The 116,503-nt window shown below is 41.2% G+C and overlaps 3 protein-coding genes across 7 annotated transcripts; 2 read left to right on the top strand and 1 right to left on the bottom strand.

Annotated features, from left to right (window-relative positions):
• Nucleotides 1-6,885: 6,885 nt before the first annotated feature.
• LOC134336406 (centrosomal protein of 95 kDa-like) lies at nt 6,886-65,776 on the bottom strand. 2 transcript variants are annotated; one of them, XM_063030596.1, is made up of 22 exons: nt 65,584-65,776; nt 56,671-56,799; nt 56,438-56,545; nt 55,877-55,987; nt 52,245-52,362; nt 51,058-51,164; nt 49,938-50,084; nt 46,905-47,188; nt 45,639-45,696; nt 44,029-44,126; nt 40,758-40,948; nt 37,929-38,070; nt 36,037-36,151; nt 28,180-28,358; nt 22,720-22,812; nt 22,287-22,434; nt 18,967-19,136; nt 18,771-18,845; nt 17,217-17,369; nt 11,689-11,835; nt 10,152-10,223; nt 6,886-8,613 (listed from the first exon to the last, which is right to left on the bottom strand). In XM_063030596.1, the coding sequence occupies exons 1-22, from the start codon at nt 65,603-65,605 to the stop codon at nt 8,437-8,439; spliced, it is 2,844 nt and encodes a 947-aa protein (XP_062886666.1). In that variant the 5' UTR covers nt 65,606-65,776; the 3' UTR covers nt 6,886-8,436. The 2 variants fall into 2 exon arrangements, with proteins under 2 accessions (XP_062886666.1, XP_062886667.1); XM_063030597.1 differs by lacking the exon at nt 65,584-65,776 and adding an exon at nt 65,292-65,398.
• A 459-nt stretch (nt 65,777-66,235) lies between these two features.
• On the top strand, nt 66,236-76,246 carry ddx5 (DEAD (Asp-Glu-Ala-Asp) box helicase 5). Of its 4 annotated transcripts, none has more exons than XR_010015786.1 (13): nt 66,236-66,407; nt 66,927-67,095; nt 67,613-67,709; nt 68,345-68,478; nt 70,482-70,547; nt 70,626-70,767; nt 70,853-71,013; nt 71,520-71,692; nt 72,405-72,515; nt 73,255-73,316; nt 73,400-73,459; nt 74,298-74,500; nt 74,740-74,877. XR_010015786.1 is itself a non-coding variant. In XM_063030595.1 (13 exons), exons 1-13 carry the CDS (start codon nt 66,361-66,363, stop codon nt 75,884-75,886), a joined length of 1,953 nt encoding a protein of 650 aa, XP_062886665.1. In that variant the 5' UTR covers nt 66,237-66,360; the 3' UTR covers nt 75,887-76,246. The 4 variants fall into 4 exon arrangements, 1 of the variants encoding a protein (XP_062886665.1); XR_010015787.1 differs by having other exon boundaries at nt 74,633-74,770; XR_010015788.1 differs by having other exon boundaries at nt 73,566-74,500; nt 74,633-74,770.
• An 8,551-nt stretch (nt 76,247-84,797) lies between these two features.
• On the top strand, nt 84,798-111,828 carry polg2 (polymerase (DNA directed), gamma 2, accessory subunit). The gene is made up of 9 exons (XM_063030823.1): nt 84,798-84,920; nt 92,219-92,889; nt 94,918-95,047; nt 95,683-95,788; nt 98,006-98,179; nt 103,614-103,754; nt 106,027-106,107; nt 107,243-107,343; nt 109,880-111,828. The coding sequence occupies exons 2-9, from the start codon at nt 92,403-92,405 to the stop codon at nt 110,034-110,036; spliced, it is 1,377 nt and encodes a 458-aa protein (XP_062886893.1). The 5' UTR covers nt 84,798-84,920; nt 92,219-92,402; the 3' UTR covers nt 110,037-111,828.
• The last annotated feature ends 4,675 nt before the right edge of the window (nt 111,829-116,503 follow it).

Here is a 116,503-nt window from a genome sequence, read left to right as displayed (position 1 = left end):
GGCGCAGGCGTGACCTGTACAAAAAGGATGGGTTACACTTGAATCCTAGGGGGACCAATATCCTGGCAGGGAGATTAGCGGGGGCTACTGAGGTGACTTTAAACTAGAATGGTTGGGGGGTGGGAATCAAATTAAAGAGGCTAGGCGTGAGGAGGTTAGTTCACAACAGAGGGATGGGAACCAGTGCAGAGAGACAGAGAGGTGTAAAGTGAGGGTAGAAGCAAAAAGTACAAAGGAGAAAAATAAAAGTGGCAGGCCGACAAATCCAGGGCAAGCATTAAAAAGGGCCACTTTTCAACATAATTGTATAAGGGCAAAGAGAGTTGTAAAAGAGCGCCTGAAGGCTTTATGTGTCAATGCAAGGAGCATTCGTAATAAGGTGGATGAATTGAAAGTGCAGATTATTAATGATTATGATATAGTTGGGATCACAGAGACATGGCTCCAGGGTGACCAGGGATGGGAGCTCAACGCTCAGGGATATTCAATATTCAGGAGGGATAGACATGAAGGAAGGGGAGGTGGGGTGGCGTTGCTGGTTAAAGAAGAGATTAACGCAATAGAAAGGACATAAGCCGGGAAGATGTGGAATCGATATGGGTAGAGCTGCGTAACACCAAGGGGCAGAAGACGCTGGTGGGAGTTGTGTACAGGCCACCTAACAGTAGTAGTGAGGTCGGAGATGGTATTAAACAGGAAATTAGAAATGTGTGCAATAAAGGAACAGCAGTTATAATGGGTGACTTCAATCTACATGTAGACTGGGTGAACCAAATTGGTAAAGGTGCTGAGGAAGAGGATTTCTTGGAATGTATGCGGGATGGTTTTTTGAACCCCCAACATGTCGAGGAACCAACTAGAGAGCAGGCTATTCTGGACTGGGTTTTGAGCAATGAGGAAGGGTTAATTAGCGATCTTGTCGTGAGAGGCCCCTTGGGTAAGAGTGACCATAATATGGTGGAATTCTTCATTACGATGGAGAGTGACATAGTTAATTCAGAAACAAAGGTTCTGAACTTAAAGAGGGGTGACTTTGAAGGTATGAGACGTGAATTAGCTAAGATAGACTGGCAAATGACACTTAAAGGATTGACGGTGGATATGCAATGGCAAGCATTTAAAGGTTGCATGGATGAACTACAACAATTGTTCATCCCAGTTTGGCAAAAGAATAAATCAAGGAAGGTAGTGCACCCATGGCTGACAAGAGAAATTAGGGATAGTATCAATTCCAAAGAAGAAGCATACAAATTAGCCAGAGAAAGTGGCTCACCTGAGGACTGGGAGAAATTCAGAGTTCAGCAGAGGAGGACAAAGGGCTTAATTAGGAAGGGGAAAAAAGATTATGAGAGAAAACTGGCAGGGAACATAAAAACGGACTGTAAAAGCTTTTATAGATATGTAAAAAGGAAAAGACTGGTAAAGACAAATGTAGGTCCCCTGCAGACAGAAACAGGTGAATTGATTATGGGGAGCAAGGACATGGCAGACCAATTGAATAATTACTTTGGTTCTGTCTTCACTAAGGAGGACATAAATAATCTTCCAGAAATAGTAAGGGACAGAGGGTCCAGTGAGATGGAGGAACTGAGCAAAATACATGTTAGTAGGGAAGTGGTGTTAGGTAAATTGAAGGGATTGAAGGCAGATAAATCCCCAGGGCCAGATGGTCTGCATCCTAGAGTGCTTAAAGAAGTAGCCCAAGAAATAGTGGATGCATTAGTGATAATTTTTCAAAACTCGTTAGATTCTGGACTAGTTCCTGAGGATTGGAGGGTGGCTAATGTAACCCCACTTTTTAAAAAAGGAGGGAGAGAGAAACAGGGGAATTGTAGACCGGTTAGCCTAACGTCGGTGGTGGGGAAACTGCTGGAGTCAGTTATCAAGGATGTGATAACAGCACATTTGGAAAGCGGTGAAATGATCGGACAAAGTCAGCATGGATTTGTGAAAGGAAAATCATGTCTGACGAATCTCATAGAATTTTTTGAGGATGTAACTAGTAGAGTGGATAGGGGAGAACCAGTGGATGTGGTATATCTGGATTTTCAAAAGGCTTTTGACAAGGTCCCACACAGGAGATTAGTGTGCAAACTTAAAGCACACGGTATTGGGGGTAAGGTATTGGTGTGGGTGGAGAATTGGTTAGCAGACAGGAAGCAAAGAGTGGGAATAAACGGGACCTTTTCAGAATGGCAGGCGGTGACTAGTGGGGTACTGCAAGGCTCAGTGCTGGGACCCCAGTTGTTTACAATATATATTAATGACTTGGATGAGGGAATTAAATGCAGCATCTCCAAGTTTGCGGATGACACGAAGCTGGGTGGCAGTGTTAGCAGTGAGGAGGATGCTGAGAGGATGCAGGGTGACTTGGATAGGTTGGGTGAGTGGGCAAATTCATGGCAGATGCAATTTAATGTGGATAAATGTGAAGTTATCCACTTTGGTGGCAAAAATAGGAAAACAGATTATTATCTGAATGGTGGCCGATTAGGAACAGGGGAGGTGCAATGAGACCTGGGTGTCATTATACACCAGTCATTGAAAGTGGGCATGCAGGTACAGCAGGCGGTGAAAAAGGCGAATGGTATGCTGGCATTTATAGCAAGAGGATTCGAGTACAGGAGCAGGGATGTACTACTGCAGTTGTACAAGGCCTTGGTGAGACCACACCTGGAGTATTGTGTGCAGTTTTGGTCCCCTAATCTGAGGAAAGACATCTTTGCCATAGAGGGAGTACAAAGAAGGTTCACCAGATTGATTCCTGGGATGGCAGGACTTTCATATGAAGAAAGACTGGATGAACTGGGCTTGTACTCGTTGGAATTTACAAGATTGAGGAGGGATCTGATTGAAACGTATAAGATCCTAAAGGGATTGGACAGGCTCGATGCAGGAAGATTGTTCCCGATGTTGGGGAAGTCCAGAACGAGGGGTCACAGTTTGAGGATAGAGGGGAAGCCTTTTAGGACCGAGATTAGGAAAAACTTCTTCACACAGAGAGTGGTGAATCTGTGGAATTCTCTGCCACAGGAAACAGTTGAGGCCAGTTCATTGGCTATATTTAAGAGGGAGTTAGATATGGCCCTTGTGGCTATGGGGGTCAGGGGGTATGGAGGGAAGGCTGGGGCGGGGTTCTGAGTTGGATGATCAGCCATGATCATAATAAATGGCAGTGCAGGCTTGAAGGGCCGAATGGCCTACTCCTGCACCTATTTTCTATGTTTCTATGTAACTCCTCAATTGGATCCACTGGATGAACTAAGGGAATAACAGGACGGGCAGACAAGAGACAGATGCAGTTTAAGTGCCTGCAAGAAAATGAATCTCAGGGTAGTGCAAGGTAATGTATACATACTTTGATAATAAATTTACTTTGACTTTGAAGTGAAGATGTGAAAGAAATAAAACATAAGAAAAATATACTTTTATAGTTGCGAGGTTTTATGGGACAGGAGAGACCCTTTGTGCAGAAGGGAAAGGTGTTAAAGGTACGACGGAACAACACTGAAAGGCAACCATATCTAAATGCAAGCAATGTTTAGCCTGTTTTTCACTGCCTTATTATAAGGAGGCTATTTTTGCAGTACTTATTTCATTTTATATATTACTGTAATTCCTAGTATATTTTGTATTGTATTGCACTGCACTGCTGCTGAAAAACAATGAATTTTGTGACATACGTCAGAGGTAATAAACTTGATTCTGAATATTGGCACTGTAACTATGCAGAGACAGCTGAGGAATTAAAACTCTTCTTTTCCTTCCTGCTGCAAATTCTAAGATAAAGAATTGACAGATGATCCTGCTTTTGACTGTTCAACATGACATTAACAAGAGGGCTGAAATGTATGGAAATCACACAATGCAGAGACTAAGATTAAAATACAAAATTCTCTCGTGCAAATCTTGCTAAATCAGGATACCTAAATTTTTAAAAGGAAATAGCTGATTAAAGGGTCATGTTAAGGAGGAGGGTAAATAAGCAAAGGTGTGGAATTTAAGTAGGTGGCATGTGTAGGAAAAATATCTTTAGGGAGTTGATGGAGTGTGTGACTCATGCATAATTTATTTGAATGTATGATTTTTTAAATTTTGACATCACTCTCCCAAGGTGTGAATGCTTACCACAGAAATTACTGTATATTTAATATCCAGATATAAATGCAACTATATTCTTGGCGGCTGGCTGACCACACTTGTGGGAAAGTAGTCCTTGAAATGGCTCTCATTTTGTCATGGGATCATCCACTTTCTTGGTAAATTTGCCTGTTGGATCTCTGTCTTCAAGAGACAGGAGAACATGGCAGGCGTTTTCAAATGTTTCCCCTGTTAAGCAAAGTGTGGTACAAGTAAAGAATTGAATGTGAACTACCCAAGAGACCAGGATGTTTTGCTGGGTTTCGATTTGCTTTCAGCTATCTTGGTGCTTGGCAAAATTTGTTCGTTGTTCAGAAGCTGTTTGAATAAATAAGATGCATCAACTTTAGGTTTTGGTTGGCGCAACAGAATCAAAATGGTAAAATCAGCTTGATGTGCGGGATCGATAACTGGTTCAGCATGCTGCTTGTAATTTGAAACCTACTTGCCCAGACTTCAGAAGAATACATTTGCAGGAACCCAGAGATTTGATCAAATCTGGCAGTAACTCTATTTTATTCACACCTACATGAACTTGCTCTGCATTCTGCCAGGAAATGCTGTCATTGTTACAGCTAAACTTATCAATCAAGTTCCTAGGAGTCTGCTAGGATGCCTTCACAATTTCTGATGGGAAATGCGTGCCAAGGCAAAGCTCTGTTTGTTAGTGGGAGAAAAGGTTTTCAAGTAGGTTTTTGGGGATGTTCCTCCTATTTTGGCAGTACTCAAACTGCCTAAAACCAAAATAGGTCCTAACTACACTTATCTACTGTTTATTATTAAAAAGTTTTACAAGATAATTCTGCACACGCTTCATTCCATCCTTAATCCCATTTTCCCTTCCCACAAAATCTAATATTTTTTATAGGCACTGTATTTATTAAAGAATTAGTACTAAATGGTACAGTGCCTATAAAAAGTTTTTATATTTTATTGTTTTACAACATTGAATCACAGTGGATTTAATTTGACTCTGACACTGATCAACAGAAAAAGACTCTTCCATGTCAAAGTGAAAGCAGATCTCTACAACGTGATCTAAATAATTACAAGTATAAAACACAAAGTAATTGATCAAGTATTCACCCCCTCCACCACCAAATCATCACTGGTGCAGCCAATTGGTTTTAGAAATCACACAATTAGTTAAATGGAGACCTGCTTTTGAAGACCTGGGTGCAGTCAACAACTGTTGCCCAGGTGCATCACCAGTCACAGCTTTATGGGAGAGTGCAAAGAAAAAGCCACTGTTGAAAAGAAACTCACATGAAATCTCGGTTAGAGTTTGCCAGAAGGCATGTGGGAGACTGTGAAGTCAGCTAGAAGAAGGTTCTATGGTCTGATGAAAACAAAGGTGAGGTTTTTGGCCATCAGACTAAACACTAAGTTTGGTGTAAGCCAAACACGGTACATCGTCAAAAATATACCTTCACTTCTGTGAAGCACGGTGGTAGCTGCATCATGCTGTGGGGGTGCTTCACTGCAGCAGGCCTTGGAAGGCTTGTGAAGGCAGAGGGTAAAATGAATCCAGCAAAATACAGGGAAATCCAGGAGGAAAACCTGATGAAGATGGCAAGAAAACTGTGACTTCATTTGTTTCCCAGCAGGACAATGACTGCAGGGATAAAGCCAAAGTTAACAGGAATGGCTTAAAAACATGCTGCAGTGACCAAGTCATAGTCCAGAACCCAATCCAATTGAGAATTTGTGGCTGGACTTGAAAAGAGCTGTTCACTCATGATCCCCATGCAATCTGACAGAGCTTGAGCAGTTTTGTAAAAAAGAATGGGGAAAAATTGCAGTGTCCAGACATGCAAAGTTGATAGACCTAGCTACACAGATTCAAGGCTATAATTGCTGCCAAAGGTGCATCTAACAAATACTGACTTGAAGTGGGTGAGTAATTATACAATCAATTATTTTGGGTTTAATAATTTGTTTTCACTTTGACATAAGGATTCTGTTCTGTCGATCAGTGTCAAAAAAGCCAGATTAAATCCACTGTAATTCAATGTTGTAAAACAATAAAACATGAAAACTTCTGGGGGAGGGGGTGAATACTTTCTATAGGTACTGTAAAGTTGGCAGTGCAATAGTTTTGATTTCAGCCTGGTCTTGTCCTTGTTCAATATCTGTTTGAAAACATTACCAAGCATTACTTTGAAACAACACACACAAAATGCTGGAGCAATGCAGCAGGTCAGGCAGCATCAATGGAAATGAATAAACAGTCCACATTTCAGGCCGAGACTCTTCATTGGGACAGGAAAGGAAGGGAAAAGACTCCAGCATAGAAAGGTGGGGGGACAGGGGAGGGAAGAAGGATAGCCAGGTTTAATACTTTTAAAACCAGGAAATTAACGAACAGTAGGAACAACACGTAAAGTTCAGAGTCTCTGAACAGCCAGAACTAACTTGCAGTGAACACTGAAGGCCATGATAACAACTCATTCCTCTCTGTGCTAGCTTGTACAAATATCCTTTCCACTTTGTCCTTTCCATGTTGTCAGTGTTTTCCAGACATGAAGCATTTTGCTGCTTTCTGTAAGTATCCCAAACCACTTCTTTTTTTAAAAGAGACAAGATGTTTGAGCAAGTTCAGGGCTTTCACAACTGAATTCTGCTGTTGTATTGTGATCCTGCCTCTCTCTATGAAAGTGGAATGATAAAAGCCCTGCTCATTTTCAACTTGACCCATGGCCCAAGTTGGGTGCATATGGGCAAAGACAAGCATGATCATTATGAAACATCTCAGCAGATGAGTTCACCCCCACCTCCACTTGCCAAGCCCAGATCTTTCCTTAATTTCCTCCGTTTCAAAATTAACAAAGCCAACATTTAACAACTGTCCAAGTTTTAAAAGCAAAGTTGATCAAAGCTGTTTTTCATTAGGAGTTTGAAGAGATTTGGGATGTCAACAAAAACACTCAAAAACTTCTATAGATGTACCACGGAGAGCATTCTGACAGGCTGCAACACTGTCTGGTAAGTGGTGGGGGGTGGGGTGCTATTGCACAGGACCAAAAGAAGCTGTAGAGGGTTATAAAATTTAGTCAACTCCATCTTGGGTACTAACTTACAAAGTAGCCAGGGCATCTTCAAGGAGCAGTGTCTCAGAAAGGCAGCATCCGTTATTAAGGAATCCCAGCACCCAGGGCATGCCCTTTCCTCATTGTTACCATCAGATAGGAGGTACAGAAGCCTGAAGGCACACACTCAGCGATTCAGGAACAGCTTCTTCCCCTCTGCCATCCGATTCCTAAATGGACATTGAACCTGTGAATACTACCTCACTTTTTAAATATATATTATTTGTTTTTTCACAATTTTTAACCTATTTTAACCTATTCAAATATACATATACTGCAACTTATTTATTTTTCTTCTATATTATGTATTGCATTGAACTATTGCTGCTGCTAAGTTAACAAATTTCATGACGCGTGCCAGTGATAATAAACCTGATTCTGGTATCACTCAAGTCAGACAACTTAAATATGTTCAGATCAATAGTTCAGGATTAATCTAGTTGATTTCAATGGGCTTGGTGTAGTTTTATTAAAAGTTGTACAGAGCTGTGAGTAGAATGATTGGTGATTACTTAGCATCTCAAATTAATGCACATTACAATAAAGCAATGTCCCTACTTGTTTTTTTTGGCAAAAACTAAGAAGTAAAAATAAACTTAGAACCAAATCACACAGAGCATTTACTTTGAAATATTTAGGTAGCAAAAATTTTAATAAATTAGAACATAGTTTCAAAAAAACATGATTGCATAGAAAAATTGTTAATGTAACTTCCTTCAATATTCCAGTCTAGTTATCCACTGTACAAGATAAATGTACAAAGTAATTTTGGAATACGTGGGCTTTGCAGTATTAGTGTCAGACAGGGATATTGTGTACGCAACCATGTTGAGTGCTGAAGATGATCAAGTAGCTGAGATCCAACAGAAAAACTGATAACTAATTCAGTATTGATCTTGGAAGAATAGTAATAATCAAAGTAGTATTTATACTAAAACATCTCAGCAGACAGTATCATACAGTCTTCATGGACTGTACAGAGGTAAAACTGACCTTCAGATTATCAGTAATTTGTTTTTAAAAGAGTTTGTTAAAAGACAAGTCTAGCAAGAGTGTCAGTGGCAGAGTACATGATCTCACCCTACTGCAGTTCAATGCATATCCACTTGTGTATCTCTGAACTTTAGGAACATATGGTTGTGCTTTGAATTAGTTGAGCCCTTTCTTTTAAAAAAAATGCAGGACTTGGTTGACCATTAGCAGATGTCTACAGTGTTGGGGTCTTGCTGTACTGAAACGATGCCATCTGCAGCTGGCGCTGGGCACGGTCGGCCTCCAGTTCTCTGAAGTACACATCGTCATCATCACATGTAATCATTTCCTGCAGCTCTCGGATCTCCTTCTCCATCTTTACACGTAGCTCATTCTTCAGCTTCTGGAGGGCCTGCAAGGAGGAGTCAAAGTGAATTAACAACTTACCAGCTGCACGCGTTAGCACTGGGACACTGATGTTCATTGGCACTACTCTCAGCAGACTTGCTGCAACCTTCAGAACATCAGTGAATAGTCACATCTGTAAATGTGTAAACTGTATTGTGGTTGAAGAAAGTGGAGATTCTATTATTGCAACTTGCTTTGACAGATGAGGAGTCAGAGTTGGAGGGTGGGGGGGAGGGGAGGAAGAAACACAAGGTGATAGGTGAAACTGGGAGGAGGGGAGGTGTGAAGTAGAGAGCTGGGAAGTTGACTGGTGAAAGAAACACAGTGCTAGAGAAGGGGGAATCTAATGGGAGAGGACAGAGGCCATGGAAGAAAGAAAAGGGGGAGGAGCACTAGAGGGAGGTGATAGGCAGGCAGGTAAGGAGAGGAGGGGAGAGATGGAAATGGGACTGGTGGAGTGGAGTGGAGTAGGAGGGGTATTACTGGAAGTTTGAGAAGTTAATGTTCATGCCATCAGGTTGGAGGCTACCCAGACAGAATATAATGTGTTGCTCCTCCAACCTGAGTGTGGCTTCATCACGACAGTAGAGCAGGCGGTGGACATCAGTTATTCCCATTTCTTTCCCCTTCATTTACTCTCCTGCACCCTCAAAGAACATCAATAGATTCATCAAACATGATTTTCCTGTCTTGAATTGGTCTGTAAGGAACCCATATTTGCCCTGTCTTTTCCATTTCTGTTAATATTTTTTGCTAGGTTACTCTCATTCCATTTTCCATTTCTTTTAAAAGTCTTAAAAACTAAACAGCAGCAGTACTACAACCATGATACAAATTAACTTTTAAATTTGCTGAAGAGCGATAAGTGATGACTGGAAATTTCACTTCAACAGGAAGATGGACCCTAATGAAGAAAGGGCGAATGCAGTGGAGTAGTCAATAGCTGGGGCTGGGGCATCACTGCAGCTTCTACTTATGGCTGAAATTAAACATCTTCAATTAGATGGTTTAGAGAAAAGTTCACACATGGAATTCTTGCCTTGACTACCACTGTCCATCTTTACAGGAGCACTAAAGGAGGCTGTGAGATATTGTTACAAGCCATCCATTTCCCACGGGGCATCAAAGCTGAGAATTTTGTCTCAGCTTGAGAAATGGGGCATCTTTGAAATGACCAGCAAGATAACTTTTGGGAACAACTTGGAGAATGACAAATACTAGTTCTGCTAGTGATGTTCTGGTACTGTGAACAAAGTGGGCTTCTACAGTGATATGTAACCTGGTTAGGCAGGATCTACTGGACTAAACCAGAGCAATGTTTCCAGTTGTTTCTTTGCATGTCCCAGAAAATACCCATGTATTGGTAGATTAATTGTTTACTGAAAAACTACATCCACTGGGGATGGGGGAAGATCCACAGGGAACACAACGGGAATGTGAGAGGGTAGATCAACAGGTGACATAAGATTGCTCTACTGTAAGCCAACAAAGGACCTAATGGCCTCCTCCTGGTGCATAATAAATGGGAAAAAGAAACACTACCTTGTTCTGTGCTGCCTCTCGCATGTGAACTTTCTGCCGCTCTTGTGCCAGAGTTTCCGCCAGCATTAAAAACTAGAACGGTAAAGGATCTCAGTTAGATAAAAGTGAATTGCAAATTCTACACAGTTCATTGCACAATTATATGTACACACTGAAGCAGGCCCAAGTGTACAAATACATCTGAGAGGTTCCTCACCTTTTGCATGATGTGCAGTCATGAAACAACTTCATCATTAATGGTTTATATGATACTCAAAATTGCAATTACTGGCAGAATTACTTCTCAAAGGTTGTGATAAAACACTGCCAGAGCAATCTCTCCTGCTCTGCCACACCCACCGCCTTCCGGCCTCTTCATTTTCTGTCTCTTAGGGAGGGCTGGTGGCATGAAAACCAAAGGGAGCATAGATCAAGACACATCTAAATCAGTTTGTCCAGCACACCTTCTCTGCAATAAATCACTCTTGGCACCTCTCTGGAGTCCTCTTACAGTACAGTTGGACTTACCCAGGCAGTTAATCAAGACTGCATTACATCAAAACCTTATCTGACAGCTTGGACTTTGGTTGTGACAATCAAGCCAATTGTTTGGTCTCTTGGAATTACTATTTATTACTACAATACACTTACTTCATGTTTTTTAATATAAAAAAGTAATGCTACTGAACATTTCAGTGTGAGGGCCCCAGTGAACAGAAGCTGCAATGTTACTGGTCACCAGGCACTGTAAAGAGCATTCTGACTAGTTGCACCACTGCATAGTTGGGGGGCTCCACCGCACAAGATCAGAAAAAAGTTGCAGAGGGTTGTAAACTCAGCAGCTCCATCATGGACACTAGCTTCCCCAGCATCGAGAACATCCTCTAAAGGTGCAGCCTCAAGAGAGCAGCATCCATCATTAAAGACCCTCACTATCCAAAGCATCCCCTCCTCTCATTAACCATCACTGAGGAGCTGCAGCAACCTGAGGCCACACTGAATTCTTTAGAAACATTGTCCCTGCAGCATCAGATTTCTGAACCGTCCATGAACATTACTTGTCTATTTTGCTCTGTTTCAGTACTTACCAGTTCTTATAGATTTCTTTTTGTAACTTAGAGCACTATACTGCTGCTGCAAAACAAATTCCACAACGGTTTCTGAATTATTGGACAGAGATGTACGTGAGACTGTCACTCTGTTTCCTATTAACTCTGACAGATAAGTATGACCATTTCTAGGGCACTTTTCAAAGAAGAACTGGTGAATTCTTAATGCTTTCAGTGAAACAAGTGACAACCAACATCACAAGAGGGTGGTCTGGTCAAATTCCAATATTACTGTATTCAGGACTTCACTGTGCTGATAGCAGACACATTCACCGAGGCAGGATGGTTTCTGCTCAACTGTGAGGTTGTAACTAGCCACACAGAGTACTTGGTTGTCTCTTAAGGATTCTGGGCAGTTCAAACAAAGGCTTAAATGTAAATACAAGTTATTCTTATTACCTGTGTTCCAGCCAACATGTAGAATTTACCAGGGACTAGTTTTCAAATACCTGATCTCGATAATAATTCTCCATCGACTCCAACTCCTCCTGTTGTCGCTTCTTGTGCTCCTCTCTTTTCTCTTTGGTATAAGCCTTCAACTCACGCAGCCTCTGCTTCTGAATCTCCAAGCCCCCTTCAAACAAGTTCTTGAAAATCTTTAGGATTGTGTAAGTAATGAAATAATTAGATTACATTACATTTAGATTAGATTTATTTGTCAGACATACATCAAAACAGACATCATAATTGTTTTAGATTGAATTACTGGATGTATGACTGCAATGGTAACCAAAGTTCAAAGTACAATAAATTTATTATCAAAGCACACGTGTCACCATGTACAATCTTGAGATTTGTTGTCTTGGAGGCTTCCAAGAAACAATAGAATCAATGAAAGACTGCACCCAACAGGATGGATAAAAAAAAACCAATGTGCAAAGTCAACTAACTGTGCAAATACAAAGAAAAAAAAATAATAGTAATAATAATAAATTTTATTATCAAAGTACTGGAGATTCACTTTCTTGTGGCCACTCATCAAGTCTGTAGAATAATAACTAAAACAGAATCAGTGAATGACCACCCAACTGGGGCACTCATCCAGAGTGCAGAAACCAACAAACCATGCAAATACAAAAAGAAGAAACAATAATAAATAAATAAATAAATAAATAAATAAATATCAAGAACATGAGATGGAGAGACCATGAAAGGGAGTCTACTGGTTGTGGGAACATTTCAATGATGAGACAAGTGATAACTGTTCCTGAAACTGGTGGTGCAGGTCCTGAGGTTCTTGTACCTTCTTCCTGAAGGCAGCAGTGAGAACAGAACATATCCTGGGTGGTGGTAGTCCTTGATGATGGAAGCTGCTTTCCTATGACAACTGTACAGTGATGGGGTGAGTGAAATTATCCCCACTGGTTGAGAGGTAATAACTGTTTCTGAACCTGGAGATGTGGGTCCTGAGGCTCCTGTACCTTCTTCCTGATAGCAGTATCAAGAAGAGATCATGACCTGGGTGGTGGGAGTCCTTGATGATGGGTGCTGCTTTCCTGTCACAGCACTCCCTGTAGATGTATTCAATGGTGGGGAGTACTTTACACATGAACTGGGATGCATCCACTAATATTTTTAGGATTTTCCATTCAAAGGCATTAGTGTTTCCATACCAGACCATGAAGCAACCAGTTCATATACTCCCCATTACCTCTATAGAAGTTTGTCAAAGTTTTAGATGTCATATTGAAGCTTCGCAAAACTCCTAAGGAAGTGAAGCACTGCCGTGCTCTCTTCATAATTGCACTTATGTGCTGGGCCCAGGACAGATCCTCTGAAGTGATAACATAGAGGATTTTAAAGTTGCTGACTCTCTCCATCTCTGTTCCCCTGATGATGACTGGCTCTTGAGTTATCTACAATAAAAATGGTGATCACTCAGGTATGATTTTCAAAACATCTCTGTAGTCTTTGTGGTCTTTTCTGCAGAATGAAAGATAGTAATGAATTCTGGAATGCCTGTGCCTATGTTGGCACTGGTGATGCACAGGAATGGAAAGGGATAGCTGGTTCTATAGACTTGGATTCAGGTGGTTGTGGTTAAGGATCAGGAAGTATAGAATCAGAATTTTAACTACAAATTTCACAACATATGCCAGTAATAGTAAACCCAATTCTAGATTCTGATTTTGAAATTTAATGCTCAACTGCTTTTTGTCCCCACAGGGTCAAAAATAAAAGCAGTACCAGCCCAAACGCAATTGCTAGCTACTGGCGCACACACTTAATGTTTTAGGAACAGCTTCTTCCCCTCTGCCATCAGATTTCTGAATGATCCATGAATACTACCTTGCTATTTTTGCTCTCTTTTTGAACTACTACTTTAATATTATTATATATTTCTTATTATAATTTATAGTATGTATTTATGTATTCATGAGATACAGTATGCCAGTGAAAATAGACTTAATTCTGATCAATAACCTTGGATATGCACTTGCTTGCTCTAATCAACAATTGGTATTTAAATAGGATGCATACTTATGCCTTTCAGCTTATCCAGTCTATCCTGACCCAGGCTAGTAACTCATTAGCCTCTTGCTCTAACTCATTGCCCAATTTTCCCCAGCATATATTACACACAGGTCTGTATGATGCCTTAACCAGATCTCCCAGACAGACACACTTACTAATCTTCTGGGAAGAGATTAGCAGCTGGGCAGGGGAAGAGATCTAATAATGTGGTCAGAGTCTCCCTTTAAGCAAAGTTCAGCAGACCACAATGACTCAGGGGAATTCCTGGGCCAAGGCCACTCCTTGGAGAATTAACATTCAGGATGGGATTCAGAAAGAGTCCATGCAATAGGAGCTGACAGAAACCCAGTGGAAGCAGCAAAAGGGAGGGCTCTGACTCAAACACCCACCTATGGAAGACTGTAGCCATTTCATTCTCCTCAGAGTGCAGGCAAGTCATCCTCATTGGAGCCCTTAATAATAGTCATAAGTGTCACAGGGCAAAGATCCTTGTACCTAACCACACTTCTCTTAAATGTTAAGCCCGCATCCACCACTTCTTCTGGCAGCTCATTCCAGTCTTACCACACTCTCTCCAAGTGAAGACCTTCCCCCTCATGTTCACCTTAAACATTTTACCTTTCACCCTTAACCCATGACCTCTAATTGTAGTCTCAACCAACTGTGGAAAAATTCTGTTTGCATTTACCCTATTTACTGCTCATTATTTTGTATACCTCTATTAAATATCCTCTCACTCTCCTGTGCTCCAGTGAAAAAAAGACCTAATCTATTCAACCTTCCCTTATAACTCATATCTGCAAGTCCCAGCAACATCCTTGTAAATTTTCTCTGCACTCTTTCAATCTTATTGATACCTTTCCTGTAGGTAGATGACCAGAAATGCACACAAGGACTAACATTTACATGCAATCAACAGCTTTTATTCCACTGTCAACCTCAGGGCTATTTTTTTTTAAATGGTAATCCTAATCTTGGCTTTGGTTTTAACTCATTAGTGTATACTGTCCCCACTTCCAGAAACGTAGCCTACCAGTCACCTAGCTCTGACATTGGCCAATTAAACCATCTACTAGTCACCTAGCTCTGACATTGGCCAATTAAACCATCCTCCCTTGGCTCGTTACTTGAAGATGGTGTTGTAATAGATCAGATGATATCATGTACTACTCCACAAGACCATTTTAATACAGTAAACTCCAAGACCTGGGCCTCGACAGCCCCTTGTGCAATTGGATCCTGGATTTCCTGACTTGCAGACCCCAGTCAGTTTTGATTGACAAAAACCATCTCCTCCACAATCTCCATCAGCACAGGTGCACCACAGGGCTGTGTGCTTAGCCCCCCGCTCTACTCGCTTTACACTGTGACTGTGTAGCTAAGTACAGCTCCAACACCATATTCAAGTTTGCTGAGGACACAGAGACAAGAAAATATGCAGAGGCTAGAAATCTGAGCAACACACACAAAACGCTGGAGGAACCCAGCAGGCCAGGCAGCATCTATGGAAAAAGAGTAAACAGACGATGTTTTGGCCGGAGAGTACATCACGGGTAAAACCCTCCCGAACACTGAGCACATCTACATGAAATGCTGTTGTAGGAAAGCTGCGTCCATCATCAGGGATCCACACCACCCAAGTCAAGCTCTATTCTCACTGCTGCCATCAGCAGAAGCTACAGGTGCCTCAGGACTCCCACCACCCAGGTCATGACCTCTTCTCGCTACTGCCATCAGGAAGGTGGTACAGGAGCCTCAGGACCCACAGCTCTAGGTTCAGAAACAGTTATTACCTCTCAACCAGTGGGAATAACTTCACTCACCCCATCACTGTATAGATCTCAGAGAAACAACTTCCTTCATCAAGGACACCCACCAACCACGACATGCTCTCTCCTCACTGCCTTCACCCTATAACCCTTCATGCCCTGACTAATCAAGAATCTATCAACATCTGCCTTAAATATACCCACTGATTTGGCCTCCACAACCAACTGTGCCAATTAATTCTGCAGATTCTCCACTCACTAGCTGAAGAAATTCTTCCTCAGCTCCATTCTAATTGGATGCCCCTCTAATCCGAGGCGTGCTCTCTAGTCCTAAACTCCCCCACCATAGGAAACATCCCTTCCACAACCATTCTACTGAGGCATTTCAACATTCAATGGGGTTCAATGAGGTCCCTTCTCATCTTCTGAATTCCAGGGAGTATGGTGCAGAGCCAGGAAATCATATGGTAACACTTTCATTCCAGGAAATTAAAGGGTTATTCCCTTCGATCCTTGCTGTTACTTCTTCAAACTCCCCACTGAGTGACTTTGATTTATAGACACTTTAAAATGACAATGTGTATGGCCATACTTTTCCCACCTTGCATTGGCTAACAAACCTGAAATTACTCAGTCTAACGATTGCCCTACACCAAGGCTGTAACCAGAAGAGACAGTCGGAGCCTTTGCTGTTTGTGTTCTTGGTTCTGCTAGTGGCCCTAGTCCTGGCACTGCATCGACCTGCCCGGAGTATTCTACAGACCCTCAAATGATCTGAAGGAGATAGAAGACTAAATATATGGTGAAATTCCTGAGAAGCGCAAGAACAAAAACCAATCACAGTCAGCAGACCAGCTCCACGTGGAGTGAAATTACAGTTGGAGTGAGTGGCTGTGGTGGAGGCACATGGAAATTTGAAGGTAGTTCTGGCTAGGTCACAATTAAAGTAATCATGTTCACCTAGGAGAATGTCAGATGAGGAGGTGGGGAGATGGAAGAAGATGATCAGCGAATAAGTAGAATAGCAGAGGGTAGGAAAGATAGAACTGAAAAATTTCCAAGCTCCATATGAAGGATAAGAAGTTTCAGAAAAATTGAAGGCTTAAGAAAATACCAGCTAATCAGATTTTTTAAAAGACTTGTTGCTGCATAACTTTGCTTGGTAAAAGCCTGCCCAGACCTCCCAGGACCAAGGAATCTATCTCTTTTCTCAGGTCTTTTTTTTTTTAAATACATTGCCTTTCACTGACACAGCAAGAAGTCACTGCAAAATAATTTGCTTCATTGCAGTTAATCTGTTAGTCATAGAGGAAATACTGTGACCATCCTCCTTATCTACACCCTCCTAGATTTTATAAGTCTCCAAGGTCATCCCTCGTTCTCTTTCACTCTAGGGAAAAGTCCCAGCCTAAGTGGTTTCTCCTTGTTTAAGCCCATGTCTTAGGTGACTGACATCCTTGTGAATCTCTAAGGGCAACATCCTTATGAATCTTTTCTGCACCTTCTCTAGTTAAATCACAGCCTACCTCCAGCAGAACAATCAGAATTACACACAATACTCCAGGTATGGTGTCACCAATGCCACGTTGGTGAGAGTGTACCTGCGAAATTGTGCACAGCTCTATAGTCACCCTGCTATAGGAAGGATGTGATTAAACAAGAGGGGGGCAGAAAAGGAGCAGGAGATGCAGTTGATCTTTGCCGACAGATACGGCAACAGTTCCATGCCTCACCCTTTCTTCACGAGTCCTTGCTCTCATCATCTTTGCATGGAGCTGGACATGATAGTCGTTGTAGTATTTCTTGGCACGAGCAATCTGCTGCCTCTGTTCCTTCATCTTGTTTTGGGCCAACTTCTGGTGCCGGATTCGTTCCTTAAACTCTTTCTGAAGGTGAAACAGGAACATAGCTGAGTGGAAGGGATAATTTTCCTGTAATAGCTACCAGCATAGTACCACAAAGGCTTTCACAATGTGTACACATTTATCTCATCAGTGGCAGGAGATTTGGTATGTCACCAAAGTCTAGCAAATTTCTACAGATGTACTGTGAAGAGTATTCTAACTGGTCTGGAGGGACCACTGCTTCAGCAGGTTGTAAAATTAGCTAGCTCCATGGTGGGTACTAGCCTCTCTGCCATCTTCAAAAGGTAATGCCTCGAGATGGCAGCACCCATCACTGAACAACTCCCCCACCCAGGACTTTCCCTCTTCTCACTGCCCCCATCAGACAGGAAGTACAGGAGCCCGAAGACCCCCTTCAATGTGTTAGGAACAGCTTCTTCCCTTCCATATATATATCAAAAACAGTGAGGTACTGTGTGTATATATAAAATAATTTATGTACTGCACTATACTGCTGCCACAAAACAAAAACATTCACAACATATGTCAGTGATAATAAACCCGATTGACTCACAGAAAGGGAACTAAATTCAGAGTGGGTACCTCCAGCTGATACAGCCAAGGTAAAAGGAATTACATTCCTGAACACATTTGACATCCTGTGATGCTCTGAAGTAATTTGAAATGTAGGGGCTGCTGTTTTTGTGGTGAAATAGGACTAATAGGCATATGTTCAGGTACCAGGTACACAGGTAATCAGTTTTAAAAGACACGTTCTAGATCCCTAGAGCACTAAAACACAGAAACAGGCTCTTCAGCCCATCTAGTCCATGGCAAACCCATACTTGGACCATAGCACTCCATACCCTCCCATCCATGTACTTATCCAAACTTTTCTTAAATGTTGCAATTGGACCCACATCTACCACTTCTGCTGACAGCTCGTTCCACACTTATACCACGCTCCAAGTGAAAAAGATCCCTCCCCCATTCGGGTTCCATTGAAATATTTCACCTTTCACCTTAACCCATGACCTTTAGGTCTCGTCTCAGGAAAAACCCTGCATTCATCCTACCTATACCCCTCAAAATCTCCCCTCATTCTCATTGTCTGAGGAATTTTTGCCATCCAGGGCAGCAGTGCCCTGGGGATACGTCCAGAAACAGCAGGGATCTCAACAAACTCACACACTCATGCTCTCTGACAGTCCAGCCCACTCTCTGTACCACATTGGATATGCTCAGATTTTTGCAGTTAAAATTTTCTATATACTGAGACTTGAACCCACAATCTAATGGATAGGTCAGCAAGAAGATTACTTTCTGAGAAATTACTATCTCCTGCAAAAGGCAGTTACCATGCTGGTGCAATCCAAAATAATGAAACATAAATTTACTATCTCTTTCAATGTTATTTAATTAAAAAGCATCTGCGAGTCTCACCAGCCGCTGGTTGTGATCCTGTTCTTTTTTAATGATGTCCATCAGCAGATCGTGCTTTCTCTGTGCGTCTTCAATCTGACAAAGTGAAAGCGGCAGGTGTTAGACAGCCAGGAGGATTTACCCAGTGTCACACAATATTTGAAAACACCAAACAACCCCCACCCTTCCCCCAAACGATGAGGTAGCTGTAACTCACAGCTGACTGGAGTTTAGCTTGGCTCCGGTCTTGCTCAGAACTGGACCTAGTCAGCTGCTCTATCTGCCTGAGCTGCTGCTTCCACATTCGGTTCATTGTGTGTGGAGAGACCGAAAGGTAGGGGAACTCCTCAAGCAGCAAAGGAAGGAGGTCGTTATCATGTATCTTCACTGCAAAGGAAAAAGCATATTTAGGCAGCCTTCATAGTGTTTTAACTTTAACAAAAAAGTGTTCAATTGCACAGTAGAAAGGAAGCACAACTTTGAACAGAACAGCATTCTGCAGTTTACCAATCAAGCACCAGATGGCAGCAAACATGAACTGATGCTGGAACACCAGCAGAGGGCAGACAACACACTTGATTCAGACCCCAAGGGCTAAAATAATCACATTAAATACAGCATGGAATATATAATACTGAACCTACAAAAACTGTCTCTTATCCTTCAACAAAAAATATTACAGGAATTAAGACAAACAGCCATAGAATCTCTCACTCACGCAACTGCCAGTGAATGAGTCAAAGACCACCAGAGATTATTTGACACCCAAAAGGAGAAACAGGCAGGTTGTAGCTCTCACAAATGCAGGAGATTCTGCAGATGCTGGAAATCTTGTGCAATGCACACATAAAATGCTGGAGGAACTCAGCAGGTCAGGCAGCAACTACAGAGGGGACAACAGACAATGTTTCAGGCCAGGACCCATTTGATGGAATGGTCTGGGGCACTGGAATCAGGCCAATTTGTGGAGGCTCCTGAGGGAGAACTATCCCAAGTGGAATCCATGGCTGGACACCCTGCGTCTGTACGACTTGCTTGCACCAGTGCAGGTCACAGATCTGGAACAGAAGCTCACATTGCACAATACTAGTTGCCAATGCACAGGTCTGTGCATTCTAGTAGGAAAATCATAGATTTCATGGCACATCATTACATTTCCTCCCTGTTCTTAAACAATACTGAGGATGGTTCCATTTGAGGGCGAGTCTCGGACTAGAGGGCACAGCCACAAAATAGAAGGACGTCCCTTTATTACAGAGATGACGAGGAATCCCTTTAGCTAGAGAGTGGTGAATCTGTGGTATTGATTGCCACAGTCAGCTAGGGAGGCCAAGCAATATGGGATATTTAAAGCAGAGGTTGATAGGTTCTTGATTAGTAAGGGCAAAGGTTACGGGGAGAAGTTCAAAGTACATACGGTATATGTCACCATATACAACCCAGAGATTTGTTTTCTTGCAGGCATTCACAGCAAATCCAAGAAACACAATAGAATCAATGAAAGACTGCACCCAACAGGACGGACAACCAGCCAATGTGCAAAAGACAACAAACTGTGCAAATACAAAAGGAAAAACAGAAATTACAATAATAAATAAATTAATAAATAAGCAATAAATATTGAGAACATGAGATGAAGGATCCTTGAGAGCAAGTCTATAGGTTGTAGGAACAATTCAGTGATGGGGCAAGTGAAGTTAACCCCTTTGGTTCAAGAGCCTGATGGTTGAGGGGTAATAAGTGTTTCTGAACCAGTGGTGTGAGTCCTGAGGCTCTTATACCTTCTACATGATGGCAGCAGCGAGAAGAGAGCATGGCCTGGGTGGTGGATGCTGCATTCCCGTGACAGAAAGCAGGAGATTGCATTGAGAGGAAAAATAAATGAGCCACAATTGAATGGCAGAGCAGACTTGATGGACTGAATAGCCCAATGTCTTTATAGTTTAAATGGCGTATTACAGGAAAGCTTTGTCATCAGCAGTGCAAATCCAGTTATTTTCTTATCAATATCAAAGGTCCTGAAGTGTACAGGGGTGAAGAAATGTTGAATGCTTGCTGAAGCAGAGAATGTGAGATAAGGAGCAGGCTGTGCAGGAGCTGCAGTTAATCCTGGAACTGGAGAGTATTTAACTGTAGGGGCAAGTCGATGCTTTGTCAAAGAAGTTTGGAAAATTGAGTTTGCCCCCTTTTTGTCATGGGCAGACAAGGGTTCAGCAGCTGTGTGGTGGAATGTACACTTCTCCCAACAGCCAATCTTAGACATTTTAAAAGATTTTTTTGCCAAATTCCATCTGATAATATGGTAGTTTATGGAGCCAAGAGCAAGATGAATAAAAATAAATACTAGAACACTAACCAACTTGATAGTTGAAGAGATTAAGCAATACATAATGATTAAAGGACACTGGGTTTATAAGCAGTTCTGCACAGAGCTTTGGCATTTCTCAGCATAAAGACTGAAAGAATGCAAAGAAAATTTACAAGGATGTTGCCAGGACTTGAGGATCTGTGTTATACAGAAAGGTTGAATAGGTTTGGTCCTTTTCACCCCTGAGGAGTAAAAGAATGAGGGGAGATTTGACAACATTATGGGAGGTATAGATAGGGTAAATGCAAGCAGACTTTTTTCCCGAGGTTGGGTGACATTAGAACTAGAAGTTATATTTTAAGGAACGAAGGTGAAATATTTAAGGGAAACATTTCACTCAGAGGGACAAGCTGTCAGTGAAAGTGGTGGATGCAGGTTCAATTGCAACACAAGAAAAGTTTGGCTAAGTACATGGTTGGGAGGGGTACGGAGGGCTATGGTTCAAATATGAATCGATGGGAATAAACAGATTATCAGTACTGCCCCACTTTAGGATCATCAGGAGAATGGAGATTGCAGGACGCAGGCAGGGAGTGCAGCCACTTGATGGCCATTATTCCCACTCAGATTACCCAACTCACTTCTGCTGTGTTCCAGAACCATTCTAGAGTCTGTGACTCCTAATCTTGTTTCCAGCCCTCCTCTATCTTGACCTTCTTCTGAATCAAGCGAGCCATACTTTCTCTGTCTTTCCCCGATTCTCCTCCCTCTGATCCACCATCTGCAGCCCAGTCCAGAACCATTATGCCTAAAATTCTGTTCCTGAATCCTTCCCACTTGTTTCACCATTGTCCAAGCCCAAAGACCAACCTCATCTTTAATCATTTCCCCAGGTACCCATTTACCCATTCTCCATGTCAACTACAACCTGGGTGCTGCCTCCTGCCAATTAAACTGAACAAATGTACCGTCTAGGCCAGCTTTCCCCTGAATGTACAACAGTGAAACAAATTAAAACAGAGATTAAAACAACTGCAGCAAATACCAGGGTAAGGTTCACATGGTAGGGAGTGTGGGCGGGTACGGGACGGGTGCTTTATCCAATGTACTTTGGCTCTGTTGCAGTTCTGTACAATTATACTTGGTGGTTCCACAAGTTAACACGTTTTCCCTCAAAATCACAACTTCCCATTCAGCAAAAAAATCAAGCTATTTCTTTGAATTCTTACTTGGTGTTGCTTTCCTTGGCTTCACCACTCCTGCTGGTGTCCACTGGCCGTGCTTTGGCTTTCGTGGTGTGGTTTTTGCAGAGTAAACTCTCTCTGGCTGAGGGGTTCTTGGAGTCTCTTTGAAGATATTTTCTTTATATTCTTGTTCCTTCGTAACAGATGCAGAACAGATGTCAAGTACCCAACAGGAGTAGTCTGCTGGTTTTATTTATTGACCAGAACATCCCCTCCCACTGTGGGATGAGTTAGCACATTTCATACAGGAATAAAAATTCAATGTTGTGAGCCAAACTACAGTGCAACTCATTTCTACTAAAAAGTATTCTGGATACGTCCAAAACTAATAGTCCAGTGGTTATAACTCTCTGTCCTTCAGTTGGGACAGAGCAGGTAAAGTCATTTTGGAAAAAAAGTCACCAATTCAATGACTTACTGTTTTCTTGACTTTAGACTTTTCTTTTCCAATTTTTGCTTTCTCTTTTTTCTTGTAGTTTTCCAGTTCTTCTTTGTAATGTTCATTCACCACCTGCAGGGTGAAAAAATATCTAGGAATTTGTCGGGGAAGGCACTTACAATGAGCATCTCACTACAAACCTAGATTACTAATCAGTCAATGCTTGCAACTCCCCTGAATTAACACTTTCTTGTTGGAATGGGACATTTTATTTAAAGAAAAACACAGATCACACTTCTTCCAACATAAAAGACTTGCAAATGGAAGATTCAACAAATTAATTTTATTCTATACAAAACTGTCATACTAGTGCATGACTGCTTAATCCTATCAAGGAGAAAGGATGCTTCAAAGCATTGGTCCAAGTGGTCACTGGGAGCACAACGACTTGAAGAGAGCAACTTGGCTTCCTCGACTGGTCAAGGAATAATTTTTTAGATTAAACAAAAGTCATTAAGAGAAGATCAGGTTTTATGCAGCAGAGATATATAAGCTACAGCCCAAAGTGAAGGCCATTCATCATCATGCTGTCCCCAACCAGACATCTTGTGGTTTATTCTGGATCAGATGAGTGAGTACCACTAGGCACCAAACTATTAGTGCACTTATAGGTAGTTCTTCCTCTTTGGATCACCTATCAACAATAAACTAATATACGGTACAGTCCATAAAGTTCACATTTTTATACTCAGAGGTTTATTAGAATTTTTTTTAAAAAAGAATGAAAAAGTCAAATAAAAGAAATAGTGCAGGGGAACAGAAACAGAAACAGTCAGTAGCTTCAGTCCAAGGAAGCTTCAGCCAGCGCTTGGTTATACTGCCAGAAGATCATTACCTGGATTATATCATGGATAGCACAGAAGTGTCCTCACACCAACCTCTGCTGCCCCTCCACAGCCCTGTCACCTCTGCTTCCAACATTACTAACAAAGGAACCGTGCAATACAGATGATGTTGCTTCTATCATGCAAACATTTGACTCCAAATTTACAATATTTTATTCTTAGATGCAAGTACCTCTTGCTCCGACATCCTAAATCATGAAATAGATTTTTGCCATTCACCCTATTCAAAACCCGTACAAAGGTGGTACAAACCTCTACACCAATGGATGGGTGATTAGTACTGGATACATCCTGTTGACTGGATTTCAGAGTGCATCAGCCCATCCAACCAGAATTACAATGACTGAAGTTTCAAGGAGAAATCAGCAGGTCATATTCACTGTTTCCATGGTAACGTACTCACATTTCCACTATCAACTGTGTACAGTATATCCCCAACACAAGATTCAGCAGTAAATATTCCTCAGTTTCCTGTGCTTTATGAATTTACTGAAGAAAATGCTTTACATTCAGTCCAATGGAATCAACTATCTGTATCACGGTCATCTTATTGTTCATTTCTCCCACAAAATCTCAGAACAGGAAAACTACGACAAAAGCTAATCATTACTGTTGAATTCAAGAAACTGGTTCAAAGTGGAAAACAATGTAAAGATACATGCACAGAAGCCCCATTAAAAGAGAGAAGTTCTAATGTCACTTCAATTGCTGAAGTATATTACACTCTAATAGTTAAAGGTTAAATGTCAATCATTACAATATGGAACTGAATGTTACATTAACTATGCCCAATGGCAACATATACTAGCCTTTCTCGATCTTTTTCTTTGCCCTGAAGGAACCCTTGAAATAATTTTCAGGTCTCAGGGAACCCCTGCATAAAAATTATTATATCTAGAGCTCATGGTATATTAACATGGTCAGTTGTAGATATAATAATCCAAAAATAATTGGCAACGCTCTTTTGAGTAGAGAATGAATTTTTAGCCAACCTTTCATGAAGAAAAGTTAAGCTTAGCTTACTTTTCTTGAAATTAATCCCTTTCTTTCCCTTTCATAAATTTAAAAAAACTCATAAGACAATTCTGAGTTGAACTTGAGATAAGAATACGTGGATTTCACCTTCAACTGAAATGTAATAATTTCTATCCTTGCTCTTGATGCTTGTTAAACACTGCAAGAAGTTGAAAACGACAGCAAAATGTTCATTGCTTTTCTATGAATGCCAGGATACTCTTCCTTCACAGAAATCCAGAACTTGGCCATAGGCAGGTCAGTAAATCTCATCTTGAGTGCATGATCAAAGTGCAGCTCACAAAGTTCTTCCTCTTCTCTCAAAATCAAGTTCTCCGACTGAGCAGAAGATTCAGAGAAAAGATCCCTCACCCAGTCATACACTTGTGTTGAAAGGGAGGAAAAATACTGTTCAATATTGTTCTGCAGTTCTTCCAAGTGGTTTTCAATAAGACTTGAGAATTTCCGATCTCCTACCTCACTCTCAAACCCAAGCAGCAGAGGAAACATTTGAAGATTCCCTTTGCAACATGATTTTTCCAAAGATTCAGTTTCCTTTTAAATCCAAGAATCTTGTCACTTGAAGTCAAAACATTTTCTCCAGGGCCTTGCAGAGATTTGTTCAACTGGTCCATATCATGAAAAATGTCTGTTAGGTAGGCTAATTCTGCTGCCATTCTTCAACTTCAAAGCACTCAGCAAAATCTGGCCCACTATTTTCTTGAAAGTACTCCTGAAATTCACCTTTCCGCTCAAACGCCCTGTTGAGATCTCTTTCTCTGCTAAGCCACCGGATTTCTATACGTAACAGGAGACTGGTGTGCTCTTTGTCCAGGTTTTCACAGTTTTTTTTAAACATTCTCAAGTGAACTGGTATAAAGCTACTAAATAACTTTCTCCCTGAGTTTTTACTGACTGTGACTTAATTTTCAAAAGCTTTAATCTGTTTGTCTTGAGGTTCTAATAGTAGTTTAAAATAATCAGCACCTTTATTTGTCATATGGATGTGATTTGTAGTCAGTGTTCTAAGTTGTTTGTCACAGACTATGTGCACTGGAACAGGACAACTTGGATCACCAGTCCATGTAAAACCCACTGTAGAGATGGACTTGTTTTGTATTTTGTTGCACTAATGCAGTGAAAGGACAGAAGATTGTAATTCTTCATCATTAACTTTATCAGAATTGTCCGTAAGCCTAGGCCTAGAATCTTCCTCTTCAAAAATCGCCACTCTGGACCGTTTTTAGAATGAAAATTTCCCTCCAGTTTTCTACTACATGGGAAGCTTGTTTGCTCCCACAAGTCAGTTGGTGCCACAGAAGGGGAAGTTGGGGGAGGTAATTTGAGGGGAAGAGGCTGACGTCACGCCCAAGTTGTACAACTCTATTCAATGCTTGGAAAAGCACATAGAAATATAGAAAATAGGTGCAGGAGTAGGCTATTCGGCCCTTCAAGCCTGCACCGCCATTCAGTATGATCATGGCTGATAATCCAACTGAGAATCCTGTACCAGCCTTCCCTCCATACCCCCCGATCCCTTTAGCCACAAGGGCCATATCTAACTCCCTCTTAAATATAGCCAATGAACTGGCCTCAACTGTTTCCTGTGGCAAAGAATTCCACAGATTCACCACTCTCTGTGTGAAGAAGTTTTTTCCTAATCTCAGTCCTAAAAGGCTTCCCCTTTATCCTCAAACTGTGACCCCTCGTTCTGGACTTCCCCAACATCGGGAACAATCTTCCTGCATCTAGCCTGTCCAATCCCTTTAGGATTTTATACGTTTGAATAAGATCCCCTCTCAATCTTCTAAATTCCAGAGAGTATAAGCCTAGACGATCCAGTCTTTCATCATATGGAAGTCCTGCCATCCCAGGAATCAATCTGGTGAACCTTCTTTGTACTCCCTCTATGGCAAGAATGTCTTTCCTCAGATTAGGGGACCAAAACTGCACACAATACTCCAGGTGTGGTCTCACCAAGGCCTTGTACAACTGCAGTAGTACCTCCCTGTTCCTGTACTCGAATCCTCTTGCTATGAATGCCAGCATACCATTCGCCTTTTTCACCACCTGCTGTACCTGCATGCCCACTTTCAATGACTGGTGTATAATGACACCCAGGTCTCGTTGCACCTCCCCTTTTCCTAATCGGCCACCATTCAGATAATAATCTGTGAGCACTTCGCGCTCAACAGCCTACTGTCCTCCCCTCTGTGCAATACAGTGTTTGTCAACTGTCAAAGGCCTCTCCATCTTGCGTTAAAAAAAACTGGGAATGGACTCAACCAAATGAACACAGTCCTTCTGCACACTGCCATACTGGGCTGAGACTGCTAACAGAGCTGCTCGGTCACTGCCCACCACAGCGAGAGCTCGCATCAAGCGTTGCATCAAGTTCAAAAAACAAGGTTAATATATATCGTTAAACACAATCTCTTGTGTAACCCCAGATCAGAAACCCTGACATATACACTCACAGTATAAAACACAGACACAAACTCAAATGCTGGAGGAAGTCAGCATGTCAGGCAGCATCTATGGAAGGGAATAACTAGTCGATGTTTTGGTTTAAGGTGTTTTCATCAGACTCCCATGTGTTTATGATATACGTTCACAGTAAAGATCTAAGAATCCTCAGTTTAATCATCCGAAATTTGATGGTTCCCCACGTTCCCCCCCCCAACCCACCAGGACCCCACTTCCCTGTGTTGCCTTTGGACTTGTTGGGTCCCAATTCCTACACTCTTTTTAAACTTATTGGTTTTACTGGAAAATTTTATTGGGACTGTGCAATATCTTAAGAAACTGTTGAGATATCAATTGGAACAACCACCAACAATCTGGAAAATCTGCTAGTCTGGTTCCAAAATCCTTAACATTCTGGATTATCGGAGTTTTACTGTACTTGAAAAGGTATAATTTTATAACTGTGCAGGAAAAATTAAATAACTTACAGCAATATCAATAAAATTGAAAAATTACAGAGGAAGTTTAGAGAAAAAAGGAGGTTGCCGGGACTTGAGGACCTGAATAATAGGGAAAGGTTGAATAGGATGGGATTTTACTCCCTGGATCATAGGAGAATGAGGGAAGATTTGATAGACATATACAAAATTAAGGAGGAATAGATAGGATAAATGCACAGAGGCTTTTTTCCACCTGAGGTTCAGTGAGGTTCTAAGTCAGGGGTAAAAGGTGAAATACTTAAGAGGAATCTGAGGAGGAACTTCTTCACTTAGAGGGTGGTGCAGCTGTGGAATGAACTGCCAGCAGAAGTTCGGTGGCAACATTTAAGAGAAATTTAGATAAGTACATGGACGGGAGGGTTATGGTCAAAGTGCAGGTCGATGTGACTAGGCTTGGCATGAACTAGATGGGCCAAAGGGCATGTTTCTGTGCTATGGTACTTTAGGACGCTATAACAACAGTAGTTGCATAGTATTGGGAGGCAGTTATGTAGTGTAACTGAATGTTCTCGGAAATTATGTGTCGAGCAGAACAGCACATGTTGTGTCTACAGTGTATTTGTTGAGGGGCTACCAGCTGTGCCTGGTTAAGTATTGGTCCAGCTGTAACTTGCCTTTGCTTTCATCCTTTGCAGGTCCATTTCCTGCTGCAGCTCTCTGCGAATTTTCCGCATTTCACCCTTTGAATCCTTATTGAGAGCATCTTCAAAGTCAGCCAGTAGTGTTTGCCGAGGGGGCGATGGTGAGAGCGAGCGTGCTCGGGCACGTGCTGGCTTCCTGAGAAGTGGCATCACTTTACATTTGGCAAAAGACAAAAGCAAAATTCAATATTTTCAAATCATGACCAGTTTAAATTATTACTTGTCAATAAATTGTCTCCATTAAGGAATTGCCAGTTTGTAAACATTGTACTTTAGCAGAGACACCCACTCATGAACATTTTTATCGAAAATACATAATCATTTACATTACCCTGAAAAGTCACTCATCTATTTGCATTACCTAAATTACTGGTTCAAAAATGTCTTAATTGCCAGTTAGAGTTTATTTAGGCCAGAGACAGCTGTGTTTACCCTTCAGCTCTACAGATTTATAAATTAGACAAAGTTAATTAGATATCATAAACACAAGATATTCTGCAGATACTGGAAATCTAGAGCAACACACCCAAAGTGCAGGAGGAACCTAGCAGGCCAGGCAGCATCTGTGGGTGGGTGGGAAAGGGGTTTGTTTTGCTGTTGTCATCTTGTCTTATTCTGTTGTTCTTGTTGTTTGTGTTGTTCTGCTGAACATTGTGGGCATGCAATGTTAGTGCCAGAATGTGTGCCTCCAGCACGTCCTTGGGTATATTGGTTGGCAAAATAAAAGCAATGCATTTCACTGTAAATTTCAATGTATTTGATAAATACATCTCAATCTGAATCTTTGAGGTGGGTGAAGATGGTTGGGCTCAGGACAGTGCCCTGGGATGACCAACCTTCATCGTCTTCTGTGTTCAGTATGGCTCCAAGCATTGGATTGCTTCCCTTCAAGACTGCTTGCATGGTGAATGTGAGTAGTGCAGGTTGATGCTTTTCCCAGAGCAAGTGGTGGGAGGGGAGGAGGGAGGGTCGGTGCTTTTGGTGCTGGTTGTGCATGGGATGGGCAAGGAGGGGGTCTTTGGGATTCTAATGTTTTCTGTCATTCATTCTTTGGGGTTTCGTGGATGTCTGTGAAGATTACGGATTTCAAGTTGTATACTGTATACATTCTCCAATATTGAACACTCCAGTGTTGCTTGTGTAAGGGATGTACCCACAACTTTACTAGCCCTAATCTGCATGTCTTTGGATTGTGGGAGGAAACTGGAGCAGCCATAGGAAGCCCACACCATCACAGGGAGAACGTACAGACTCTTACAGACAGCTGCAGAAATTGAACCTGTGTGCCACTGCACAGAACGGTAACAGTGAACTCGCGAATGGGGTTCAATTCCTGCCGCTGAGTTTGTATGTTCTCCCACATGGGTTTCTCCTACATCCCAAAGATGTACAAGTTAGAATTAGTGAGTTGTGAACATGCTATGTTGGTGCCAGGAGCTTGGAGATAGTTGTGGGCTGCCCCTAGCACATCCTTGGACTGTGACAAATAAACGTACATGCACTTTGATGTACATGTGACAAATAAAGCTAATCTTTAAACCTTTAGGACTAGTGTGTCCTGTGTGCACCCTGCACTCAGCTTAGGTTTGTTCAGGAATACCTCTCAGACCTGTAATTCCTACTGCCCAAGCTGAAACATGTGGTAGCACCATCAGTTACAAAATCCATTCCACCTCACCATAAGAGACAGAAATAGATCTCAATCATTGTAACATCCAACATCCTAGGGATCCTTGCTCAAAAGACCCAAAGGAACACCTTTCACAGAAGGAACGAGCTGTTCAGGCAGCTGCTGACCTCTACCCACTCCAGGTCTGCAAGTGCTGGCTCAGTGTACCAATGAGGAATTAAGATCTACTGCAAGGAGCCGGGGTTTACCATAGCTGCAGTAAACACCGTCAACAAATGGACGATGGTTATTTGCCTTAGCTCCTCCAAGAGCACCAGCCAGAGCTGTGACATCTACCACCAGGAAGGACAAGGACAGCAAAGACCATGCAAGTACCTCAGAGAACTTACTAACCGCAAGAGTAGCATACAACAAGAGGTCAATTATGGAATGCAATGCCAGGTAGTATTCAAAACTGAGTTTACAGACCATAACCATTCTGTCCCAGCTCATATGACTTGGAAGTAAATTACTGCTATTTTTTATTGATGAACCAAAGAAAACATCCTATCTGGATGCATCACAGCTTGGTATGGCAATAACTCTACACACATCCACAAGGAACTGCAGAGACAAACAAGAGAAAGTCTGCAGATGCTGGAAATCTGAGCAACACACACCAGATGCTGGAGGAACTCAGCAGGCCAGGCAGTGTCTATGGAAAAAAGTATAGTCAACGTTTTGGGCTGAAACCCTTCGGCAGGACTAAGAAAAAATGCTGAGGAGTAGATTTGAAAGGTGGGGGAGGGGAGAGAGGAACACCAAGCAAAGGGTGAAACTTGGAGGGGGAGAGATGAAGCAAAGAGCTGGGAAGTTGATTGGTGAAAGAGACAGAAGGCCATGGAAGGAAGAAAAAAGGGGCAAGGAGGATCACTAGAGGGAGACAATGGATGGGCAAGGAGATAACATGAGAGAGAGACAAAGGGATGGGAAATAGTGAAGGGGGGAGCATTACTGAAAGCTTGAGAAATTGATGTTCATGCCATCAGGTTGGAGGCTACCCAAGCAGAATACAACGTGTTGTTTCTCCAACATAAGTGTGGCCTTATCCCGACAGTGGAGGAGGACATATTGGAATGGGAATGGGAAGTGGAATTAAAATGGGTGGCCACCAGGATTTCCCACTTGTTCTGGTCGATGGAGCATAGATGCTCAGCGAAGCGAACTCCCAATCTACATCGGGTCTCACTGATATACAAGAGGCCATACCGGCTGCACCGAACACAGTATATGACCCCAACAGACTCACAGGTGAAGTGTCACCTCACCTGGAAGGACTGTTTGGGGCCCTGAATGGTAGGGAGGAAGGTGATGTAGGGGCAAGTGAGGTACTTGTTCTGCTTGCAAGGATAAGTTCCAAGAGGGAGATCAGTGGGGAGGGATGAGAGGACAAGGGAGTCTCATAGGGAGTGATCCCTGCGGAAAGCAGAAAGTGGGCGGGGGCGGGGGGAGGGAAAATATGTTTGGTGGTGGCAGAAGTTTCAGAGAATTATGTGCTGGACACAGAGTCTGGTGGGGTGCTAGGTAAGAACAAGAGGAACCCCATCACTGGCAGCGTGGTAGGAGGATGGGTAAAAGCAGACGTGCATGAAATGGAAGAGATGCGGTTGAGGGCAGCGTTGATGGTAGAGGAAGGGAAGCCCCTTTCTTTGAAAAAGGAGGACCTCTCCTTTGTTCTAGAATGAAAAGCTTCATCCTGAGAGCAGATGCGGTGGAGACAGAGGAATTGAGAGAAGGGGATGGTGCTTTTACAAGTAGCAGGGTGGGATGAGGTATGGTCCAGGTACCTGTGACAGTCCATTGGTTTATAACAGATATCGGTGGATATGCTGTCTCCAGAGATAGACAGTGTTGAGAAAGGAAAGGGAAGTGTCAGAAATGGACCAGGTGAATTTGATGGCTGGGTGGAAGTTGGAGGCAAAGTGGATGAAATCGACGAGTTCAGCAGGGGTGAAGGAAGCAGCACCAATGCAGTTGTTGATGTAGCGTAGGAAAAGTGCGGGACAGTTACCAGGAGCTGCAGAGAGTTGTGGACACAGCTCAGCACATCATGGAAACCAGCCTCCCTTCCATAGGCTCTAATTACGCTGGCTGCTTTACTGATGCAGTGAGACCCAACCCACCCCAGATATTCTCTCTTCTTCCTTTTTACCACTGGGCAGAAGCCTGATAATGTGTACGACTAGGCTCAGGGACAGTTCATACCCAGCTGATATTAGACTATTAAATAGTTACCTAGTACAATAAATTGGACTTCTGATGTCATCAGTTACATCATTATGATCCTGCACCTCATTGTTTACCTGACCACAAGAGATTCTGCAGATGTTGGAAATCCTGAGCAACCCACAAAATGCTGGAAGAACTCAGCAAGTCAGGCAGCATCTATAGAGAGGAGTAAACAGTTGACATTTCAGGCTAAGAGCCTTCAACAGGACAGGTCTCAGCACTGACTGTTTATTCCACTCAGATGCTGCCTGACCTGCTGAGGTTCTCCAGCATTTCCTGTGTCTTATTGTTTACCTGCACATTCTCTGTAGTTGTTACACTTCATTCTGCATTATTATTGGGATACCTTGTTCTATCTCAATGCTCTACGTAATGAACTGAAATACATTTTTCACTGTCTCTTGATACATCTGACAATAAAAACGGATTCAGGTTGTCCCTGGGCCTAAATTCTGGAACTCTCTCTCTCCCAGTTCTATGAGAACATCGTGTAAAAAGACTGCTGTGCCTCAAGGTGGCGCTGCACCACCATCATCTCTCCAAGTCAGATTAGGGTGACTAAAGCACGCTGGCTCTGCCAGAGACTACCGCATCCTGGAAATGGATAAATCTGCAAACCTCACTGCACAGTAATTCTACAGTACTGGGTTGCTCCCAGCAGAGATCCTCAGAGATTGAGGCTACTCGCCAAGAGCAAGTAGATCAGCTTGTTAAACCAATTACAAGCAAGAAAGAATCTGCAGATACTAGAAATCCAAGCAACACGCAAAATGCTGGAGAAACTTAGCAGGCCAGGCAGCATCCATGGAAAAACAGAGTATAGTTGACGATTCGGGCTGAGACCCTTCAGCAAGACTGGAGAAAAAAAAAGATGAGTCAGTGCTAGAAGGTGGGGGGAGGGGAGGAAGAAACACAAGGTGGTAGGTGAAACCGGGAGGGGGGGGGTGAAGTAAAGAGCTGGAAAGTTGATTGATGAAAGAGATACAGGGCTAGAGAAGGGGGAATCTAATAGGAGAGGACAGAAGGCCATGGAAGAAAGAAAAAGGGGGAATAGTACCAGAGGGAGGCGATGGGCAGGCAAGGAGATTAGGTGAGAGAGGGAATGGGGGCATTACCAGAAGTTCGAGAAATCGATGTTCATGCCATTAGGTTGGAGGCTACTCAGATGGAATATCAGGTGTTTCTCCTCCAACTTGAGCATGGCCTCATCGCGACAGTAGAGGAGGCCATTCATGCCCACAGTGAGGTTGAAGGAGCAACATCTTATATTCCATCTGAGTAGCCTCCAACCTGATGGCATGAACATCGATTTCTCGAACTTCTGGTAATGCCTCCCTTTCTCTATTCTCCCTCCCCTTTTCCCCTCTCACCTTATCACCTTGCCTGCCCATCACCTCCATCTGGTGCTCCTCCCTTTTTTCCTTCCATGGCCTTCTGTCCTCTCTTATTAGCTTCCCCCTTCTCCAGTGTTGTATCTCCGTCACCAATCAACTTTCCAGCTCCCCCAGTTTCACCCATCACCTTGTGTTTCTTCCTCCCCTTCCCCCCACCTTCTAACTCTGACTCACCTTTTTTTTCCTCCAGTCCTGCTGAAGAGTCTCGCCCTGAAACATCAGCCTGGCCTGCTGAGCACCTCCAGCAATTTGTGTGTGCAGCTTACTAACATTCACTTAGAATACTGAAATCCATTCACAGATTTTGCAGGGAATGTCACTTACAAATTGTATTACTCTCCCACACGTGGCCACCACACCCCCTGCTGCAATGCTCCTTTCCTACTAAAGGACATCTAATTAATGTTAACTTCCTTATTGCCTAAAAATGCACAGTACACCAGTTTCATGCTCAAAAGTGGTGCCAACTGGTGCAAGGTCCTCGGCATCAGTGTTCTAGTTTCCAAGATGCTGGACACAATAGCACGGGGTTTCCCTCACCATTTCAGCTGGAGTTGAGGAAGCTGAGAGGGAATGTCAGTGCAAACACTGATCCTAAATGCTTCAATTAGATATATCATAATAGTGGGTGAATCGAAGACCAGAAGGCACAGCCTCACGATAGAGATGAGGAATTTCTTTGGCCAGAGGAAAGTGGAATCCATTACCACAGACAGTGTGGAGGCCAAGTCACGAGGTATATCTAAGGCAGAGGTTGATGGGTTCTGGATTAGTAAGGGTGTCAAAGGTTATGGTGAGAAGACAGAAGAATGGGGTTGAGAGGCATAATAAATCAGCCATGATGGAATGGTGCAGCAGACTCTAAACAGCAGAAATATGGCCATTTTCCCCAAAGCCTTAGATAGGATCTTATAATATTACCTTGGACTTGACAACAACAAACCAGACTCCTCTCAGACTTGCATCTTTGCAGTTAAGGCATGCTTATGTGCAGATGGAGTGTTTTGGTTTCAAATACAATTTTAAGCAAGTGACAGTAAATGGTGCATTGTCGAATTCTACACATGCTAGGCAGCATCAAATCATACTTGTATCCCGTAAGCACCAATGACATCAGCATAAAACAGTGACAGAACACAATAGAAATTGGAAATTAAATGGTTGATGGCAGAGAAAGATAATAATCTGGTAAATTTTAGCAAATAATTTGAATGGATTAACTCCAACCACTCATGTGTTGAATTTAGCAAGACTTTAACACTGAGTCTTTGATTGTTATTAATATTCCACATTTAAATTAAACATGCTGAAATGAACTAATGAGATTCAATTTGGAGGCACCAGTGAAAATCCAAAACTATGAAGGAAACAGAGCCCCAGTAACCTGACCAGGGTTCAGTTTCTGCTGCTGTCTGTAAGGAGTTTGTATGTTCTTCCCGTGACCACATGGGGTTCTTCTGTGTGCTCCAGTTTCCTGAGACGCATAGGTTGGTACGGTTAGTGGCTCACATGGGTATAATTGGGCAGCATTGGCTCGTTGGGCCAGAAGGGCCCCTTAATGTACTGTATTATGCTTATTTTTTAAATAAAGGGAAAGTAATAGAAATATTCAGGTCAGACAGCATCAGTGGGGGATAAGAAAAACCAACAAAAGAGGTTGAAGAGCCTTCATCAGAATGCAGAGGAGAATGATAAGGTTGACACAAGGAAGAAGTTAACACTGAAGGAGATCAAAACTAGAGCCAAAATTGAGAATGCAGAAGAAATATCTTTACCCTGACATTTGAGAAGTGAGGGAAACTACCACTAGAAATGGATGAAAAAAATAAGACTAAAAGACATTGGAACAGAATTAGGCCATTCAGCCTATCAAGTCTGCTCCACCATTCCATCATGACTGATTTATTATTCCTCTCAACCCTATTCACTTGCTTTCTCCCCATAACCTTTGACACCCTTACTAATCAAGAACCTAGCAACCTTTACTATAAAATACTCCACAGCCATCCGTAGCAATGAATTCCATAGATTCATCACCCTCTGAATAAAGAAATTCCTTCTCATCTAAAGGGAAAGTGATAGAAATATTCAGGCTAGACTTCTAAAGAGACGTCCTTGTATTCTGAGGCTGTGCCTTTTGTTCCTAGACTTCCCCACTGAAGAAAATATTCTCTCCTCATCCACTCTATCTTGGCCTTTCAATATTCAATAGGTTTCAATGAGATCCTTCCTCATTCTTCTAAACTCCAGCAAGTACAGACCCAGAGCCTTCAGCAGGGAAGTTTTTGAGGATAAGCTGGATAAGCACATAAGCAGAAAGTACCAGGTGAAACTAAAGCTTGTAGAAATGGAAATTACCATCTGGCTCCTCAGACCATGTTAAATGGAATGGTGCTGAAATATCCCTTGCCTCTGCTTTCACATCTATATAACCAAGCTAGTTTCAGGCTCTCAGTTCTGCCAACTTGGACCTTCCAACATTTTTATGAGATGCTGCTCAACAGACCGGAGGTTATCCAGTGAAAAGTGCATTAATACCTGGCAAACGATGAATTCTTCGATATTCTGTGATGCTGTCACTGTGCTGTGATAATTTATCTTCTTCTTTAAGATCATGAACTTCACATTTGTTATTCAGTACCCGTTTCAGCATCTGTTGGTGAACGAGACTGATCAGACCGTTAGCAGTCAAGGAGAAAAATGCAGCAGATGCTAGAAAGCTGAAGAAAAACAAAATCATTCTGGAAATACTCAGCAATCAAGCAGCACCATGCAATGAGAGAAATTAGATAATGACTTTTCTTCAGAAGTTAGAAATCAAACTGGTTCAAAGTTGCAGAGAAGAGGGAAGGCTGGAGAGAAGATGAAGTCCGTGATAGGTGAAGATCAAGGTAAACAATGATAAAGTGTGTCTTATGAGGAAATGTTTGGCAAGCTGTGGCTTGTCTCTTTGGAGACAAGGATGAGAGGAGATTTGATAGAGGTGTGCAAGATGAGGCATAGAGTGGACAGCCAAGTCTGAAATAGCTAATATGAAGGGGCACAAGTTTAAAGAGTTTGCAGAAAAGTATGGTGGGGGGAGTGGAAATATCAGAGGTAGGCAAGTAGTTTTTCTGAAATATACTCAGAGTGGCGAGAGCATGGAACACACTGTCAGGGGTGGCAGCAGAGGCAGATACATTTAAGAAAATCTTAGACAGACACAAGAATGATAGGGAAAAGGGAGGATTACATAGGAGGGAAGAGTTAGGTTGATCTTGGAGTAGGCTAATGGGTTGGTACAATATCATGGGCTGAAAGCCCTGTACTGTGCTCTACCATTCTTCATTCCAACATCAGTGCCAGCAGACAGAGAAAATGCTGAAGGCCTGTGAAATCACAAATGGTCTGTCTGAAGAGGTATAGTTAGAAGGAAATTAATGAAAATGGGAGCAGACAAATAATTTTTAAAAAGCTGGAACTGCAAGATAAACATCAAAAGACTATAGGGAAGAAAAACATTTTGATGTTGGAAACACAAACAACAAAATGCTGGAAGTATAAATCAGACCAGGCAGCATTTAGGCAGAAAGGAAGAGCTAATGTTTCAAGTTATGACTGTTCATCGCAACTGGTGAGCTCTAATCAAAACTCGAATGGCTGAAATGAATAAATTCAGATAATAGTCAAGTGTGTCTCCCACCCCTCCATTTATATTAGACCTTTTTAGAATAGCAGTACCTCAACAAGGACTTTTCCACATCTCTCAAAGAAGTTGGCCTAGGAATTAAAGCATCAGGGATTACTTAGGCCTCAATTCAATAAGGCAGCAAAGAGCCATGGGAGGTTATGGGCAAGTGAAGCAAAAGGGTAAGGGGAGACCCAGAATGGAGAAATTACCAAAAGTTAGAGACCTTCAACATACATTATTTTACCTGGTCATTTTGGAAAAACTCCCATTATCTCTGGTCCCACAACACAACTTTTGGTACCTAAAACTTTAATAAAGCTCTTTGGTGTTGCCTGAACTATTTTGTTCAAGTATTGTTCCAGGTATTGAGCCTAACCAACAATTTGTAGAGGATTGGCACATCTTGCAGATTGACAAATTCAGTGATCCTACAAGTCTGATTTTGAGACAAAAAATTATTCCGTTTCTGAAAAGCTGACCTGGAGAAACTTCTGAAAGCCTGCATCAGTTGTTTCCAATATCAAAGTGAAAGGGTTTCCTTTAGCTATAAAAGCAGCCACAGCTTTTTAAAAATTTCTTATTTGGTGCTCCCACATTTCCCATACAACTAACTGAACGTTCTCTCAAAAGGGACAGAACTCGACAAGAGGCTCATTACTTTTCCAAACATCCAAAGTTTACTGTATGTATATGATCTGCTTAGTTACTATCGTAGGAAGTGCCATACCTCCCACCACAACCTTTTGAATAGAAACCCTACCAGATCGAGTTGACGCAGTTTCTGGGACAGGTTCTCAGACATTTCATGCAGCTCCTCCTCCGCGAGAATATTCTTGGCTCTTCGGTGAGAAAGAGGTTCATCTCGAAATGAAACACTTGGATCAGTTTGATCCTTATGGTTACTACAGAAGATAGAAATAGTTAAACATTTTGTCTTAAATGTGGACAATAGCATTTTCAAATAATTTCACAGCAATTTAAACAAAATAGCAGATTTAAAATACAACTCAGCCACTAAACATCTGTCATCTTTTGAGGAGAATCCTCTACTCAGGTTAGAATATTTGCATTGTTTTAATTTTACAATTTAGGATCAAATGCACATTGGATGTGGAGGATAGTTCCTCAGATGTTTTAATTCAAGGACAGCTGGAGCGAAAGCCTTCTGTCCAATCATCCACATGTGTTTTATTTAGAAATACAGCACCATAATGGCCTTCTGACTCAACAAGCCCATGCTGCCCATAATTGGGTGTAATTACCCATATGGACAATTAACCTACTAATCTTCAAACAGGTGGCCAAATTTGAAAAGGGAGGTTTTGCACTATGCACATGCAACAGAAAATCACGTTAAAATAAACTCAATGTCTCCTGCTGCTTTCAGAAGTATCCAAAGGAATCAGGGTTTAGTATCTACAATCCTTACTGGAGTTGTTTTAGAGAAGAAATATGGTATGAACGGTAGAGGTAGTACAATCCACAATACCAACTGTTTGTTTCCTAACCAAATTTGCGGTTATTGAACAGCGGTAAGAAGGAGCTGATGTATGGCACAATCTAGTGTTCACCATGGTTTAGTGATTAATCTTTTCACCCTGGGCAGAAGAATGGGTGTTCAAACCTCACTTCATAGCAAAATCCCGGCTGGTACTGAGTGCAGTACCGAGGAAGAGTTACACTACCAGCATCAGACAACACACTAATCTACAGGAGTGTCATTTTACTTTAGGGAGAACTGGTCTGACAATCCAAATCATTTTGAAGAGGTGCTATTATAAAACTAGTTTTATTTAAGCCACAAATACTTGCCTAAAAATATCTATTAAGTTTGTTGCCACAAAATCTATAATTTACTAACAGCATAGCTTTTGTTAATTTTGCCAGCAAACAAGCAGCAAATAATGACCTCCTTATTTATAATGCTAAAAATAATGACCCATAATGTTCAGTTCAATGGTGGAAGCTGCTTGTTATTCTTTGAGTCTTTATCAACCTTGGAGACTCAAACAGTTTGACTTTATCTGAAAAAGCAATTTTAATACTTTTCTTTAAAAATCTAAATTAAACTTTAACTATTTAAACAATACATCTCCCATTTCTCAAATGTGTTAATTTGTTTTGGGTAAAGATAAAGAGATTAGCTTTATTTGTCACATGTACAATTGAAACATACAGTGAAATGTGTTGTTTGTGTCAACAAATGACACAGTCCGAGGACTGTGCTGGGGGGGATCCTGCAAGTGTCACTATGCTTCTACCATCAATGTAGCATCCCTACCCGTATGTCTTTGGAATGTGGCACCTGGAGGAAACCCACATGGTCATGGGGAAAATGTCGAAACTCCTTACAGACAGCAGCAGAATTGAATCTGGGTTGCTGGCACTGTAAAGCATTACACAAACTTCTACACCACCGCCTGCCCTATGGTTCTATGACCACATTTGAGATAAAACCACTGAAAAGTCTGCACTTTCAGAAATTCTATTCTAATCAGGTTGAAAGCCCTCTCTCAGCCTTGGCCCATGACCTTCTAGAAATTATTCTGACTAGTTGTACGCCAAACTGATCTTCCTACATTTACTTTTTTTACTGGGGCAAGTTACCTGGCAATAACTTCAGAGAACAGGTGATTTATTGATTATAAGTTTCAGATGAAGACTTGAGTCAAAGAACAATTTACAAGCATCATTGTCATTGAAGCATTTAAAAGTGGAGCCACGATGGTCTAGAATGGTCTTAATGATTCCAACCAGCACCTAAAATGCAGTAATTTCAAGTATTGCAATTGGTAGATCTCTACAAGATGTGCTATACATTTCTATGCAAAAACTGGTCAAAGTTCATAAAATAACCCTTGTATTTTAAACAATTAGCTTGGAGTCTAGCATGCACATAGAAGAAAGCCAAAGTGATCAGTTTGATAATGTCAAAGCTTCTAGGCAGGTTGGAAATAAGGATCTCTTAGGCTCTATGTCATACAGTAATCCGTTTGCCATCTGCTCACTCTCACAATAACAATGATCCTATTGGACTATCCTTTGAAACCCAAGTTAGTTCTCCAGGCATCCTGACCACTAAGTCCTCCTTAACTAACTTTGCCAAAACAGATCTTCAGGTATGAGTTATTGTATGAAGGACATTGGATGTAAATTGACTGTTTTCTTGTATTACAACTATGACCACACATCAATAAATCCTCAAGTACATTTATAGGTTTGAGGTTATGTAACGTAAGTATTTTTTATATTACCAGATATTCTGCAGTACATTCTAAAAAATAGCTAATACCAGGGGGCATAATTTTAAGGTGATTGGAGGAAAGCATGGGAAGATGTTGGTAAAAAGAAGTTTTTTAAAATTAACTCAGAGAATGGTGAGTGTATGGAACACTCTGCCAGAGGTGATGGTAGAGGCAGATACATTAGGGACATTTTAAGAAACTCTTCAATAGGGCACATGAACTATATAAAAATGGAAAGCTATGCAGGAGGAGAGGGTTAAATTGATGTTGAGTAGGTTAAAAGGTCAGCACAACATCATGCTGTACTGTTCAATGTTTTAAAATACTTTAACTAATCAACATACATTGAAAAGGAATTTTCTTCATTGCTAATGTCATTCCGGCTGGAGCCTCGTGCGGCCAAATCCTCCCATTGGCTTGTCACCTCTTCTTCCTCCAACAGCTGATCCCATTGATCAGTTTTACTCTGCAAAGTCAACATTCTGATATCTGGTTCTGTTTGGAATGCAACTCGCTTCTGAACACTGACAGAATTCTGCAACACAAAACAAAGATATCTCTGAATAGCATCCAGTATTTTTGCTGGTCTGTTGTTTATTTATTTATTTTTATCTAGAGATACAGCCCTTAGAGTAACAGGCCTTTCCTGCCCAACAAGCCCACACCACCCAGTTACACCCATGTGACCAATTAACCTACTAACCTGTATGCCTTTGGAAGGTGGTAGGAAACAACAGTACCCAAAGGAAACCCACATGGTTACAGGGGGAACGTGCAAACTCTTTGCAGACAGCAGCAGAAATTGAACGAGAGTTGCTGGTGCTATAATTTCATTATGCTAACTGCTACGCTTCCTGCATTTTAACACATATTAAATAGCTTTCAACTGAGGGAATGTAGCTAGGTCAGAGCTCTTCAACTCATTGTCAAGTTTCAGGCAGATGGTGCTGAACGAGAAATCGCATAGAACAGGCCCTTCACCCCACAATGTTCATGCCAATGATGATGCCAAATTCAATTAGTTCCATCTTCACATGATCTAATACCCTCTACTCCCTACCTGTCTAAATGCTATTGATGATGTGCACACCAGCACTGACCAACAAGCACTCATCACGCCCTTGGACAGCAGCAGTATATGTGTCACCTTGATAATCATTGATAATCCATGCTATTGCAGATATTCCAATCGTTCTTGCCATCTCTCTGATGAAAGATCATCTGGATATGTTCTCTCTCTCTCTCTCTGCAGATGCTGCCTGACCTGCCAAATATCTCTATCATTTGTTTCATTTAAGCTGGGATGGTTCACTGTTTAAACAAGCAGAGAGGAAGTAAATGTCTGATATGACAGAAATCAGAAATAAATAATAATAATAATAATAGAACAAGAAACATGGATCTATTGTAGACTTTAATTGGTATATTAGAAACATTACTGACAGCCACTGTCCGGAAGTATGGTGGATTCCGAATGCCTAACTGAAAACAGGACTGGTGTAGCTCAGTGTTTGAAATAGTAACAAGCAGAGAAAATGGGTGTGGAATGGAGAATTAAACATGTAATGGAAGTCTCTCCCATGCAGAACAATCACAATGTGAACACCAAATCCACACAGGTCAATTATGAAAGGTTACATATTTTTTGTTTCTGACTTCCAATACCCCATGCTCCTTTAAACATAGAGTTATCTCTTAAAATTCATAAAATCTTCCCTTCGTAGTCCCTCACTCCATTTAGAAGCCCTTTTACTGCAATGTGACTCGATTATCTTGACACACTACAATTCAACAGCATTGAACCTTTACACATATGGGATCTTGCTTATCCAGTTCCGTCCCCAAAAAGAAAATTCCTTTCACTAATTCCACTGCCCTGGCTTGTACCTTTGTCTACTTGTAGCTCAAACATCAATCCCACTTATTCAACGTAATTTTCCTTCTTTGTTGTTTCTTCAAGATGAGGACACAGAAAAACAAACACCAAAATGATAATGCATCAGAGTAACTACATTATAGATGATGGAAGTCTAAAACAAAAGTAGAAAATAGTGGAATTACTCAGCAGGTCAGACTGCACTTGTAGGAAGAAATATAGTTAATGTTTCAGGTTGGAGACGTAAAAAGGACACTATGAAGAGGTATAATTAGGGTAAAAGTGAACAGGCTTTCTCCACAGAGGTTTGATGAGAATAGAACTAGAGGTCACGAGTTAAGGATAAAGGTGAAATGGTTAAGGGGAACATGAGGGGTGGGGGAACTCCTTCACTCAGAGGGTGGTGGGTGAGGGTGTGGAATGAGCTGCCAGTGGAAGTGGTGGATGCAGGATCGATTTCAACATTTAAGATAAATTTGGATAGGTACATAGATATGAAGGGTATGGAGGGCTATGGTCCAGGTGCAGGTCAATGGGACTAGGCAGCATAATATGAGGGGTAATTGATAAGTTTGTGGCCTAAGGTAGAAGTAGTCAATTTTAGAAAACCTAGCACATTATTTTTTAACATAGTCCCCTCCTACATTTACACACTTAGTCCAGCGGTCGTGGAGCATACGTATCTTGGACCTCCAGAAAGTGTCCACAGCAGGGGTGCTAGATAAGTTCGTGGCCTAAGGTAGAAGGAGATGAGTTATACAGCTCTTGTTACATGCACGTGCAGGTCAACTCTGTGAGTGATTATGCAGAACGTTTGAGGTTAATAACTCATCTCCTTCTACCTCAATCATTCAAAGAGCTGAACTGCACGTGCATGTAACCAGAGCTGTATAACTCATCTCCTTCTACCTTAGGCCATGAACTTATCAATCATCCCTGCTGTGGACACTTTCTGGAGGTCCAAGATCCATATGCTCCACAACCGCTGGACTAAGTGTGTAAATGTAGGAGGGGCTATGTTGAAAAATAATTCTGCTAGGTTTTCTAAAATTGATTCCTTTTACCTTAGGCCACAAACTTATCAATCACCCCTCATAGTTCAGCATGGACTAGAGGAGCCGAAGGGCCTGTTTCTGTGCTGTGGTACTCTACGATTCCATGACTTAGAGAGCCTACAGGTAGAGCAAGAGATGTCCCAGGGAGGGTGAAACTGAGATGATCATGGGGATGAGATATAAACAAGGTTATTTGGTCAAGGTGTCATGGAAGCAGTTAGAGGGTGAGAACATGGACAAAAGAATGTGGAGTAGTGACGTACAGAGCAGGAGGACAGGCACAGTAAGTGAAGCTGTGCACGTCGTCCATTCCCAGTAAGGGAAAGAGGAAAAAGAAGGATGAACTAATATTACAGATGGGTGACTGATAAATCAAATTACCCAGAGTTGTAGAGTTTAATATTGATTCCAGAGGCTGTAGTGAGGTGCTGTTCCTTCAACTAATGTTGGGCCTCACTATGACAGTATAGGAGTCCACAGAGTTCATTCAAGAATTCAGTACTGTACTCTTAAACTAGGAATGCATCAGTGAGTTGTACTTACCTTCCCAGATTTGCTTTCTATCATGAAAGTCGTACTAAATGAATTCAAGCTTCTAAACTGTGTTGCAAATCCACAAACATATTTAATAACATTATACACAAAAACTAAAGGCTCTGAAATGTAAGATGATGCAATACTAACTGCTGCATTAGTTCCTGTCATGTACTGCAACTCAGAGCTCCTCTTTGAAACCTCTCCTGCAGCTTGCAACTCCTGTAGTGCACTTTCCTTTAAGGAACCTAACAAAAAAAAGTTAATAAACATTTATACAAAATGTGCTTTTTCCAAAAAGGAGTTCAAAATATATATTAAATGTAATTGTGCATTACTTCAGACTATCCCACAGCACTATTCCACACTCTGGTTGTATATTACCAGCCAAAACAGATACATCTAGATCCCAGAATAAGGGAGGAAACCTATTAAACATGATTATCTTTGGAATATACACAGATTGTTTCTGGGAGCATAAGCTCGTAAGTGGAGGACTAGCTCATGAAGCTGTGGGAGTAGATAATCTGTTTAAATTGTCCAATGCAAAAGTCCGAAAAAAAAAACGAAGTGCTGAATTTTTTCCAATTATTTTTGGTTCTGCTGAGGCATACAAAAATTGCAGATGTAAATCAAAACATCATGCCAGTAACCTATCCCCACTCTGTTAAACATCTCCACACAAAACTGAAGTCACAAGGGAGGCAACTATGACCACACATGAACTTATCTTTAAAGATGGAATTACGAAAAGAATGTGGACTACCTGACTTTACAAATAGGGATATTAGAAACAATGTAGCAAGAAGAAGAAGAAGAAGAAGAAGAAGAAGAAGAAAAGAAATCATACTCTGGTAAGACCTGGAGTACTGTGTGAAGTTCTAAACACTGCCCATTAGAAAACGACAAAAGTCTCAGGGAGTACAGGGATTCACCAGGAAGGAAATCAGTTATATTGAAATATTTAAAAAGACAGCATTGTTCTCCCATTAGAGTAGAACAAGTGAGGTGCCACTGGAATATTGATAGAATTGAGGCATTCAAAGTGAAGGGTTTTGACATTTCTTGTGACAAGTAGGTCACTATGTAGAAGTCATAATTTTACATTTATTAGCAATAGTAAAGACAAAAGGAGGATTATTAAAGAGCTGGAATAAAATAACTTAAAATACTGTAAAAAGAATGCCAGCATCATAAATTAAGGTAATAAAGTTAATACTTCATAAAGTTAGGAAACCGGGTGTAGACTCAATTAAGACAAGTTTGCAGAGATGTCAGAGGAAAGGAGGCAAAAGCAAACGTAAAATGGATTTGGGGCCGAATTATTTCTTTGTAAGAAAAAAAAGCGCTGTGAATATTTATTGATGATCCATTATTAGTTGAAAAGTAATCAGAAATGAAAACTGTGTTACCCGCTCCAAGGTCGCTGCCTGACTGCTGAGTATTTCCAACAACTTGTTTTTATTCCAGATTCTCACATTCTGCAAATTTATATTTTTCAACTTGAGCCCTTAGAAGAATCTGTGAAGGGTCCACATCCAGAACACTAACATATTTATTATTCAAAGACATTGATTGACAGGCACAAATTCCAGCCTTTTTCTATCACTGATTCACATTACTTGAAGTTTTTTTGTTTAAGTCACACAAAAGAAAACCTAATACTTTGTAAACTAAAGTCGAGGTAAAAACTGGAATAATTCCCTTTACACAATCCATTTGTAAACCCATGGGGGTGAAGTAATAAACAACATTCTCACCCAAGGGGAAACTTGATAGTGACTTGTTTGTAGAACATTTTTCACTTCTCTCTGAAACCTTAAGAACAGAGCAATTTGAAATAAAGAACTTGAAGGGAAAAGAGAGGTCATCTAAAAATGACTTAATTAAAAAAGGAGATTATTTTTAAAATTGCAGCAAAGTTATTAACTAAAAAAATGATGAATATGCATCATTTTTCAATTTTCATCCATAGAGCTACCCAACCACTTTACATGCTGTCGATTAATTAAAAACCCTCCATTTCCCAGAAGTCTAAAACACCCTCTGCTTATATTGCACCTACATGCACATTGTAAAGACAATGAGTCACACTGCAATGAATTCAACTTCTTTACAATATTGTAACAAAAATAATCTTTGTAAATTTATCTCCCCTGTTTGCATGGATTGCTGTCACCTCTCTAGGTTCATTTATTTCATCTAACTTCAGCAAAATCAAAAAGGGCCAGAATTAGAGGTGAGAAACACATAGGCAAAAAAAGGGGTGAAAGTATGACAGATAATATCTAAATTCTTGTCATTGAGAAAGAGAAAACCACCTCTGGGGTCTGGGTTACTTTTCCCATTTGTACTATCTTCATCCTTGCATTCAAATCTCTTCATTTATGACAATCACAAATTTGGCTCTCACCTGTTCTCTACTCCTCCACTCTTCACATTCTAAAGTTGTTTCTGAGTTTCTTTTATTCTGATGAAAGGTCATTGACCTGAAATGTTGACCTTTCTTCCATTCAATAAAATGATGCCACATTCACCAAGTAATTTTCCAGCTTTCCAATATGGTAATTGTTTACTTCTGTAGGTTACCTGCACTTTATTGTATATGTAAAAGACCATCCACTCAAGCTGTACATCTGACAGCTCCCAGCTTTGTTAGATGTTTGCCGATCACCAATGCTAACTTCAATGTTTGTTGCTTCTTACCCTTTCCATTCTCAGATTGTCAATATTTCAACAATTGAAAGCATTTTACAGGCTTACTTTTATGGCAAGAGATTTGCTGTTTTTTGCTTCTATTTTAAACCCTAATCTTATTTATTCTTTATTTGTGCCATTATGATAGGTGCACAAGTTGGGATGACTACTCTGAACATTCAGTTGTCAGATGTCTACAAAGGAAGCACAAATGTTTCAGGATATGCAAGGGAGATGAAGCTCAATACAGGCTCTGTAAACATGGGTTTCAAATATCATGATTTACATAGATTTTTTAAAAAAACATTAAATGTTTCCAGCCTACTCACATTATGTCCTTTAGATGCTGATTCCACTTTTGGTCCTTTGGCAAGGATTGGACTTTTTCTCTGGGAATCAATACGACCTTCTGGATTGACCATAACCGTGTTCACAGAATGGGAGCTGGGCTGAGAACTGAGCAACTTCGCCCCTTGGACTGGACACTTGTACTTGGCGGGGTGGTACGGGGACTGCAAAGGAATAGCAGGCCGAATAGGTTCCCCAAGCTGCAGCGCATTAGTGTTTGGTCCAGTGGAATGAGTTGCAGGAGGCAAGATAGCTGGAGACTCTTCTGTATGGAAAAACAGTATTTTTTTTCCTCTTTTAATAAGATATTGATGCAGTGCTATATAATTTATTGTAGTATCGCGAGGCATGGCAATTTGTTTTTGATCTTCATGCCATAATTTGCAAGAAGGTAACCCTACAACACAGTACACCCTGCCCCTTATAAATCAGTCTTCCACTACCAAAAATTGCAGTGTAAATGATAGTGAAGTTCAAGATATCAAAAATGTCTTCATCACATATAGGATGAACATCTTCATTTTTGTTTAATTTGTGGGATGATGCTTGTTTGATATCTAGTAATTATTTTAGTTCTAATGCTCAAAGGGACAGCAAGCTGTAGCAAAGCTTTATCACCAATACTGACTTATGGAAGTTTCTCTCTAATCTAAACATCCAAGGGCATGCCCTGTACCAGGCTCACTACAGTCATCAGTATTTTAAGCCAGGTCTTCATAAGAGGGTTTTGGCAATGAGAAACTCTGGCAACCAGCCTGGTACTATAGTTCCCTCTTGCCTCACCCAAACATACAAGTTCACAACAGTAATATCAATAAAAAACATTAAACAGATGCTTCAAGCTCACCCATCAGAGCTCCCCAACACATTGGTTAGGATTTTATTATGTCAGGGCATCAACCAGTTGTTGCTGTACCCTTGCAGTTCAGCAGATTACTGAATTGCAGGTTGAGAATGGTTCAAAAGAAACAGTTGTGAACGAATAAGCCAATCATCTCCTTAACATGGTCAAATAGCTGAGGAATAAGCAGTGCAATTTCAAAGGAGAAAGTGTATAATTGGTCAATTCAAATCAGGTAGTGAAAGAAATGTATTGTTTTTGAAAACCTCCAAGTACTGTAGTAATTTACAGTGGCAGAGAACCAAACAAGCAAACACTCAGTAATTAACACAATCCTCATGAAGGGTCTCAGCATGAAGCATTGACTGTTTATTTCTCTCCTTCGATACTGCCTGACCTGCTGAGTTCCTCCAGCATTTTGTGTGTGTTCAGTAATTAATAATTATCTAGTTATGATGACACACAACTTTCCTAGTGAGGTATAAGGAAAATGAAGGAAGTGTCACTGGCAATGGATCCCAAAACCCCACTACAAGATTGCCCAGATACGTTCAAACTAGGGGAGCTTGGAGATCATTGCACAGTATTAAAGTAGAAACTATTCTTGTAATTGGGTAAGCACTTCAAATATTGGGACCAAATGGGATTATGAACAGAGAACAAGGAAGCAGCTATATCTTAAGTTGATCCTTTTGGCTGGGATGAGTCTGACAAATCAGATGGTTTGCCCATCATATGATTAGAGATGTATATTAACAGTGAAGCCATTGTCTGACTATTTTGATACAAAAAACTGAAAAAATATTGACAAAAACATTGGATTTCTGTAATAACAAACTTCCTCTTAATGGCCATCTGATAAGTTACCACCTGAAGTATTACTTAAAAACAGAATATTGCTACATTCCTGAATGATTACACTGATACTTATTCTGATTTGCTAAGTGTAAGCTAGGTCTGGAGGCTATGACTTCATTACAGATGTAAAATACTAAATAAGCTGATTTAAATCAAAGAGGAAATAAATATTTACATATTATTTTAATAACAAAATAGAGACAGGTAACTTGTGTGCAATCTGACTCAATGCTTTCGATACTGGTACCCGATTCATTGTCAATGTCTGAACTTAACTGACTAGATTTAAACTGGATGAACAGGTTTAGTTTATTCAGCACTTCCATCCACAATAAAAACAGAAATGGCTAGAAATACTCAACAAACAAAGCAGTATCTGTGGAGAGACAAATGATCCTTCACTGGAGCTGGAAAATTTATGAGGCATTGTGTGCTACATATTTAATTGCCATAGCAAGACCTTCGATTTCCCCAACTTCACCAGGTCCATTTATACACACCCAAATCCACATTTGTTTATACTTACACAAAATGGTTATGGTACTGTTTTTTCTAGCTTTGACAAAAGATCTTGGCTCAAAACATTTAACTTGGTTTTCTTGGCCGTACAAGTTGCCTGACATTTTTGTTTTCCAGATGCCCAATATCTGTAACTCTTTAACACTTGAGATTCTGCAGATGCTGGAAATCCAGACTAATAGACACAAAATGCTGCAGGAACTCAGCAGGTCAGGCAGCATCCATGGAAAGGCTGTCAGCCCAAAACATCGACTCTTTATTGCTTTCCATAGATGCTGCCTGACCTGCTGAGTTCCTCCAGCATCTTGTTTGTAATTCTTTTGTTTTTGCAAAGAAGAGGTCTTCATTTTGCATTAAAAACAAATAGTCAGTCTGTACAGTGGAAAAATTCCTAAGGCAACTTTATGGTTGGAACCTTGGGATTCAGCTCCACAATCTCCTGGGCATAAATAATTATAGCACATTCCACATAGACAAAGGAGCTCCATAACAAAAACTAAAAAAATCAAACTACCCATCGAACTTTGCAGCTCCTCCCATGGAGGGTCAGATGGAAATTATGAATCTTAAATTAAAAGGACAATCTAGATCACATTCCCAACCTCATTTCCATCTGGCATAGTTTGCATATTGTTGTTTGATTGTGGTTTTTGTATTGCTATAGTTATGCTCTATTCTTGGTTGGTGCAGCTGTAACGAAACCCAATTTCCCTCGGGATCAATAATGTCTATCCATCTATCTACCTACCCCTTAGGACCGTACTTGTTTCTGAACAAAGATAATTTTGATGCTTACTTCCCGATTTCAGAATTTCTTCCTGATTAGCATCGTGTCGAACGACAGAGCCAGCAGGAAACGAGCAAATCCCATTTTCCCTTCCGGTCTCCAGTTTCAACTGTTTTTCTGGTTGCTGGCCACTACTCCATCGAATTTCAGGTAGGTCTCAAAACAAAAACAATAAGCAAATTTTATTTTTGAAAATAACAAAGTCAAGACTTTGTAAAACTTTGATTATATTTGAGGCTCCAACAAATAAAAAAAAGAGAAATTGCTCATCCAGTCTGGAAAAGTGTGAAGTGATTCACTTTGGAAGGCACAGAACAGGGTTGATTCTTAGCAGTGTGGAGGAACGGAGGGATCCACACCCATAGATCCTTAAAATTGCCACACAAGATTATAGGGTGGCAAGATATGGCGTGTTGGATTTCAGTAGTTGGGGAATTGAGTTCAACAGCTCCAAGGTAGTGCTGCAGCTCTACAAAACTCTGGTTAGAACACACTTGTGTTCAGTTCTGATCCTCATCATACGAAGGATGTGGAAGCTTTAAAGAGAGTGCACAGATTTACCAGGGTGCTGTCTGGACTAGACAGCATATCTTATGAGGATAAGTTGAGCAAACTTTGGCTTTTCTCTTTGGAGTGAGGGATGATAAGAGGTGACTTGTTAGAGGTATTTAAGATGTTAAGAAGCACAGATTGAGTGAACAGACAGTACCTTTTTTCCAGGGCAGAAATAGCTAATAAGAGAGGACATAATTTTAAGATGATTGGAGGAAAGTTTGGGGGAGGGGGAGGTGTCAGAGAGAGGAGTTTTTTTTTTAATATAAACACTCAGTGGTAAGTGCATGAAACATAGATAAAAAATATGGAGGGTTTAATGAGAAGGAATACCATGATACCAGGGAATACCATAGGAGCAGACTTGATGAGCTGAATGGCCTAATTCTGCTCCTATATCTTATGGGAAGGGTTACATTGATTTTAGAGTTGGCAGAACATCATGGACTGAAGGACCTATAATGTGGTGTAATTTTCTATGTTCCATTTCTAAAAGGAGTCTCTAATATAAAGTACACAGGAGAGATAGTACAATTATTCAACAGGACTCTTATTGAGAAAATGATGCAATATTTACCTGTACCCACTCTGTGGCTATATGTACAAGCAGATTCACCAAGTCGAATGAGTTCATTAGTGGATTCAGATCCACCTCCATCCCACGTAGGAACTGAAGATGATGAGCTAGACCAGTTACAAACAATATTTCTTATTAGCAGAACAAACAATTATGAATCTTAAATTAAAAGGACAATCTAGATCACATTCCCAACCTCATACAGGCTTAACCACGGACAACACAGTGACTAGGCAATTAGTGCTAGTGCCTCCTTGGTCCTTGAACCTGGATTCAGCAGCAACCATGGGTTATTTCCACGTGAAGTCTGCATGTTCTTCCCATGACCATATGGGTTTCTATTATGTGCATCAATTTCTACCAAATACATGCTAGAAGATTAATTCACTACTATAATAGTGGAACCATTTACCTGGTTGGTACCCAGATTGAAACTTTTCAGTGTATCTCCATACATGCAATAATAATAAACCACTTCCAATTTCCAAAGATGCCAGCAGATTAACCAATTAACAAGGACAAAGAATCAAAAGGAGACGTTGATCCTCATGTGTGAAAGGATAAATTTCAGGGGTATAAAGAACAAGGGGAAAAATAGGATAATATCATTGTTCCTTTGAAAGCCAGCATGGTCCTCAATGGGCTGAATTGCTACATTTTGTGTCATTATGAAGAGTATGAGTTTTTGTTCACTTGAAATTATAGTCTTTTTCTCAACTATTACATTGAGACAGCCTACCAAATTTGAAATTACTTGCAGCCCTTGCCAACCAACCACTTTCCCACTTAATCATGATGCCAACCCAATTAGCCACTCCCCCCCCCCCCATGAACCATCTCCAATCCTTTGTGCTAGGCTTCCTGTGTAGTAAACAAGGCCTTGCAAACTCATCATACAGTGAATGTATATTGTGATATAGTAGGTACTGATCTACTTTTAGGTCATTAAGTCAAAATATTCCCCTCCACAGACCCTGGACATCCTTTCATTGGAAAATGTTCCAAAGTCTGAGATTGATGCTAGCTGATATAGCAACATCTAACAGAAAGAACACCGATCTCCCCTTCAAATAATGCCATTAAATCTATTATGTCTACATAGTTTCTTGGTGCTTGCCTTACGGAAGTGATTCAATGCATCTTTGATTACAGGAAAAAACTCCATACATCCAGAAAATGAACTCAACTCTTTTGACAAGTGGTCTCCTGTTCCAGGTAAATTTTCTTTATGTGAGGCTCCTAGCTCCTCTTGAAGTACACCTCTAATTACAGATATTGCTTCACTGGATAGGAGGTCAGGATCATCTGTTTAAAAATATGATTAATAATATTAACGCTGCTTTAATTGAATGCTCTGATAGACATATGACAATAAAGCTAATTTTACTCTTAATCTTAGATTGACACAATCAAAAGATGGGTTTACAGAAGGTTGAAATGGAAATAAAAATATCCTATTATTCAGAAAAGGTTACATCTGGATTGATACTGCATTTGATCTACTATGGTGCTTCTCATTACAAAATGTTGCCTGGCAAAGTATGATATCACATTAGATAAAATGTTTAGCATAGAAAAAGAACATTTAATTCTTATTGGTTACACCAGTGCTTATGCTCTAAACTATTCCCAGGAGTCTCAGCCAAACCTTCGGAAAGTATCCCATTTTTTCCATATTAATATGGACATCATGGTGTATTCATAAGTGGACAAAGGAAATGTTTCAAAGACAACATCAAAATCAGCCTGAAGAAATTCAATATTACATCCAAGAACTGGGAAGACATTGCACTCAGTAGATAGACCTGCAGGAAATCTGTACAAGAGGGAGCTGCACTGCATGAATTTGACCTCCACTGAGCTGCAGAGACCAAATGGCAGCTGTGATAGGAAGGACTGAACAACTACAGTCACCATTCACTCTTGGCTACACTGCACCTGAGTATGTGGATCCCAGATCGGCCTCTACAGACACCCGAGGACACACCAATAGACAACCAGTTAGGACAGGGGTTCCCAACCTAGGGTCCATGGTAATAGTAAGACTCCATGGCATAAAAAGGGTTGGGAACCCTTGCCTTAAGAGAACATCATACTCGATGCGAGTGACGACACTACTAGAACAGCTCACCACAGTAATGGATCCTTTAGCCTGACACATCTGTACCAACCATGATAATTGTTTAAATTGCACATCTGACACCATGTAGTCTGTATCACTCAATTCCCTGACTATCCATGTGTCTGTCTAAATGACTCTTAACAATTGCTATTGTATCTGCTACCACCAGCTCCCCTAGAAGCATGTTCCAGGTGCCTACCATTCCGTGTAAAAAGACTTGTCACATAAATATCATTTAAATCTTGCCCCTCTCATCATAAAGTGATGCCCTAATATTTGACATTTCCACCTGGAATGAAGACCAACTATTCGAACTATGCTGCTCATATATTTTACATACTTCAGCCTCTGACAATCCCAGTCGGTCCAATCTCTCCTTACAGCAAATATTCTCTAGTCCAGCCAATATCCAGTGAACCTCTTCTGCACCCTCTCTAAAGATTCCCCACACATCCCTCCTGTAAAAGTGGCAGCCAAAACTGCATACAATATTCCAAATGTGGCCTAGCCAAAGTTTGCAACTTTTCAATGCATCTCAGTACATGCAATAATAATAATCCAGTTCCAATTCCCAAAGATGCCAGTAGATCAACTAATTACTATGAATTACTATGAACAGCTGCAACTTTTATACCCAGCATGCTGACCAATGAAGAGAAAAATGCCATACTACCTGTGTGGACACTTTTAGAGAGCTATGGACTTGTACCTCAAGATTCCTCTGTATATCAATGCTCCCAAATTCCCCACCATTTTCCACAAACTTTCCTCTTACATTTGACATCCTAAAGAGCCACACCTTACACTTGTCAGAATTAAAGTCTGTTTACCATTTCTCTGTCCACAGTTTTAACTGGTCTATGCCCTGCTGAATGCTTTGACAATTTCTTCACTCTACACAACTCCAAGTTTTGTGTCATCCCACCAACAGTTTTGTCCAATTCATTTATATCATAAACAATAAAAGTTCCAGCACCAATTGTTAAGGAACTCCACTGGTTACAGACCTCCTTCCTATCAGCACCCACTTTTTTCTTCTATAGCTAAGCCCAATATATGAATCCAAATGATGCAACCCAAACCATTAAGAATAGCATGGCATCCCTTAGACTCATGATCTATAACACCAAGGATAAGAGTTGTAGGTGGAAATTCCACTACATGTAGATTCTCCACCATTCGGATTTGGAAATATAATTCTTGTTCTGGTATCATCTATAGATCTATATCCTGGAATTTTGTTACAAAAATGGCATTGTCAGAACACTTTTCCTAGAAGGAGGATCACTATTCCCTTCCCAAGGACAATAATGAGCTTTGCAAGTGATACCCATATCAGGCACTAGTGACCCCTGTTTCCATCCAGGGGGTCAGTGTGGACGTGGTGGAGGATTACAAATACCTGGGGATACAAATTGACAATAAACTGGACTGGTCAAAGAACACTGAGGCGGTCTACAAGAAGGGTCAGAGCCGTCTCTATTTCCTGAGGAGACTGAGGTCCTTTAACATCTGTCGGACGATGCTGAGGATGTTCTACGAGTCTGTGGTGGCCAGTGCGATCATGTTTGCTGTTGTGTGCTGGGGCAGCAGGCTGAGGGTAGCAGACACCAACAGAATCAACAAACTCATTCGTAAGGCCAGTGATGTTGTGGGGATGGAACTGGACTCTCTGACGGTGGTGTCTGAAAAGAGGATGCTGTCCAAGTTGCATGCCATCTTGGACAATGTCTCATCCACTACATAATGTACTGGTTGGGCACAGGAGTACATTCAGCTAGAGACTCATTCCACCGAGATGCAACACAGAGCGTCATAGGAAGTCATTCCTGCCTGTGGCTATCAAACTTTACAACTCCTCCCTTGGAGGGTCAGACACCCTGAGCCAATAGGCTGGTCCTGGACTTACTTCATAATTTCCTGGCATAATTTACATATTACTACTCAATTATTTATGCTTTTATTACTACTTAATTATTTACGGTGCAACTGTAACAAAAACCAATTTCCCCCAGGATCAATAAAGTATGGCTATGACTATAAACAAAGAAGTTAGATGTGAACACTACCTCACTATTTTTGCACTACCTATTTATTTTTATATATGCAGTATTTCCTAATGTATTTTTTTAGATTTTTTTTATATATTGTACTGTACTATTGCCACAAAACAATTTTTGCAACATGTATGTCTGTAATATTAAACCTGATTCTGAAATTTACAAGCATTTGTAAGTGCCAACTTTTAAAAGAGGGATCCAAAACAACATAAGCAGACCTATTTCACCAGACATTAAAACATCAGGATCACAATTTGTTACTTTCCAAATGAGGAAAAACACTCAAAATTTATATCAGTAGGTTAAGTTCACACTTTTGTTTCTTTTGTAGTCATGTTGGAGACAGGGGTGATTGCCATGACTGAATTGAGTTTCCTTCCCGTACCCCCAACCCACAAATAGATTACTCAGACTACGAAGTAAGTTGCCCTGCTCGCCTTCTATTAAAAATAAGAAAATTATTTACTGTGCAACACACACAATATGCTGGAGGAACTCAGTGGGTCAGGCTGAATCTATGGAATCTGTTTACTCCTCTCTTTAGATGCTACCCGACCAGCTGGGTTCTACCAGCATTTTGTGTGTGTGTGTTGCTCTGGATTTCCAACATCTGTAGAATCTCATGTTTATTACTTACCAGGCTGCGAGGATGCCTCACTTATCTGTTCTGTGAGATATTCCAGTAAACCATCAAATATTTCCAACAGATTGCGGATACTTTCTTTGTTATTCTGAATAATATTCTCTCCTGGGTAAGTGAGGGGAAAGCATTAATCAGATTAATGTACAAAGGTTACTTTTCAGTTTCACGCTCAAGTTAAATTGTTATTATCATCCCAATCGTTCGTTATGTGCCATGCTTTATGAGATATGCATCAGCTGCTCATACAAATATCCACCGCCTGCTCCCATGGGTTCACATGATCCTGATCAGGCTAAGCAAGTGCTACACTTCGCCGAACAGTGACCTGCAAGCTAGCGGAGGGGAGGAGTGCCTTGCACCTCCTTTGGTAGAGATGCATCTCCACCCATGTTACATCTATATATACAAGAAAACATGTCAGTTCTCAACATTCCTTCAGAACCTTACAGTAGTTTTAGTGTTGCCACTAGTGTTATAAATCCTGAACATTTCTACATCCAACTGAAGCATTCACTTTGAAAATGAATACATAAAGTTGCTTCATTTATTACTGACCGGTTATGTGAGACAAACTGATTTGCAAGTAATCCAAAGCCAATGAATCTATCACAGCTTGTACATTATGGGCATCATCTTCTTGGCTTTTGGGGGTAGCAATGTAATCTGTAATAGAGTAAATGGATATATACAGATTTGCTCATTGTCGTGCAGTATGCCAAACCCCTAAAATTACTTCAGTACAGAGCCAAATTTATTTAATGCTAATCATCATTCATGGGCTCACTCACCTGGGACCTTTTCACCGAGAATAGCTTCATAAAGTGCAACAAACATGCTTGCGTCACATTCACAGAGCTTTGCCACCCTCCGATTGATATGGCACTTGCTAAGAAGATCATTGGCAACAGTAATCCAATCTAAAGAGGGGTAGAAAAAGAACAAATTCAGCGCACAATATGTTGTGCCATGATACAGAGAAAATATCCGGAGACAGGTAAATATAATTAACAAGGTGGCATCTCCAAGAGCATAACATTTATTGGGACATGCTGGATGAAACTGCACTGGCTAGTACAACACTCATCACCCACATTTGATTGCCGTGAAATAAAGTGACTTACTGGCTTATTTCATGTTGGCGAGGTTGAAAAGGGCCAGACTTGGCAAGGATAGTAGATTTTCTTCAATGAAGAATATCAGTGTATCAGTTACATTTCAATGATGATCTGACATTTCATCATCACTGATTATAGTATTTTTTATTTCAATATTATTTAATATAATGATTGTAAACTCTACACACCCATGGTGAGATTTGAACTTCTGCTTCTGGAATATTCATCTCATAACCCAGCATTTGGCTGCTCTCAGGAGTAAGAACAAGATTTGTTTATTTGTCATGTGTACACCAAAACCTACAGTGAAATCATTGTTTGTATTAACAACCAACGCACCTATGGATGTGCCAGGGCAGCCCACAAATGTCACCACACATTCTAGTGGCAAAATAGCATGCCCAGGAAGCTGAACAAAACAAGCAACAAACAACCCACAAAATAAGCCCCATTCCTCCCTGTCACACACAGAACAGGCCTCCAGCTGAATATATGCTTGGCACCATCTGCATACATCGGTAAATGTTGCACATTAACTCTGAAATCGTAGTGGTAATATAGGGCACAGTGTAAATAAAGAGGCCTGCAAAGGTCGTATATTATTTACGTGGGGAACTTTTGGTATAACGCCAGGTAATACCAATCTGGAATATTATATACAGGTCAGGTCACCCTGCCATAGAAGAACATTCTTCTAACAGATTCACGGGATTGATTCCTTGGATTAGGCTAGGGATGTCATGAAAATTGTTTTACAAGGAGAAATTAAACAGACTGGGCCCCACATAATTTAAAAGTGAAGGGAATCTCATTGAAACATTCAAACCTGTTGCAGGACTTCATTGAGTAGAAGCCGGGTGAAACTTCCCCTGCTGAAGTGTCTCAAAGTATGGTCACTAACTCCATCGAAGGAGGTCAGCTATTCAGGACCAAAGATTCTTTGCCAGAGAGCAGACAGTCTTTGAAATAATCTACTCAATAGTGCTGTTAAAGATCAGGCACAATGATTCTTACAGTACTCTGTCCTTAGTTTAGGACAGAGATCGATAGGAAATACAGAGATATGAGGTTAAGAAAGTGGCACTGATCAGCTATTATTTTATTGACCTGTGATGGAAACAGAAGGAGACAAAATGGTCTACTCCCATTTCTAATTATGATGTCATTATTATTCTTCATGGTTCTCGGTTAAAAAAAAACTTGGTCATGGGTTAGAAGGCAGCTGTACAACTAATTAAAAAGATCACATCTTCAGCGTGAGTTGACTCAATGCTCTGTCATTGTTGATGACAAATGTTTATTTTTAAAGAACAAGTACATTATGATCCATAGCAAGTTTCAACACTGTGCAAGTTATAAACTCTTTTTTTGCTATTATTGTTTTAGGCAGCCAGGTCTTCTACATGTTTGAAAGCACAATGCCATCCAACACCTCCAAACCAAACTGCTGGATAAATCATACACAGTTTCTCTGTTTGCCCATTGTGGAGACTCCTCCCCCTACCCCACCCCAGCTCCTCGTGGACACACAAACTCAAAGAAACATCGTGTGATGCAGTAAATCACTGCGAGTCCTTCAAACCGGGCTGGTGGGGGGAGTAATCTAACTAGGTTAAAAAAATCTGTGCAATTTTCTAGCTTTAGAAGCTTCCAGTTTAAGTACAACCAAGGTTAGCTACAGTTAAGCAGGAAGAACCCAAATCTCATTCATTGAATTCCAGATCCCATCAATGGGCCAAGCCATTTAGCTAATCAACAACCTAGAGTTGCTATGGAGTTGTCTGGCTTCACATATCAGGTTTATACAATCACCTGTTCAAATCTCACAGTATCAGACATAAACAAAATTAACATGAGACAGCCCTTACTGCTTGCTCCCTTCCCAATGCTTCTTAAAGGGTCAACCGCACATCAATAAATACCTCAGGATGTGATTAGCCTAGAGAGGAAGAAGTAAAGATTCACAAGAACATTACTTGGACAGGAAGACTTGAGTTATAAGGATAGATTAGGCTGGAACCATTTTCCTTGGAGTAAAGGAGGCTGAGGAGTAATTTTATGGAGGCATATAAAATCATGTGGGGTAGTCACAGTTTATCCCTCAGGGTAGAGGACTCTTAAAACTAGAGGGCGTAGACTTAAAGTGAGAGGGTATGGGGGTATCACCAGACAGAGAAACAGCAGTGTTCGAGCTCCTAGCTGGTGTGCTGCAAGGAGACACTCTGGCACCCTACATCTTTATAATCGTCCTTGATTACACTCTACGTCAAGCTACCAAAGATCATGACAAGCTTGGTCTTACCATAAAACCAGGATGAACCAAAAGGGTCAGACCAGTTATGCTCGCAGATCTCGATTTTGCAGATGACATAGTCCTGCTCTCCGACCAGATGGAGGAAGCATAGCAGCTACTGACAAAAGTGGAAATTGAGTGCAATAAAGTTAACTTCACCTAAACACTAAAAAGACAGAGAACATGGCGTTTAAATGCGACGAAGGTACTCTCAAGACTGTAAAGAACGATACCATTAAGAAAGCCTTTGACTTCAAGTACCTCGGGTCAAGAATGATGAGTTCGGAGAAGGACATAAAGATACAGAAGGTGCTGGCGTGGAGGGCTATAAAGGACATGAAGGAAATCTGGAAGTCGAACCTGACCAGAGGGCTTAAAAAGAGGATTTTCATAGCAGTCATAGAGTCCATTCTCACGTACGAATGCGAGACGTGGACACTCACCAAGACGATGCGCAAATCTCTAGATGGTTGCTATACACGAATGCTCCGGATGGCTCTTGATGTGAGTTGGCAACAGCACATGACGAACGTCGAGCTCTATGACGACCTACCAATGCTCACCACTAAAATTGAGGCGAAAAGACTGCAACTAGCGGGGCACTGTCTACGCCACCCCAAGCTACCTGCCAAGCATGGGAGGATGAACCCTGGGCGCCTTCCCAAGACTATGGTCAACACGCTCCTGGAAGACAGCGGCATGGCTAACGTAGATGAACTGAACACACTGATGAGGGAGAGGGAGAAGTGGAGAGTCTGTCATCGTGCCTGACTCCGGCCCCCTAGGCCTGAGTTGACGTAGTAGCATGGGGGTATATATAGAGAGAATGTGGTAGAGGTCAGTACAACTGTAATATTTTAAAATATTTGGAAAGATTCACGAATAGGAAAGGTTTAAAGGAATATGAACACATGCAATGGGACTAGCTCAAGGAGGCACCTTGATCGGTATGGATGGATTGGGCTAAAGGGTCTGTTTCCATGCTGTGACTCCAAAGAAAATAAAGCCACCAAGTTTACATTCCCAATTCAATTCCCAGGTGTACCAAGAGGTGAGAAACTCTCAACATAAATTGTTTACAGACCAACAGGGCAGCCACTTGGGATTAGGAACACAGATTGGTAAATATGGACTAACGGGAATAGATGGCTTTTTGTATTACGGGTCAAGTGTCAGCATAAAGCTTCATTCCAACAGACAGAAATGTTCATATTTAAAATCACTGCTCATAGGCAGAATTAATTGGGATGTCAGTTCCAAAAATTAAAATATTAATTATGTTTTGATGTGCAGTACACATTACAAATAAAGCTAATCTTCAAATTATCACTTTGGATATTTCAGACCACCTCTGCAACTCCTCAGCCTGGTTTGTCCTTCTTCCAATTCAATGCTCAAGATTGAATAATGATTGATATTTATGAATATAGTTATCTTCTGCCACCTTTCTGACTCTCTCACAAAGAGTGTATTCTCTCAGGTGTGCATGCTTTCTCTGCTCTTCAGAATTCCCAAACTCACTCTGGTCTCTTATACACTTCAGACCTTACCATAAAAAAAACTGGCAGAATGTTATTAACCAACACTGTCCCCTCACTCAACTCTAACTTATTCCAATCTGAACTTGAAACTTTCCCTACCCTTCCCTGCCCCAATAACCAACCCTGACCACTGCAAATCAGTATTTCAGTTTTTTTTTATTCTAAAGTTTTTATTTCCAATATTACCTCTGCAGGTGTTTATTTATCTCATTTATTCAGCCTACTAGAATGAAATATAAAATACTTTCCAAGCTCAGATAGGGCACTTAAGAAAAGTAGAAGATTGAGAGGGGAATTGATCAAGGCATTCACAATTATGAAGGTACAGAGGTAGTAAATAGATATAGTATAGTATCTAGCAGGTTTGGATAGGTACGTGGATGGTAGGGGTATGGTCCCGGTGCAAGTCGATAGGAATAAGCAGTTTAAATGGTTTCAGCATGGATTAGATGGTCCAAAGTGCCTGCTTCTGTGCTGTACTTTTCTAGGACTCTAGAAAAAACCCTAAGAAATGCTACAATTAAACAGCTCTCAACTGAAATAATAAAAAAATGTACCCATGAACATTTCACAATGTCATATACTTTGATAATGATAATGTAGATTTAAATGTAGCATTTCTTGTGGATCAATGGATGGCACACTTAACTCTGAATTACACTGTGGGATGAAGAGACAACAAATTTATAGAAACAGCAAAGATGTTGTGATCAGTGTTCTGGAATAATAATAGTCATCTGTCAATCTACATTATTTTGTGGAATTTTGATATTTTCTACATCATAGCAAAGACTATTCCAGCCTTGCACTTCGATGCCGATATTAGTAACTCCATTTTGTTTTTGGTTTGACTGTTCCCAGATCAATATCCCTAGTGTTTGCTGCAAAATGGATTATGCTAATTCAAGTTTAAAATGTGGAGTCTACATCATTCCCTCATCCATCTGTAATTTCCTGCCACCAACTTTTCAGTGATAACTTGTATCCCTAACCAAATGTTCTCTCTGAGCCCACAACCTACTTTGGAACAATTTCTTTCATCAGGTATGTATAACAACACAAGGCAGTGTGCAAGTAATGGATAGAATGAACCATTTAGTCAGATAAACCAGCTAATAGAAACATAGAAAACCTACAGCACAATACAGGCCCTTCGGCCCACAATACTGTCCTGAACATATACTTACTCTAGAAATTACCTCGGGTTACCCATAGCCCTCTATTTTCCTAAGCTCCATGTACCTATCCAGGAGTCTCTTAAAAGACCCTGTCGTATCCGCCTCCTCCACCATCGCCGGCAGCCCATTCCACGCACTCACCACTCTCTGCATAAAAAACTTACCCCTGACATCTCCTCTGTGCCTCCTTCCAAGCACTTTAAAACTGTGCCCATTCATGTTAGCCATAATGGCTAAGGAACTCTACCACCATACAATAATTAATCAAGTCGGCGTATATTATGGGGTGAATGAAGAAGAACGTAAAAGCACAATGTATACAACATCATTCATAGCTTCAAGCCATCTTAAAGTATAAAGTTCAAAGTAAATTTATTACCAAAGTACATATATATTACCATTTACAACCCTGAGATTAATTTTCTTGTGGGTATGCTCAATAAATCCATAACAGAATCAATGAAAGACCACACCATCTAGGGAATTCAACCAGTGCAAAAGACAAGAAACTGTGCAAATAGAAAAAAAAGAAATGATAAATAAATGAGCAATAAAATGAAGCAGATGTGCTGAAGAGTCCATAGGTTGTAGGAGCATTTCAATGATGGGATGTGAAGTTGAGTCAAGTTATTCCCTTTGGTTCAAGAGCCTGATGGTTAAGGGGTAATAACTGTTCCTGAACCTGGCGATGTGAGTCCTGATGGCAGCAGTGAGAAGACAGCATGACCTAGATGGTGTGGGTTCCTGATGACGGATGCTGCTTTCTTGCAACAACACTTCACGTAGATGTGCTCAATGGTGGGAAGGGCTTTACCTGTGACAAACTGGGTACGTATATAAAGTCATCCCAAGTAAAATATGCAGTACTGTACTTAGTTCATAGCTGGGGGATTTCCAATGCTGAATAAGAAAACAAAATTTTTGTGCCAGTAAGTGGCACAAGCATCTATGAAATGATTAGATAATGCTTTTGTAATTTGAAAGTACATTTATGTACTTGAAAAGTGTCAGCTCTAACAGTATAGCATTCCAAGGAAGTGATAGCTCAGAGGATGGGCTTGAAATTCTGGGGGGCGGGGGGGGGTAGTGAAAGAGATGTTTTAAAAATCGTAACTAATTTCAGAAGTAAGAGTGCTATACATTGAATCAAAACCAACATGTAAATGAATTAAAATGTGGTGGAACATAAGTACACTTTAAGCCATCTGAATACAGCAATGAATTTATTTTCTTGAAATCACTTGAGTATACCAGTCCCAGTGTTTAGTGACAAAATTTACTCAGAATTACCATTGCAACAGCTAGATAGTCACTGGGAAGTATATTAGTTCAAGTCACAATTACAATTTTTTTAAACCCAAGAAATTACCATCAACGCTTTTAACATAATCTGCATATACAAAATCAGACATCCTTTTTAAATTGACATTGAGAAGGTATGGAAGCAAGTAACCTCTCTATCTTTAGGGCCAATAAAAAGGCATCTACAGGAAACAAAACTAATGACAGGGAACAAAGTTCTAATTTTAGTGGCCAAACCTATTGGTCACTAACTAGGGGTGCGGTGGAAATTAACTTGATCAATGAATAACAACAAAACAAAGTGTTCAGATATTTAGCTAATAAGCATAATTAAAATGGATTTATGACACTTAATCTTCTTAATCTATATTATTCAGGCTTGCTCATAAATAGTTGTACTGCTTGTAATAGCAAATGCTTATCTGTTTTTCTCTTAATCATACATTTTTAAGTCTAAGTTCCCACTAATCTATATACAACTCAATTTAGAGGTGTACTGTAATGCGTTCTTGGAACCATGAAAAGGTTTTGCTCAACAACAAACAGAAAATGCACTAAAGATATGATGGTGAACTGGAAAGAACTCAATGGCCCATTCGATTCTGCACAAATACTGTACTGTCCCTGTGCATCACACAAATATACTAGCCTCCCTACACCCAAGTCAGGAGAGCTAGGAAAGACGGAACAAACTTGATCAAGTTATGACTATCATGTGGTGGCCGCACATCCAGGAAAAGCGTTACAATAATTTTAGCGACTTAAGTTAATTTTTTGTTTCATTTTTATTCATAGATCTGTCCAAACTAATTTCACCCCCCCCCACCCCAGTTAGAGGGTAACAAGTTTGGTTTCTAAAACGAGTGCACAAAAAAGCACAACATTTCGACTCATTATTCCAAAGGGTACAGCACAGCCCTTGCATACAACGGAAGCAGCGCATTTTGGAACACTATACTGGTCTTTGAACACCGTTACACAACGACTCGGTTCCAATAATAGAAACTTTAAGATATGTAGAGCCGTGGAATTGTATAATTCACCAGGAGTTTGCAAAGATTCGGCAGGACATCCAAAACTTCGACAAACTTCTATAGATGTGTGGTTGGAAGTATATTGACTAGCTGCATCACAGCCTGATATGAAAACACCAATGCCCTTGAACAGAAAATCCTACAAAAAGTAGGGGATACGGCCCAGTCTATCACGGGTAAAACCCTCCCAGCCATTGATCACATCTACATGAAACGCTGTCACAGGAAAGCAGCATCCATTATCGGGTATCCCCACCACCAAGTTCATACTCTCCCCTCACTGCTGCCATCAGGAAGGTGGTACAACAGCCTCAGGACTCACACCATCAGGTTCGGGAATCAGACTCTTGAACCAAAGGGGATAACTTCACTCACGTCACTTGCCCCATCACCGAAATGGATTCCACAACTAATGGACTTAATGACTCTTCATCTCACGTTTTCTATTTTTATTGCTTCCATATTTATTATTATTATCTATCTTCTGTATTTGCAGTTTGTCGACTTTTGCACACTGGTTGAACGCCCAAGTTGATGCAATCTTTCATTGATTCCATTATGCGTATTATTCTATTATAGATTTTTAAAAATGTCCGCAAAAATTAAACTCAGGGTTGTATATGGTGACTTATGGACTATGATAATAAATGTACTTTCAATAAACCAAGCCCGGAAGGTAAATTCACAACGTTACGTCAATAACCCACATTAGCAATTTCAATTAAGTCAATGCAAATATCACCGCAGTTACACCCAGCGTAGTTTCTTACTGTTGTCAGGCAAAAATCCGACAGAGAATAAATCAGTATTAATGGTGGAAATATGAAAACAGGTTGTCAGCCTAAGCCACAAGTGATAATTCAATTTAATCTGTTCAATCAGCCATGACGACAAAGTCAAACTACGAATTGAGCAAGGATCCCCCCCCCCACACACACACACTTACCGCCTCTATTGGCGCCTATGAACAAGTTTCCCTGTCAAGTTACCTTGACACTACCACTGAACAGCTGACGGAGTAAATACACTTCCTGGTTTACACCACCAAATGTAGTCAACCATTTTTTAAAAATGTAAATACCACAATAATGTAAAAAGGCGAGTTCGGATGACAAGGTTTAAGGTACGGACGATGAGATTAAAGGGCAAACACAAACACACACACACACACAACATTATCAGAGGCATCTCTAGGTCACAGGCTGGCCTAGTGTTGGAGGCAGTCAACATCAACCTACCTTTCTCATTGGGGATTTCCATCCTGTCTGAGGAGCGCGGGTGATATTATTGTCCCCCTCCGGGTTATATCTGGGTTAGAGGGCCAGGGGGCTGATTTCTCACGTCAACCGCTGCCCTGTCATGGTGTTTTCATGCAGCCTGGCCGGCCGGAGGACCCTGTACATTTAAACGCATCCTCAGCTCTGATTGGCTGCGACTATGGCGTCACCAACCGCTCACTCCCACAACTGCGTCACAGACAGGGGCGATCGCCTGAAAATACTTCTATTAATTTATACACCTTTTCCATCCTATACAGATTAGTTAGGAACATTAAACACCGAAGAATATAGATTTTCCATGTTTATTTATCATGATACACTCGTTTTATAGGTCTCCGTACCTGTAGTTTGATTGACGTCACCCGGTCGTCAAGGGGAAAAAGAACCTCTTGCTCATTTGTAATCGTCCGATGCAACAAAGTAGTTCCCATAAAATGAAATAAATCAGGAGATAGGCTGAGATAATGTTTTCAGGAAGCGATTCAAGACAAATATAAGCGAGTAGTGTTGATGTTGGGTCGTTTGTGAGTAGTGGAATGAGGCGGGAAGTGAAGTTGATGCTGCAAGGTCCGGGGTGCGGAGGAAAGAGTTCCGGGCGGTGAGGCGTTCTCCCTCCCTCTCGCCGGCATTTAGTTAAGGCGGACAAGGAGCCGGCATCTTAGCTCCTCATTCATCCTCGTGTTCGTCATCTTTGTCGTCCGTTTCACATCTCCTCTGAAAGCACTCATCGTTTCAATGATGCCTGGCTATGACAGAGGTGATCGCAGCAGAGACCGCGGCGGGTAAGCGAGATTTAAATGAGAATTTTAAGTTAATATCCGCCTGCTCAGTGAAGAAGAATAAAGCCGGTTTCCGTTCTCATGGTTTGAAAACGCCGGGTGGAGGCGGCGGGGGGGGGGGGGAAGAGCGCCTTATAGTCCGCAAACAAACCCAATACGGTATTGTAAGATTATGTATGATTTGTGTGTGTGAATACAACCCGTTTCTATAAAATTCGAAATTTGGTTCAGCCAATGACCATTTTAATATTTATCATTTGTATTTTCGCCGCAGGAAAAAAAAAGCCGTATTGTCTTAAATTTTCGGGTTTTTTTTTCCGTGTGACCTCGTGTGAGAGGTTTCCTGCGTGTACCGCTTTATCTAAAATGGCCGGAAGATTGGGTTGTAGTGATGGAGCGGGTGGGACAAAATGGATCTCTCGTCACCTTCTCTACCCCTCCCCGGCCATGTGCGTCGCACGGGGTTGTCTGGCTCCCATACAAATCAGTCAGTGGTAAAAGACAAATCGTCTCATTTTACAGCTTCGGGAGCGCACCTCGCTTCGGTGGCAGCCGAAACGCGCCTGTTGCCGGTAGGAAGTTTGGGCAGCCCGGGGAGAAGCTGAGAAAGAGGAAATGGGACCTGAACGAGCTGCCCAAGTTCGAGAAAAACTTCTACGTCGAGCACATGGACGTGGTGAACCGACCTCCGGTATGACCCCTTAATTTGTTCTCAGTTCTCTGAAATGGTTCTTCCTACTAGTACCAGAATGGGGAAGGGAAAAAAAGGTCAATTATGAAACGAAGAACTAGGTGAGGCCAAACTTGTAATTGATGTTGGGATAGCGTGTCCCTGATATTTGTTCATGATTTTTTTCTGATATGACTCACATGCTATTAGTCACCGATGCATGGTCGCCTTCTGTAATCTACATGGCTGTTGAGCGGATATCTGAATTTAAGCTTTGGGTTTTAATGTTTGGCTTCCCCCTGCTGGACATTCTTCTGAAGTAATTTATCCACGTGAAGGAATATTAGCTTTTTCAATGAGTGCTGCAACTGCCAGCCGTGATTTTTAAAATTTTCGTTTCTGAACTGGTTGACGTGGACTGAATTTAGTCTCTTTATAATTTTCCTCTACAGTTTGCATACAGGTAGAGAAGTTTGTGTTGATGGATTTAACAACACTTGTATGGTATTAAGATTTTGTATTTTTATAACCAAAACAGCAAGAAATTGAACAGTACAGAAGAAGCAAGGAGATAACAGTGAAAGGGCTTGGCTGTCCCAAACCAGTTTTCAACTTCGTTGAAGCAAGTTTCCCAAGTAAGTATACAATATTAATCCTGGCTTTAATGAAACTGACTTTATCAATCTTGCCCTGAGATCTGTTGTATTGGTGTAAATAAAGTAAAATGGATTTGATTATGGTTGCAACCTCTAAGTCTGCTTATTAAGATAACAGCAGATTTTTTGTTTCAGCAGTGAAAGTGAGGCTTTGCAAAGTTAAAATCTGTAAATTGTATCAAATTGAATTCATGTCAGAGACAAGAAACTGCAGATGCCGGTAATCTGGAGCCATAGAAAAGATGCTGGAGGAATTCAGTTGGTCGGGCAGTATCTGAAAGGTCTTGATTAGAAATGTTGATTGTACATTTTCTTCCATAGATCCTGCCTGACTTGTTGAGTTCCTCCATAACCTTTTATATGCTGGCATGGTGATGTATGTGTGTAAACTAGTGCATCATGTACACAATTACAGACCAAGAGGGGATGGAAAAAGGTGTTGAAAGATGAGACACTGCTGTATGTTGATTGTAATTGCTTTAGTAACCAGAATTTGAAGAATTTAAATGAAAAAAAGTTCAGTGGGTGAAGTCATTCCTGCTAAATGTCATAGTGCAGTATTTTGTCTTTGATGTTGTGATTCAAACTTGCATATCTATTCCTCCCCTCTACAGCATATGTATTGGATGTTTTAATGCAACAAAATTTCACAGAGCCGACAGCTATTCAGGCACAAGGTTGGCCTGTTGCGCTTAGTGGCAAGGATATGGTTGGAATTGCTCAGACTGGATCTGGTAAAACACTTGCTGTAAGTATAGTGGTAATTTGTGGGTGCTAGAGGTAATCTTACTTTTTTTATGTCTGATTACAGTCTGTGATTGACCACGCAGTTCTCCCTTCCATCTCATGGTCATATGTATGGCATGGAAAGGACACTTTGGCTCTCTTGGTTCATAGAATAGAATAGTACAACAACAGTACAGGCCCTTTGGCCCACATTGTTGTGCCAACTCGCAAACCCTAGCTCCCGTATACCTCCTCCCCCCCCAGCTTAAATTCCTCCATATACCTGTCTAGTAGTCTCTTAAATTTCACTAGTGTATCTGCCTCCACCACTGACTCAGGCAATGCATTCCACACACCAACCACGCTTGAGTAAAAAAAAACCTTCCTCTAATATCCCCCTTGAACTTCCCACCCCTTACCTTAAAGCGATGTCCTCTTGTATTGAGCAGTGCATTAAGCAGCATTTTGGTTAATCCCATTATTATTCTCCTTGTGTTCCCTTCAACTGTGCTGGTCCATGGCTATAGATTTAACTTGCCTTTATATTAGGGACAAATTACAGTGGTCATTTAATCTCTGGGACACAAGAGGAACTCCATAAGGCCAAAGATGAACTTTCATGCTTTGTGCACAGACAACAGTTGGAGGGCAGAATTGAACCAAGTTTCTGGCTGTGCTGCAGTGGCTCTACCAGTAGTGTTTATTGTGTCACCCAATTCAGACATTGTGATCAGCAGAATCATATTTATCTGGTTCTTTTATGTAACCAGCTAAGAAGGACAGGGAACCTGAAATAACTTCTGCTTTGAACATTGTCCTTTTGTCCATGACAATCTATCCTAAGTTTCTTATTTTTTCGTGCTGTTCTTCCTGGTAAGAAGTGTTTGTGCATACTCTATCACCATGAGGTTGGCAGGGTGGAGACACCTCTTTACCAAATGAAGTGTAAAGTGCTCTTTTCCCTCTGCTAGCCTCCTGCAAGGGCCCCTTTGGGCAAGATGTAGCACCTGCGTAGCCCCGCCCCCCGGATCAAGGTCACATGAAACCATGGGAGCAGTTAGTGGATGGTTGTATGAGCAGCTGGTGCACATCACAAGTCTTGGTTATGTGACAAATGGCAAGGGGCAGATTTGAAGGGCATTGATAATGGCTGTGATCTGGCTCCTTTAAGCACTGTGGGGCAATATCTTGTCTGTGGCCATACTGGGGTCGTTGGTGGGACGACTTAAACTCCGTATCCTGTGGCTTGAGGTCAATTGCAACCTTGCTATTTATATCCAACTTTTAACTAAGATATGTATGCCCTCATCCCTATGCGTGTTGATGTTAGCAACAGCTTAATTCTGTCCTTGTTTCCATCCATGGTATGGTCTCTCCCTACCTCTAATTTTCTTCAGATATGCAACTAGGTGTCTCCAAATTTGACCTCCCCAATTTTCCTAAATTATTACAGGTACCTTTAATTGTAAACTCTAAATTTAGTATTTTTGCCTCCACCTTGTGCTTCTTAACACCTACCTATCTACCACGTTTTTAATTGTTGCCATGGCCTGGTGTAGCTCAACATTGAAACTTGTCCTTTTGTGATGTCCTTTGCATAGATGTAATTCCTATAATTAAGCTAATCTGTGTATTCATTAACTGTCCTAAAACTGAAGGACTGTAGTGGTACAGTCTAATCTAAAAGATTGCACTTGTGACATAAAACTAGGATCCCCAATCTTCTTTCAAACTGGTGTTCTCAGTTGGTGCTGTGCTGATAACATTTCTTGGTTAATTGCTGATCAAGTAATTTTCAGTACTGTGAAATGTGCACTTTGAGACGAATTTTAAGAACTGTGGAATGCTTCTGTAATTGTAGCGATAGTGAATTTGATTCCACAAAACATTAAGGATATTTTGTGTTTGTAATTTGAGTTCTTCCTATAAACTTTATGTTGGCTCTAGATATTTTTGTCAATGTATTACTCTACTTTTGACCTGTGCAATTTGTGTACAATCTAATTTAATCTTGTTTCTTTGCAGTACTTGTTGCCAGCTATTGTTCACATAAATCATCAGCCTTTTCTGGAACGTGGTGATGGACCCATAGTAAGTTTTAATTTATTTGAATTGCAAGAATTGTTAATGGGTTGAAAGTTGACATTAACCCAAAATCTCTTTTCTTAGTGTTTAGTACTAGCACCAACAAGAGAGCTGGCTCAACAAGTACAACATGTGGCACACGATTATGGAAGAGCATCCCGTCTAAAATCAACTTGTATTTATGGAGGGGCTCCAAAGGGTCCACAGATTCGGGATCTTGAAAGAGGTATTGTGCCTTTTGTTGTAAATAAATTGCTGGATATCTGCTGTAGTTATATTCAAATGATTTAACTGCTTTTTATTTGCTACAGGTGTCGAGATCTGTATTGCAACACCTGGTAGATTAATAGACTTCTTGGAAGCTGGCAAGACAAATCTTAGAAGATGTACATATCTGGTACTTGATGAGGCAGATCGAATGCTTGACATGGGCTTTGAGCCACAGATCCGGAAAATTGTAGAACAAATTAGGGCAAGTATTTTGAATCTTTTAATATAATGGGCTTGCATTTGAAATGCTTTATTCAAAATGTCTGACTAATTGATCTGTTGAAAGCCATTTTGAAGTGGGTTACACAGTTGCTGTTCAGTAATTGACCAGCAGTGTTGCTGTAGAGCAGCTGGGAAATCCTTGTCTGAACACTGAATTTTCACAAGAAAGCCATTGAATCTACGTATCTAATTTTTGCCATAACAATAGCATGCCTTCTGTCCTTAATATATTGTCCCAAATACATAATTTTGTCCAGCCCCCTTTGATAAATGAAATAATATTTCCCTAAAATTATTCCTTCTATTAAGCTGTACAGTTAAAGACAAATAAGCAGCAGGTGTTTAGCACCTGCTCTTTTTTTGTTCCAGTATTTTTTAAGCTCAAACATGTAGCTTTTTTAAAAAAAAAAGTAATTTCTCATGCTTGTGGTGGTTAGTCCGATTTTTGCCAAACTTTGTGTACCAATTTTCATTTTTCTCCTCCAGCCTGACAGGCAGACATTGATGTGGAGTGCAACTTGGCCTAAGGAGGTTCGGCAATTGGCTGAAGACTTCTTGAAGGAATATGTTCAGATTAACATAGGTGCATTGGAGCTTAGTGCTAATCATAACATTCTGCAGATTATAGACGTATGTCAGGAGGTTGAGAAGGATGACAAGTAAGTGAAATTTGGGTAGCAACATTCATCTGATCACGAGATGTTATTTACCACATTCATTTTTCCTACCTCTAATATCCTGTGTCTTTTGCTAAAATAAACTTGGTATTTAAATACTTGTTCAGGTACCTTGCCCTTTGAGATTTGAAAACCTTTTCCACTCTGATTTTAAAAGGTGGTTTGAGTCAAATGTAGCCCATATACTTGAACTCAGCTCCTATTCCACTCTTCCTCTTACTGTCTGCGCCCCCCCAAAAAAAAATTGGAGTGGGCTAGCAGCAAGAGATCAAAGTTGCTGGTGAACACAGCAGGCCAGGCAACTTTGATGTGTTGCTTGAATTTCCAGCATCCGCAGATTTCCTCGTGGTAGCAGCAAGAGATGCTTTGTTTTCTAACTTGCTGACCTTGAAAGTATTCCCAAGTATGATATGGGTGGATGAAGTGCAGTCGTTTGAATTTTCTGAATATTTGGTTTTAAATAGCATCTTTGTTTTGATGATGCACACAATTATAGACACAGCTGGCTTTGAAGCCAAGCTTCACCTGTCAAAGGAGAAAGCTAAAAATCCAATGAAATCTTCTAACCATAAATCAGACTGGATGCTGAGATGGGGCTTATTTTGTCTTCAATTGCCTTTAATGTTTGACAAGAATTCTGTACATTTATAATTACTACGTATGACTAAAACTTAATTATGGCTTTGTATATTAGATTGCTGAGGTTGATGGAGGAAATAATGAGTGAAAAAGAAAACAAAACAATCATTTTTGTGGAAACGAAGCGAAGATGTGATGAACTCACAAGACGAATGAGGAGAGATGGGTGAGAACTTAATGTTGAAACTTAAATGTCTGAATTCATGCCGCATGCTCTTAGTTTCACTATTAAATTTTTGATACGTAACCATGTCTGCTTCCTGTTATCATACCTACATTTTCCGAACAGCTTTTTGGGTTATTTTGGTGAAAACTGATTATTGCATTCAGGGGTTCTTCCATGATGCTGTTAATTTGCAATTTATAGACTATAGATATGTGCTGTTTAAAGATATTTATAAATGCTATAAGTATAAGCCTTTCGGGGGTAGCAGTGGCCAAAACTATAGGGTAAAATGTAAATGATCTTGAGCTGCTTTAATATTATGCGCATCTGCTCATCAGTGGTATCTGACATTATGGAGATTAGAAAGCATGCCAACATAAACCAATATAAAATTAGTCATTCAGCATATGCATTGTGCCTACAGCATAATGTTTTTTGTTAGGGTTGACAATATGGTGACAAATTAGCAATTGAGATTTACTAATGTATTTCTAGCCTGCTGAATCACATTTGTGAAATGATGGAAAGACTTGGAGCAATGCACGTGACTGGTTAGTTAGATTATGGAGGGGGCTATGAAGTGAGATTCTATGAATTACTCATGCACCAAGTATCTAGTTTCTAAAAGTAAGTGAAATCATGTCTGAGAAATGAAGTACTGGACTTATTTAATAAGATTCAGATTTTTTTCTTTCCAGGTCTAGATTTTTTTCATTTGTATCCTTTTCTTGATTTGTAGGTGGCCAGCAATGTGCATTCATGGGGACAAGAGTCAGCCAGAGCGTGACTGGGTTCTAAATGGTAAGCGATTCACCAGCTTGAGCTTGATCTTTTAAGCATTTCTGAATATGCACTATTTAACTTTTTCTTTTCTCCCCAATTAGAGTTTCGGTCAGGCAAAGCACCAATCCTTATTGCGACAGATGTTGCTTCCAGAGGTTTAGGTTAGTAATGCCAGTCCACCTTGTGACTTTCCTCCACTTTATTCAAAGATTTAAAGAAAGTATACTATTGCTTTCTTTAACGTGTCTTTGCATTTTTTTTTCTAAGTTGTGTAAAGGTGCAGTCTTTGTGGCAGGGCCTAGGCATGACAGTTCGAGGACGCGAGAGGGGGAAGGAGGACAAATCGATGTGATCGGCTGGCAGCTACCCAGTCGAATACAAAGATGCTGAACAGAGGGAGCATTGTGCCAGTAATCTTCAAAAGGCGGAATGGTCAACATTTACCCGCCACCCTAAAATCTGTTCTCGCCCTGGATGACGTGAAGCACTTACCATTCATTAAAACTTTGGTTCTTTTGTTTACTTTTTTTTGATTACTCAGGATATGCCCTGGTTTCATTTTCCCCCATTTTGCTTAGCTAATTTTTTTTAAAGCTAGCAAGTTTACCAAAATAATGGTGCGTCGAACAAGTGTCTTATTGTTAAACTTTGTTCACTGCTTCATGTGTTTTTTCAAATGGAGAGCCAAGTTAACCTCAGTAAGCTCCTTCCCAGAAATTGGTGGTGAGTACTGGCACAAGTTAGTGAAAGATTGGTAGATTAGTTAACATTGAATCTAGCAGTGTAATGCCCTCATAATTTCTGAAGTTCCTCCCTCACCTAGTGTACATTAGTCATGTCGGGACCTGCCAAACAGAGACATTTTCTCAAGTGAACACTGGCTTCTTAGAAGTGCTTGCCTAGACAAGATGTCAAAAGGAAAACCTGAGTAGGGAAGTGCTGGGGATGTAGGTGTCCATTGGGCTCTGTTTAATTGTAGTCTATTTTGGTCTTGGCAAGACATGCAGTGTGGCCTGAATCCTGAGCTTCTCATGAATGTGTAGGAAGGACCTTGCCTGACTGTTATAAGGTCCTGAATGGCACATGAAGAGGCAACAATGTACAAAGTGGCCCCAACTGTATAGAAGCATCCGGATGTCACTTGATAACATGTGGGGAGTTCGCTGACTTGGGAATGGACTAGTGAATGCATACTCCCAATGGTAAGATCTCAAAATATCTCTGATTTTTGGGTTGTTCTTTTTTTTTTAAGGGGAGTGTGCATTGTTTTCTCTTCCCACAGTAGTATTCCCGCAAGATTTGAACTAAGGGTTGTTTTAACGTTTGCTTTACAGTCATTGATGCTGCGGCTGTTTGCTCACTTGCTAACTTCTGTTTTTGATCTGACTGTTGTGGTGTGCATAACATGCGCCTGCTTTTGCAACACTGCAACACTTTACAGATGTTGAAGATGTGAAATTTGTCATCAATTATGACTACCCTAACTCCTCTGAAGACTATATTCACCGCATTGGGCGAACTGCCCGCAGTTCCAAAACCGGCACCGCTTACACGTTCTTTACTCCTGGCAACATAAAGCAGGCAAATGACCTTATCTCTGTGCTTCGTGAGGCAAATCAGGCTATCAACCCAAAGCTAATTCAGATGGTGGAAGACAGAGGTTCAGGTAAAATCTTCTTAAAAAAATTCTCCTTAAAATCACAATTTGCATTTTACATCTAGTTGAACTGGATTTCAGTACTTATGCTTGTAGCTTGGATTTTAAAGGGGTTTGGAGGATTAAAGGGTAACATTTGTGGGGTACTCAGAATATACTGTAGTGGATTAGCTTGAAGTTGGAAGCATGAAATAGAATTTGAATATAAATCAGTTAAATTAACTTGCAGCTTGGCCAACTGAACTAAGCCTGTATTTAAAACTGCTGTGGTTTTGTGGAAAGTGTTTAAACCCTGAAGTCCTAGTTTGGGTTGTCTTAAGTTTGGTTTGATCTGAGCCAGCCAGTTAAGAGTGACATTTGATTTCATAATAATCTGTATATGATTACATGCTGATCATAAATAATTGTATATTTTAATTGGACAGGTCGTTCCAGGAGTAGAGGTGGCTATAAAGATGATCGCCGTGATGACAGAAGAGACCGATTCTCTGGTTCCAACAGGATTGGAGGCTACAGTTTCAGGAATAGGGATAGTTTGGACAGGGTATATGGAGCAGGAGGCAGAGAGAATGGTTTTACACAGACTTTTGCTTCTGCAAACCAACAAACTGCCTTTGTTTCTGGGAAATTTGGATCCACGAACAGCTTTCCAAATCTGGCTCGGTTTGGAAATTCCAGTTTTCCAGGATCTGTAAACCAGGGAACCAATGCATTTGGCAATCAGAGTCAAAATGGTTACAAGGCTGTTGGTAGCAAGGTCCAGCAGTTTGCAAGTGGTCATTCTGGTACCAATGCCATGCAGAGCAATGGCATTGGTCAACAGTCTGTGGGAGCTCAGTACCAGTATCCACCCCCACCTTTGATGGGAATGGGTTTCCAAGCACAAACTGGTTATCCTATGCCTCTTGCATATAGTGGAATGCAGAAATAACTTATTAAACTAGATGTCAATTTTTTCCATTCTCTTCTGACATGTACTGTAACTTTGTTTGAGGATGAAGAAGTTCTTTAATATTAGAAACCATTGATATTCCAAGGAAGACTGCAGTGCAGCAGTAGGATTGGTGCACTTTTCCCATTATTTAATTTTTTTGTTACTTTACATTCCTCAAATTTTTTGTTAGTTTTTCTATTAGAATGGCAGATTAATATTATACAAGTTTAACTTATGCATAATTAAGTACCACAGTGTATGTAAAGATGCATGTCCTTCCAATATGGAAGTTTGAAGGTCTTGGAGTTCTGTATGTATGTAACTGCCAAAGTGTCATTTTAAATAAAAGTTTAAAAATTTGGATTCTATTGTATATTATTAATAATACATCAGTTTACACAATTGCATGTTCTACATTAATAGCACTATGACTTGTGTGTGTATTTTAGTTATTGCTACGAATTTGAAGCTGAGAATTGCTATTGGGTGAGATCAGGAGAGATGGTAAAGTATCACCAAAACACAAATTTGGATGTAACTTGGCTGTGAGGGTAAAAATTTGAAACTGGGGTGTATGCTCACTGATTCAGCTAGTAACACAGATTGTTCTCAAATGAGTCTATACCAATTGTCTGAAGTTGGCTGTTGCTATTAAGAATAAATCAGCCATTTCAGAATGATGGAGTAGACTTGATGGGCTGAATGGCCCAATTCTTGTGGTCTGAGAAGTTGGCTGTTGCTATTGACTCGCCAAAAGGCAGGGAATTCTATTCCTGTTGTAAGCTACTTTTCTGGGACATTTTTAGTCTTGTGTTGGAAACTGCAAAGTTCAAGGCAAGTTCATTATCAAAGTGCATAGATATCGCCTATTGCAGGCTAGCATCATGGAGCTGCTACTTCAGTAATGGGTCCATGGTATAACATTTAACTGGGGCATCAGTATTGAAACAAAGCTTCCTTAACTTCAACCCTAAATTGTATCAATTACTTGCTTTAAAATATCTAATCTGTGTGCAGGTGTGAATAGGGTTGGTGTCTAAATTTGCAAAGTTTTGATTTGGAAGGATTTTTGCATCTGAATAAAATATGCTAGATTTGATGACATGGCAATGGAGGCTGTTGAATAGCAGAAGTATTTTGTTTTTACGACTTCAAAAAATACAGCAGTTTTCAAATCCAGAAATCCACCTTTTATGTTCACAATATATTTTTTTAAATTGTCCAGGACTTGGAAATGGCTGCTTTCAAGAGTCTTACCATCTTGGGACTTGTTACTGCTATTCAAATGCTGGTTCTGACAGTGGTTTGGGGGGGTGGGGAGGTAAGGAGGAAAGCTATCTGCAGGGAACATCAGATATGTAGTGAAATATTGTCTGCTTGCATGAATTGCAAAAAAAACTCAATGCTTTTTGAAGATTTGTGTGCCTGCTTTGATAATAGGCATGTGGGGGTAAATTCTACAACTGCATAATTTCCTTAAATTATCTACTATTGATGTAGATTATAATTTTATAGTCCAGGAGCCCCCTTAGTGAGAAATAACCTTTAACATTACAAGCTATAGTAATTAAAGTCAGAAGCTTCATCTTTTTATACCTTTTTATACGCAGGAAAAAAATGCACTGCACAGCAACAATTGCAGCTTTTCAATAATTGAAAAATTGGCCAAAAGGTCTTTGTTAGAGATTATGGGGTTTGTTAATTATCATAATAGTTGAGGTTTTTGTGTTGTAATGGAAAAATGCAGGAAATATTCAATATAGTGGAAATTTAGTGAACACGTAACTGGGGAAAAATGCAGATGTATGGCTGTTTCCTACACTTAGATTTCAGAGCTTTAGAAGAGAACCTTTTCTGCTATGAATCATGTGTTGTAATTCCCTGGGTATGGTTGGAGTTCCAGCTGCTCTGTAATATGCTTTGTGCGATAACGAAACATTCAGGTGGAAAACAACTCGGCACAGTGCATTGGAGACTCAGCCTGATGAAGCATAACAAGTTTACTGTGATTTGTATTAGAAATTGCAATAGGAAGGCCATGTGCTAGTAGTGTCCAGGTCTGTTATATTAAATGGAAAATTAATTATTTGGTCAATTGTTCAGAACTGTTTAATTTCACTGAAGTATCTTAAAAGATTCTTGCACTTCCTGGGATGAATTGTAGAATCATTTTCCTTGCTAAGTCTACAATCATACTGTCATGTAATCAGTTAAGCATACTAAAGGTAATGAGAACTAAGGTTAAAAATGCTAAAATGGTGAGAAATCTGCAAGTTCAAGTTTGTAACAAACTCCAACAATGTTTTCAATAATAATTTGAAATGGTCATTTTTATTACATTAACAATGTACAGAGGATTCAGAATTGGCTGCATTTGTATTTTTTAAGAAAATACTCCCAATTTACTATCTTTTCTAGACATTAGTGACTCAGTAGAATTAATTTTCAAAGTATTTGTTCCAAGCAACCTTAATGATGTAGGCAGATTTATGACTTAAGTCCTACATACTGGCACTGTAAGTAAATGTTTACTCTTGCGTGAAGTAGACCAACTACAATTCATTAATTCCCTTTGTGGTCAGATTGCTAGTGTTAATTTATTCCTCCTGCCTGTTATATATTTTAAGTGTACTTGCTGTCACAGCTGTGGACTGCTATTTCTACACCATTTTAACATTGCTTGCTTTAGTCTGGTCAATGAACATTTCTCAGGGGATGTGTGGTATGGTGAGATCTTTGGCACTCTTGCACTTCCATCCCTCCATGAACCATGAAAGAGATGCTTCAAGGATTTCTGTTTAGTTGGCCAGTGGCACTGACCTAAACAATGTGCTTTGGGTGGCTGGTAATGGATTACATTAAATCCCAACTTCCTGCCACACTAGACTCTTTCCAGTTTGCTTATTGCTCCAACTGGTCCAATGATGATGCAAAAGCGTCCATCCTGTCCCACCTTGGGCAATGGTGCCTACATTCTGTTGACTTTAGCTCAGTGTTTAACACAATCATCTCTCAGAAGCTGATGGTTAAACTGTCTTCATTGGGTCTCAATACCTCTAATTGGATCTTGGACTTGACAAAGACCACAGTAGGTCTGTATGGCAGCAACACCTCTAGCTCCATCATGCTGAGTACTGGCAACCCCAGGGGCTGCATGCTCAGCCTGCTGCTGACACATGACTGCACTGCTATATTCAGTTTTAACTGAATCAAGTTTACTGATTACATGCTATTGATACGGTGGTTGGTCTCATCAATAGCAACAAGAGTGTACAGAGAGGAGGTAGAGCAGCTGGTAAAATGGTGTGAACACAACAACCTGAGTCTCAATGGGGACAAGACTAAAGAGATGATTGTGAACTTTAGGAAGTACAGGCTGACTACTACTCACTGCACATACACAGCTCCTCTGTGGAGAGTTAAGGAGTACCAAGTTTCTGGGAGGGTGTGTAACAGATGTCTCACCTGGTCCTTCACCATGAAATCACAGCAGCGTCTCCACTTCCTCAGGACATCGAGGCAAGCAAGGCTCTTTTCTGCCCCTGCCCCTGCCCCCCCATCCCCAATCTAACCAATTTTTACTGGAGCACCATTAATAGTGTCCTGATCAGCTACATCACAGTCTGGTATGGGAATTGCAAGACATCTGACTGCAAGACCCTACAAAGGGTTGTGAGGATGGCTGTGATACTTAACATGAGTGCTGTGTACACAGGGCCCATAACATTGTAAGTGATCTCTCCCATCTGTCCAACAGTCTTTCACCCCCTACCATCAGGCAGGAGGTACCATACAATTTTTTAAAATTTCAAAATATACTTTATTCAAAAATAAAATTCTATACAATAAACCATTCAATAACTTTCCATCCTTTACATACGTTCCCATTGTGGTGTGTACATACCCATACTTTTGGCCACCCACATGGCACTCCATTGGTTCACCTTACCACATCATTGTCGAGGGGTATACTCCCTGCCACCTGACCCCTCCCACTCCCACGGGTGGAGGAACCTATACCGTGGTCCTTCCCCACCGGGCCCTTACGGTGGCTGCACCAGGTTTCAGTGCGTCCCTCAGCACGTACTCCTGCAGCCGAGAATGTGACAGTCGGCAGCATTCTCCCACGGACATCTCCATGTGCTGGTAGATCATCAAGTTTCGGGCTGACCAAAGAGCGTCTTTCACTGAGTTGATGATCTGCCAGCAGCACCGGATGTTGGTCTCCATGTGCGTCCCTGGGAACAGTCCGTAGATCAGAGAGTCTTCTGTTACGCAGCTGCTGGGGATGAAAAGTGACACTAGCTTGTCCATCCTCCTCCACACCATCTCTGCGAACTGACAGTGTGCAAAGAGGTGGGTCACAGACTCCTCCTCACTGTAGTCCTCCCGTGGGCAGTGGGGTGTGGAGACGACGTTCTGGGCGTACAGGAGGGATCTGACCGGGAGGGCCCCTCTCACCGACAAGGACTGTTAGGATGGAAAACAGCTTCTTCCCTGCCACCCCCATATCACCATATATGAAGTGCCAGTAGTGTTATTATGGACTATTCCTCTTCTCACACTGTCTCTTGCAAAAATGCCATCCCCTTCTCGCAGTTCCTCCGTCTCTGCCGCATCTGCTCTCAGGATGAGGCTTTTCATTCCAGGACGAGGGACATGTCCTTTTTTAAAGAAAGAGGCTTCCCTTCCTCCACCATCAACTCTGCTCTCAAACGCATCTCCCCCATTTCATGCACATCTGCTCCATCCTCCCGCCACCCCACTAGGAATAGGTTCCCCTGGTCCTCACCTACCACCCCACCAGCCTCCGGATCCAACATATTATTCTCCGTAACTTACTCCACCTCCAATGGGATCCCACCACTAAGCACATCTTTCCTCCCCCCCCACCATCTCTGCTTTCTGCAGGGATCGCTCCTCCCTACATGACTCCCTTGTCCATTCATCCCCCCCATCCCTCCCCACCAATCTCCCTCCTGGCACTTATCCTTGTAAGCGGAACAAGTGCTACACATGCCCTTACATTTCCTCCATCACCACCATTCAGGGCCCCAGACAGTCCTTCCAGGTGAAGCAACACTTCACAAGTGACTCAGCTGGGGTGATATACTGCGTCTGATGCTCCCGATGTGGCCTTCTATACATTGGTGAGACCCGACGCAGACTGGGAGATCGTTTCGCTGAACACCTACGCTCTGTCTGCCAGAGAAAGCAGGATCTCCCAGTGGCCACACATTTTAATTCCACGCCCCATTCCCATTCCAATATGTCTATCCACGGCCTCCTCTTCTGTAAAGATGAAGCCACACTCAGGTTGGAGGAATGACACCTTATATTCCGTCTGGGTAGCCTCCAACCTGATAGCATCAATATTGACTTCTCAAACTTCCGCTAATGCCCCACCTCCCCCATCCGTTATTTATTTATATACACATTCTTTTTCTCTCTCTCTCCTTTTTCTCCCTCTGTCCCTCTCATTATACCCCTTGCCCATCCTCTGGGCTTTTCCCCCCGTCCCCCTTTTCTTTCTCCTGAGGCCTCCCGTCCCATGATCCTCTCATATCCCTTTTGTCAATCACCTGTCCAGCTCTTGGCTCCATCTCTCCCCCTCCTGTCTTCTCCTATCATTTTGGATCTCCCCCTCCCCATCCCACTTTCAAATCTCTTACTATCTCTTCTTTCAGTTAGTCCTGACGAAGGGTCTTGGCCCGAAACGTCAACTCTACCTCTTCCTAGAGATGCTGCCTAGCCTGCTGCGTTCACCAGCAACTTTTATGTGTGTTGCTTGAAATTCCAGCATCTGCAGATTTCCTTGTGTTTGAGGAGTAGGTTTAAAAGGTGGGGGAAAGGGAGAGTGAAACACAAGGTGATAGGTGAAACCAGGAGGGGGGAGGGATGAAGTAAAGAGCTGGAAAGTTGATTGGTGAAAGAGATACAGGCCTGGAGAACGCTGGGGGGAAGAAAGTCTTTTAGGAGAGGACAGAAGGCCATGGAAAAAAGAAAAGGGAGAGGAGCACCAGAGGGAAGTGATGGGCAGACAAGGAGATAAGGTGAGAGAGGGAAAAGGGGACGGGGACTGGTGAAGTGGGGAGGGGCATTATTGGAAGTTCGAGAAATCAATGTTCATGCAATCAGGTTGCAGCCTACCCAGACAGAATGTAAAGTGCCTCTCCTCTGAGTCTGGCCTCATCGCGACAATAGAGGTGGTCATGGAATGGGAATAGGAAGTGCATTCGACCAGAAATGTCGACTGTGCTACTTTCCATAGGTGCTGCCTGGCCTGCTGAGTTCCTCCAGCATTTTGTGTGTGCTGCTTGGATTTCCAGCGTCTGCAGATTTTCTCTTGTTTGAGACTCTACATAAATACAATTGTTTGCAAATGATAATGTGCCGAGGTGAAATATTGTCAGGTGAAGATTTGAGTCTCCACTGTGATATCCATTCTCTGGCAGATCGCAGCCTCTCTGCAGAGATCAGGTGAGTTTTAAGACCATAAGATATAGGAGCAGAAGTAGGCAATTTGGCCCATCAACTCTGCTCCACCATTCAATCATGGGCTGATTCAATTCTTCCAGTCATCCCCACTCCCCTGCCTTCTCCCCATACCCTTTGATGCCCTGGCTAATCAAAAACCCATCTATCTCTGCCTTAAATGCACCCAATGACTCGGCCTCCACAGCCGCTCGTGGCAGCAAATTCCACAGATTTACCACCCTCTGATTAAAGTAATTTCTCTGCATCTCTGTTCTAAATGGAAGTCCTTCAATCTGAAGTCATGCCCTAGAACCCCTACCATTGGAAAGAACTTTGCCATATCTAATCTGTTCAGACCTTCTAACATTCTGAGTATTTCAATGAGATCCCCCTCATTCTCCTGAACTCCAGGGAATACAGTCCAAGAGCTGCCAGATGTTCCTCATACAGTAACCCTTCCATTCCTGGAACCATTCTTGTGAATCTTCTCTGAACCTTCTCCAATGTCAGTACATCCTTTCTAAAATAAGGAGCCAAAAACTGCACACAATACTCCCAAGTGTGGTCTCACGAGTGCCTTATAGAGCCTCAACATCACATCCCTACTCTTATATTCTATACCTCTAGAAATGAATGCCAATATTGCATTCGCCTTCTTCACAGCCAACTCAACCTGGAGGTTAACCTTTAGGGTATCCTGCACAAGGACTCTCAAGTCCCTTTGCATCTCTGCATTTAAAATTTTCTCCCCATCTAAATAATAGTCTGCCCATTTATTTCTTCCACCAAAGTGCATGATCATACGTTTTCCAACATTGTATTTCATTTGCCACTTCTTTGCTCATTCCCCTAATCTATCTAAGTCTCTCTGCAGGCTCTCTGTTTCCTCAACACTACCCGCTCCTCCAACTATCTTTGTATCATCGACAAATTTAGCCACAAATCCATTAATACCGTAGTACAGATTATTGACATACATTGTAAAAAGCAGCGGTCCTAACAGCAACCCCTTTGGAACTCCACTGGTAACCAGCAGCCAGCCAGAATAGGATCCCTTTATTCCCACCCTGTTTTCTTCCAACCAGCCAATGCTCCACCCATGCTACCAACTTTCCTGTAATTCCATGGGGTCTTATCTTGCTAACCAACCTCATGTGTGGCACCTTGTCAAAGGCCTTCTGAAAATCCAAGTATGCCACGTCTACTGCATCTCCTTTGTCCACCCTGCTTGTAGTTTCCTCAAAGAATTGCAGTAGGTTTGTCAGACAGGATTTTCCTTTCAGGAATCCATGCTGGTTTTGGACTATCTTGTCATGTGCCGCCAGGTACTCCGTAATCTCATCCCTAACAATTGATTCGAACGATTTCTCAACCATTGATGTCAGGCTAACAGGTCTATAGTTTCCATTCTGCTGCCTCCCACCCTTCTTAAATAGCGGAATTTGCAGTTTTCCAGTCATCTGGTACAATGCTAGAATGTATTGATTCTTGAAAGATCATTGTTAATGCCTCTGCAATCTCTCCAGCTACTTCCTTCAGAACCCGAAGGTGCACTCCATCAGGTACAGGAGATTTATCCACCCTCAGACCATTCAGCTTCCTGAGCACCTTCTCAGTCGTAATTTTCACTGCACAAACTTCACTTCCCTGACACTCTTGAATGTCCGGTATACTGCAGACATCTTCCACTGTGAAGACTGATGCAAATTATGCATTCAGTTCCTCTGCATCTCTGCATCTCTCATTACAATATCTCCAGCATCATTTTGTACTGGTCCTATATCTACCCTCGACTCTCTTTTACCCTTCATATACTTAAAAAAGCTTTTAGTATCTTATTTGATATTAGTCACCAGCTTCCTTTCATAATTCATCTTTTCCTTCCTAATAACCTTCTTAGTTCCCTTCTGCAAGTTTTTTAAAGCTTCTCAGCCCTCTATCTTCCCACTAGCTTTGGCTTTCTTGTACACCCTCTCTTTTGCTTTTACTTTGGCTCTGACTTCACTTGTCAGCCACGGTAGTGTCCTTCTTCCCACCGAAAATTTCTTCTTATTTGGAATATATTTTCAGGAACAATTTTAAAGAAGAACAAATACATTACCTTCCAGAAGTGTTGCAAAGGGATATATCTTTGGCTGTACATCAGCAAAAATATTAGAATAATCAATTTGCTGGTGAACTCTGCCAGCTGAGCAGCATCTGTGGGAGGGAAAATAATCGTCCATGTATCAGCTCGAAACCCGCTATAAAATATACAAATTCATAAATATCCACGCTTACTCTGTTCAAGAAATAAATCATTACCCCGAATTAGACAAGTTACACTGCTATGGGCATTGCGCTTGTTTGTGAATCGGACGGTACTATTCGAACCAGCACGGCGCCAAGAAGAACGCATGCGTGAGGATGAGCGGCGCCGTCGCCTGGGCACGGCCGCCGTCCCCGGAAGTGACGACGTTGGAGTCGGGAGGCGGCGGCTAACGGGCGGGAAGTTAGGTGAAGCGTGTTTTGGTTGATGGTGGAACTGTGTCTGTTGATGGGAAGGATTTTGGAGGTGAGTTCATTTCACGTCGGAGCTGTCGCTTTTGCTGCAAACCACAGCCGTGGGTGGCACATAACGCACTAACCCTTAGATTTGCGCCATCTTTGCCCAGATGTAGAAGTTCGACTATTGCAGATGCTGCTCGACCCGCGGAGTAGCTTGCCTTTTGCTGCAGATTACAGCATCTGGAGACTCTTGTGTTTCTCTGGTTTACTGTTATTACCACTGCCGTCTGTGCCTGTTCATCCATAACGAGTGGAAGTTAGACCAGACTAGACAAGAATGCAGCTTTCTTTCCGTGAAGGACATAAGTGAGCTGTCTCAATCTCTATAGGCAATCTCTTAGTTGCTCACATATAGTTATTTGTAAATTCTATAGTATTTCCATTTTTTTTGGGTAATTGATGGCTGATGTGGGACCTATGGTTAATGTGACCGGTGGAGTGTGTGAGTTAAAGTTTAAGACCATAAGACATAGAGCAGAATAGAAACATAGAAAACCTACAGCACAATACAGGCCCTTCGGCCCACAGAGTTGTGCTGAACATGTCCCTACCTTAGAAATTACTAGGCTTACCCATAGCCCTCTAGTTTACTAAGCCCCATGTACTTATCCAAAAGTCTCTTAAAAGACCCTATTGTATCCGCCTTCACCGTTGCTGGCAGCCCATTCCATGCACTCACCACTCTCTGAGTAAAAAAACTTACCCCTGACATCTCCTCTGTACCTACTCCCCAGCACCTTAAACCTGTGTCCTCTTGTGGCAACCATTTCAGCCCTGAGAAAAAGCCTCTGACTATCCACATGATCAATGCCTCTCATCATCTTGTACACCTCTATCAGGTCACCTCTCATCCTCCGTCGCTCCAAGGAGAAAAGGCTGAGTTCACTCAACCTATTCTCATAAGGCATGTTCCCCAATCCAGGCAACATCTTTTTAAATCAAATCTCCTCTGCACCCTTTCTCTGGCTTCCACATCCTTCCTGTAGTGAGGTGACCAGAACTGAGCACAGTACTCCAAGTGTGGTCTGACCAGGGCCCTATATAGCTGCAATATTACCTCACGGCTCCTAAATTCAATTCCACGATTGATGAAGGCCAATACACCATATGCCTTCTTAACCACAAAGTCAACCTGTGCAGCTGCTTTGAGTGTCCTATGGACTCGGACTCCAAGATCCCTCTGATCCTCCACACTGCTAAGAGTCTTACCATTAATACTATATTCTGCCATCATATTTGACCTACCAAAATGAACCACTTCATACTTACCTGGGTTGAACTCCATCTGTCACTTCTCAGCCCAGTTTTGCATTCTATCAATGTCCCGCTGTAACTTCTGACAGCCCTCCACACTATCCACAACACCTCCAACCTTTGTGTCATCAGCAAACTTGCTCACCCATCCCTCCACTTCCTCATCCAGGTCATTTATAAAAATCACGAAGAGTAAGGGTCCCAGAACAGAACCCTGAGGCACTCCACTGGTGACCGACCTCCATGCAGAATATGACCCATCTTCAACCACTCTTTGCCTTCTGTGGGCAAGCCAGTTCTGGATCCACAAAGCAATGTCCCCTTGGATCCCATGCCTCCTTACTTTCTCAATAAGCCTTGCATGGGGTATCTTATCTGAAATCCATATACACTACATCCACTGCTCTACCTTCATCAATGTGTTTAGTCACATCCTCAAAAAATTCAATCAGGCTCATAAGGCATGACCTACCCTTGACAAAGCCATGCTGACTACTCCTAATCATATTATACCTCTTCAAATATTCATAAATCCTGCCTCTCAGGATCTTCAACAACTTACCAACCACTGAGGTAAGACTCACTGGTCTATAATTTCCTGGGCTATCTCTACTCCCTTTCTTGAATAAATGAACAACATGCGCAACCCTCCAATCCTCCGGAACCTCTCCCGTCCCCATTGATGATGCAAAGCTCATCACCAGAGGCTCAGCAATCTCCTTCCTCGCCTCCCACAGTAGCCTGGGATACATCTCATCCAACTTGATGCTTTCCAAAAGCTCCAGGATATCCTCTTTCTTAATATCTACATGCTTATGCTTTTCAGTCTGCTGCAAGTCATCATTACAATCACTAAGATCCTTTTCCATAGTGAACACTGAAGTAAAGTATTCATTAAGTACCTCTGCTGTTTCCTCCGGTTCCATACATACTTTCCCACTGTCACACTTGATAGGTCCTATTCTTCCACATCTTATCCTCTTGCTCTTCACATACTTGTAGAATGCCTTGGGGGTTTTCCTTAATCCTGCCTGCCAAGCCTTGTGGCTCTCCTGATTTCCTTCTTAAGCTCCTTCCTATTAGCCTTATAATCTTCTAGATCTCTAACATTACCTAGCTCTCCGAACCTTTTGTAAGCTTTTCTTCTTGACTAGATTCATTACAACCTCTGTACACCACGGTTCCTGTACCTTACCATAACTTCCCTGTCTCTTACCATAACTTCCCTGTCTCATTGGAACGTACCTATGCAGAACTCCACACAAATATCCCCTGAATATTTGCCACATTTCTTCCGTACTTTTTCCTGAAAACATCTATTTCCAATTTAAGCCTCCAGTTTCCTGCCTGATAGCCTCATAATTCCCCTTACTCCAGTTAAACGCTTTTCTAACTTGTCTGTTCCTATCTCTCTCCAATGCTGTTGTAAAGGAGATAGAATTATGATCACTATCTCCAAAATGCTCTCCCACTGAGAGATCTGACACCTGACCAGGTTCATTTTCCAATACCAAATCAAGTACAGCCTCTCCTCTTGTAGGCTTATCTACATATTGTGTCAAGAAACCTTCCAGAACACACCTAACAAACTCCACCCCATCTAAACCCCTTGCTCTAGGGAGATGCCAATCAATATTTGGGAAATTAATATCTCCCATCACGACAACTGTTATTATTACACCTTTCCAGGATCTGTTTCCCTATCTGCTTCTCGATATCCCTGTTACTATTGGGCGGCCTATAAAAAACACCCAGTAAAGTTATTGACCCCTTCTTGTTCCTAACCTCCACCCACAGAGACTCTGTAGACAATCCCTCCATGGTGTCCACCTTTTCTGCAGCCATGACCTTATCTCTGATCAACAGTGCCACGCCCCCACCTCTTTTGCCTCCCTCCCTGTCCTTTCTGAAACATCGAAAACCCGGAACTTGAAGTAACCATTCCTGTCCATAAGCCATCCAAGTCTCTGTGATGGCCACCACATCATATCTCCAAGTACTGATCCACGCTCTAAGCTCATCCGCTTTGTTCACAACACTCATTGCGTTAAAATAGACACATCTCAAACCTTTGGTTTGAGCACGTCCCTTCTCTATCACCTGCCTATCCTCCCGCTCGCACTGACTACAAGGTTTCTCTATTTGTGAGCCAACCTCCTCTTCCCCAGTCTCTTCAGTCCGGTTCCCACCCCGCAACATGTCTAGTTTAAACTCTCCCCAGTAGCCTTAGCAAACCTCCCCGCCAGGATATTGGTCCCCCTGGGATTCAAGTGCAACCCGTCCTTTTTGTACAGGTCACACCTGCCCCAAAAGAGGTCCCAGTGATCCAGAAACCTGAATCCCTGCCCCCTGATCCAATCCCTCAGCCACGCATTTATCCTCCACCTCATTCTATTCCTATTCTCACTACGTATCACGTGGCACAGTCAGTATTCCTGAGATTACTACCTTTGCGGTCCTGCTTCTCAACTTCCTTCCTAACTCCCTGTAGTCTTTTTTCAGGACCTCTTCCCTTTTCCTACCAATGTCATTGGTACCAATATGTACCACGACCTCTGGCTGTTCTCCCTCCCGCTGCAGGATATCTTGGACGTGATCTGAAACATCCCGGACCCTGGCACCTGGGAAGCAAACTGCCATCCGAGTTTCTTTCCTGCGTCCACAGAATCGCCTGTCTGACCCCCTAACTATAGAGTCCCCTATCACTGCTGCCATCCTTTTCCTTTCCCTACCCTTCTGAGCCACAGGGCCAGACTCTGTGCCAGAGGCATGGCCACTGTCACTTCCCCCAGGTAGGCTGTCCTCCCCAACAGTACTCAAACAAGATTACTTATTGTCAAGGGGTACAGCCACAGGAGTATTCTCTCGTACCTGACTCTTCCCCTTCCCACTCCTGACTGTGACTCATTGGTCTGTCTCACGTGGCCCCCCGCTGACCACCTGCCTATAACTCCTTTCTATCACTTCCTCGCCCTCCCTGACCAAGCGAAGGTCATTGAGCTGCATCTCCAGTTCCCTAACTCGGTCCCTTAGGAGCTGCAGCTCGACACACCTGATGTAGCTATGGCCGTCCGAGAGGCTGGGAGACTCCAGGACCTCCCACATCTGACACTGAGCACAGAAAACTGGCCTCACACTCATACTACTTCCTTTCCGCAATTAACACAGGTGAACCTACCCTGCCTCGTCCCGTTACCGTCTAAGCCCGTTGAGCCAAAGCCCTAACACTCTGCTGCCTCTCACTCCGCTGCCCACTCCGAATACTGCCCGCTGGATATGGTGGTCTTTTTAAACCTTTCGCGCTCTACTGGCTGACGTCACGCGCCTGCGCAATCTTGCTTCTCTTTTACCCCAAATAGTAAAGAAAAACTCCCTTCACTCTGAAAAATCAGCCGTTCACTCGCAGCCTTCGTGCTCCGAATCCATTTGGCCCATCTAATCTACTCTGACATCACAACCCTATTCTCCTGTACCTTTAACTGATCAAGAACCTATCAACATCTTCTTTGGATATACCCAATGACTTGGCCTCTGCTGTAGTCTGTGGTAACGAATTCCACACATTCAACACTCTCTGACTACAAAATTCCTCCTTATCTCTGTTCTCAAGGAATGTCTTTGTATTCTGAGGCTGAGTCCTCTAGTCATAGACTTGCCTAGTATTGGAAACATGTTCTCCATGTCCATTCTATCTAGCTCTTTCAATATTTGGTTGGATTCAATGAGACTGCCTACCCCATTCTTCTAAACTCCAATGAATACGGGCTCAGAGACATCTAACAACTCTCATATGTTAACCCTTCCTTGAAAATGCCTGTGCTCCTTGTCTCTCCTATTGTAACAATGCATCAATTTTCAAGTTTCCTTACTGCTAAATTATTGCAGGATTGAGCTTTTCCCCATCTTTGAAATCTCCAAGCCAACTAAGAGTAAAGAATTTTTCACTCATCCATTTCTAGTTTTGTTGTGCATTCAGCTGCTTCTGACCTGAGCTGAGTGAGTCTCTTGCCCTTCTTCCATACACAACATATTACGTTTGTAGAATAAAGGCATCACTATTCCAAACACTTGATTGTTTGATCTAACTTTGGAGTTTCTACTCATTTACCATTGCGTGATGCAAAAGCTTATAACATGTCAGGCTACAGAGAGTGGTGAATACAGCCCATTTCATCACGGGCAAAGCCCTCCCCACCGTTGAGTACATTAACATGGAGTGCTGCCACAAGAAAGCAGCATCAACCATCGAAGACCACCACCAACCAGGTCATGCCCTCTTCACATCGAACAGGAGGTTTAGAAGTCTTGCGTCCCACACCACAAGGTTAAGGAGCCATAAGTACCCTACAACCACTTGAACCAGTCTGGATAACTTCAATCACCCAGCATTCTAAGCTAATTCTAAGACCTAAAGACTCACTTTCAGGGACTCTTTAGAGCTCATGTTGCCTTTTGTACAGTGATTATCAGTCTTTGCCTGTTGATGTACAGTTTTTTGTAAATTCTTTTGTGCTTCTTTTTTCCTCCAGTAAATGCCTGCAAGAAAATGAATCTCATGACATTCTCGGATGCTCTGGGACACATCATCAGTGATGTAACCTGGGGTCATCTGCTATTTTGGGTCTTTCAACATCAGACACTCTTGCCCAGGTGACCCAGCCAAAGTTGATCAGGCGCTGGCTTGTGTCCCAACAGAGTAGGTTGCCAAGGAGAGAGTAGGTTCTGCACAGCAATCAGCCAGCAAAACCTCCACACCCCACCCCTATAGGCTCGCATCGCGCCCTTCACCCCTGTCTCTGGCTCTGCTCCGCCAGCTCCTGGTATTAAGCTTTCTTATGCTCAAACGCCTCCTCAATCTGGTCTTCCCAAGGCATTGTCAGTCCTACTGTGACCACCTGCTTTGAGGTTTCTGACAGAATGACCATGTCAGGCCTCAGGGATGATGATGTGATGAAATCAGGGAACTTTAATCGCTCGCCAAGATCGACTCTCAGTTGCCAGTTAGAAGCTGTGGCAAACAAGCCTACTGGTGATCTGGCTGAGGATGAGGTTGGTCTCCAGCTTTGACAAAGGCTTTCTGGGTTGGTGGAGCTACCTTCTGTTGGTAATGGCCAAGGAGATACTTTTCACCGCCACCTTCAGCCACCTGGTCATGATGCCAGCAGTAGCGGCCTTCTAAGGCTTTTGGGCAGCTGCTGAGAATGTGTCCCAGGGTTCCTCTGCCAGGGCAGAAAGGACATGATGGTGCCTTACTTTTGCCCTAAGCAAGAATATTCAGTAGGTAGACAGGACATCATAGACTGGATCGTGAACTTGATGCACTGGGGTTCTGCCTGCAAGAAAATGAATCTCATGATAGTATACAACAACATGTATATACTTTGATAATAAATTTACTTTGAACATGAATTTTTTTTAAAAAAGCATCCATAATAAAGCTTCTTTGAAGGCCAGATAAATATACTATAGATCTGTAACCATATAATTTTGGAAAAATCAGGTCTTCAGCCACAATTCTGTATTGCCTAATTTTTCTTCGTCCAGGATGATAGTGGGTAGTACAGTACTTACAGTTCTGCTTGACGGGGAATTCTGTAACAGCTTCTGTTGAGCAGTTTCTGATGTATTGTCCAAAATGAATGGGTGCACTTGTTTTCTGGAGGCCTTAAAATGCTGATGGTAACATCCTGTCTAGGTGAGGATTTATGTGTGAGGATTTATTGAGTGTTACTTAGAGGCATTGCGATTCAACCTCCTATCCATACATATAATTTCCAGAATGGATACCATTCTGGAATGAGAATACTGTATAAGATGTCATTTTTTTCCCCCCACCATAGCTAATTACAGCCATTGGCTGCTCTTGGTGGAAATTACCTAATAATGCAAACCACACATTAATAAACTTGTAACATTGTATTGCATGTATAATAAATCTATTTTCTGAATGCTACAAAATGTTTCTAATCACCACTGCAGTGAAGTTTACGTGATGAAATAAGAAGGTTAAAAACATTGGATTGTGAACAATGTTGTTTTATTTTTCTACAGATATTTTGTGATGTTAGAGATCATTCTTCGCTATATGAAAATTCTAAAATTGATGCATCAACATAACCATTTTACTGTATTTTCTGCCTTTGTGGATCATTCAAAGATTACGTCATTGGGTTTAAAGTGCTCTGGAGCATCCTGAGATGATGAAAGACTATGTAGGAATTTTGTCCCTTTATTAATGAAATTTGGCATCATGATGTTGAAGCAATGGAAGGTCTCCAATAAGCTATTCCAAAATCATCGGACGATTCTTGGCCTTCACCTAGGTTTAAGGAAATGCAGCAAATCTACTTCTGACCTTTCTGGATTTATTGAAGCATTGATTGACCTTTGCCAGAACAGACATTTTGTATATGGAGATGAGATTACACAAGACATGCTCATCGACGGTTGTTTTAATTATGGACATTTGGGAATGGAACTCAAGCGGAACTTGGCTTCTAACTGGTGGGACTCGATGGTGTTATCTAGGGAACAGGTGTTTGGAGTGCAGAGTCCGCATCAGTTGAAGGTGAATCACAATTCTGACAGCAAGTCAATGAAATTAGTGGATGTGGCAGCATTACAAATGTCATTAGATAACAAAGAAGCTAATAAAGAAGGAATTGCCTCACTAACAGACCTATTAAAGGAATGCATCGTATTGCGACCTAATCTCCTGCAAGGTATAAAGCTGTCATTACATTTTAATTATTTAATCTTTTCTCATTACATTGTAGTTCCAGCATATTTTGGTATGAACTCTAGAGGATTTTTTTGTTGGGACAAAGTAACATGATGAATATATATATTTTTTCATTTAATACTTTGCTTGATTTAAATTTACCTAGCACCTACCCCACTCCCTTTCTGTCTCCTTTTCTCCTTTGTCACTTGCACCATGGAAATCTGTTAGGCCTGACAATTATTCTTGGATAAATCCATAAAATGCAAGAAATGGTCTTTGAAGAGAGAAGTCAGTGAAAGGACTTCACCCTGAAATGTTATCCCTGTTTTTCTCCTTTCTCCGCTGATGCTGTCTGACTTGCTCTGTATTTATGACATTGTTTTTATTCCAACTTCTGTCATCTTCAGTTTTTTTCTTTGCTTTTCACTTAATTATTCTTAAAGCTATTTAAGAATTGGACTCTGTAATACTGTCGTCCATATGTTGGATGATGGACAGGATATACGAAGGCCTGAAGTTCTGCTACAACAGCAGCTGATGGCAGCATTGCTTGTTATTCTCAGCTGGAGCGCTGTGAATATTAATATGCATCTAAAGGTATTTTGACTATGGGATATATGTTTAAAGGTGGCAACTCTTTTTTTAAGAACAGAAATTAAGTCAACTAGGAAGTTAGTGACATGGTTGAGTGAAAATTGTGATTTTAAATATTTCAAATTTGTAAACTGAAGTAGGTGAACTAGTAAAGAATGAATAGTGTGGAAATGTGATTGGGTCAGGATTTAGATATATAATTGGCTGCAAGAGAAAGATCTTTTGAAGGCAACCTAATTATTACTTCAGAGAGGCCCTTTGTTGGTTGGGATCAACCATGGATATTCCGTCCCAGCTATCAGCATGATACACAAGCCAGGGCAGTACAAAATGGAGACCAAGCTATTGAATTATTGCTTAAAATCATGGAATTGTACAGTATAGTCCATGTGAGGTCAAGAATCCATCTTATTATGCCAGAGGACCATATAATAGTCTTACAGCAGGGGGATAGAGGCTGTCCTTGAGCTTGGTGGGTTTTGTATCTTCTGTCTGAAGGGAGGAGTTAGAGAGAATATCCAAAGTGGGTGGGTTCTTTGATTGTGCTGCTTGCTTTGCTGAGGCAGCAAGAAGTACAGACAGAGTCCATGGAGGGGAGGCTGGTTTCTGTGATGTGCTAAGCTGTGTCCACAACCCTGCCGTTTCTTGCAGTCACAAACAGCAGCTGTCACGCTAAGCTGTGATGCAGCTGGATATTGACGAGCGAAAAATCAGTGGATGTTTATACAGCAGATTCTGCTGCCCTCAAATGTGACTTAATAGAATTACAGTGCGTTGTGGCCCAAATACAGGAAGGGAATCCTGGCTCTTTTCTTGATTAGTTTTTGTTCTGTAAGAGTTGTTCCAGGTAACCGATGGACCAATTAACTGGAATCCACTGTACTTGATATTTAATAAGATGTCCTTCCCTTTAAACATTTTATATAGCATAATATAGTGGCGTTAACAAACTAAACAACTCTTTGATGGCTAGTGTGTGTAGCATAAATGTAAAAATTCCTGTTTCAGAAATTATTCCTATTGAGGTTTGATTGAATTGAAATCTTTCCATACAAATGTCAAAGCATAGATTGTGTGCACAATCAGCTTGATCATTATAAACTTGGGCTTCTGAGTAGCAGTCTCATTGCACATCATTTTGCATCAATGGTTATTTTGCCTTTGGATTGTATTGTTCATCACACTTTTAAGTGGAATTTGTTGGAGTTGAAAAGAAAAAAGGGAATTAGGCATACAAATGTTTTGGGAAAATTTACAAGTTGTTTAGGTTAAAACCAGCATTAATCTGATGTCCATAAAATGTATTTCATTTTAGATTACAAGTTGAGAGTTAAAGCTGTTAAGAATGAGGATTTATCAATCCTTTCATAGAGGTAGTGTAGCTTTATTTTGAAATCTGAACTTCACATTTACTACTTTTGATCTACTGTAGGAGCATTTCGTGAATACACCAAATCTTTGAACCTTGTGAACAGGAAGTTACCTTTTGGTTTGGCTGAAATCGGGGTATGTTATCAGCCCATTCCTACAACTAAGTACACAACTGTACGTAATATGATAAGGTAAGTAACTCACACACAGCATATAGTAGTTTCTTATTTCATAGGCAACTTGCTGGAGTTATTCACAAAGAAAGCAAAATCTAGTTTGTTTAAAATGAGGTCCTTGTACTTGCTTGACTCTCAATTCCTTCAAAACGCAATGATAATTTGGTGCCCAAATTTGTATAGCAAACTCCTAATTTGGGAATAAATGTGAATATATTATTACATCTTAATATTCTATGCTTTTCCAGTACCCAGTTATATAGATTTTAACAACTCTATCTATTGGTGTTGATGCATTTAAAGTATCAACCTTTCACAGCTCTGTTTTTTTCAATTCAAAGTAAATTGTTTATCCTTGCTGCTTTTCTTATTATTAATATTGTCTTATAAGTCCTAGCAGACTCCTTTATTTCTTAGACATATACTACCCCTATTATTTTAGTATGGTTTGTGGAGCCTTTGGCTCTATTCATTTGATTCCTTGGGCTGAATTCACTCCTTTTAAATAAAAAAAATCTTGCCTTTCTCCTAAAGGGAAATGCATCTTCATGGAGCAAGCCATGATTGAGAACGTTGCTTGATTTAGGGTAATACTGTAACAAGCAATTTCATTATTCTTTAGTAACTTTAGTCTCCCATTACTTTTAAAGAACCACAGAGATGGAATTAGCATCATTGGTATGGTTTAGTTCTCCTCGGACTTCTGGACGTTGGCTAGACTACTGGGTGCGTCAGCGCTTACTGTGGTGGAGGAAAGTAAGAAGTACCTGTTTAAATAAATTTTATTTCAGAATGTTTTTCTCTGATCATTTTTTCAGCCAGTTACATCACTTTAGTAGTTACAGACAGATGTTATTCCCTACAACAATAAAGTTAAGTAGCATCTACTGGGGGGGGGGGTCTACTAATTCCTTCTTCCCCCAACCCCTTTTTACTGATGCAACTCAGCCCTCTGAGTTCCTCTAGCATCTCACACCCTGCATGTCTCCAAATGTTATTCCTTATTTACTTACTGTGGTGGCACCTGGAATAATGGGCCAAATATGGAAGTTCAATTACTTAGATACACACAGATGTACATGATGTATAAGTTGTTGATGTGGGTGAATCTATTTTGTATCCTTGATTATTTGCTCTGAGGGAAATAGTTCCAAAATCACTAATGATTCTGTGTAAGTAACTATTATCATCAATGTAAAAAAAATGATAGACTATAAAATAGTGCAAACTGCAGTAGTTCAATAAATAAGCTGAGGGTCTTTCCTCAGTTCTATCCACATACTTTATAGAGAAATCAAAAGCCTAAAATAGTGCATCAATTAAATGATGTCAATAATCAAGTCAGTATATGTTTCGTGCCAATCAGAAGTCTGAAGTTTCCTAACAATTAGGAAGGTTAAAATTTCACATTCATTAAAAAGCAGTAACACTACTTTCCTATCTCTTCCAACCCTTTCAAAAAATCTCATTCATGTACAAAAGTCAGTTGCATCATTTAAAAATTTCAAAAACATTTTGCAGCTGGATGAAAACCTTCAAGGTTGAAGGGACTAATAGAATTATTTATTTTTGTAAAGTAGTAAATAAAATCTCCTAGTCCAAAAAGTATCTGTTAAGATTTGATTCCTGGAGTTCAAAGTCTGTTAAAATAACCTAAGAACTAAAAGCAGACATGGGGCGTTCCAAAATCACAAGAGATTCTTCAGATGCTGGAAATCCAGAGCAACACATACAAAATGCGAGAGGAACTCAGCAGATCAGGCAGCATCTATGTAGGGGAATAAACAGTCAACATTTTGGGATGAGACCCTTTATCAGGACTGGAAAAGAAATGGGAAAATGACAGAATACGAAGGTGGAGGCAGGGGGATAAGTACAAGCTGACAGGAGGTGGTTAAGGGGGAAGGTGGATGGGGAATGGAGTAAGAAGCTGCGAGGTGATAGGTGGAAGAGGTAAAGAGCTGAAAAAGGAATCTGGGAGAATAATGGCCCATGAAAAGAAGTGACATAAACTGCAGTATGTCCATAAGTAAGCTGAGGGTCTTTCCTTCAGCGGTATCCATGGACTTTATAAAGAAATCAGATGCCTAAAATAAAGAGTGCATCAATTAAATGATAATAATTCATCTCCTTCTTGCTAAAATCATGGCTGAAATCTTGAGCTCAGTGTCAGTACTGTAACCCTGTATGCATTTGATTTCCTTATTTTCAAAAATCTTCTGATGCATGCCTTAAATATGTGTTGACTGAGTAGAGATTTCCGAAAAAAATTGCTACCTTTTGAGTGAAGAAATTACTTTTCATCTCAGTCCCAAATGACTGATCCCTTAATTTGAGACTATGAATCAGAATGAGTTTTAATATCACTGACGTATGTCATGGAATTTATTGTTTTGGACTGCATTGCAATGCGTAATAATAAAAAATCTCTAAATTACAATGATATATAATTAAGTAATGCAAAAAGAAAGTAAGTTTAAAAACAAAAGTGAGGTAGTGTACATGGGTTCATTGTCCATTCAGAAATCTGATGGTGGAGGGGGACGAGACGTAAGTGTGTGTGTATGTCTTCAGGCTCTTGTATCACCTCCTTTGATAGTAATGAGTAGAGGGCACATCCTGGGTGATGGAGGTCCTTAATAATGGGTGTCAGCTTCTTAAAGCATTGCCTTTGAAGATGTCCTCGATACTGGGGAGGCTAGTGCCCATGATGGAGCTGGCTGAGTTTACAGCTTTCTGCAGCTTTTTACTGATCTGGTGCATACTGATCCATACCAGACAGTCAGAATGATCTCCATGGTATATCTGTAGAAATTTGCATGAGAAAATACCTACTTGTGACTACTTGTTTCCAACATCAGTTCCTCATGTCTCTTGTTTTTTCACATTTTGTGGGCATAATTGGGAAAGGAAGAAGCAGGGTTATAAATCACCTAATAATTTTGTGTTTTTATTTATTTCGTTGCTTCGTAGTTTGCCAGAAGTCCATCCAGTTTTACAGCCATGGATTCCCAGAATAGCGATGGAATTAAAGGAGCTGCTCTGTGCTTCACTTTTCCTTGGGGGAAGGAACCTATCGAGACACTGATAAATCTGGGAGACAAAGATCTTTTGCGTGAACACCAGGGAAATAAATCAAGCTTGCAGGTAATTGTGTGCTGTTCATTTATTTGCAGTGTAGGAAATACCATTAAACAACAGATTTTGGTAAGGGAGCAGGAGGACAATGGAGCAAATGAAAAATTTACTAGAACATTTGTAACCCAAGAGGACCAGTATTGAAATCTGCAGGGAGGGAGCGTTCCCTTCCTTCCACCCCCCCCTTATCCCTTCCTGCCATCCCTTATCCCTTCCTGCCCCCCTATCCCTTCCTGCCCCCCTTATCCCTTCCTGCCCCCCTTATCCCTTCCTGCCCCTATCCCTTCCTGCCCCCCTTATCCCTTCCTGCCCCCCTTATCCCTTCCTGCCCCCCTTATCCCTTCCTGCCCCCCCTTATCCCTTCCTGCCCCCCCTTATCCCTTCCGCCTTCCCATCCCTTCCGCCCCCCCTTATCCCTTCCGGCCCCCTTTATCCCTTCCTGCCCCCCCTTTATCCCTTCCTGCCCCCCTTATCCCTTCCTGCCCCCCATCTTATCCCTTCCTGCCCCACCACCTTACCCCTTCCTGCCCCACCATCCCATCCCTTCCCCTCCGCTATCTTCATGCCCTGCCCCAGCCCTTCCCTCACCAACTCTCCTTTCTACCCTCATCAATGCCCTGAAATCTCTCATATCCCAACCCCCTTTGACTCTCTCCATTTCCCACACTCATACTACCCCTCTCAACCCCGCCCCATTTCAGTCTCCAGCCCACTCACCTCCAACCCCACCCTCACCATCCCCTCTTTCAAATTACTTTACTCCCGGACACTGGTCAATCATGCTTTTTGTGTCCGTTTTTAACTCTCAATTGTGTCATTTGGAGAGTGCCTGATATTCCTGAAATTTAAAAAAATAGAACAAGGGGACATACCTTCAAGATTCAGGAGATTAGAGTTAGGATGGAGATGAGAAGAAACTGCTTTTCCCAGAGAGTAGTGAACCTGTGGAATTCTCTGCCCAGAGAAGCAGTAGAGGCTACCACATTAAATATATTTAAGACACAGATAGATTTTTGCATTGCCGGTGAATTGAGGGCTATGGGAAAAAGGCAGGTAGGTGGAACCAGATCAGCCACGACCTTATTGAATGAAGGAGTTCAGCAGGCCAGATGGCTGACTTCTGCTAATTCCTTGTGTTCTTACGTAGCACTGGTAATTTTTTTTTTCATGGAACAGAGTTATTGTTTAAATTGGCTGTAATTATAGTTGCTGATTTAAGATATCCTGCTAGTAGTCATTCTTCCCTTACAAAGTGACCAGAATTGAACACAGTGACCAGAATTGAACAATGAAGCTGATCAGAGTTTTATAAAGATCTAACAAATTGTATCTGCACTTTTTGTATACTCTTTGTCATGTATTCAGGAAGAATTGCGCACATCTTAACCACTTCCTCAAACTGTTTGGCCACTTTTCAATGATTTGCGTCATAGTCTCTTGGAATACTCCATTCTAAGATCCCGTTTTCAATAATATCCTTTACTCTCTCCAATGACAATACATCCTTTCTGAGATAAGGGGCCCAAAACTTTTGACAATACTCTTAAGTGTGGCCTAACTAGTGTCTTATAAAGCTTCAGCATTATTTCCTTGTTTTTTTATATTCTATTCTCCTTGAAATAAATGCCAACATTGCATTTGCCTTCTTTACCGCAGACTCAACCTGTGAATTAACCTTCTGGGAGTCTTGCATCAGGACTCCCAAGTCCCTTTGCACCTCTGATGTTTGAATTGTCTCCCCATTTAGATAATAATCTGCACTACTGTTCCTTTTACCTAAGTGCATTATCATACATTTCCCAACACTGTATTTCATCTGCCACTCTTTTGCCCATTCTTCCAATCTGTCCTGCTGCAATCACATTGCTTCCTGAGTACTACCTATCCCTCCACCCATCTTCATATCATCTGCAAACTTTGTCATAAAGCAACCAATTCCACTTTCTAAATCATTGACAAGCAATGTGAAAAGTAGCAGTCCCAATACTGACCCCTGAGGAACACCACTAGTCACTGGCATCCAATCAGAAAAGGCCCCCTTTATTCCCACTCGCTGCCTCCTGCCTGTCAGCCATTGCTCTAACCATGCCAGTTTATTTCCTGTAACACCATAGGATTTTATCTTGTTAAGCAGCCTCATGTGAGGCACCTTATCAAATGCCTTCTGAAAATCTAAGTAAATGACATCCTCTGCCTCTCCTTTGTCCACCCTGCTTGTTACTTCCTCAAAGAATTCAAACAGATTTGTCAGGCAAGATTTCCCTTGACAGAAACCACGCTGACTTTGACTTATTTTATCATTAGTATCCAAGTACCCCAAAACCTAGTCCTTAATAATAGACTCCAATACTTCCCCAACCACTGAGGTTAGGCTAACTGGCCTATAACTTCCTCTCTTACAGCTGGTGTCTTCCACAGACTGAAGTAAAGTACTTATTAAGTTCATCTGCCATTTCTTTGTCCCCCATTACTGCCTCACCAGCATCATTTCCAGTCGTCTGATATCAAATCTCACCTCCCTTTTATTCTTTATATAATTGAAAAAGAACTTTTAGTATCCTGCTTTATATTATCAGTTAGTTTGCCCTCATATTTTATCTTTTCCCTTCTTATACCTTTTTTTGTTGCCATTTGTTGGATTTTAAAAGCTTCCTGATCATCCAACTTCCCACTCACTTTTGCTATCTTATATGCCCTTTCCTTAGCTTTTATGTAGTCCTTAAGTTCCCTCGTCAGCCACTGTTGCCATTTGAGAACAACTACTTCTGTGAGACATACCTATTCTGCACCTTGTGAACTATTCCCAGAAACTTCAGCCACCTCTGTTCTCTCATTATCCCTGCCAGTATCCCCCTCCAATCCACCTGGGCAAGCTCCTCTCTCAAGCATCTGTAATTCTCTTTATCCTATTGTGTCACTTGTGCTTCTCCCTCTCAAATTGCAGTATGAATTCAATCATGTTACGATCACTGCCTCCTAAGAGTTTCTTTACATTAAGCTGACTAATAAAATCTGGGTTAGTACACAACACCCAATCTAAGATAGTCTTTCCTGGAGTAGACTCAAGCACAAGCTGCTCCAAAAAGCCATCTCGTAGCCATTCAACAAATTCCATCTTTTGCAATCTGACATCAACCTGATTTTCCCAATCCCCTTGCATATGGAAATCCCCCTTTACAATTGTGACATTACCCTTATTACATGCCCTTTCTAGCTTCCTTTGCAAGCTCAACCCCACATCTTGGCTACTATTTGGAGGCATATATATGATTCCCGTAATGGTTTTTTTTTTTATCCTTGCTGTTTCTTAACTCTACCCACAAAGATTCAACATTCTCCAACCCTATGTCACCTTTCTAAAGACGTAATTCCATCTCTTACCAAGAGAGCCACACCACCACCTATGCCTTCCTGCCTGTCCTTTCCGTACAAAGTATACCTTTTGATGTTAAACTCCCAACTATGACCTTTCAGCCATGATCAAAATACAGTACATCGGCTTTCTCTACATTAAATTGCATCTACATATTCTATCAGCCTGTTTATATTATGCTGCAATCTATTGCTATTCTCTTTGCATTTCATAATGCTGCCAAGTTTTGTGACATCTGCAAATTTAGAAATTGCATTTGCACACTATCTAGGTTATTTTAAAAACAGTTTCCACAACACTAGTCCTTGGACAATGCCACTGTTCACCACCTTCTGCTATTGGTTGTTTAGCCCAGCGGTCCCCAACCACCGGGCCGCAAAGCATGTGCTACCAGGCCATGAGGAAATGATATGAGCCAGCTGCCCCTTTCCTCATCCCCTGTCACGCACTGTTGAACTTGAACATAGGGTTGCCAACTGTCCCGTATTTGCTGGGACATCCCGTATATTGGGCTAAATTGGTTTGTCCCGTATTTCCCCCACTAAGGTAGGGCGTTCCTATGAAACCGTTCGTAAGCCGAAATGGCGTGAAGCGCAGAAACAATTACCGTTAATTTATATGGGAAAAATTTTTGAGCGTTCCCAGACCCAAAATATAACCTAACAAATCATACCAAATAACACATAAAACCGAAAATAAATAACATATAGTAAAAGCAGGAATGATATGATAAGTACACAGCCTATATAAAGTAGAAATAATGTATGTACAGTATAGTCGGGAAGATGAAGACAAAACCGATTTGTGGGGGGAAAAATGAGCACATACGTGCATGCGCACATCATATGCTCACGTCACACATGCGCACACTGGTGCCCGCGCAAGGCTTCATGGTCATGGTAGTCTTTCCTGGGGTAAAGTGTCCCGGGATTTGACTGCTACTTTTGTCCCTTATTTGGGAGTGAGAAAGTTGGCAACCCTAACTGTAAAAGACATGTTGAGGTGAGTTTAACCCTACTTGAGCACCCCCCCTCCCTCCACCCCCCCCCGGGGCAACGGGGCCGCAAGAATATTGTCAATATTAAACCAGTCCGCGGTGCAAAAAAGGTTGGGGTCCCCTGGTTTAGCCAACTTTGTATCAATACTGTCTATATTCCTTGTATGCAACATGCTTCAGTTTTGCTGATATGTGGCACCTCATCAAAATCATTCCGGCAGTCCACATGGACTACATTATCCTCATCAATTCTGTCTGTCATCTCATCAACAAAAATCTCTGCTCATTGGGTAAGCATGATTTCCCTTAACAGATCCAGACTAGCTTGGCTTAATTTCCCATCAGGTGACTTTTAATTCTGTTCTGGTTCAATGCTTCTACTTTTCGTACACCACAGCTAAACTGATTGCTACTGTCCAGTCTTGTGTCATTCCCTTTCCCAAGAGCATTGTAAGATTATTCCCCTTGCAGTCTCATGCTGTACTTCCCTCCAAAGCCCTGGATGAATCCCATATGTTCCTCGGCTTACCTACTTCTGAGTTAACCCAGCTTTTCTAATATTTGAATTGAGTTGATGTATTTGAAATTGGTATGGTTTGAAGACTATTGATTTTTCTCTGGTGTTCAACCAACTAAACCACTAAAACTACTGACACCACTGGAGCATTAGGTAGTTGTGTAGTGGCTAGCATAAAGCTATTATAGTGCCAGTTGTAAGATCGGGATTCAATTTCCACTACTGTCTGTAAGGAGTTTGTATGTTCTCCAAGTGCTCCCGTTTCTTCCCACATCCCAAAGACATAGGGTTAGTGAGTTGTGAGCATGTTATGTTAGCCCTGGAAGTTAACCCTCACCCCCCTTAATGGGGTATTGAAATGCAGAAATTCTGTTACATCAAGTATGAATTTTGTGACGTTTCTGAGGCATTTGAGAAACCTTTATATGAATGTAAGTATGACACGAGTGATTTCAGAAGAGGGGAGAAAAGATGAGATTTTGAAGGTTGGGCAGATGACGTTTAACTGATACTAATTCGTATATAATTTCTTGCTGGAATTTATTTTTCCTTAAAGGGCCGAGATGGAAGGAAGACGGTTGTACCACATGTTCTCTCAGTGAGTGGGAATCTGGATCGAGGAGTGATGGCATTCTTATTTGATTCATTGCAGTTGACTGAAAAAATTGATTCTAAATTAAGAATAAGTCAGAAAAAGGTAATCAAAATGCTTGGATGTGTGAAAAATGAAGGACACATTTGAACCCAGTTTTGCTTTGTAGCTTTATTGAAATGACAGCAGTTTATCGCAATAATATATATTAGTATTTATCTTAATAATATATATTAGTCAATGACAATCCTTTATAAATGTTTGATCAGTAGAAGATTTTTGAAGTTGAATGGAGATTTTTTTTTTGTAAATACACACTTCTATAACTGGAGTCTCTCTATATATTTGGAGTTGAGCACATTCTTCTGTAGAACTGCAGTACTGTAGCAGATAGCAGTGCCAACAGTCTGCATAACACAAATTCTGTACTCTCAATATTTCACTATTGAAAGCCTCCCACTTACTAAGCAACCGGAAAATGAGCTGCCCCAATCCATACCTGCCTTTATCAATGCCATCAAAATTGGCCTTTCTCCAGTTTATAGAATCTCAACCCAAGGATCAGTCCTGTCCTTCTCCACAATTATCTTCAATTTGGTAGTTTAATAAAAACGCAGTAGAGAGATTAGGAGAAATGTTTTTATGCATTACAGTGACTCAGAGGGAGATACAATTACAACTGTCACGTACCCCGTGACGGGAATAAAGAACCAGCAGAGATGGAAAACACTTTGGAGTCCAGTATTGCTATTAACTAATAATATTTATTAGTAACTACAATAATATAAATATAGATAAATCAAACAAGTTAGCAATGATATTTTTATATATATATATAATATGTAAATCATGAAAATCAACCTTCAGGTCTAGGGGTAAAAAGATACAGTCTTACGATAATGAGTAAACTTCAGTTCAGTTCGTGGTATTGATTTGAGTAGTGATGGAGAGAGAGAGAGAGATTTGAGTCTTCAGGTGAGCTGGCGTCGTCGATCTTCTGGTTGTCCTCCGAAATCCTTTAAAAGTCACCGACTGTGACTTCAACAAAGGGGACTGATTTTCTGTGGTGGAGCTATCACCCAGGCAAGGGTGGACATGTGGACAACTTCTCACCGGTCACTGCCTTTTCTTTTCACTGCAAGAGCCACTGATCGATCCTCCAAAAACCCACTTTTTCTGCGGGCACAACAAAGCTCATTCAGCGTCCAAAACATGTGCCTGAGGTCTATCATCTGACCTTCTATTTTAACTCCCCGTGCTGAGCATCAGCTGTCACTCAAATAACTCCTCCTTCCTCTCACTCTAAGAAATGCACAAGCATGCCATGTCCTTGGGGAGTATCAACACGCTGCCGAAACATCATAACATCGATTGTCCATCAAATAACTGCCCTTGGTTACCATAGCAACTTACGAGCTGCTCGGTGCCATCTCTCTCTCCAACTCAGCAGAAATCCAAAAGTTACTTCCAGTGCCTTAAAGTGACAGTCCAACAGTTAGTCTTCATCTCTCTCTCTTCAAAACAAGATATCGATGTTAAATAACTCTCTTTTCAAAAGCACAGTTAATAGGGGTAATTGAGCACAGTTTATAGGGGTAATTCAGGACCCCATCACACAACTAAAAAGGAAATTTGATATTTATACTTGGAAAAGGGAAGATTTGCGAAGCTGTGATGAAAAACCAGCGAGATCAAGACTAGTAGCTCTTTAGAAGGAGATCAAGCTGTAATCACCCAATCCAAGCTAGACCCTCCCAGTACCATTAAAGATAGGGGTGTTGGAGTTCAGCTCCGGTGTCCTCAGTACTTACGCCCTGTGGAATGCCTGGGTTTTCCCCGGGTGCTCTGGCTTCCTCCACAGTCCAAAGACGTGCCCGGTAGGTTAAATAGTCATTGGAAAATTGCCCCCTGATTAGGTTAGGGTTAAATTGGGGCTGTCGGTGATTTCTGGAGTGACACAGCTTGAAGGGCAGGAAGGAACTACTCCACAGTGCATCTCTATTAATAAATAAAACCCTCCCTATGCCACTAAAGCTGCCTTGTCTCCTTTCCAGTCCTGACAAAAAGGTCTTCAATCTGAAGCATCAGTTCTGGTTCTCTTCCCGCTGATGCATTCAGATCTTCTGAGTATTTGTAGCATTTTATATTTTTATTTTAGGTTTTCAAAACCTGCAGTTCATTTTTGGCTTTCAGCTCTTTCATCAAACTAGTGCAGGCATGGTGGGCTAGTGAACTTCTGCATTTCTCGAAGATTCATTTCTGAAGTTGCAAGACTGCCATTCGGTACAGCTGTTTAAGGGTGTTATTCAACAGCTTTCATGTATGCCAGATGTTTGCTTTAAAAATAGCTAAAATTGCTATTCATTTGTTCCTTTAGGTGCTAAAGCTTCATCCTTTTCTGGCCCCATTTAAAGTAGCTATGGACATGGGCAAAGGACCAACAGTTGAGTTGCGACAGGTACAATAAGTTAGGTTTTCTTATGAATGCAAAGTTATAAAGATAGGCCATTAATCAAACCTTAATTGCATTGCTCTGTTCTATTTAAGCCAAGTATAATTAGCTACCTATAAGCCCTTATGATATGTTTTGAAATCTATAGTTCTGTTTGGAGCCTCTGATCAATTTCTGTTTTCACTCCAATGTTTTTTTAATCTTTATGCCAAAAATGCCTCTAGAACTTGAAGTTCTTAGCTAATAAGCAGGATGCCCAAACTACTCTGTGATATATGATGCACCATAGAATGATTTATTAAAACAAAATAAAGACTGGCCATTGCTGGAAAATGATTGTTTCTTCCTCAATCTCCCAGCGATTCTGCATGTTTGGTGTTCCTGTACAAATGAAGTTCTTAAATACACAGGTTGTGCTTTGCTGGGGTTTTGACGACCACTGTTTAATGTTGGTCTGCTCATGAAATTGAATGGTGGAGTGTGAGCAAACCTAATGATGTGGGGAATTTTTACATGTGGAACCCACTGGTGATGTTGTGTTGAGTTAAATGTGGCCTAGGACCAGCAAATTCATTCATTTCTCTGCAGAAGAATGGCTATGAAGAACAGTAGTCAGTATAAATAGTTTTGAATTAATCGAGTTTAGCTAAATATATCTGCTGTTTTAATTTTTAACATTCTTGATTATCTTTATTTTAATACCTTTTTAATGTTTCTGAATATTTCTTACCTGGCCTCTTCAGCTGCTTTTATACTCAGTGGCCACTTTATTAAGTACATCTGTAAACCTGCTTGTAATGCAAAATTCTATTCACCAAATCTTAGCAACAACTAAATGCATAAAGGCATTCAGACATGGTCAAGAGGTTCAGTTAACTGAATACCAGAATGGGGAAGAAACGTGATCTGTAATGCTGACAAGAAGGTGCCAGTAACACAAGTAACCGTGTGTTACAAAAGTTGTGTGCAGAAGAGCATCTCTGAATACACAGCACATTGAACCTTCAAGTAGCTGGGGTCTAGCGGCAGAAGACCACACACCAGGTTCCACTCCTGTGCTTAATAAAGTGGTCACTGAGTGTATAATAATTTTGTTTATTAAATTTACTTTTTCTAGTTTCCTTTGTTACTCTGTTTTTAGGTATGTGAGGGACTATTCCAAGAACTGTTGAAGACGAAAATTACAGTCTGGCCTGGCTACCTCGAAACTATGCATATATCATTGGAGCAGCTCTCTATGAAGTAATTTTTTATTCCTCTCTAGCACTGAAGTACTGTTGTGGCTATGAATTTTTTTTTTCTCTGTAGCTATTATTTTGAGCAGTTTGGAGTACAGGTTTCCCCCAGCATCCGAGGGTAGAGCGTTCCTATGAAATGGTTCGTAAGCCGGAATGTCGTAAAGCAAGGAAGCAATTACCATTTATTTATATGGGAAAAATTTGTGACCGTTCGCAGACCCAAAGATAACCTACCAAGTCATGCCAAATAACACATAAAACCTAAAATAACAATAACATATAGTAAAATCAGGAATGATATGATAAATACACAGCCTTTATAAAGTAGAAATACTTTTCCACAATCATTGCCGCACTGTTCTCCGTAGCGAAAATCTCACGCAAGCGGTCTCCAGTAACCTTTAAGCTATGAAGCTGCCAAATCATACCAAATAACACGTAAAAATACACAGCTGATATAAAGTAGAAATAATGTATGTACAGTGTAGTATTACTTACCAGAATTGGGACAGCGCCGAGCACACTGATGGTGGTGTGTTAGGCTGAGTCATTGGAGGTTGGGGTGGTACAGTGGCCCCCACCCTCCGGGCAGCGAACTGATACCGATCCGCGAAGCATGCAGGGGTACAGCGGTGGCTGGAACGCACCCAGCACATCTTTAAGAAAAAAGCCGAAATAAACAAGCTAATTAATTAGGTGCCACCTGGCACGTAAATGAGATCTGGGCCGACATTTACGTGCCGTGTGGCACCTAATTAATTAGCTTGTTTATTTCTGCTTTTTTTCTTAAAGATGTGCTGGGTGCGTCCTGGCTACTGCTGCATTCTCCGCGAATCAGTATCTGTCCGCGGCTCGGGGGTTGGGGTGGTGGGACACTGGGGTGTCATCTTGTCATCTGTTTCCATCAGGGCAGGCAGGTCATCTTCTCCTATGACTGCCCACCTCAATGTCGAAGGTCGAGGTTCGTCGTCTGCTGTGGCTGATGTGGAAGGCATGCTTGACTGCTTAGCCTCGTGCATTTTTCTATCATACAGTTCTTTGTAAGCACTCAAACCATCTTGCAAATATGCCCTAAACCGACGTACCCTTTCAAAATTAAAGTCGTACTTTATCATTGCAGCGAAAACCTCATGCAGTTGCTTCACGTTCAGTTCCTGGATGACTTCACTTTCGGTCCGGTTGCTACTGCATTCAGTTTTGATTGTTATCCTTTCCTCTTCCAATTGCATCATCTCTTCATCTATCAGTTCTTGGTCATGAGATGCCAAAACCTCTTCAACATCATCTTCGTCAACTTCCACAAGCCAAACTCACTTTGTGTGTACTTCGTTCACCACGATCGAAATGCTTAATTATGTCTAGTTTTACACTAAGTGTAACACCCTTACGAGCTCTTTCAGGCTTTTCCGATATCTTAGAGCTCATCTTGCAAACGGCTGCTCACAGGCACGTGTTTAAGCAATGCCGGCGAGAGTGCAGTTCCGAATCCGGGGGGAGAGCGGCTGCTTGGGGCGCGCGCTATTTTTTTTGTCACGCGCTGCCTTTTTTTGGAACGGTGAAAACACCTTCTGTTAGTGAAAACAGGTAACTAATGTAGGTCTTTTGTAACAGTGAGGTTTCGTAAAGCAAACGTTCGAAAAACGGGGGACACCTGTATTCTAAAACTGAGTGGAATTTATATCTTGACCTTTTGGATTTTCACTTTCGCAGATGGTAAGAAGGGTTACTTTTTTATAGAAATTGCACTTGGTGGCCACCTTATTGGGTACACATGTACACATTGTTAATGCAAACATATAATCAGCAACTCAGTGCATGAAACTATACAGACATGGTCAAAAGGTTCAGTTGTTGTTCAGACCAAACATCAGAATAGGGAAGAAATTTGATCTAAGTGGCTTTGACTGTGGAATTGTTGATGCCAGATGCAGTGGTTTGAGTATCTCAGAAACTGCTGATCTGGGATTTTCATGCACAGCAGTCTCCAGAGTTTACAGGGAATGGTGCGGTAAACAAAAAAGACATCTGGTGAGCACTGAACATCATTTCAGTGGACAAAAATGCCTTGTTAAATGAGAGGTCAGAGGAAAATGACCATACTGGTTCAAGCTGACAGGAAGGTGACAGAAACTAAAATAACCACCTGTTACAACAATGGAAGAAGAGCATCTCTGAATGCACAACATGCCCAACCTTGAAGTGGATGGGCTACAGCTGCAGAAGACCATGAATATACACTCAGTAGCCACTTTATTAGGTACAGGAGATATCTTGGCCCTTTGCATATTTATGGAAGGATTTTTTTATGATAGAAAAAATATATCAGGCCATTCAGGAAGAATAATGTTTAATTTATATTTAATTAAAATGTTATTTACCTGATTTAGAATGAAACTTTAAAAGTACAATGCAAAAGAAAATTCCAACCAAGTGGCAGACCTCTGCTTTCTTAGGCGTTTTGTGTTCATGCATAATAATTTAGTGTCCTTAGAAAATGTTCATATTCTGTACCAAGTTTACTCAATCTTTTCTCTTGGCAGGTACGATGAGATGGGAGTGATTTTTACAATTGTCGTCAGTGAGACTACATTAGAGAATGGTCTGGTACAACTCAGGAACCGAGATACAGCCATGAAAGAGATGGTTCATATCTCAGAAGTGAGGGACTTTCTCATCAAGTATATTTGGCAATCTTGAGAAAATACAGTACTAAATCTTCATAATATTGATTATTTAAAATAAAGCCGCCACCATCAAACTTCCAGTATTATTTTTTTAATGTGGAAAGCAGCCAGAGCACAAGGAAGAAACCCAAGTGGTCACGGGGAGAACATACAATCTCCTTACAGACCGTGGCGGGAATTGAACCCTGATAAACAATAAGCTGTTTTGTTGAGAAAGGATTATTATCCATTTGCTTATTTAGAATTGTCATTTCCATTGTTTGAAAACCAGTGGTTTGTAGGGAAAGTTTTTATAGGCTATTAGTCACTTGTCAGTGTATGTTACATAAGTCACCATTAAGCTTACATGCTGCCATGCCAACTAGAGAAGCACAATGAAGTCATTGAAATGAAGAGCAAGTGTGTATGAAAAGCCTTTTGGTAAAAGCTCTTTCCTGTATCATTTATCTCCCAATGAGAACATACCTAATCTACATCTCATATCATAGTCACAATATCATTACTGCAGCCTGGCCTTCCACATTTTTTATGTCATCAAAACTTGGCTATCTTACTTTTTATCTCTTCCTACAGGTCTTCCATATGAATATTAGATTTTTAATATTTAATATTTGTAATCCAGGGAGTGGGAAGCGCAGAATCAAATATCACTGTGATGATTGTACGTTCTAGTATCAATTGTTTGGCAACAATATAAAGTATAAGAGATAATTGAGGACCCTGGAGTACTCTACGAGCGAATCTAAACAACCATAAAAATTCCCTTTTATTCCAGTTCTGTTTTCCATGTTACCTCTGTCACATAAGAAAAGAAAACTGGTAATTACCAAATAAAAATAATTAGATCTTTAATCTTAGACTCTAGGATCCTAAAATTTTACATCTGCCTGGATGAAGTTTTGATCCTTCTGATTTTAATGATTTTAGACAAATACAAGACCCCGGGTAATCATTTAGTTGGGCAGTTTAATACAATGTAGCAATAAATATTTATTTATGTTAAAGCGGTGGGGGGGGAGTTGTTATGTTCTTAATTAGTAAAGACATTAAAGGTTAAGGGGAGAAGGCAGGAGAGAATGGGGTTGAGAGGGAAAATAAATCAGCCCCATAATATAATGGCAGAGCAGACTTGGTAAACCAAATGGTCTAATTCTGATGCCATGTCTTATGGCTTTATTAAATTGGCACTATTGCTGAAATAGTCATGAAGATCTAAGAAACAGAAAAAAACATCTTAAAATGCAAAAAAAAATAACATGGGCAAAATTTATCTTTAACTGAGGCAGAACAGGAATTTTGGGCAATATATGGTTATACATTTGAGCCCTTGTTGCTGACAGAATTTAATGAAAATTCATCTTTAAAATTCTTTTTAAAAAGTTGTGGTTCTGAAACATGTCTCTTTCTTACCCACCCATCTCAAAAAAAAAGTACTCCATCTGATAGTCTGCAAAAGCCCATGCACAGAGATGGGTGGAATTGTGTTTACATGGTTGTTCAAAAGATGGGGGAAGCAAATGGAAATGTTTTGGAGGGTATTTATTCTACCAGGGAGGTGGTATTTGCAGGCTTGCAGTCTATAGGAGCAAACTGAAAGATCACACAGAGTTGGTGTTCAAAACAACAGGTGATTTATTTCTTAAAAAGACTGATGTGGCAAAAGCTGATCTACCTGAGTATGAATTTGGTACGGGTTTTAAAATTTTCATTTGATGAGATTACTAGTAAAACTATATTTTGATAACAGAATGGTGACTACAGGAAAGCTTAATTAAGTAACAGACTAGGTTCTTATTACAGAATAAAATGATTATCCACAAGTCTAACAGCAAATCCATGTTTCTGCTAGAGCAATTGGTGCATGCTGTAACGTAATTACTGAAATTCCTGAAACTAGGGGTTATTGCTGCTGCATCCCATGTCTCTACTTAATCCAATTTATTTTACAACAATGGTTACACGCTATAGCATAATTACTGAGGTTCCTGAGATTTGGGTGTTGTCGCTGCTGCAGTCCATGTCTTCACTTCTAGGCTTTGTCCTGAGTTCCCTGTTACCACATTACCATAATCCACAACCCTAATTAGTTACTAACACTCTCTCCTTTTCCCTACAACACAGTATTAAGGTGGACTAGTCCCCAGGCTTGAATAGGTATGCTGGGACTTTGTGTGAGCCTAGAGAGGAAATTGCAGACTTTATTAAGAGATCTGCTTCACTGTTAGTCACTGGTAAAACTCCCCAAAGACTGGAAAGTGGCTAAAATTGCTCAGTTGTTTGAAAAAGGGAAGAAAACTAGATACTGCTCAGCCTGACCAGTGGTGAAGGAGGGAACTCTGAGTGTATGGAGTTGGCATGACTTTGTGTGTGGCTGCCAAATCTTTTAAGGGCTTTTGTAGTAACCAAAAATGTAGGTGAAAACAGGGCAGCAGTTATTATCTATTTGGACAAGATCCCACATGGTAGGCTGGGTTGGAAGGTTAGGTCCTGTGGAATCTAGTGGGAGCTAGTTTGGTTGACTCGGAGGTAGGAATCAGAGGGTGAAGGTTGCTGCTGGGAGTGCAGGCCAGTGATGTGCCTCAGGGCTCAGTATTGGTACCTTTGTTATTCATTATTTATATAAATGATTTAAATGCAGATGCACAAGGCTTGATCAGTAAGTTTGTGAATGACACAAAATTAGGCAGTGGTGTTGATATTGAGGAAGTTTATTCTAAGTTATAGGAGGATATTGATCAGTTAGGGAAGTGGGCCAAGGAGTGGCAAATGGATTTCAATAAAGATAGGTGTGAGGTGATTCAATTTGGTAAGTCAATCCAACATTGGCTTTATGCTATGAATAGGAGGGCATTAGGTAGTGTAATGGTACAGAGAGTGATTTAGGAGTACAAGTGCATAGTTAATTGAAAGTAGTGTCACAGGTAGTCAGGGTGGTGAGAAACGTGCTTAGTATGCTGGTGTTCATCAGGGCACTTAGTATAGAAGCTGGGACATTATGTTGTAGTTGTATAAATTGTTGTTGAGGCTGCGTTTGGAGTACTGTGTGCATCTTTGGTCACCCTGTTATAGGAAAGATGTTAAACTGGGAAAAGTGCAGAAACAATTAATAAGCATATTGCCAGGAATAGAGGGCCTGAGTTATGGGGGAGATTGGCCAGGTTAGGTCCATTCCATGGAATGTAGGAGAATGAGAAGTGACCTTTTGGAATGTTTAAAATTGTGGGAGGCATAGATAAGGGGAATGGTAACAGACTTTTCTCCAGGGTAGGGGAGTCCAAAACTAGGGGGTATAGACTTGGGGTGAGAGGGGGAAAATTTAAAAAGGACCAGAGAGACAGCATATTCACACAGAGGGTGGTGAGTATATGAAATGAGCTGCCAGACCTGGTTGAGGCAGGTTACAACAGTATCATTTCGGATAGCTACGTGCAGGGGTTAGGCTTGGAAGGGCAGAACACAGGAACTGGGAGTTGCTGGATGGGCAACGGGATCAGCATGGATTCGTTGGCCAAAGGGCCTGTATCTGCTGTATTTCGCTATGGCTCAGATTAGTAGCTTTTCAATGTCATCTCAGTTCGATATTTCATTTAAAATCTGTGCAGATCAGTTGGCAGACATACTATTTCTAACATTTCAGGTGTCAAGGTTAATTGTGATTTTACAAAAACACACAAATATATGCTGATCAAAATATAGTACTTTTAAAAATATGACATGAGTCAATCAGAATTTTTTAAATAACACCAAATATGATTTGAGGATCAGATATTTTCTGCAAAAGAACTCGAAACTTTATTTTTGACATGGTCTGATTATGAGTTTCCTGTCTCCCCCTCCTCCTCCTATATCTCTTTTCATCAGCCAGTTCCATTATAGGAAGTAGAACCTCAAGCAGAAGTGATGACTGCTAGCAGGGGCAAAAGAATTCAAAAATAATTTCTCTGTGATGAGACAGCATTTCTATTTTTATATGGCAGAGATAATGTCACATTTTTCACATTCTACTACAATTGGTATCATTCCATCCATTCTTTGCTTCCCTTTATCCCCTTCAAGCTTCTTACATTCCTCATTATCATTCATATTCCCACTTATAGGGTCATGAACAATCCTGGAAATGTGATATTTCTCCCCTCAGCCAAAGGACTGGTGCACCTCCTGTACCTAATAAAATGGCCACTGAGTGTATGTTCGTTGTCTTCTGCTGCTGTAGCCTGTGCACTTCAAGGTTCAATGTGTTGTGCATTCAGAGAAGCTCTTCTGCACACCCTTGTTATAATGTGTGGTTACTTGCTGGTTCCGGTTTGGTCACCGGCCGCTCGACCATGATTTTTGGTCAGGTGCCCGGCGCTTGGCCAGGAGCCGTGGTCGAGTGGTCGGCAACTTGAGCCGGCTCCCCCACTGGACTCAGTCTGGTGAGGAGGGTGTGAGGACACCCAGCAGGACTAAAAGAAAAACAACACCTGACAAAGGACGGATGAGCTCCTTGTGAGCCAACGGCCATCTTCCGTGGAAGAGATTAAAGCCTCACCACGTATCTACAAATCGTATGCTATGCACCTAGTTAGAAGAGATGTGATGAACTTGGGCGCTGCGCCGTGTGCCTGGGCCTGCCCAAGGCCTCCGCCTAAGGAAGGACCGAGCTCGAGGAAGCAGCCGCGGCTGGAGGCCAACATGGCCTCGGGCTCGAGTTCGGCGGCGGGCGGTGCCAAGGCGGCCAGCAAGAACAAACTGGAGGGAGAGGCTGTACTCGGTGCTGTTGCAAGATCAAAGAAGATGGAGGTGCATAGCCGCCAACCCCAGATTCGGGATGGCAACCACTGACTGACTGACTATTTGAGTTACTGTCAGCTTGAACCAGTCTGGCCATTCTCCTCTGACCTCTCTCATTAACGAATCATTTTCACCCATAGAATGCAGCTCACTGAGTGTCTTTTTTTTTGTTTTTTGTATCACTCTCTTAACTCTAGAGACTTATGCATGAAATCTCAGGAGATCATTAGTTTCTGAGATACTCTAACCACCTTGTCTGGCACCAACAATCATTCCACAGTCAAAACCACTTGGGTGACATTTCTTCCCCATTCTGATATTTGCTCTGAACAACAACTGAACCTCTTGACTATGTCTGTGTGCTTTTATGCATTGAGTTACCGCCAGCTGATCTATCTCGCTCCTATACATCTCCTTGTCACCATCAGAAAATCTGCCAACAATAGTTATGTCATCAAATTTGTAGATGGCATTTGAGGTGTGTCTAGCTACACAGTCATGGGTGTAGAGGGAGTAGAGCAGTGGGCTAAGCACACATCCCTGAGATGCACCAGTGTTGATTGTCAGTGAGGAGGAGATGTTATTTCTGGTCTGCACAGACAGTGATCTCCAGGTGAGAAGGTCAAGGATCCAGTTACAGAGGGAGGTTCAGAGGCCCGTGTTTTAGAGCTTGTAGATTAGAACTGAGGATATGGTTGTGTTGAATGCTGAGTTGTGTATCAAACAGAATCCTGGCTTAGTCGACTTCATCAACTTTGCCTCCAACTTCCACCCTGCCCTCAAATTTACCTGGTCCAATTCCAACACTTCTCTCCCCTTTGTTGATCTCTCTGTCTCTATCTCCGGAAACAGTTTATCTACTGATATGTTATACAAACCCACTGATTCTCACAGCTACCTGGGCTATACCTCTTCCCACCCGGTCACTTGCAAAGATGCCATCCCTTTCTCTCAGTCTTTGCCACATCTGCTCTCAGGATGAGGCTTTTCATTCCAGAGCTAATGAGATGTCCTCTGCCTTCAAAGAAAGTGGCTATCTTTTCTCCACCACCAATGCTGCCCTCATCTTTTCCATTTCATGCATCTCTGCCCTCACCCCATCTTCCCGTCACTCCATCAAGGATAGGATTCTTCTTGTCCTCACCTATGATTCCACTAGCCTCTGCGTCCAGCACATAATTCTCCATAACTTCCGCCATTTCCAAACGAGATCCCACCTCCACCCCCACTTTCCGGTTGTTTCCTGGCAAAGGTGTACTTGGTAAATGGGAGGCCTTCAAAAGCAAAATTTTGAAAGTACAGTGTTTGTATGGTCCTGTCAAAATAAAAGGCAAGGATAACAGGTTTCAGGAACCTTGGTTTATGAGAGATATTGAGGCCCTGGTTAAGAAAAAGGAGGTGCATAGCAGGTCTAGGCAGGTAGGAACAAATGAGATACTTGAGTATGAGAAATTAAGAAAACACCTAAGAAGGAAATTGGAAGGGATGAAATTGCTGTAGTGGATAAGGTGAAGGAGAATCCCAAGGACTTCCACAGATATATTAAGAGCAAAAGGAATCAGTAACAGGTTTATTATCACTGGCGTATGTTGTGAAATTTGTTAACTTTGTGGCAGCAGTACAATGAAATACATGATAAATATAAAAACTGAATTATAGTAAGTATATAATATGTTTATTAAAATAGTGATATTAAGCTAAGTAGTG

The sequence above is a fragment of the Mobula hypostoma genome, chromosome 22 (genome assembly GCF_963921235.1).
Source record: "Mobula hypostoma chromosome 22, sMobHyp1.1, whole genome shotgun sequence".
NCBI classification, from domain to species: Eukaryota; Metazoa; Chordata; class Chondrichthyes; order Myliobatiformes; family Myliobatidae; genus Mobula; species Mobula hypostoma.
Note: the sequence above shows the minus strand (reverse complement) of the source record. Positions and strands in the feature narration are given on the sequence as shown.

What these genes read in the sequence shown, in the direction of transcription:
- ddx5 (XM_063030595.1), top strand. Translation starts at nt 66,361, where the DNA reads ATGATGCCTGGCTATGACAGAGGTGATCGCAGCAGAGACCGCGGCGG. An exon ending in AACGTGGTGATGGACCCATA is followed by an intron (nt 70,548 to 70,625) that starts GTAAGTTTTAAT and finishes CTCTTTTCTTAG; the next exon opens with TGTTTAGTACTAGCACCAAC. An exon ending in GGTGGAAGACAGAGGTTCAG is followed by an intron (nt 74,965 to 75,380) that starts GTAAAATCTTCT and finishes TTAATTGGACAG; the next exon opens with GTCGTTCCAGGAGTAGAGGT.
- polg2 (XM_063030823.1), top strand. Translation starts at nt 92,403, where the DNA reads ATGAAATTTGGCATCATGATGTTGAAGCAATGGAAGGTCTCCAATAAG. An exon ending in TAAGAATAAGTCAGAAAAAG is followed by an intron (nt 103,755 to 106,026) that starts GTAATCAAAATG and finishes TTGTTCCTTTAG; the next exon opens with GTGCTAAAGCTTCATCCTTT. An exon ending in CAACAGTTGAGTTGCGACAG is followed by an intron (nt 106,108 to 107,242) that starts GTACAATAAGTT and finishes CTCTGTTTTTAG; the next exon opens with GTATGTGAGGGACTATTCCA.
- LOC134336406 (XM_063030596.1), bottom strand. Translation starts at nt 65,605, where the DNA reads ATGGAAATCCCCAATGAGAAAG. An exon ending in GGAGACCACTTGTCAAAAGA is followed by an intron (nt 51,165 to 52,244) that starts GTTGAGTTCATT and finishes TAACTGGTCTAG; the next exon opens with CTCATCATCTTCAGTTCCTA. An exon ending in AAGAATTCATCGTTTGCCAG is followed by an intron (nt 28,359 to 36,036) that starts GTATTAATGCAC and finishes CCAAATGTAAAG; the next exon opens with TGATGCCACTTCTCAGGAAG.